The 144,060-nt window shown below is 43.4% G+C and overlaps 1 protein-coding gene across 3 annotated transcripts; it reads right to left on the reverse strand.

The window, feature by feature from the left end:
* Positions 1 to 10,248: 10,248 nt before the first annotated feature.
* MMRN1 (multimerin 1) lies at positions 10,249 to 100,386 on the reverse strand. 3 transcript variants are annotated; one of them, XM_061583026.1, is made up of 8 exons: positions 99,680 to 100,386; positions 81,986 to 82,105; positions 74,086 to 74,192; positions 57,801 to 57,905; positions 53,354 to 53,524; positions 33,709 to 35,676; positions 22,180 to 22,326; positions 10,249 to 16,280 (listed from the first exon to the last, which is right to left on the reverse strand). In XM_061583026.1, exons 1-8 carry the CDS (start codon positions 100,252 to 100,254, stop codon positions 15,859 to 15,861), a joined length of 3,615 nt encoding a protein of 1,204 aa, XP_061439010.1. In that variant the 5' UTR covers positions 100,255 to 100,386; the 3' UTR covers positions 10,249 to 15,858. The 3 variants fall into 3 exon arrangements, with proteins under 3 accessions (XP_061439010.1, XP_061439009.1, XP_061439011.1); XM_061583025.1 differs by having other exon boundaries at positions 53,354 to 53,527; XM_061583027.1 differs by lacking the exon at positions 99,680 to 100,386 and adding an exon at positions 86,554 to 86,736 and having other exon boundaries at positions 53,354 to 53,527.
* Positions 100,387 to 144,060: the final 43,674 nt, after the last annotated feature.

Below are 144,060 nucleotides of genomic sequence, written 5' to 3' on the forward strand. Positions count from 1 at the left end.
TGCATCAATCAATTTTGTCATGGGAGTTTTTAATTGCTATCTCTCCTGGCTTTGCTTCCAGATAACAAGGTGGTATGTTGCTCCTCAACAGAGATTTCTTCTGTAGCAGTTTTCTTCTGGAGACAAATGGAGCCGTCACTTCAGCTAACATTTCTTGAAAGGAAGAGACATGGTATGTGGGGTGGGGTAGGGGGTGTTTGTGTGTGGCTGACCTTTGGGGTTCCCTCCCTGGAAAATGGCTTCCCCAAGGGCTCAGCAAAACCTGGAGTATTGTAGATTAGGGTTGCCCCTCTGTCTTCAGAACAGAAGTGTGTGAGCCTCATATGTGCTTACTTGAGCCCCCAAAACATGAACATCAGGCCATCTATGGCCATCTTCACACCAGCAGTTCTTCACACCAGCAATTCTCAGATAGTGCTCAATATCTCCTTGAGCAAGACTTAATGAATGGCTCCAAAATTGCAGGCACAGGTTTCTCTGTGCAAACCAATGCCCCATAGATTTGCTGGCCATAATATATCAAGGGTAGAAAACATCTGGCCCAGGCACCAAATGTGGCCCTCAAAGCCTATCTGACCCTCAGAACTCTACCCAGGCCATGTCCTTCACTGGCCCTGCCTTGCCCAAGTGCTATTTTGCCTGGCTGGAATGTGTCCTTCAACTCTGATAACTCTGCTTCTCTGGGTAGAGAAGAGAGAGAGAGAGAGAGAGAGAGTAAACTAGCCTATGGTACAAAAGTAAAATTTACATTCATTGCTGTATCCAATTTTGCCTCTGGCCCCACCTACGTTTGGCATAGAAGATGGTCCAGAAGGGAATGTGGCCCTTGCTGAAAAAGATTATCAACACCTGGTTTATATAGAGAATTGGTGTGCCTCAGCAGATAAAATTATATAAAATTTGGCCCGGAGAATGTGGGTATAGATCCTAGCTCAGCTATGGATACTTCTGAAGAGTAGCTTCTTGTGCCTTTCTTTAACTTCCTCCACATAATGAAGGCAACATGTACATCAGCTCATGTTGAGTCACAGCCACGTGTGATTTCATCAAAATATAAAGATATATATTTCAGCATCAGTTACCCAGTTGTAAAATGAGTACAAGTGTTATCAGTAATCATGTGATTGTTCTGGGGACAAATGATTAGATGAAATGCCATTCATGCCATTAGCAACTGTGTGAATGGCTTTTAAGAAGGCAAATTGCAGTCCAGATTAGAACCTTGATATGGAGGTAAGGGACTACAACCATTTGTGCCCACTGCGGCCCTGATCCAGATAGGCCTCCAGTGCCTGCTGTTTACATTGGGGAAAGCTCCCATTTGCATCAATGGGATTTCAGGCCCCTATGCAAATAGGAGATGTGTGGGGGGCAGATCCAGATCAGAACCACAGCAGAGATGAAGGGTTAAAGCCCACCTACCCCCATGCCAGGGGGGCGATCTGGACTGGGTCCCCTGGGCCTTCAGTTAAAGGCACTCACACAATTGCCAATTGTGGAAATGGTGTAATATTTAGTATAGTCATAAGTAGAAGGAGATAATCCACCATCCACCACTGTGGCCCACAGCAAATTCTCATTTTTTATGGGTGGTATTCAATGCTAATCCTATTCAGAGCAGACCCACTGAAGTTAATAGACATGACTAACTTATTTATTTATTTATATCCCACCCTTCCTCCCAGTAGGAGCCTAGGGTGGCAATGAACTTAGGTTCATCAATTTCATTGGGTCTGCTTTGAGTAGGTTTAGCTGAATACAATCCAATGCTTCTACCCATGTCACATTGCCAACACCAGAAGTTTCATATCATTAAGACTTATATATCACTTAATTTAAAAAATCCCTCTAAGTTATTTCCATAGCATCATTTCAGCACATCTCACAGCGGCACCCTCCCTCCATTCTTGTTGCTGGCACAGGGGGAGTATCCACCAGCAGCGATGCCACTATGTATTACCAGGAGGAGAAGCAGTGTGAATGCACCTGCAGAGCCAATCCAGTGCCCCTGCTAGTGCATTTACATTTGCTGACCTCACCACCACCTTATCCCTCCCCTTCTAATTCCAAGCAATGCTGGTGATGGGAAGTCAAGACAGCTCCACCGCCCTTCCCGGCTGACTGGTACTGGTATCCACATCATCATGCTTTTGAATACCAGTTGCTGGAAACTGCAGGAGAGGAGAGTGTGGTTGTGCTCAAGTCCTCCTTGTGGGGGCTTCCTCTAGGCATCTGGTTGACCACTCTGAGAACAGGATGCTGGACTAGATGGGACATTGGCCTGAGCCAGCAGGCTCTTCTTATGTTCTTATCTGGGGGTCAACATGAGATGTAGAACTTCAAGCAGTCCTGATGCAATGGGAGGGGAGAATTGCTGCAAAATAAATGTGTAAGCCAGCTCCGATGAGTTGTATCTGAGGATTGTAAACCACAATTAAACTCCTCCATAATACAATAAATGATATAGAAATCTTCTTGCAACAGAGACAACAAGCAAAATGGTTTTATGTTCAGATGGGTGTTAATATCGCACCCCAATTAACAGTCAGGGCTAGTTCCTGTTAACAATTGGCCAAAGACAGAGAAAGCATGAAGCAGACATGCGTAAGATTAGGTAAAATCATTTGGGAATTCACTTCCCCAAGTGTTGTATGTTTGACACCCTTTAAAAAGGGGTTAATCAGGTCTTGGAAGTTGCTAGGTAACTGTGTGATACATTCATAGTAGGATCAGTTGATGAGAGTTTGATTTTTACATTACAAGCTCATCAGGCCAAGAACTGCGTCTTTATCTTTGTCTTGTAAAATGCAAATACCCTGCCTGCGCATAATTAACAATGCTAATATAATACTTGCTACTTTTTCCTTGTGTTATAGCTTTGTAGTGTATGAAGAAGAGATCTAAGGCTTGAGGAATGGTGGCTTTCCTAGTCATGGGTAGTTAAATAATGTTTCCATCTGAAATGTTTCTTTGAAACTACGTAGAACCAACTTTCTAACAATGCCCAAGAAATCTAACACAATTGCTCTTTCCTGTATGCATCCTTGAGCATACAGAGAGAGCAGCTGGACCAGCTATAGATGCAACCAGCAATGCTTTGCATTACCAGCAGCATCAAGTTTTCTGCCCGCTGTACCTGTGGACCATCCTGTCCTTATTTGAATGGATGCCTTGGGGGCGGGAATGTGTAGGATGAGGAATAACAAACTGCAGTTGAATCTTAACAAGCTGGAGACGCTACTTGGTGGGCAGTCCTTGTGCCCAGGAATTGGGTGTATGGTCTGTTCTTGATGGAGTTGCACTCCCCCCTGTCAATAGTCTGTGAATATGCCTGGATCTAGCACGGTCACTTCAGGCTAGGGATGGGGGAGAAATGTGACTAAGTTCATGTTTAAAGGCAACTCTACCTAACTTGCACTTCTGAAACAATACACAAACCAAAACATAGCCATGCTTTGAAATTCACACTTCTCCGAATTATTTTTCACATCTATGAATTTTGCAAAGCAGCTCTCCAGCCAAGTAATTAAAAATGTGTGCATTAAGGAAAATAACACATAAAAATTCATTCCATTTGGGAAGATTACTTCGCAAAAAAAATGTATATACTGTAGTAGGCAAGAATGCATAAAAATGTGTAAATCAGAAGAAATGTGCACTAAAATGCTAATGAATTCTCATGAGGACTTTATCATATTCACCCATACCTCTTTGAGGTCCAGGGGGCTTGAGTGGCAAGGAGAGCTTATTCTAGGTCTGGCCAATGCACCAGGTAGGACAGTTTGTGGAGTGGAATAGCCTTGCCATTGTGATGCATGCTCTTGTCAAGTCCTCACATCTAGACTACAGCAATGCACTCTATATGCACCTTCCTTTAATGATGATCTGGAGACTGCAGGTAGTGCAGAATGCTGTCGCTAGAGTACTGACTGGTGCATAAGTACACAGTCATATAACACCTATTCTGTGTCATCTTAACTGGCTGCCTGTGCATTACCCTTTTATTATGATGTATTCATTTTATTTGAACAATTTATTGACCCTTCATATTTAAACATTTTGAAGTGATATACAATAAGGAATTTTAAAGAATCAAAACATAAAATTAGATGTTGTGCAGTTGTGCTGTTTCTGTGCTGCCACAGAGCAGACCTCAAACGTGTGACACCCTCGAGTGAGCCTGACTTGATGACTGCAGTGATTGATCCAGGTCATAGGGAGCAAGGCAACATCTCAAATATCCTTGTCCCAAGTTTTTAGCATTGACTTTTAAAGCCCTGAATGACCTGGGACCCAGTTATTCCTTGGAGCACCTCAGACTCTATGGTTAGCAGGGGGGTGCCTTTCTAATCTGGTGTGCTTGGCCCGTGGAGTAGGGCCTTCTCTGTTGTGGCCTCCTAAGTGTGGAATGCTCTTTTCCTAGAGGCACAGATGGTGACAAAATTGTTGAGACTCTGCCACTATGTTAAATCATACTTGTTCTCCCAGGCCTTTGGAAGAAATTAGCTAAGGCTTCCCCCACCCTCTGGAATTCCCTTCCTCTTGATCTCCGACATGCTCCCTCCCTGATAAGTTTTCGCCGAGCCTTAAAGACCTGGCTATTCAGGCGGGCCTACAAGATTGGGGTGGATTAGTTTTATAATGTTTTAATTGAAGGCTAGTTTTAAATTGATTAGAATTGTTGTTTTGATATGTATATTATGTAGATTATGTTTTATATTGTTGTATGTCGCCTAGAGTGTCCGTTAACCCAGACAGATAGGCGACTCAAAAATAAAATGTATTATTATTATAAGGCCCAGGTTATTCTGCTCTGCTCTGTGTTTTACTTTTGATTGATTTTATTTTATTTTATTTTTAAATCATTGTTTTATGTTATGTGATGCTGTTTTATATTATGTTGGAAACCACTTTGTCGTCACTGTGTGTGATGAGAGGGCAGTTTAGAAATTTCATAAATAAATACTTACTTCCTTGCCTGAGCACAGCCACCCATTTGGCCAAAGTTGGATCAGGATGCCTTGCATGTAGGCAGAACTGCTGTATGGGATCCAATCCTTCCTCTCACCTTGAAGCATGGCCACAACTCACTGACCTGCTCCAGTCAGCCAAGTGCAGTAGATGAGGCCTCCTCAGCTGTAGTGTGTCCTGTCAGCTGTAGCAGCCAGTGAGGTGGTGCCAGGGACGGCGGCATTGTTTACATGGCTTCCCAATGCTATATGCTACCGATTGGCTCCACCACTGTGCCCACACCACTCCAGGGTCCCCACTGCCTTGCGCCTCCCCCTCTTGGTAACCAGCTGCAAAGTGCAGCATTGGGAAGCCAAATGACTAGCCCCACCTGTGCCACCCACCTGTGCTGCCCTGCCTGTCTGGTGTGTGATTAGCTCCCTGGATTTGCAGTGCTAAGAAAGCAGCAAGAATGAATGAATGAATGAATGAAAGTTTGCTGGTTGGCTCTCTTCACATTGGCTGGTCATTCAAATTATGCAGGCCTGGATATAAGAAAGAGAGAGGGGGAACTAGCCAGTGAGAACAGAGGATCTTGTGCCTGAGCAGGGAAGCTAGGTACTATAACCATTGTGCTCTCACAGTGCCTTGGACCTGTGGGACTCAGCCTGAAAATCTCTGCAAGTGGTCAATCTTCATAGGCAGACTTGCCAAACATCTCCCCTCCCTCTATTGGCTGCCTATCAAAATTCAGATTAAAAACTCAAAAGGGCAGAGAGATACCTCTTCCCCACCCCCTTGCTTATGCCAGCTGAATCTGTAAAAAACATAACAGTGCTGATGATGCTAATTAATGAATGAACTGCTCACAAGATTGGGCTGTAAAATGGGATGTAGGAATTATTTTTAAGCATTTGCTGTGCACCATGCTTATCATAACTCATAAGAAGCTTCCAATGAGTGACCTGTCATATCTTCTTCTTCTTCTTCCAGTACAAAAGGAACTATGATATAAAAGATGCATAAGGAAAAGCATAAGAAATTAGTATTATTAGAAATATGAACAATATTAATAGTGTGGGTATGAAGGAGAAACTCACTCAATTAACACAGATAAAAGCTCCAATAAATGTGATGGGTTACACAGTAACTCATCTGACATGTTTGAAAGATTTTGAAACATAAAGAAAATCACCTCCACATCAGGCAGCTTCTTCTTAGAGTCAAGGTAGACAATATTGAGCTAGATGGACCAATGAACTGGCTCAGGCCACATTCACACCATCCATTTATTCCACTATTATTCCACTGTAAACAGTTATGGCTTCCCCTAAAGATTTCTGGGAAGTGTAGTTTGTGAAGGGTGCTGACAGTCATTATGACTCCTCTTCTTATCACAGAGCTACAATTCCCCAAGTGCTTTTAACAGCCAGTCCCTCTTCCCAGAGACTCTGAGAATTGTAGCTTTGTGAGAGGACTAGGGGTCTCCTAACAACTCTCAGCACCCTTCACAAACTACATGTCCCAGGATTCTTTGGGGGAAGCTGTGACTGTTTGAAGTGAAATAATATTGGGACAAATGGATGGTGTGGATGTGGTCTCAGTGAAAGGCAGCTTCCTATTTTCCTATTAGTAGTGTGTGCACAGCGTTTCCTGATTTTGTTACATGCTACTCATAGGAAACTGCTTTATCCTGAGTCAGATTAGCAGTCCATCTAGCTCAGTATTGTCTACACTGACTGGCAGTGGCTCTCCAGAGTTTCAGGTAGGGACTGCTCACCTAACCCTGCCTGAAGATGCTGAGAACCTGGGACCTTCAGTACGCAAAGCAGATGCTCTTCCACTGAGCTACAGCCCTTCTCTCCTCCTACTCCTTCAAATGAAAAGTTATTCATCAGAGGAAAAGGGAATAAGGAAGTGCAGGGCCGGTGCTAAAGGGCGGCCAGGTTGGGCCCTGGCCGAGGGCCCCTGGAACCACAGGGGCCCGAGGGGCCCCTCGATGGGGTGGGGGAGGAGTACTCTGCCGCAGATCACAGAGAGAGAGCTTCCCAGCCGCCCACCCATTCACTGGCTTCACCTACCTGTCTCTCCTGTCTTTTGCGGCTGCACGGGCTGCGTGCGCAGGGCTGCCATTAATCAAGATGGCGGCCGAGGTTTCCCTAAGATGCTGATGCCCCTGCTACCATCTTGGTTGATGGCAGGGATGCGTGTGCATAGCACACATGCGTGCCATCAACTAAGATGGCGGCGGAGGTTTCAGCCCCTTAGGGAAACCTCAGCTGCCATCTTGGTTAATGGCAGCCCAGCGTGCACAGCTGCAAAAGACAGGAGAGACAGGTAGGTGGGGTGTGTGCATGCACACACACACATGTGTGTGTGTGTGTGTGTGTGTGTACACGCATGCCAGGGCCCAGGGCAAGCTGGTGCCCAAGGGCTTCTGCATGCCTAGCGCCAGCCCTGAGAAAGTGAACACATCCATCTTTGCCTTACATTGCCTTAGACTTTTTATCTATTCCTCTAATATTTCATAATAACATAAATCAATTTCTCAGCCGTTCAACCCAATCACTTGTCTAATATATTGAATTGCCTAGCTATTTAGATTTTACTTTGAGGTCTCAGAAACCTTCATAAGTGCAGTCAATTTAATAATTTCCATCCTCTCTTACCAGTTCTTTCTTAGAGGGTCTTTGATTACATTCCCTCAGTCTCTCTCATCATCAGTTCTTGTGATGGTAAGAATGAATAAAACTGGGGTTTGTTTCTCTGCTGGTACATGGTTAACAAAATGTAATACCACTGGTTCCATTTCTATTTCCACGACAAACAACAGTGGGACTTTTATATTGCCATGTCTGTACTATTCAGAATCTGAACCCCAGAAAGTTTCTTTTTCTTTTTCAGGAGCTTAGCTCTGGTATTGCAAATGGTGACTCCACCTGTTGCAAGTGATTCCCCTCATTCCATTGTAGGGATGGGGGAGAAATTCAATTCAGTTCACACTGAAAGGTGAACCTACCTGATCTGAACTCTGCGAAACAATACGTGAACCGAAACACAGCCGTCCTTTCACACTTCTTTGAGTTTTGAGATGCAGGTCTCCAACTGAGTAAATGTATACCAAAAAATATATATATGCGTGTATTATTTATTTATTTATTTATCTATATTATTTTATATATGTATTTTGTTTATTAGGGTAAAGTGTGGATAAAAATGCACTCATCTGTGAAAACAACAAAATGCATTGTATGAGTTAACATTGCTTTGCAAAAGTATGCATATTAGGAAAAATTGCGTATGTGTATATTAGGAGAAATTTGCACGAAAATGCGGAAGAATGCGGACATTTAAAAAAAATTCTCAAACTGATGTGGAAATGCGGAGAACTGAAAAATGAGAGACCAAGAGAAACTGAGAGTGACAGATTTGCCCATCCCTGTTCCATAGCACTGAGGGTAAGAATATGTCCAAATGACTGGATGCTCAAGGTCAGCCATTCCTTGTCATTTTTACCATCAGGCTTGCAAATACAGTTTGCAACTGATGCTCTTCAGCCAGGAAAAGGGGCTATTTGGCTTCTCGTAAAGTCTGCCGCTTGCAACAAAGTGTGTGAAAAGGTGAAGTGCTGACAAACGCATTCAAGGATGGCTTGCTTGGCATAAGCGAGGAAAGAATTGTGCAAAGCGCCACTATAAATTGGATGGGCTTGTCAAAGCCAAAGCAGATAAAAATGTTGCCATGGTAATTGGGCAATCCAAATATACAGAGGAGGCTGCTTGCTCTGTGCTGGGTGCCAGACTTGGCTACCTTTTTGAGCTTTGAGTAGAGATAAGTGCTCACATTTGGATTATCGGGGAAAGCATAAAATGAATATGCTGCAGGAAATGCTATTTGCACTTATTCTTAAAGAAGGAGCAGTGGGGTGAGGGTTGGGAGAAAGACCCATGGGAAGCTGGGATGATTGATTTCACTCTCTTCTGCATAATGGTTAGCCTTATCGATTTTATTGATCTGCAGTTATGGTCAATGACAAACGCTTCCTTAGATAAAGGGGATGATAGCCTAGTAGCCCATTTCCTAGACCCACGGTAATTGCAAATGAAGTGTATTGGATAAGACGGGGATATGTGCTGCAGCATAATTTTGGGAGACAACCGAGGATAGTGCACTGGCACAGTAGTACAGTCTGATGGTACAATGTTAAGGAGAGGTTGGATGTGGCTTGGATGTAGTCATGACTGCATGGCCATAAGGAAACTCAAGCACATGTGGGTGTGTTTAGCAGGGTCAGGATACAGAAAGATGATCCTGTCAGTTTGGTTTCTCATTTTTCCCATTCTAAATTCAGTTCCCTACATTTCTGCATCAGTGTGCAGATTTTTTAAGTCCTAATGAAAGTCCATCATCACTTTAATGTGCATTTTTCTCTTAATATGCACATTTTGTATGCAACTTTGTCTTAATAGTGTATAAATATTTTTCAAGCACTGTTCCCAAATTGAATGCATTTTTGTATTTTTTTCATGTATACCTTTCCCTAATAAACCCCTTTGTTTTGGAGCACTACATTGCAAAATTCTGAGGAGCAAACTTTGAAGGAACCAGAGATCACTGAATGAAAGAATGTTTAAACTGTGTTTAGAATGCTTTTTAAACTGGTTTTGGTGATGCGTTTGCCACCTTGGGCTCTTTTGGAAGGAAGGATATTATTATTATTATTATTATTATTATTATTATTATTATTATTATTAATAATAATAATAATAATAATAATAATAATAATAATAATAATAATAATAATAATAATAATATGCTTAGAAGAGACACATGCACAAGAGACAGGGCTATGTCCCCGACCTCTCATGCCACACACCTGCACATTGACACAGATATCTGCAAAGAATATGTGTACTGCTGTACGTGAGTAGGTTAGCTGAGATGACTGAGAATCCTGACGATGGTCAACTAGCATGATGTGTGACATTGTGAATGAGGCTAGCCAGTGTAGCCCCTTCCCACGTGGACCTATATAAGGCTACGGTTAGAAATAAGACTGAGTGGTAATAGTGGATTACAATAGGGAGAAGACAGACAACACATTTCAAGAACGGTTGGAGTGAGCTCTTTACCTGTTGTGTAAACCAAGATTTATTTACTTTATTAAGAGTACTTTTAACCTGTTCCTGATCTTATGATTCCAGTGTCAGGATAATTACAATGAAAACACAATAAATGATTTCAGTACAATTAAGAGAGCAAATAAGACTCTACTAATCATTAACATTACAGTCCAAAACAAAAATCCATGGAGTCACGCACACAGTCCTTCATTGCAGTGGCATATGAAAACTAATATCTGGGCAAACAGGTAGGTCTTTCCCTGGTGCCAAAATGGCAACAACATCAGTGCCAGTTGCAGTTCTGGGGAATAATATTCCATTAATGAGGCATATGCGTTACATGCAGAAGGTGCTAGATTCAATCCCCAGCATCTCCAGGCTGGGCTGGGAAAGAATCCTGCCTGAAAACCTGGAAAGCTGCTGCCAGTCAGTGTTGACAATATTGAGATGGATAGACCAATGGTCTGACTCAGTAGTAGGCAGCTTCCTTTGTTCCTTTGTTTCTAAGGCCTTATCCCATGTCACCAGATTATCTATCTCCCCCCAAATAAGAGCATAAGAGTCTATTGGGTCAGGCCAATGGATCATCTAGTCCAAAATCCTGTTCTCACAGGGGCCACCCAGATGCCTCTTTGAAACCTGCAACCAGGACCTGAGTGCAACAGCATTCTCCCTTCCTGCAGTTTCCAGCAACTGGTATTCAGAAGCATACTACCTCCTGCTGTGGAGGCACAGCATACCTATCACAGTTAGTAGCCATCTCCAACATTCAGCTTCAGTGGATAAGTACAAGTTCTAGTGTTATGAAATAAGAAGGACACCAGTACATCTAAGGACACCAGCAGGCTGGTAAAGGAAGAGGTGTTCTTTCAGATATTTGGGTCCCACCAAGATGTAGTTCATATGCAAGGAAACACACACATGTCGTCCTTCATTTTACAAAAGATGTCGCAAACATGTTGAAAACAGTTGTAAAACCATACTTGGGATGGAGGCTAGGTGTGTGGGTGATGCCACAGGCACTAGCCAATAGGCATCAATCACAGTCACCTTTCCCTTGGTTCAAGCTCAACCATGCTGAAAACCTGCAGAACCGTTATGGAATGTATGTTCGTGTCAGGCTGCTCTTGGAATACAAAAGCAGACTTCTCAGTGGAAGGGTGACAAGGGTGACATAGCCCTTTCAGAGAAGCTGACATACCACGGTTAGTCAAGGGATGGGAGGGCTAGTCAAACAGGATAACTTTTGAGGAATTTGGTTTTCTTTCCTCACATTTATTAATAGGTGGAGGAGGAAGAGCCACAGGCCAGTTAGCTCAATATTCCTTTTGGAGGGATGACTAGTTTTGAAGGGATATTGATGAATGATGTGATCCTGGAGGTGTCAAGCGATTGCACTTGCTCTCTGTATGTTCTGTAGACAAAAAGACATGACAAAGACTCTGTATGCATAGTGTTGGTTTTGGGTAATGGTCGTTTATTCAAAACATAAAACTAAAATGCGTTCATGCTTTTTTGAGAGCAACGATGGAACGTTCAAAACTCTTGCGTCACTCTGAAAAATGTTATGTTGCCTTAACCCTTAACCCAGTGGCTCTCAAACTTTCTTGGTTCGTGGCGCACTGTAAAACATAAAAATTTTCTGGCGCACTTTTTGTACAAAATTAAAAATATATTAACATATTTTAAACTATGAATAAAAATAACAAACTACAGAAAACTATTACTTACCCTATACAAATGGGTTTCTTCTCATTTTTAAAATATACTTTCATAATATTTGAGGCACACCTAGCCACCTCTTAGGGCGCACCAGTGTGCCTGGGCACACCGTTTGAGAATCACTGCCTTAACTCATAGAATATCACATCTATAAAAATCCATCCATTACATAATTATACTTAACCAACAAGCTTCAAGAGGAGGATAACTATGAAGATGTGTGTCTGTGTGTACGTATTATTTTTTCTTAAGCAAATTGGGTGTGGTTTTCATTACAGGTGCAGCCTCACTTTGCGTCTCTTGCTCTGTGTATTACTTTGAAAGGTCCATAGGTCAGAGGTCTGCTCTGGGAAAATGAAATGTGTTGGTAACAGGGAAATATATATATATATAAAACAAGAAAGCCTTATCAGGAATCTGAGTATGGAAGAAAACAATGAGCAACTCTGAAGAAGGAGACTTGGCTTGAAGGATTAAATAGTAAGGGCAAGAAGGGCAAAGGAAGTCATATTTAAAGAAAGAGAGAGAGAGAAAGACACAGTCTCTTGTGGGTCATTTGAATTTCATCTGCAGAATAATTTCCACGCCATTTAGCTCTATCCAGAGCAGGAATAAAGAGGACTAAACAGGTTATTAAACTGACAAAGTCATACAAGGAGTGAGGAGGGATTTAGCCATGTGGGCACGACATTTGATAAAATTCAATGATACGCTAGGATGGGTTAGTGACAAATCGGGGATTTTAAGTATTTACCAAACGATACGGTGCACCTGATGGAGGAAATGGCTGGCATATATACATTCAGGGTTCATGGTGTGTTGAAGATTAGTTTTATAAACAGATGATGGGATTAAAAAACAAACACACCATGGACAGGAGTGATACTACTCTCAGCAGTGATTGTGGATATACAGTGCTCCCCCCCTCTTTTTTTGACATTTTAGGCGTCACGGATTATCAGACAATAGTGAATTTGGTTCTGCGGGAAGTGAGGGGGATGAAAGTGTTAATCCCTTAATTGATGCTATTAATTGTCTAATTTACTAGCCGCAGATTAAATATATGGGTTTTTAATCAGATTTTCATCAAAGCTCTCCCCTGTGAATGGTGTACCATGTTGATGACAAGCAAACCTGATAACTCTCTTGAATTAGACAATGCATTAAATATATATATTTTCCCCTCAACGATTAATGTTGTGCTTTTAAAGCAAGAGAAACTACGATCAGGGTTTGCTCTTTTATTAGGCAGAGTGAGGTGACCACCTGCATAGGAGTATAGGAAGCTGCCTTATACTGAGTCGAACCATTGGCCCATCTAGCTCAGTGTTGTTGACACTGACTGGCAGTGGCTCTCCAAGGTTTCAGGCAGGAGTCTCTCCCAGTCCTACCTGGAGATGATGGGGACTGAACCTGGGACCTTCCGCATCTAAGGCAGATACTCTGCCACTGAGCTACAGCCCTTCCCCACCTCAGCCAAGAGATGCTGAGGGGGCGGCAGCAATCCCCTGGCTGTTCCTCTTAATATCCTCTGGCCATCCCCAACACGTGGGATGACAGCAGTGTTTTTTTTGGTAAAAGAAAAAATAAAAATGAGATGCCGGAACTCAATACCTGTGAGTACTGTCACAAAACAAACCAACAAACAAAGCCCTGGATGACACTGAATTAAGATTCAAGTGCCAGTACGGTCAGCTTATGTTCATGCAGTGCAGGGCCGGATTAAGCTGAGGAGGGCCACTAGGCTGATTCTGAGCCACCGGCCATCCCGTCCCATCCCCTCACTTCACCTACTTTTCCACTTTTTTTGCAGCTGCGCGCACTGCGCACACAGGTTTGCCATCAATCAAGATGGCAGCCAAGGTTTCCCTAAGGGGACGAAGCCTCTGCCGCCATCTTGATTGATGGCAGCAATGCGCGCATGTAGCACGCATGCGTGCCATCAACCAAGATGGCGGCAGAGGCTTCAGCCTCTTAGGGAAACCTTGGCCACCATCTTGATTGATGGCAAACCACAAAAAACAGCAGAGAAAAAGGTAAGTGAAGCGGGGGGATGATGGGTGGTTCGGAAGCTCTTGTCCCACGATCCAAGGCTTCTGTCCTGCTTCTGCGGATCGCAGGCCCCCAAGAGCTCCGGGCCCCTGGGCTTCAGCCTACTAAGCCTAATGGATAATCCGGCCCTGATGCAGTGGGAAGAGGGCACCCTCGTGTCCTTCATCTCAGTCAGCAAGATGTCTCGGGCCAGCCCTGACTACCACCATTATGTATCCTCATAGTATCACACTTGCTTTAGCAGTATGAAAAATGTATTAACATGTTAAATGTATGCCACTCCGTTTATTAATAAGCTCAAGGAAATGCATGATTACAGTGCATTTCTACTTTCTGGAATTCTGCTGTTTAAATGGAGACTTTTCATAGTAAAATGTATACCATCCATACATGCCACATGCAAAATGCAGTATGAGCAAAAAAAGGATGAAGGGAGTTTAATATCTGGGACTAAATGGAAGCCAATTAAGTCTGGCTGGCTGTATTTATTTATTTAGTAGGCCTATGTGCACATTGCTTCAACGAAGTACTCTGTGTAACCAAATCCAGCAACTGAAGACTGAAATCGAATGAAACTGGGTTTTAGAATTCTTGGATCTAGAATTCAAACCTCCCAAGTTGCTTCCTAAAATAGTCTGCATTCACAGAAGGGGTCCCAATAGGTTAGGAAAGGCTCCTCATGATGCAATCTCATTCTGCCGGATCAATTATGTGAATATTCCAGCCATAAAGGTGGGGCTTGTCACGTGGCTAGGGTTACCAACCGTACTGTTTTATGAGTACATGTACTCTTTTTGAGATGGTGCAACAGCATACTCTTACTTTTCACTTATCGAAGCCAAATGTACTCTTTCTGAAATGACAAAATGATGGTAACCCTACACGTGGCTCCTTCCCAGCTCTCTGGCATCCTGCCTCCTGCAACTGCCTCTAAAAACAGAAGCAGAGCCATCATGATCTGAGCAGATGGCCATGCTGCGGATGAGCAGAGGCAGAGCTTGTGGAAAAGTTTTTCTTAAAACTACAACTCCTATCAGCCCCAGCCAGCATAGCCACTGGACTTGGCTGATGGGAGTTGTAGTTCAAAAAAGTAACTTTTCCAAGCTCTGAGCAGAGGGAATCTACTGGTAGATGTGTGAGTGATTTGCAGTGGATCGGCATGTGTTGTCAAACCTCTGTTCCTTTACAATAGCAACAACGAAAAGCTTTGCTCTTCCTAAATTGCATGACTGAAATGAAGAAAAGCTGGAGGAAGTCCAGGAGTGGATTTTTGTGTGATAGGACTGTGAGTTTAGTCCCAGGCCTGGAAACAAATTCCTGGGTGAAGCATACATTCAGAGGCATCCAATCCCTTAAAAAGTGTATGTCTGGCTACTGGAGCCAGTGTTGGGAACCTGGTTCCAGTTGATAGACCCTAGAGTTTTAGGTTTGTTTTTTTTTAAAAAAAAGGTCCTGTAAAGTTGCACATGGCCTGTGCCACATTAATGCTGAAAGCTGAAATCAAATTCACTTAACAATGCTGATAAAATTTGTAACTTGTTGTATATTGCTTTTGTACTGATGTGAATAGCTGTGTAAAATGGTGGACATATTGAAAACATTCAGATAATGAGGTAACTGGACATATGGGAGAAGCATTTACAAATATTTCCGCTGAGTCAGTCACAGGTATGATGGGATAGCTGGCAGTTTTCAAAATTTGAAGTTCACAGAAAATATCTAATAAGATAGGCTCGCCACCTATTTTACACAAGGGCTCCTCTGCTTTTAACATCTGGGTGACAGGCAGGATTGCAGGTAGTAAAGCTGCTTCTTTTTTCAGCATGGAGAGGCTGATTTGGGAAAGCCTCTTCATTTTGGAATTTCTGTCTGTCATGCAGCTGTTAAAAGAAAAGGTGGCAACCTCAAATGAGAGTCACCTTTTTGTCTAGAATGGGTTTAGGAGCAAAGAGGAAGAGCCAGATGTGCTTGTGCTTCCTTTGTGGTTGACAGCTTTTCTGAACAACTGTATTTATGTGCGGTACAATATGTAGCCAGTGAATGTAGTTACAGGTGGATATTTGGCTGGGATAGAGCCTGTTGCCAGCCTGAGCCAGACTTCTTGACCATAGTTCAGTTCTAGTAAGGCATCACCAGTCACCACTCTTTCCATGTATTTCTTATCATTTGTGTTTTCAGACCGAAAGCCTAGCTTGTCTATTCCGTCGACTACTAGGTAGCCTGAGAGGAGTGGGCTGTTGGATTCAATGGTGTATTCGAAGACGTAAACTCCAAGATATGGCACACGGAACCTTCCATTTGCTGGGACATAGGAAGACCCATAGTTGACATCCAGATTGTTAAATCGAATAGGGCCTGGAGTATTCATCCCGTAGGTGTGTGAAGCAAAAAAGGCCACCATTGGTGCATACCTGTAAGATCCTTTTGAAAAATCTGCAAAAGGAGAAAAATGTAAAGATAAGTACATTTGCTAGAACCTTTGGGCAAAACTAGATGTTATAGAGGTTATGGGTCTGCTATTGCAAATGTCAGAAAAATATCTAATTCTTTCTGTTTCAATGAAACTCAAAAACAAAGGTTGAGGGGGGCCTCAGAGTTGCACAGAGGATGATTTATTAGCCCAACATGTTTAAAGCCTTGTCACTCCTCCATAGTGCCAGAGAGGGCGCTCGGGAACAATAGCTCACAGAAAGAGGTAAAGGGTTAGAGGTACCCTGCTCCCCTGCTGTGTTCCCAGTTCTTATCACCCCCATGTAAGGCCGGCCTTACCACTAGAGAGAGTGAAGCAGTTGCTCCAGGCAGCGATTGCTGGGGACACTGGAGGGCAGCTCTGTGTGTGCCACACACCCTGCTGCCTTCAGATGCAGTGAGAACATGAGATTCAACTGTCAGTCCGGTCTGTACATAGAATGGAACTGCTATGCCATCTTGGGGGTTTTTCACCTCAGGCAGCAAAATGTCTCAGCCTGACACTGTCTCCACACCTCTGTTTACTTTCAAAATCCCCACTGATGTAATTGCTAATTGGATGGTGTCACATCTAATATGGCTCTCAGGGGTAAAGTAAGTAAAGTCTCTAGGGATTGCCCTCCAGGAGTTATTGGGCTTCCAACTCCCATCAGCAAGGCCAGTGGCCAAGGATGATGGGAGTTGTAGTCCAGCAACATCTGAAGGGTCCCAGGTTCCTCATCCCTACTTTAGCTGCTTTATGCCTGAGGAAGAGCTGTAAGACATTCGACACATTGGGCTAATAAATTACCCTCTTCCTTCCACCCTACCTTTCCTTCTCCACCTGGTTGTGATTGTGATCCTCCCCACCCCCACCAACAGCCAATGGTGTGAAGGGAGAGGGTGAGGAAATCAGCACAATAGCATCATATCACAAAGTGAATGTAACTAGGGGCGAGTGGGAGATCTACACATGGGGCTGTTATTTTCGGCGCTCGCCCCATGTCTGCCATAACATCCAGATCTGCCTTTTGTTGTTTTCTCCTCAAGCGGAATTGCCGATTTAAATGGGATCAGCTCTGTATAGCAGACACAGGGGTGGTTGTAAACTTTTCCCCCAGGCCTCCTGTCAAGTTCTCAAGAAGCTAAAGGAGAAAAGCGGAATGAATTCTTAAGTACTGTATAGAAAGCAATTTTCTCCACAATTAGCGTCAAATGCACCAACAGGAGAAAAAAATGCTTTTTTTTTTTTGGAAGCAGCAAGGAAATTTCAGCTTTGACTGTGCTGCATTATTAAGAAGAAAAGCTTTCATGCCATTCTCTCCCTCCAATGCCTGTGTCACACATTTCTACAAATGTTACACGTTCGCGTGTGCTCTGAGGCACAAAATTTTGTGTGCCAGCTCTCAACAAAGATTAGAGAGATTTGGAAACTGAATAATAATAATAATAATGGGGAAATTAAAATATCCTTTGTTTCATTTGCCTCACCCATAGCATATAAACCAGTGTCTCCACCACTGTAATAATGATTGAGAAACAACAAAATTGTGGCTGAGAGAGGCATAAAACACACATTTTGTGCATTGTGGATGCAAATCTTAGCTGGTTCCTTTTTATGGGAAGCGTCACTGTGACTGCTAACTGAACATTCTCGGCAGAGCAGAGTCTATGTTGGTGCAAGATCTCAAATCCAGATACAAATTCCTTCCTGATTTTTTAAATACATGTTGCAACTAGGGATGGTGTAGAATATTTGCAAAATCAGATTTGCTATCGAATTCTGGGATAATCTGCAAGTTCATCTCACCATCGAACAGGCTCCCACTCTTTGTGTGTGTTCATAGCTGTTTGTGAGACCGTAATGTATTTTTAAAAAATCCACAGTGAGAATTACATAATTATTTATGTAATTATTTTTATAATCTGCTGCTGCTGTAAACATTATATAAATATACATCAGCATAAGGAATAATGGAGAAAATGATGTAAAATAACAAAAAAGAGAGAGCACTGGGAATTGTGATAACTAGCAGAACACAATTTATAGTGAATAGGAACTGGCAACCCATTTCATGAATTGAAAAACCGAATGGAATCACATAGCGAATCCCATCCCTACTTGCAACTTACTTAAGGAGTTTTTTTTACAAATCACATTGTAGAGACACATCCAGGGAGGATCCAGGGAGCAATTAATGCTTTGCTAGAGGAGCGGGAAGTACTATCTGCCTTGAAGGAGGCAGTAGTGTGTCCCCTCCTTAAGAAGACTTCCCTGGATCCAGAAGTGTTAAACAACTATTGCCCAGTGGCAAATATTCCCTTTTTGGGCAAGGTGCTTGAGAAGGTGGTAGCGGTTCAGCTTCAAGCATACTAGGAGGAAACTTATTACTTGGATCCATTCCAGTTTGGCTTCAAGCCTGGCCATGACTTGGAAACTGCCCTGGTTGCCCTGGTTGATGACATTTGTCAGGAGAGAGATAGGGGGAATGCTATTCTGCTCATTTTCCTTGATCTCTCAGCGGCTTTTGATACTGTTGACCACATTGTCCTTCTGAAATGTCTCAAGGAGGTGGGGGTTGGGGGCACTGTGTTTCATTGCTTCCGTTCATACCTCTAGAGCCGCTTCCAAAAAGTAGTTGTGGGAGGCTGCTGTTCAACACTATGGAAATTATCCTGTGGTGTTCCGCAGGGCTTCATCTTGTCCCCCATGCTATTTAACATCTATATGAAGCCACTGGGAACTATCATCAGGAGATTTGGAGTGAGGTGCCATCAATATGCAGATGACACCAAGCTCCACCTCTCTATTCCACCTGAATCCAGAGAGGTAGTTGAGGTGTTGAACAGGTGCTTAGAGGCAGTGATGGACTAGATGTGGATCAATAAATTGAGGCTGAATCCTGAAAAGATAGAGGTGTTATGTGTCCAGAGTTCTCACATCCAGGACACATAACACCTCTGTTATGTGCTGTTCTTTCCTTGTAGGAGCAGATCTGTAGCCTAGGGGTACTCCTTGATCCAACACTGCCACTGGGGGCTCAGGTAGCCTCAGTGGCTAGGAGTGCCTTTTTCCAGCTCTGGCTGATTTGCCAGCTTTGGCTCCTTCTGGACAGAGAAGACTTGGCTACAGTGATCCATGCTCTGGTAACTTCCAGAATGGATTATTGCAATCCACTCTACATGGGGCTGCCCTTGAAGATGACTCAGAAACTTCAGCTGGTCCAAAATGCAGCAGCCAGATTACTGGCTGGGGTTCCCTTCAGAACTTATATAACCCCTGTTTTAAAACAGCTGCATTGGTTGCCAGTTCGTTTCCTGGACCAGTTCAAGGTGATCACATTAGTGTTTAAAACCCTAAACGACTTAGATCCCAAATATCTGAAAGACCACCTCCTCCCCTACAGACCCTCTTGGCTGTTGAGATTAGTAGAGGGGGGACCTTTGGTAGTTCTGCCATCCTCTGAGGTTTGGGAGTAGTGGCCTGGGTGAGGGCCTTCTCTGTGGCAGCCCCTAAGCTGTGGAACTCCCTCCCCACCAAGGTGCATCTGGCAACTTCATTGTACAACCGCCAGTGAACTCAGAAGACGCACCTCTTTACCCTGACCTTCGAAACCTGAGATGTGTATTTTTAGGATCCACCCTATTTTCTGTAATGTTTAGGTTTCTTTTAACTGTTTTTATTTATATGTTTTAAAACTGTTATAACCTGCCCTGGGACCTTTGTGTGAGGGGCAGATTAATAATAATAATAATAATAATAATAATAATAATAATAATAATAATAATAATAATAGGGGTAATGTGCTCAAAGAAGCTCTTTCTCGTTAGCATCCTGGCACCCACATTTTGGTTTCTAGTGCTATGCACAACCCTCCCTATCAGACTCAAGGCCCCAATCTGTGGGACCTGAGAAGGACCAATCCCTCCAAGATGGGATCACCCACTGCACCCAAGATCCATCCCCAGTGTTATTAGGGGTGGGGCTAAGGGTTTTTAAAATTAAAAAATATGGTCATGAGGGGAGAAGAGGAAGATGCTACATCTCCTTTCCCCCCCCTCCAACTGAGAGCAGGGGGGTGCTACCAGCACAGGGTGGACTCATTTTGCCTACTAGCTGGTAAGCAGGAAATTCCATCCTGAGTGTTGCTGGTTCCTGTGGTTCATGAGCAGCTTTTCTGCATCCAGGGAAGCCACCCGTGAGTGAGCAGCGACCGGCACCATACAGGATGAATCCTCTTGCTTGCTTATCCTCTGATAAGCAAGAGGATTCCCTACTGTGGGGTGCTGCTCCTTTGCGAGAAGCTTCCCTGCATGTAAGGAAGGGGATTTGGTGTGCGGGGCTTGGGGAGGCCTGGCAGAAAGGAGGAGAGATTGGGTGGAAAAGTGAGGCACCTACCTTCTCCCATCTGACCTTCTCCTTCCTGCGCACACTTGCCCCCTCTTCCTGCCCTACATCCCACTCCCTGATAGCTCCAGATCACTCTGGGCCACCATACCCAACCCATAGCAATTCAGGGCTATCTCAACCTCACTCGGCCAAGGCCCAAATGCCTCCAAAGGGGACCAATTCGGCTTGGACTTTGGCCAAATACGGAGCACAGCTCTAATGGTTTCTAGCACCATTCATCTGCCTAGAACACATCTACGGAACACGTACCACAAAACTCCAGTGCATTGCCAAAGGTCTTGGAGCATGCTGTAGCTAGGGCACACCACCCAAAGCACAATGCAGCTGCTCATTGCAGGAGAGACTGGTAAAGGTGGAGATTGGTCAAGTTTTCCTTTGGGAAAATCTGTCTGCTTTATTGATCTTCTCATTAAGGAGAACCTCCCAAGGCATCCCAATAATTCCAGGAAACAGTACATCATCCTGGAGACAGATAGCAGCCCCCTTGGGTATACATAAAACATTGTAGGGAATGTTGCAAAACGATAGCCCCTTTCAGAAAGCATGTTTGCATTCAGTGGAGGAAGAAGTGGGATTTTGCCTGGCTCCACCCTTGACCTACATGTGTTCAGACAAAAGTCTGAACAGCAACTCTGCATGCAAGCTTTGTACATATGATCAAGGGTTGTGTCTTTTTCAGGGATCTCTCTGCTGCAAGTGGAGCCAACATGCATTCAACTTGTACATGCATAGGCATGATTCACCCCTTTATCTCAGTGGAGACTGGTGGCTCTGATGTCAGTGAGGCAGTGAATCAATTCCAGATTTTACTCCAAACTTTCAAGGAGCTGTCCAAGGTGCTCCCTAGACAGCTCCTTGACAGTTTGGACTAAAATCTGGAATGGATTCACTGCCCCACTGACATCAGTGTCTGCAAAATTATCTGAACCCACAAAGGGCAGGAGCATGAGCAACAGGCACAATCCCATTTTCCCTCCTCCCTACATTTAGTGAATGTGTGAAAAAGACTTCTACCACACACACAATCCTCAGCCTTGAATGCCTGTTGCATTATTTATTTATTTATTTTACATAAAATGGAAGGCACAGCCCTAGACGCACGCGTAATTTCCCAATAATGCAATTTCACAGCCTTTGTAACAAAAATTGCCAGCTTGCTTTGGTCTATTTACGACAGTGCTGCTTGTCTGACAAGTATCTTGTTCAATCCACCATAGACCTGTCTGTTAATATTTTTTTGTATGGATAGGCCTGCAGAAGAAATCAAATTTTATACTTTGTGATGTGGGACGCATCATAACAGAGGATTGTGGACTCTCATCAGGAACTGAGTGCTTTTTAAAACAAAAGACGGGTTTGCCCCTGGGGAGCCTTTGTGCAGGAATACCAGTGGAGAGAACTTGGGTCTCTTTCTCTTAATCTCTGGTCTACAGAGGTATGCAAAGGCATGGCTTAGGTAGTATGTATACTTGCCTACAGCAGGAGCATTTTCCTCCACCATCTTTGTGCTGCAGTTGGCTCCTCCGAAGGGGTAGCGGCAAGCGCAGACAAAGCCCTTCCTTTCATTGACACAGGTCCCCCCATTCTGGCACGGGGAGCTTCTGCAGCTCAGATAATCACCTGCAATGAATGGGAAAGAATGACATGAATACACAGAAGTAATCATGCACAGAAGCAAGGCGCCTTCAGCAACGCTTTGCAAACACTTTCCAAAATCCAACACTCTCTCACACCTCCCCTCTCTCCAAGCAATGTTTGAATCTCAAGTTAAAGGTGAGATGAGAAGAAAGACAGCCAACATTGTTTATTTGCATATAAACTGCATGTTTTCCAGGAATCTGCATTGTTGTTTCCTCCTAATGTTATTTGCTACAGGGGAATTTAGTCAGATACTGTTTGCTGGCACTGACAGTATCTGTTCTCAACTGGCTAATCATTCCTCGTTTCTGCTAATCTAAGGCGTAAGGGAAGCACTCAGTCTAAGCCTCCATGTCCAAACATCCTGTCAAATAGTATTCTATCCATCATTTATATGCCACTTAGTGCTTTCCAAACCTGTTCCCATTTTACAGATGGGAACCTGCCTTTGAGTCACTTGCCCCAGGCCATGCGATTAGTTCCAGGCAGAGCTAGAATATGAACCCAGGTAGTTTGAAATTAAAGACTGGACACATGGCCCTCCCAGTCATATACTGTGTGAGGTGGGTGCTCCATGTGGACACCTGTACATATAGATGCCTGAATTGCTCCATTTGTCCACTTCAACAAAGGGAGGCCCTGAACACATACAGATGTCTGTGCAGTAGGGATGAGCAAGAAATTCCATTCAGTTCACATTTCAAGCTGAATCTATCAAATCTGCACTTTCTGAAACAATATGAGAACCAAAACACCGTACATTTGTACTTAGTCAAATTTTGCAGTGCTGTTCCCCAACCAACCAATGTTTAGAAAAATGCATATGTTAGGGGAAAGTGTGCATAAAAATGAATACATGAGTGAAAATGAAATACAAAAATACACTAAAAGGTAAAGGTGTCCCCACACTTGTAGTGCGAGTCGTTTCCGACTCAGGGTGACATCTTGTGACGTTTACTAGCAGACCGTATATATGGGGTGGGATTGCCAGTTCCTTCCCCAGACTTTCTTTACCCCCCACCATATGCCAGGTACTCATTTTACCGACCACGGATGGATGGAAGGCTGAGTGGACCTCGACCCCTTTTACCGGAGATTCGACTTCCTCCTTTCGTCGGAATCAAACTCCAGCCGTGAGCAAAGCTTCGGCTGCGTTAGCGCCGCTTACCACTCTGCATCACTACATGATGAGAAATTGCTTGCAAAAATGTATACATTAGTCAAAACTGCCAACAAAAATTTATTAGGAGAAATTTGCCCTGAAATGCTGGAGAATTTTCATAAGGATTTTTTTTTTAAATCACAAATTGCTGCAGAAATGTGGAGAACTGAAGACTGCAAAAATGAGAAACTGAGAGAACAGAAATTGACAGATCTCTCCATCCCTACTGTGTAGAGACCTTGCATTATGTACAGGCAGAGGTAAGTTTGCCTATCCGTCCACCACCTTGCAAATAAGCAAATGCTAAAAGCTCCTACCTATAGACTGAAGAGGTACAATTGTGGTACAGTATTATCACTTGATTCTACTGCATGTATAAAGTGGGCCTAAGAGCCAGAGACAATTCCCCTTCCCCTTGAACTGTCCACCGCAAATCACTGTTCTCTATCATCTAGGGATCAGATAAATTAAATTACGAGAGACTATTCAACAAGCTCAGCTCCTACACAGTAACAAAAGGAGTATGCATGTTCTTGTGAAAAGATTGCCAAGTGGGACAGCCTCAGAGTCTTGAAAGAAAAGCCCGGGGATGTTCAAGAGGTAACTAGGTATGGGGTGATGAAAAGGGGGATTCAGAATAAGTGCTGATTGCTGGCAGATGTGTGGAATTGCTTCTTTTCACAGGCATTTCACTGGTGCTTTGAGCTATCTTTAATTTCTAATCCAGTCATTTCAGATGACACTGCGTTCTGTCACTGCACTTTGACAGTGATGAATTTGAGCTTGCCAGACTGAATGCAAAGCTCTGTGGGCTTTGTACAAAGCGGGCCCCCTCCCCCTTGAGGTTAGACTGATGAGGTTTATGGACTCCAACATGCCAAAAAGTTTCTGTCTGACTTAAGTAATTATTCCCCCCTCAAAAAAAAAAAACCCTCCCAACACAAATTACAAATTATCACAACAATAAGACACAGGATAAAGCAATGTAAGACTGAGTGCAGTTCAGATGTCAAGAAAAGTGGAAATGCTGGCTTACTTAGCTTTATATTTAGATTTTGCCTAGAGGTTGAAAAACACACACACACACCCCAAAAATCTCCAGGTGTTACTGCACATTATGGCCTAATTCTCAAATGAGGTGGTAAGCCTAGGTTTAGATTGCATGGCTTCAGGCAGCAGGTAAGGGTCACATTATTGAAGGTGCATCATACCAGTCTTTGCCGAGCTGGCCCCCTCCAGATATTTGGACTACCACTCCCATCAATGCCAGCCAACTGGCTGAGATTGATGGGAGTGGTAGTCCAAAACATGTGGAGGGGACCAGCTTGGCGAAGGCTGCCTCATCAATACCAACAAAATTGCCCTTTACACAACAGGGAATGGCTAAACTAGAATCCCCTCTAGGGTGACCACCACATGTGCTGCTTTTCAGAGGACAATCCTCTATTCAAAGGGTTGTCCAGTCCAAGTCTGGCTTAAAGAAAAAGAACCAAAAGAAAGACAGGCAGGGGCCTTGAAGCTGCTCATCAACAGTTAACACCTGAACTGCAACGTGAGTAGGCACACAACATACCTAGTCACTGACTTTCCCATTATGGAGATGTGCTGCATATCTATTTAATTGACAGCCATTATTTTTAAATGTGCACCTCTACATATAAGTTAGCATATGCACATTATTTTTATATTTTCACATATAGATGTAAATTAGCACATGGAGATGCTATGCAACTCTTTGCCCTCTTTTTCAATGATGCATTTCCTCTTTTATTGTGATAAGTATTCATTCTAGTCTCCTCCATATGCACTAACACATGGAAGTGGGAGTGAGGCAGCACTAGGATGGCAAGGTGTCCTCCTTCCCACTGGACAGCCCGGTATTTCAAGGGCTGTCCAGAAAGGTGTCCTCCTTCCCACTGGACAGCATGGTATTTCAAAGGCTGTCCAGGAATCTGCTTTCCATATGACCAATACCAGAGAGCTAGGATGAAATGAGGTGCCAAGAGATGATCCATCTTTCTCTCTTTCTTTTCCCCTCACTTACACAAGGCATAGGAAAGATTCACCACTGATGGACCACGAGTTGAAACCTCAATGTGTGCCCCTCAGAATGGAAAGCAAGTTATTTCCATTTCTTTTGTATATTTCAATAGGGCTGCCGCTCTATAGAGCAGCTTTGGTTTGGTTTAAGGGGTGAAGGAGAGAAGGAAAAAGATACAAGAAAAAAGACAGGCCACCTACTGGCCACCTTGTCTCATAATAAAAATCCCCATTCCACCCCACTATCACCTGAAAAGAATCACAGTTTTATTGTTAGGCTAATGATGTGAGGATTGAATTGAATGTGTGTGGGGGGGTAGTTGATAAAGGGAAACTGATTTCATATTGATTTCTTGCTGCTATATATTAAATGTGCACTTATATTTTTAATAAAGCTACTTCTTATTAACCTTGTGTATCCATTGAGTGAGACCAATTTGGTTCTGAATCCAGCACCTTGACCACTGACAACTACCAAAGAAGGGATTGTATTTTGGTTTTACCAGAGGTTTCTGGACAAGGAGTGTTTGTTTGGCTCTTGTCTTTTTGAACCTTGGTTTACCTATTTCTGGGCTCTGAGTCCTCCTAGCTCAGAGCTGAACCAGTGAAGGGGTGGTGGCAGCCTATCTTCTACCTTGCAGGGTTGGTGTTAGTTTGCACAGCCTTGACAAGGAAGAATTGGGTGGATTGGGTTCCAGATCAATTGCCCAAGGTGGGGGAATTGGGTCTGAAGCATGTACCTTGGTAGCCTGCGGGGGCCAAGACCATGACAGATAATACTTGTGTTTATTTGCTCCATTTGAATTCCTCCCTTCCTGTACAGAGCTCAAGGTAGTGTACATATTTCTCCTCCCCTACACATTTATTCTCACAACAACCCTGTGAGGCAGGTTGGGCTGAGAGATACTGAAATTGACCCAAGGTCATCCAGTGAGCTTTGTGGCTATATGGTAATTTTAACCTGGGACTCTCTCTGGTCCTACTCTGTCATGCAGCTATTCCACATTGGTTCTCAATGTCTTTGGTTCAGGCCTAGTTCCCTTGGGGATAGTGCATCTATGTCTGGATTGTACCAGCTGAGACTGCTGATGGGGGGAGGGGTTCCTATGACTGAATGATCCTCAGTGCAAAAAAGAAAAGAAGGAAATAATCCTGCACATAGAAAACTAGCATGTCCGAGAAGAAAGATCTACCTCACCTGACATGTTAGTTTTCAATGTGAAAGATGTGGGTTTTTGGTGAGGGAGTATTCCATCAGAGTGGAGTGAATAAGAGACACAGGCTTACCATCTCAGTAAGAACTATGTGTCAGGCAAGGGCATTTCATGTATGCATAGCCAAAAGTAGGCTTAGACATTTGGGAAGTCTAAAAGAAAAATTGAAATGGTTGTCTGAACATGGAATGATTCAACAGTGGCAATATGGAATAATTATGTCACACTTACTAAATGACTTTTTGCAGGAATATTCCTGAAGAAGACTAATCATGTTCAGTGGCCAAATAATGCTGACCCTCTGTGTGTGTGTGTGTGTGTGTGTGTGTGTGTGTGTGTGTGTGTGTGTGTAGGCAGAAAACTGGGGGAATGGAGTATCTTGGAAAAGGGCATGGCTAGCTGGCATGCTGACAAGGAACACACCACACTGCAACATTTTGTTGCAGGTTCTACTTGTCATATTTTTTCTAAATTGCATCCCGTATCTGTACACAACACTGTGAGCCATGCCATCATAAGTAGGAGTAGGAGTAGTAACAACAACAACATTTACATCCAGCCTTTATTATGTCATGGAACATATGGATCTGCACATGGAGGTTCCCAGGCAGTATACTATCCAGGCACTGACTAGACCCAGGTCTGTTTACCTCCAGCAAGGTGGCTGTATCATGTGCCTTCAGACCATGCCTTGGGTCCATCCATGTGCTATCGTAAATAAAAGATCCACATCGCCTCTTTCTCAATTATGGGCCAACATAATAATGATGGGAAGATACTTCAGTCTGGCCAAACAGGGTATTTTTACCCGTCACCCAAAGGGACCTGAGGACTGAAAGAGCCGGGAGGACATGTACTGTTCTCTGTCCCAGTGGCAAGAGGTAAGTTTTGGGAGGCTACAAAAGGAGTTACTACTTTTGTAGCCATGCCATTTTCTATTAGACATACAGTGTCCATCTCTGGTGCTTTCCCTCTGTGCTAAATTACAAACAACAACAACAAACCCCTTTCATCTGTCTCCTGCCCTATTGCACTGAATATGCAACGTTGAAGCATGAAGAGTCAAACTGAATTAGGGTAATGATCAATCTCTTGTAATTAAAATGCAGAGTGCAAAACACGTGCACAAAGGCACTTTGGCACTGAACAACAAAGCAACAATGGACGCCTCAGTGTTTAGGATACCATGAGACAGAGTTTGTATCTAAAGCTAACACTGTTGAGGGCCACTGTAGTGCTGTGGATTGTGTCAGAGTAGCTTCTGGGAGATCAGGGTTTAAATCCCCACAAGAAAACCATGTGTGCCACCTTGAGCTCTTTGGAGGAAAGGTGGGATATAAATGTAATCATAAAGGAATATTCTGTGGCCTCCACTTCCTGCAATAGGGTTGCCAGGTCTCCAGAGGCTCAGACCATGACTGAAAGGGTAGAGAACAAAAGCTTAGGGGTCCAGCTGGGGGACAGGGAGAGAGTCTGGAGAGAATTAGATTTTGGGGGAAAACTCAAGTCTCCCCTTCATACTGACCTCCAGTGTAGAATTGCTATTTTCTTTCCATGTGTTTTCAAACTTGATTTATTGCCACATTGGGGTCCATTTCTCAATAACTCTCTCCCAAAGACATGCAGAGAGAAAGAGACTAACACTGGAAGAACATCTGGGATGCTTTAGAGCAGCCTTTCCCAACCAGTGTGCCTCCAAATGTTGTTGGACCACAATTCCCATCTTTCCTGGCCATTGGCAATGCTGGCTGAGGCTGATGGGAGTTGTGGTCCAACAACATCTGGAGGCACACTGGTTGGGAAAGGCTGCTTTAGAGAGTGAAGGTGGGCAGTTAGGGTAGCCATTGGGCATCGCCAAAAAAGAAGAAATGCATCACCATAAAAGAGGACACCAATTTGCATAAAAAGTGGCTTTATGTGTCTGTGCAAACGTTGGATATCGACACTACAGTTTAAATAAAAATACAATACGTTTCACCATAGCAGGGAAGACTATGACCAGGTGACCTGAGTCGGCCTGCCCAGGTGTCAACTGTTGATGGGCAACATCAAGACCCCTCCTGCTCTCCTTATAGGTATTTAATTGTTGAACTGGACTTGGACCAGACAACCCTTCAACTAGAGAACTGCCCTCTCTGATGCAGGACAGATGGTCACTCAACATCTAACACAGCCTTTCCCAATCAGTGTACCTCCAGATGTTGTTGGACCACAACTCCCATCAGCCTCAGCCAGCATTGCCAATGGTCAGGAAAGATGGGAGTTGTGGTCCAACAACATCTGGAGGCACACTGGTTGGGAAAGGCTGATCTAACACCTTCCCTAGGGAATCTTGAAAAAGAGGCCCAAATGCTGAAAATACAGATCAAACCCCTAATAACTGGAAGGTCCAGAGCAGCTTTGCCATATTGGCTCCCTCATGCAAGGAGAGAATGTGGGAACCTTGTGGCAGTATTTTTGTACATTTATGAGAATCTAGGAGACCTCCATACAGGTACAAAGTCCTTTAAATTATTGTGTGCAAATCTATAAACATTTCCCACAGTGGCACCAACCTTCTATAACCCACATGCAAACCGAGAAGCACCAGCTGTGACATGTTTTAAATTCTCATTAAAAATTTGATTGCTCAGACATTTCCTGACTGGTAATGTTTAGATTGCACTGCTCAGTATTTTGCTTAGTATTTCGAGTCTGGATCTTTTACGGACACTATGTATTTTCGTGTTGTTATATCATACTCTAGCCTTGTGATTATATGATTTTTACTTTGTAAGCCACCTAGAGAATGGGTTACAAAATAAATAAGTAAGAATTCAGGCTTGCTCAGTGCACAGGGATGTAAGGCAGTGATTTCTATCCTGTTCTGGATTTGTCACATTCGAGTGCTGTTTCTGTTTGCTGCCGTTTGGCTTCTGCTAAAGCCTATGTTATTCATCTCGCTATCCGCTATGGCTGAAATGTAAGTAATTTATTTCACGATTAGCTATATAATTAATTTCAATGCATTTCAATGGAAGGACAATGTGAAAAACAATGCCGAAAAGACATAATTACTTATGTAACTTTTGAGGACTGAAAACATGATAGCGAATACCACTTGAATTCACTTGCATTACTTCCACTCCTGACTTCAAATTGCAGGAATTTCTGTTCCTGTTTCCATTTCTTATGAAATTCTCCTTCCCTAGCAGCACAGCGCACTGTTTACAATGCCAACCAGGATTTTTTCATTGGGAGCACTTCCTAGCATGTAGTAGAAATAGAAGTGGGAGAATGTAGGAATGGCTCTAGAGAGGGGTAATGCTGTCTCTCTTAAAGCTGTTGTTGACCCGTCCAGGGTTGGTTTCCTGTGTCCCCTCACCCAGTGGCAGCTGGTGGTTCCATGTCGAATCTGCTCTGGGTTTTAGTCCAAACTTTTAGGAGCTGTCCAAGGTGCTGAAACCTATCCCCCCCCCCAAGTAGGCAGGGCAGCTCCTTGAAAGTTTGCACTGAAACCCAAAATGGATTCCACTGCCCCACTGGCATGGAGCTACCAGCCTCCACTGCCCTCGCTTCTCTGCCCCCACCATACCATCTGTACAGCAACATCATGTATAGCAATCACAGCAGAGTATGGAGGAGATGGCCTCCTCCCTTCTTCTAGGTAAAGCTTGGGCTTGTTGTTTGAGATGGTTCTTTTCATTCCCTGCTGCTGAAATTTTTAATGGTGCATTATGTATTCTTTTTATGGTTCAGAATTTTGTGCCTTAATGTTTTTATTATTACTGTAAGCTGCTCAGGGAACTTGGTTAATGGGTGGCACATAAATACTGTTAATTAATGAATATGTAAATTTCAGACTGTTCTCCGCTGGTAGGGTGGCTGGGGAATTAGAGTGGAAAGGGCTGTGGGGATGGGGTTTGGTGTGACAGCAGAGGCTAGGTGTGATAGACAGCAGATTATCTGCTGATAGAGGTAAGAAAGTACTCAGGAACCTGACAGCTGTGCTCCTCCAGGGCATTTTCTTCAGGTGAAGTCCTGCTCCACAAAGCGAGGTGCAGGAGCAAGCTAAGGTTGGAGTTTTTTTTCTCCTTCCCTCTCCCTGAGAGTTCTGAGTAAGACCCCGTCTACACCTGAGACAATACTGAGCCAGATGACACTGGTTAGGCCTCATCTTGAGCACTGCGTCCAGTTCTGGACACCACACTTGAAAATCTGTTTTCAAAAGTAGCCGCGGAAATTCGCTACATTAAAATCTGATCCTTAACTATTGAGAATAAGCGAATGAATGGAACATTTCAATTTCAAATCCGAACCAGGTGGAATTCTAGCACATCTTTAATTGAAACACAGCAAAGTTTCTCATGGAAAGATGCAAGCCAGCCTGCTAAAGGGCCAAAGCAGTTCATCCACACAGCTGCTGACTTCTGCTGTTTGGGTGCTGCACAGAAGGTGCTTGCAGGGTTTTAAGGCAGAATGAGTAAGCAGCCAGATATGAAATAAAGTGGAAACATTATCGAAGCCTGAATCCACTTTAAACTTCTTGCGTGCTTGATTATCAGATGAACTGCGAGCACTTGACTCTAGGCATGCCTTGAGCGTGTGCACCGAGGTGGAAGGAATGGCAATAAAGAAAAAGATGACGGGGACATAAAAGAATGAAAATGCCTCCGCTGTTCACCAATTTACCTTATTGTGCGCAAAACAATGTCATTTTGTCAAAAGCATCTCTTTTGAAAGACCACTTAAAATTTCATCTCAGATTGTTGGCTCTGTCTAAAAGCTAGTGCTAGTTTGGACTGGATTGACCAGGATTCCAAGTTTTTGGGGTCCTCGTGCACAGCATACTCAATCCTTTCCTACTAAATTAATGTCCTGAATTCTAATCCCACCCTTACTCTCCTTAACAATTTGACTGGATTCCCCACAGCCCAATGGAACTGCACTGTCTTCAGGCACAGTGGATTAACTGTACACTGTTCCTTTAAGCACAACCCACCTCCAGACTCCCTGCTCCCTCTGTTCCCTTGGTGAAATCCTGCTGCAGGCTTATATTAAGAGTCCAGCCAGAGAGCTGTATAAAGCCCTGTGAATACCAGTTAAGTTACCAACACCTGTGTGGAGCCTGATTTCTGTAGTGACCATCCCATGGGCAACACAGGAGCAGTGCCTGCTACCAATTGGTGCAGTGGAACAGTCCCACAGAGTTGCCCTCCTGACATCAATGTCGCTGCCGCATCTTGAGATGGTGTGGAGGCAGGGCAGAGACGAGGATGGAGCTGCACAGATGCACCGGCAGAGCTACTCCACTACTCCTGCCAGCCCACCAACATCTGACCACATCTTTGCACCACTCTAGTAAATGTCAGTGATGTAGTAAATGCCAGCCCCGCAATGCCAGCCACGCCTACATTCCTGTAACTAGATTTGCTGCAGATTTCAACCTGGCACTTTGACCATGCAATGCATGTGCTGTATGTGCATTACCTATGGCCCAGTTCCACGAGCTTAAACCTTATCTTGACATAAGTTAAACCTGGACTCGGGGGGGGGGGATCCAACGTTTTCATGACCTCTTTGGTTTACAGTGAGACAAAAGCGATGAAAAATGCTCCCTCTCAGATGCTTTGGTGGGGGCTTTCTAGTTTATAGAAAAGGGGAGTAAAAGGCGACGTGGTAGAAGTATATAAAACTATGCATGGTATGGAGGATGTGCATAGAGACAACTTTTTCTCCCTCGTTCATAACACTGGAACTCAGGGGCATCCAATGAAACTAAATGTTGGAAGATTCGGGACAGACAAAAGAAAGCTTTTCTTCACACAGAGCATAGTTAAAATGATGGAATTCACTTCCATAGGTGGTAATGATGGCCACCAACTTGGATGGCTTTAAAAGAGGATTAGACAAATACATGGAGGATGAGACTATGGATGGCTACTAGCCATGATGGATATGCTCTGTCTCCATGGTCATGCTTCTGAATATCAGTTGCTGGAAAGCTCAGGAGAGAAGACAGCTCTTGCACTCAGGCCCTGCTTGTGGGCTTCTCATAGACATCTGGTTGACCACTGTGAGAACAGGATGCTGAACTCGATGGGCCATTGGCCTGAACCAGCAGGTTCTTCATATGTTCTTACGCTGGGTGTTCAGTGCAAATCACAGCACTGGCTTCCAAGGCTTGGACTACAGCTAGACTTAAATTACAAAACACCCTCTGCTCATGTGCAGAATCTCATTTTTCCATTACAAGCTGCAGTAAAACTTTTGAAGAAAATTACATTTGATTTTTATCACATCCAAGACAGGAAATGGGGAAGGCCATGGCTTAATGGCAGAGCACATGCTGTGCATGCAAAAGTAGGGATGTAGTTGTCCAGGGTCTCAGGGGGTCTTAGTCCCCTTACCTTTTTGGTGGCAGGGTCCCAGCAGGGTCCCTATGACTCCAGAATCCTACAAGCCAATCAGAATGAAAGGGGAGTGTGTTAGCCACTGAGAAGAGGCTTCCTTGTCCTTTCTTGCTGATTGGAGCTGATCAGAGTGAAAGGAGGTGATCCAGCCACTGAGAAGACTCTATTCAGTAGCTAACACTCGCCCCTTTCATGCTGATTGGTTCCTAGAGATGTCTGTTGTTGTGGGAGAAAGCATTAGAAAGGATCTCATTCTCAATCCAGGAGCAAAAATGTGTGTGTGTGGCTGTGGCTATCAGGAAGGGACCCTGCACTTCTGAATTTGCCACTATGCTACTGTGCAAAAGGTCCCAGGTTCAGTCCCTGATATCTCAACGTGGGTTTGGTAAGGTCTCCTTTGACCCTGGACAGCCACTGCAATCAGCATCGCCGATACTGGGCTATGTAGATCAGTGGGCTGGCTTCCCTAAGGCAGCTTCCTATGTTCCTATGCAAATTTGTAAGGGCAATTGCAAGTTTTGGCAACATCACCTGTAACAATATTAAAAAGCCTTACCTGCTTCTAAAGTGGTGTCTGTGTTTCTCTGACTTCGTCCAGCTTGGTTTACAGTTGTATTCACTGGCATCTTTTTTATTGGTGGTGGCTTTTTAGAAGCTGGAGGAGTTGCCTTCAGACGTTTGGTAATATTGTCTACTGCATCAGCTAGGGACTTGTCTACATACCAGGTTAGATTGGATAGGATCATTCCTGCTTTGACCTCCAGCATGGATTCTGTGAGCTCTTGCAAGCCTTTCTGAAACAGCAAGCTGTCCGGATGAGCAGCTTTCACCAACTTGGGAATGCTGGCATTCATTCCTTGAAGGCTTCCAGAAACATCTTCACACAAGCTCCGTGCTTCATAGGCAGTCTTATTTAACAGAGGGATGGTCAGAGAGAAGCGTATGGATTTGGCTTCTAGTGCCCTGATTCTGGAACTCAAGGCCTGCACTTGAAGTGAGACCACTTTATCTTTTTCTGTGGAAGCAGCTTTGATGTTTCTTACCGAGACACAGTTATTTGCCAAAAACTTAATTATTTTTGTCTCCACCGCCTGCAGGCGAACCTCAAGATCTTCATGTCCCTGGGTGGGATGAGAGAGCTTTTCATCCACATAACCAACATCGTGTTGATGTTCTTGCAAGTTTAATGTTGTGTTTAGATTACGTTGAAATTTACTGAGATGATGAATATCATGTTCACCAGATGAAGGAGAAGAAGAATTAGTTGTTTTTGAAGTAAATCCATGTTTCTCGTTCTCACTGACTAGCATCTGAAGGGATTCATTCATCTGTTGGAACTGAGGCATTAATGTCAATATGCTTTCCATCTTCTCAGCACTGCTACAGCAGGCTTTTGTCTCATTTTTCATGGCACTCAGTGTTTCTTTGAGCACATAGTTATCTTGGACAGAATCAATGGCGCTGTTGATAACCATCATGGTCTTATTCAAGCCATCTTCCATTAAAAAGAAACATTCATTAATACGCGTCTCTGAGATTTCATTGTGAGCCTGAGCTTCATTTTTAAGTTCCTTCTGGCTTTTGAAAAGTTCTTCAGTGGTGGAACGTAGCCCTGCCACAACACTGGTTAAATTTTCCAGCTTTCTGCTTATAGCTTCTGTTTCAATCTGTTGCTCATACTCTGATGTACGACTGAAAGGAACCCCTTGCTCAATCAAGGGCTGGAGAATCTCCATATCATAACAGAGGTCATCAATTTGCTCATTCATTTTATCCATCTTTTCATCCAAGGGAAACACAAGGTTCTCCATGGTTTTATTTACAGACTTCATGTTCTCTTTCAGGCCTTTCAGTTGTGTTTGGAAGTCGCTCCTGCATTTGGACAACATGCTATTGCATTCTCCATGTAAGTTGTCTCTCTGGATCTCTAATGCTATAGTAAGATTACTGATCTTGCTGTCTTGGACTCTGAGGTCATCATAAAGCTGCAGAACCATCAGACTCTGTGTTTTCACTTTCTCATGTAAACCAGTCACATAATCTGTAAGGTTATCACTCAATGAGTTACCTGCTGTTGGGATATTTTGGTCTGAGATCTGTTCAGCTGATAATAGCTGTTCATGTACCTGTTTCATTTGAGTCAGAGTCTTGTTCAGAGATTCATAGTATATGTTGCTCTTTGAACTCTGATGCTCCAAGGCAACTTCTATAGATCTCTGATGTTCCTGCAGGTCTTTGATTGGTTTCTCACATGTAAAGCTTATATTCTCTTCAATGTGGAGGATCTGGGTCCTTATGTCTAGGATTTCTACCCTTGTAGGCTTATTTCCTACCTCCATGGCCAATTTGTGGTGAGAAGCATTCAAGCTTTTGACCAATTCTTTGGTGCTCTCAAGATCTTCAGACAGACCAGACACAATTTTGAAAATCTGGGCCACAGTCTCTGGCATGTCACCCTGGAAGATTTTTAACTGTTCTCTTACAATCTCTTTGACTAGCTCAGTAATGCTTTTGGACTTGAGACCTGGAGGGGAAAAAAGACACAATGCCTTCATAAATAAAGAGCAAGCTAAAAAGAGAGAGGAAACAAAAACTCAGTATTTAAACAAACAATTGCAATCACATTCTCTTCACCTCATGCACTGTGGATTATTTCCTCTGCTAAATCTCAAGAGCGGTCTGTGTTTGAATAGTGCTTTTGCTAGTTACTCTCATCCTTTTAATCAGTTTTGCTATCCTGAGGGAGAAGCCATAATTTGCTGTTCCCTGCAATTATAGACAACTATGACAAGGTGAAACCATGGCTTCTAGCTTAGTAGACCAAAGATTTAAAGGACCTATCACTCAAGCAGATACACCATTAGCTTACTAGGAAAATGATGCACTGTCAGAAGACTGCAAAGGTTCTGAAAACATTTTAATTGTCAGCTACCTAATTAGCACTAAAAGCACTTCCTGCAATTTGTTGTTTGAAAGTGAAAGAAAGCAAAACTGGCCTGCTCTGCCTCCTCAAGTGCACGAGCTTTTAGGGTGGGAGCCTGCAATGAATCCTATAATGCCTTAAAGACTGATACATTTATTGCAGCCCAAGATTTCATAGGTTGGAGTCTACTTATTGGATGGATCTGATGAACAAGTTCCAGTCTACAAAACCTTTTCACCCAATACGTTTCTTCAGGTGCCACATGGCTGTTTGCTGCCCAGGCTACGACAGGAATCCTTTTGGAATTGTCTAAAAATGGAGCACCCTAAAGAGTTAAGTGATGCTAGTACAGGGATGTGGAACCTAGGACCCTCCAGACATTGCTGGACTCCAACTTCCATCAGCCCCAGCCATCACAGACAATGGTCAGGATAAGAATATAAGAAGAGCCTGCTGGATCAGGCCAGTGGCCCATCTAGTCCAGCATCCTGTTCTCACAGTGCCCAACCACATGCCCATGGGAAGCCTGCAAGAAGGACCTGAGCGAAAGAGGACTCTCCCCTCCTGCAGTTTCCAGCAACTGGTATTTGGAAACACACCGCCTTCAACTATGGAGGCAGAGGAAAGCCATCATGGCTTCTAGACACTGATAGCTTTATCCTCCATGAATTTGTCTAATCCTCTTTTAAAGCCATCCAGTTATGGGAGATGCTGTGCAATGACATCTCAAAGGCCACAGATTCCTCACCCTTGTGCTAGCAGAAAGCTCGGAGGTGGGAACATAGAAAACTGCTTTATACTGAGTCAGACCGTTGGTCCATCTAGCTCAGCATTATCAACACTGACTAGCAGTGGCTCTCCAGGGTTTCAGGAAGTGAGTCTCTCTCAACCCTACCTGGAGATGGCAGGAATTGAACCTGGGATCTACTGCAAGTAATGCAGATGCTCCACCTCTGAGCTACAGCCCCTCCCAAGGATGAATGATTTGCAATTGAAAAAAGGGGGTGATTTGCAATGGGGTAAAAACCAAGGCAAATACTTCCTTAATGGAGTACAAAGCCATTTCACAAATCACTGTTGCACTGAAAAATCTCTCTCTCCCCCTCTGTTCTCAGTTTAGTGGAGCCTTTCCAGCCATCTGCCAGCAACAAAGGGGGTAGAAGAATACAATGTGTAATGCATTGTTATGCACTGTGAAGGTGCTGCCCTACAGATGTTGTTGGACTCGCCATCAGCCTTAGATGGACGAAAGGACTTATAGTCCAACAGCATCTGGAGGACGCTCTGCTGGCTGGTCCTGCAGTACCACTACGGCTCTCTGCAAAGAAGTGAATCCTGCAGGAACTGCTCTCTGCATTGCTGACTGATTTCTGCTTGGCTTGGTCCTGACTGACTCCATCTACAAAAGCAGCAAATGCTGGAAGGGTCAGAGGGCATCTTGCTGCTAGTCCAGAAAGACCTGCTGCTCAAGATGTCTAGAGGCTATCGGGGGGTGTTGTTTATGAGTTCTTTTGGGGGTCAAGATTTAATTTTAGAGATGCACTTTTGCTGTTATTGGGACTATGGCTTTGTTTTTTTATTGTCAGATGTTATTATGATGTATGTGGGGATTGCTTAATTTTATTCTATATTTATTGAGATGTGTTCATTAGTTTATTGTTTATGCTTATTGTTTGACGATTTACATTGTGTTATACTTTGGTAACTGTTAGAGTGAATTATGCATTTTTGGATGTTGTAAGCCGCCTTAAACATGGCTTAGCTATGGAAAGGTGGCATACAAATAAATGATGATGATGATGAAGGAAGTGGCAAGGAAGCAGCTGTGGCATGAGCCATGTTAACCCTAACACCTTCCTAAGTCAACAGTATCCATCCTGAAGAATGAGAAAGCCATGATTAGAAGGAATAAGAGAGGAGCTCTATTTTCAATACAGAGCTCACTATTCCCTTGTAGGTATTCCCTTCTGACTGAAAGTATGGGCTGAAACAGGTAGCATGACTACAGCCATCTTGGGTATTTACTTCTGAAGATGAATGACAACTGCACCTGCATTGCTCATATGCAGATAAATGCAAAATAACAGTAGGAGGTTCACATATTTATTTACACTTTTATCCACACTGTGTGAGAAAACCCTCTTCTGTTAGCTTTCAGAGTACACGACAAACAAGTATAATTTAGATGAATTAGCTTTGATTTAAAAAGGCATCCTAGTTCAGTCTATTCAGCTACCTCTTTAATATAGATGATTATGGGTTAAAGTGTCAACACACATGAATGGCAGTCTTATTGATACATATAATGCTCTATACATGGAAAGGAAAATATAAAACAATCTACACATCAGTTGGTATACAAAGCCCTATACAGCTTGGGAACAGGGTACCTAAAAGATGGTCTTACACCCTATCTACCCAACCAATCACTGTTTTCCTCAAGAGATGGCATCCTGCAGGTGCCATCATATCAGGAGGTCCATTCTGCACAATGTCAGAATCAGGCCTTTAGTGTGGTGGCACCTACCCTTTGAACTCTCTTCCACTGCCTATCAGATTGTCTCTATTGTCTTTTCAGTGCCTGCTAAAGATGTCCCTCTTCTAAAATCTTTATGCAAGATGGTAATTGTTTTGGATTTGAACTGATTTTCTGCATTTGCTGTTGTTGTTTTAAACTTATATTGTTTTAATGCAATTGTTTTATATATCTATATCTATATGTTTATGTATGTTTATATAAGTTATTATATAGTAAATTACTTTGGCATGCCTCATGGGTAGTGATTAATAAATGAAATTACTACTTCTACCACTACTGTTACTACTACTACTACTAGTAATCATCATCATCATCATCATCATCTCCTAAGAAACTGAGGTTATCATACTTTGGACACATCATGAAAAGACATGATTCATTAGAAAAGATAACAATGCTGGGAAAAACAGAAGGGAGTAGAAAAAGAGGAAGGCCAAACAAGAGATGGATTGATTCCATAAAGGAAGCCACAGACCTGAACTTACAAAATCTGAACAGGGTGGTTCATGACAGATGCTCTTGGAGGTCGTTGATTCATAGGGTTGCCATAAGTTGTAGTCGACTTGGAGGCACATAACAACAACAATCTCCTAAGTCATCATGCCGTCACACAGCATCACATGGTGGCGGGGCAGGGTGGCAAGTGAGGTGAGGATGTGAGGGAAGCAAGGATGGCTGGTGGGGGGCAGGCAACCAGAACAGGCAAGGAGCGTTAGCATGCCCATGGAGGCCAGCACACACCAATGCTTGGAGGCAGTTTTTAGAATTACAAGGGGGGTGGCGAGGGGAGAGGGCCTGGGGGCATCTGGGGTGTTTGTGAGTGCCAGGGGACACATTTGTGAGTATGTGTGTGTTTCAGGTTCCCTGTGTTGTGTGTGGGAGCCCCTCTGTATATGTGTGCACATGTTTGGGAGTGCCTAGGGTCATTAGGAGGTGCCTGGTATGTATGTGTTTGAGGGTGTCTGGGGTTGTTTAGGGGTGCCTGGGGTGCCTGGAATGTGTATTTGGGATGCCTGGTGTGTATGGGGGTGCCTGGTGTGTGTGAGTTTGTGAGTGGGGGGGTTGGTGAGCAAAATGAGCAGGGAAGCAGAGCTCCCGTAGCAGTAATAATAATAATATATAGTACACACACATAGCTCAAGAGACTATGTTAAATAGAAATTGAGATTTTAAACTGGTATCATAATTAGTATAACAACATGACAAAAATCACAAACTTTCACCTAACCTGAGTTAGAAAAAGAGAAAGAAAGAGAGAAAATGTGAAGGTTTTAGTGATTCAAATATAAGGAAGGATTTGTGACAGAAATTTCATGTGGCCACTTGATGTCAGAACAAATACTTGTCTTGTGGGGATCAATTAAAGAATTCCCTCATCTCTTGCCAAATCCTAAATCAAGGCTAAATGGCTAAAGAAACTTAAACAACCACTAATTGTTTAACGCAGTAAAAGCCACCCTGAACTAAAATGAAATAATCTCCTCAGCAGATTATGTGTCTGTAGGGCTCTATGGATGGAAAAACTATAAGAGATGAGAAGAATGGTCTTAAAAACTCATAACCTGGTACTGTTTGACTTATCCTCTAAGAAAATACACTATGCTCAGACAGCTTAGACGTAAGACTCTTGACCCAGATCTCCTTATTCCAAAACATTAACCCAAATACAAATACAGCAAAATATTTTAGCCAGGAAGTGCAACAAAATATCCAAGGAAAGCCAGAAAACCTCTAGTAAAGTGTATGACAGGTAAGGTTAACAGTGTTCCAGGAGCTTCAAGCACATCACCTCAGGAATTCTTACAGTAGCCTATAAAGTAGGCCCGTGTTACCGCCTCCATATAGGCTGAGATCATGTGGTTTGCCAATGGCAACCTACTGAGTTTGTAGCTGAGGTGATATCTGAACCAGCCTCACTTCCCAGCTCCACTGTTAGTCACAACTCATGATAGGCAAGCTTTCTCCATCCCCAGATTGCACCAGATTGGCTTGGAAATAAGCTGAATGAAGTCCCCCGAAATCAGGAAATATCCTGGCTTATTTCTGAGCCAAAATGAATTTGGGTTGACCCCTTTTGCTTTCTCTCTCTCTCTTTCTCTCTCTCTCTCTCTCTCACCCACACACACACAAAACTGCAGTGGTGGCTGGTGACTCCATGTCAGTGGGGCAGTGGAATCTGCTCTGGGTTTTAGTCCAAACCTTTAAGGAGCTGTGCAAGGTGCTTGGTACCTCTATACAAATCGTTGACCTATGGATTTGTAGTTATTCCAGGTAACTTCCAACGAGTTTAGTCTGTGTGCACAATAGTTGAGCTGCACAAACGAGCAAGTGTACACTCGTTCACACAAACACTTGTGCATGTGCAGAGACAGCTTATACATGTGTTCAGTGCAACCGTGTGAACAAGCCATGTATTTTTCAAGTTACAGGCACAGCCTTCTGGTTGCTTATAGAACACCAGTTTGAAATAGTTATCATTCCACGTTAGCTGTCCTGCAGACTGGTAGCTGCTGGCAGATCTGCGTGGGTGAGGCTGTGTGGTTCTCCTGGCTCCCCAAAAACTGCACTTCACTGCTGATTATTGAGAGAGGGAGGGGTAAGGCAGCAGGGAGCTCAGCACAATGCAGCGCAGTGGCAGAGCCAAACTGATGCTCCTGACACTGTGCTTGCACTGCACTGAACTTCCCTCTGCCTTGTCCCTCCACCTCTCTGTCTCCCTCTCAGGAACTGGCAGTGACACATGGTGTTGGGAAGCCAGGCGATCAACCCAGCCTCACCGGCTCAGACTCACTGGCCACTACTCCCGGAGTCTGATTACAAGGGACCAGAATATTTCCCCATATACTTCTGATGAAGTGGACAGAAATTCATTCCCTTTTGGGTCATCAACCTCTGCCATTGCCAGGCTAGTCTTGCCTCATTCATGTTGTACAAATCCTTCATTTTGCACAAATGTAACAAGACAGCAAGGCAGGACCCCTGATGTCCTCTTCAGAGACCCTCCACCTGAAGCACAGGGACTAACAAGCAACAACAGAATGGCAAGGAACAGAGCCAGACACAGCCCTGGTTGGTTTGTTGCAGATGGCAAATGTGCTCCTGGATTGCATCTCTTGGAAAGTCCTGAGGTTGCTGAAGGCGCGCACACACACACACGCAGAGCGATTTTAATCTAATACACATTTCTCTATATGAAGCTGCTGCATTGAAAAAATAATTTTTGAAATCCAATTAAATTTTGAGCACTTGTGCGTGTCTTTCACTCTGAAAAAACAGCTGGCCTAAATGATAATATCAGATTTTTAGGAGAAGGGCGAGGGGAAGCATGTCTCATGTGTGCATACTGCATCTTGTGAAACAGCCCTGTAAGCACTACTGTTGCTCAGATGAAGAGCCTGTCCTGATTCAGCCGGAGGGTTTTCCAACTGAGTAATATAATGGGGAGGAGGAGAGAGCTGTTGTCAAAGGCGTGGTTTCATAAAGTGGCATGAATATCACTTTGCCACCGACTCATTAATTTACAAAGCACTATGGCTCACAGGTGTTTTCATTATTATTTTTTTGCACATGAAAAAATGGATAGAAGAGAATCAAAACAGTTGCCACTTCTCTTTTAATTTCCATATAAAAGGAAACCAAATACTGAATATTCTCTTAAACGGCCAGGGTAATCCCTTCTTTTTGCAAGAAAACAAGCAAGGGACTAAGGTCAAGCTTACATGCCTCTTTCATTCAGTAGCAGCCCCACTGTTCTTCCTGCCTGGTTATGTATCTTCATTGAGTTTCATGGTGGCATGTCACAGCTAGACATTCATCCTCCTGCCCCCACAAAGGCTTGCAGAAGTTATTCCCCTCCCCTTCCTAGCTATTTCAATTTGACTTTTAATGGAGGGGAGGAAAGGGATGAGGGCAGTTCAGAGGTCCTGTTAGGTTATGCAAAGGTCATCTTTGAAAATAGGGTTGAAGGCTTCACAATGCAAATGCAGAAGGCAGGACAGAGCAGAGGGAAGGTGAACTGCATGAATCTGATATAGACAGAAAACAGGAAGGAGGGGAGCAGAAGGGAAGTATTTGCTGTCAGAGGCAAAGTAAGACATCAAGGCCTTCAAGTGCTTGCTTGGTTTAGGCTAGATTTGACCACTCTTGAAATCCTGATGCACAGATCAGTGAACCTTGTAGGTAGGTAGGCAGAGGGGGAGAGAGTGCCCAGGAACACTATTTACCGGGCTAAATAAAAAGGTTTCACTATGAGTTTATTTATTTATTTCATTTTTAATTGCTTCCCATGAAAAATCCCAATGTGATTTAACAATCAACAGTAAAAACATATGTAAACAGAACAAAAACAATCTTAAATCCAACAGAGATACAGACTGTGCTCTGTAAAAAAATCTCCACTTGAAAGGCTTGTTGAAAAAGGAAGCTCTTCATTAGGTGCCAGAAAGACAAAAGAGCTGACGACTGCCTGACATGCAGGGAGAGAGATTTCTACAGGGTAGGTGCTGCTCCCTACATCATATGCAGTGGACCCTCTGATTAGAAGAAGCTCTCTCCTGCAGAGTGCAGTGATCGGTTGGGTATATAAGGCATACTATATAAAGCCCTCAACAGCCTGGGACCAATTTACTTGAACAATCACCTTCATTATCACACATATGTGCCCGCTTGACCACTTTGATCTGTGGAAATGGCACTCTTACAAGTGCCATGTAATGTTCGTTCAGCAGTTGTGAGGAATTGATATTTTACTGTGATAGCGCCTGTGCTCTGGAACTCCCTGCCTATTAATATCAGGCAGGCACTTCATTGTATTGTTTTCAACCCCTGCTAAAAACATTTTCATTTAGGCAAGCCTACCCAAACACCTAATTATATATATATATATATTACTATATCTCCTTGTTGATTTTATTGATATTTTCTTATGACTTTTATACTATTTTATGAAAATCACTTACAGATGCATTGATTGATTGGGTTTATAGCAATGTATAAATCTTGTCAGATTTAGAACTAATAGATGAGCAGGAATAAGGTAAGAAACACAAAATCTAAATGAAATAGGATAGATTCCAGAGTCACACTCCAGCCATAATTAAGGATGGGGAAGTACAAACTATTTCAACAAGAGTTAAGCACATACTTAAACCTCTCCTATTAAATTCAGTCGAAACAGGGCTGGCACCAGCATGACTAGGACCTTGGGCACCAGACATACTCCCCAACACACACAACCCAATGCAGGTGGTGTGGGCTTAAATAGACCCACCTGCCCCACTTACCTCCCCCATCACCACATTAGCACACTAGTGCATTGCACACACACTCCTGCCATCACCCGAGATGGCAGCTGGGGTGTCAACCCCTTAGGACACCCTCACTGCCATCTTGGGTAAGAGGTAGGTGTGATTGGGTGGGCCTATTTAAGCCTGCACCACCTGCATGGGGGGTATTTCCTGGGAGGGTGGAGCTCCTGCTCTGTGACCTGTGGCAGTGTTGGGTCACTGGGCCTCACGTCCCAAGGCTGGCATGGATTGCAGAATGGGAGGTCCACCTTCCCAGCCTAAGGAAGAACCCCTCGGGGGCCCTTCTGAGCCACAGGGGCTCTTGGCCAGTGCCTGACCTGGCTGCCAGCAGGTTCTGGGCTTGTTTAGAAAGGCCAACCTCACCAGATTATGTCATAAGTGAATCACTGATTGTATATTAAACACTGAAGTTCAGGCATACTATTTATTTTAATCCATAACTGCCTATTCCTACCCTGAAAGAATAAGAGTAGAGAAAAATATGTAGCAACATTATAAAAATAATTTTAAAAAATTGGGTCCTGCAACCAAATGTCGTCATGGAGAATGCTCCAGTTTAGGGTGCTAGCCAGCCAGTCATTCCCTCTGCCTGGATGGTCCATTCCCGCTCCTCTTTTCCCCCCAACAGTTAGTCAGCATCCTGTGGCCACTAAGCATGCTCAGTCATCATTGGGGTGTTTTGGGGTTTTCCCCCCTTAGGGTTTTTCGTGAACATGTTTTGAACTTCTGAAAACCTTGGAGTTCCCCAAGTCTTCTGACACATCCCTCTTGTGTGTGGATGGTGCCATATTCGCTACATACAGTAATAGATAGGTAGTTCATCATTACTGTATAGGATCCTATATAAAAAAGAATAATCTATTAATACATGGGTGGGGAACCTGTAGTCCTACAGATGTTGTTGGCCACCAACTCCCATCAGCCCCAGCCAGCAGGGTCAACACCAAGGATGATGGGCGCTGTAGCCCAACTGCATTTGGAAGTCCGCAAGTTCCTTATCCCTACATTAATAAAATAATGAGTTTAAGAAGGTGAGTATGTGACACTGGCACTAAATCATTAGGGATAGGCCATTGTTCTGTGACAGAACACATGATTTGCATGCGGAAGGCTCCAGATTGGGCATGTAAATTCCTGGTGCCTCCAATTAAAAGGAGTGTAGGTGGAAAAGCTAAGGCCCCTGAAATAGACTAGGAAATTTAGGGGGGGCACATATTTGAATATCTTTTGGGGAGGGCCATACCTCAGTAGTAGGGCAATTGTTTTGCATGCTGAAGGTCCCAGGTTCAATCTCCGGCATCTCCAGGTAGGACTAAGAGAGACCACCCCCCTGTCTGAAACCCTGGAGAGCCACTGCCAGTCAGCGTAGACAATACTGAGCTAGATGGACCAATGGTTTGACTCAATATAAGGCAGCTTCCTACATTCCTTTGTACCACTGGAACTGGGGAAGCACTGGTGGTTTTTCGTTTTTCTTCTTCCTCATGGTGGCTCCATTTTGAGCTCCTCTTGGTGGCCATGGGTGGCCATCATCAGCCCCCACTCCTCCTTGAATGCCCCTGGAAAGACATTATATCCTGTTGTGGCATTATTCTGATAGGGGCTACTGAGGGCAAACAGCAGCCACCAATGGACAAAATGAACATGGGCATACAGAGGTGAAGCTGATGCCTGGAAACACATGAGAGACAGACAATGCTGGACCTGAAGAAACAGGAGGGACGAGGATCCCAAGAGGTAGCAAGAGGAAGGAAGCATGGAACAAGGGAAAGAAAGGTTGGAAGTAGATGTTAGAGAGAACCTGGGGGTGAGGTATAGGGATGCCAGAGAATGTCAGTGAAAATGAAGTGGAAGTTGCCGCAGTTCACATGTTTATCTGTAGTTAAGAATAGAAATCAGTCAAGTGAATACCATCAGTAATCGTTCACATCACTGTTGTTGTTTAAGTCCGCAAACGATAAGTAATTAATGACTTCATTTTACATTGTCTTCACATTTCCTTTACACTGAAGTGAATGTGTTGCACAAATAGTTATGTAACTTATTGTTAAATAGCCAGCCAACACCGGGACTATTAACGGAGACCATCTCTGTAATCTTTTCAGCAAGACTAATAACAGAGACCATCTCCATTATCTTTCTGGCACCGACTGAAGATCTTCCTCTTTCAACAAGCCTTTTAAGCAGAGACTTTATCGTAGTCTGTGTCTGTGCTGGGATTACATTTTTAGATGTTTTTAAAGCTTTTTTTAAAGATGTTTTAAAAGGTGCTTTGTTTTAAGATGTTTTTAAAGATTTTTCTTTTAATATGTTTTAAAGTCTTTTGTTTTTAAGATGTTTTGTAGATGCCTTTAGTGTTTTGTTTGCCACCCTGGGCTCCTTCTGGGAGGAAGGGAGCACATAAATTTAATAAATAAATAAATAAATAAATGATTACATATTTGCCAAAAACTGAACTGCAGTGGAACAGAAACAGCACTAATGATGACAAATACAGGTCAGAATGGAAACTGCTGTCTTCTTACATCCCTAATGATGTTGTGTATGTGTTAGTGAGGGTGAGTGCTGCATATTGTGAATCAAGATGTGCATTGGTAAAAGGGAGAGTGAACAGGGAAGGGATCTCTGACTATTAAGATGTTTCCAAAATGAGCTACTATGTTTTCATTTTGGGGGAGAGATGTTATTGTTTAATTTGGTACGTGCAGTTTTTCAGTATCATTTGCTTTATCTATATGTTTACCTACTGTATTTATTGTTGTAAATAATTATTTTGTAAACTGTCTTGGTATTAAGTGGTATATAAATAAGTCTATTATAATGAAATGAAATTACAAAGCTATATGGGAAGGGATATTGGAGCTGGCACTCCCCCACTAGCTCAGCAGCAAGCTGTACAACTCAGCTTTATGGCCATGTTGCCACATGCATTCCCACCATTCAGTAGGCATCTCACTGATAATTTCATAACAATGTTCTTCCCACTGTGCCTTAGCCTCACTCCAAAGACTATTTGGGAGGATGCTTGAAGGCTCTGCTGCCCACACCATTTGTTTCTCCTTCCATTTACCTTTTAAAAAAAAAATCTGGTGTATGTCTACTCAAGAGTGCAGGACACAGAATAATGGGCTCAAGTTGCAGGAAGCCAAATTTTAACTGAGCATCAGGAAATACTTCCTAACAGAGCAGTACGACAATGGAACCAATGACCTAGGGAGGTGATGAGCTCTCCAACACTGGAGGCATTTAAGAGACAGTTGGACGGCCACCTGTCGGGTATGCTTTAGTTGGATTCCTGCATGGAGCAGTGGGTGGACTTGATAGCCTTATAGACCCCTTCCAACTCTACTAATGAATATAAGTAAAACATGTTGAGTTCCAGGGAAGTGGGTATAGCAGTAATGGGACACCTGTGGTCTTCCAGATACAGCTGGACTCCAACTCCCATGAGCAAATGATCAGGGATGATGGGAGTTGTAATCTGACAGCATCTGAAGGTCCACAGCTTCCCCATCTCTGGTGTATCAGACTGCAGTCTGGACATTTCATTTTGCAACAATGTCCAGAGTAACATCCTAGGACTGTGAATAGAAGAGAGAAGAATTAAAGTAATCGCTGGGCTGAGGGAAAAAGATGGAGAATATAGAAATGGAAATAAATCTTCCTTTGGGGAATAAGGAGTTGGGTAGAAAGAGACACTGAGGTTGGGAATCAATCTTCTTTTGATGGAAGAGTTCTTTACCGGGCTGTCAGAGCAATATAGAGGACAGAACCCACATACACCCACTGGAGAAAAAGGAGTCATTTCAAAGGAAAAATCAGGATGTTTCTTCCGTGGCACATTCTCCCCCCCCACACACACACACAGATAGGTTTGCACTATTAGAAGGATCAGGTTCTATCTCTAGTCCCCAGGCTTATAATGAAAAGCTAATAAGAGGGGCTAATAGCAGCACTTTCATAAAACAATGTGGTCAGAAGGATAACTCAATTTGTAAATAACACACATAAATCAAAGGGAAAGCTGGCAGACAGGGAGTGGATTTGAGGTTAGCCTGGGACAAGGCTGATGTAAGAGATGGGGAGGACATTCCATTGAAAAAGTCTCCAAAACAGAACACTGCCTCAGAAGGGCCAGTAAAGCTGATAAGAGAAAAATCCACTCATTTGAAATGTGGTGTTGGAGGAGAGCTTTGTGGGTACCATGGACCACGAAAAAGACAAATAATTGGGTGTTATTAAACCAGAACTATTATTAGAAGCTAAAATAATGAAACTGAGGTCATCATATTTTGGACACATAATGAGAAGACCTGATTCACTGGAAAAGACAATAATGCTGGGAAAAACAGAAGGGAGTAGAAAATGAGGAAGACCAAACAAGAGATGGATTGATTCCATAAAGGAAGCCACAGACCTGAACTTACAAGATCTGAACAGGGTGGTTTATGACAGATGCTATTGGAGGTTGCTGAGTCATAGGGTCACCACAAGTCATAATCGATTTGAAGGCACATAACAACAACAACAAGCCCATGTATATAATCAGCCCATCAATAAGGAAATCTGGGATCAGCGAATGATCCCAAATTGGGAACACTGGATGCTGGAGCACAGCTGAAAATAAGCAGGTGTGGAAGTGATCAGTATGTGGGTGGGAGCACCACAGAAACTGTTCAATGCCTTCCAAGGAAAAGCTGGAAATATATGTGAAAATACATATATATTGAGGTTTGTATCAACCACAAGATTCAATTTGGACCCCAGTTGAGCCCTTTTGAAAACAGCTCACCACCACACCACCCCTGGTCTGAAGCACTTCAAAGGCCGACCGATTCCGTCTGAGTCCGCTTCATCTACCCCTTCACTATTGGGAAATCAAAAGATTGCTATATTTTCTTTATGATTTTTTTCCATTTTGATAGAAGTGGATGAAATCTGAAGATTTAATAGCCCCTCCAGAGTGGATAAAGCCTGCCAAACTACAGGAAAACAGATCTAGGGATTTTTGAGCTGGGCACCTTTAAAGATTTTTTCTTTTAAAGAAAAGGAAATGTCTGTAATTTGTTTTATGTTGTGCCATAATATTGGATAATATTTGTAGGCAACACCATCCCTTTTGAGGAGCTGAATCCTGCTAAATTTCAGAAGGATAGCTGCAGTGGTTCTCTTGCAAAGGGAGACTTTACAGTTTTGGGGTGGATAAAAAAAGGAAGCACATAACCTCCCCTAATGTTTTGTGGGCAATTAGACTGAAAATTGCAGATATGAGAGAGATGCCTCTGGATAGCAAACCTGCCCAATTGCAGACAAATAGGTCCAGGGGCTTCTATGCTAGACACCTTTAACGTTTTATTTTTCCCCTCAAAAAAGGAAACATCTACAACTTTTAAAATATATATGTGCATAATGGGTCTGAACTAGCGACGATTGGCTGGAAAAACGATCTTGGGGTTATGGTGCATAGCTCAAGGAAAAAGTCGAGCCAGTATGTGGCAGCTATGAAAAGTTTAATTCCATGTTAGGGATTATTGGGAAAGGATTTGAAAATAAAACAGCCAATATCATAACGCCATTATAGAATCTATGGTACAACTGTACTTGGAGTATGTGTACAGTTCTGGTCACTGCACCTTTGAAAGGATATTGTAGAGCTGAAAAGCCTTCAGAAAAGGGTGGCCAAAATTATCATGGGGTTGCAGCAATGCCTGTATGAGGAAAGGTCTGGTGCGTGTGTTTGTTTTTCAGTATAGAGAAAACGCAAGTAAAGGGGGGTGATGTAGGTGTATAAAATTATGCATTGTGTGGAGAAAGTGGATAGAACATTTTTTCTCCCTCTCTCATAATAATAGATCCCAGGGTCATCCAATGAAGCTGAACGTTGGAAGATCCAGGAGCAAGGTATAGTGATGGTCACCAACTCAGATGGCTTTAAAAGGTGTTTAGACAAATTAATGGAGGATAAGTCTCTCAGTGGCTCCCGGCATGATGGCTATATGTACTACCTTAAGAATCAAAGACAGTATGCCGCTAAATAACAGTTGCAAGGATTCAGAAGTGAGGAGAGTGCTGTTGCACTCATATCCTGCTTTCAGGCTTCCCATAGGCATCTGGTTGGCCACTGTCAGAACCGGATGTTGTACTAGGTAGGCCTTTGGTCTGATCCAGCAGGACTTTTCTTATGTTCGGGTGTATGTGTGTTAGAATTTGATGACATTTGTGGGTAAGATCACCTCTTCTGAAAGGACAAAGCCTGCCAAATTTCAGAAGAATAGCTGTCATGGTTTTCCCACAACAGTAGCCTTTACAGTTTAAGGGTTGGTAAAGTGTTCTTGCGAAATTGGTCTGAAAGCTGCAGACATGAGAGATGTGCCCCTGGTAAGAAACCTGCTGAATTTTAGGCAACTAAGGCCTGGGGCTTGTGTGCTGGGCACCTTTAAAGTTGATTTGCTGGTAAGAACTAAAAGGAATTTGCTTCCCAGGCAAAATCATTCACTTTGACTACAAACTTGACCTGTCCATCACAACAGAGCTCCCTCTCTGCCCTTTCCTCCACACTGCTGTCTCCTCTCACTTCCCCCCCCATCACCCCACCCTAGCATAAGCTTAATTTTGCTTTTAGCAGATGCTTGCCTGCAGCACTTTTTTGACATCTGGATTTCTGATGTGCCATGAAGTGCTTCAGGGATCCCTGCTTCAATTCATGCCTGACAACCCCCACATCCCTCCAAAGCGTCCTGCTTTACCTTGGGATCCATCAAAATACAATGCATACCCTGATATATAGATATAGATGTAGACAGAAATACCATATGATTGCCCAACCTCTTAACCCAAAGTTTCATGAGGTGTCTCACATCATATTAAAAAATTAGACATCACAATCAATCATGAAAAGCGCAGTAAACAGAGCAATAAACTGCCAGCTAAAAATTAAGTAAAAGGAGCATCAGACCATGATAAAAACAGCTCCGTCTTTTAGAAGCCGTCAAAGAGGGGACCAGATGGAAAAAGAAGGGGGAGGGTGTTCCATAGGTGAGGTGCCATGACTGAGAAGGCTTCTTCCTTATTACCACCTGCAGAAGGTGGGGGTACTCTGAACAGGGTTGCCACCAAACTCTGCTTAAAGAAAAAAATCAAGGCAATTTTCAGAAGTTCCTTCTGGGCAAAGATTCAGAGGATCTAAACATTTTAGGGTGGGCAGAAAGTAGATTGGGGGGTACATTTCCACTGGAACAGCTTGCATCTCTTATTATTTGCTGAGATATTTGCTGCAGCAGCAACAAGTATCTGCTTATACAACTTCTTTGTGCATCTTGGTTTGATCTTGCCAGGCAGACCTTGATCTGATCTTGCAAGGCACTTGCGAATTTGAAAGTGACTGATGAGTCAATGGAAGTCTAGTAATTAAAAAAAAAGCGTGCCGTTCATAAGTGAAGTCAGCGTACTCCTAAGCTAAATGTAGTGCAATTTCAGCAAGGGTGGCGTACATTGCTAGATATGGAGTGCTGAATGTTGTCTCTCTATTTCTGGAGATCTCCTGTTGAGATCTCCTTCTCCATCCAGAGAAGGAGAGAAGAACAAAATCATGGGACTGGAAGTAATTTTGCAGGTAGAACCAGTCTTTTGTCTGTCAGATTAAACAGGGACTTTGTCTATTGGGCATAGCTATACTTAGGAACATTGGAAGCTGCCTTATGCTGAGTCACTCCATCTAGCTCCATATTGTCTGCACCGACTGGCAGCAGCTCTCTAGGGTTTCAGGCAGGAGACCTTCCCACCCCTACCAGGAGTTGCCAGGGATTGAACCTGGGACCTTCTGCATGCAAGATGGATGCTCTACCATTGAGCTACAGCACTTCCCTTGCTGCATCACTTGGAGGAAGAAGCAGGATAAGGCTGTACATGAGGGTCTTTCATTTCAGAACAATGGATGGGAGTGGCGCTTTTTCTAGCATAGCAGAAGTTCATAGAAGGATATCCAGCCATAGATTGTGGACTGGAGGCTTTGTTCAAATAGATCTTAGACTGCTCAGAGATCTTTACATTTAAGAGGTATATAAATTTTGTTTAAATAAATAAATACAATCTTGGAGTGCTGTCTTCACAGGATCAAACAGATCAGGCTTCACGTGATCATTTTCCTGTGTGTGTCGGTGTGTCTGATCTCACTATGAACACATACTATGTATGTGAATCTAAATGCACCAAGGAGATGGGAGATGATGTGACACTGATTCTACCAAAGTACATTTTAGAAGTATGTGGAAGTAACAGATTAACCTGAAGGGAATACAAAAAAGGATGGAAAAGAAGCAGACAGAAAATGGAAAATGTTCAAGACATACTGACCCAAGGGTCAAGAATGCCACATAGCAGTAAAATGCACTGGTGGGAGGCAGGGAGAGAGAAACGGGATGGAGGGGAGAGAAGGTCTAAATATGACTATGGGAAAAGCAGTGCTGTTTGACATCAGTATCTGGAGCTCAAAAACTGCAGAAGCAAGCAAAGAATGGAACTGCAATAAATGAAGATAGTGTCTTCAAGGGGCTTTTACATGCTCAAAGATACACAACTTATGCCAAAAGTTACAACCCAACTGGCAATGGTCACTGGAACAGAATACGCAGCACAAACAAAGACAAACAGAAAAAGTTGCTGAATGGACAGAGTGAATATCCATTACATTACTTAGAACCTTTGTATATGTTATATGCATCACATATAGCCCAGCTTGCGACTACGCACGTCATCTCAAAGACCATGATGTAACACTACTGTAATAGGAGCCTCGTTGTCCATTGAGTACAGAAGTATTTCTTTTGTACCACTATCATCTAGTCGTGCTTTCAGTGTAGTAGGCCCAGGCTTGTGGAACTCCCTCCCAACTGAGACTAGACAGACACCCTCCTTACTGAATTTCAGGCAAATGATTCATTTTTTTGTTTTTCCAGCAGGCATTTTGAGGTAGCATTTGGTTTTATGATGCTCTTATCATTTTATAGTTTATTTTATGTATGGCTTGTTTTTATGTGCGCTGCTTAGAAATGCAGATGATTAAGTGATATATAAATGTTTAAAGTAAATAAATAGTCAAATGGGTACTGCAGGTTTGTTAAAACACAGCAAAACCTCTGCATAACCTGTTTATCGGGGATGTGTCAAGCATGCACAGCATGACTACTGAAGGCTTTGCAATACCACCTTCAACACTTTGAGTTATGGGGTGGGGGGAGAGAACACCCTATCATCTGACATCTTTACAAAAATAAATAACAAAGCAAAGCAAAATATACTTCCCTTGCAGAATGTGGCATAATGGAACAGGACAGCCTAAGTCCATTTCTGTTTCTTTTTCCTCTTTTTCTTTCTCTTCCTTTTTCCCTGGCACTTTTTAACTGGGTGAGTGATTGCATTAATTTCTTTCTTTTACCTTTTAGAAAAGCCTGGAAGTCTCTGCCCTTATCTTCATTGATTTTGCCTTCCAGAGAGGAGAGTGTCTTGGTCACATCACTCATGACGACCGAAATGTTGTCAACCTTCTTCTGTAGCAAAGTCAGTTTCATCTCCTGGCTGCTAATCTGCTCATTCATTTTTTGTGCAACTGCTAGGTCAGGGGAGGAAAGAACAGGATATAAGAAGATGAAAGAAAGTCACTAAATTATATAGCACATCAAAAAAGCAGGGAAACAAATTCCACGAACAATTGCAAGAAATGCAAAGTTTCGGCAGTCGTTCTAAGGATGGACCATTTTGATTTTTGTCATGTATCTTGAGCTATGAGTGACATTCATATGAAAACAGCAGCAAATAATTGCTGAATAATCCATATTCATTATAGCATAGTTATAATTCCAGGAGAGTATATTGAACAGCTAACAGAAATTTAATGAGCATAAATGTCCCAGGGTATGGTCTGAAGGCACATGAGTTAGGATCTGAAGTTCAAAATCAACCGTAACAGATGCAACTGTGTCTTACAGAAAGTTAGGGTATGTGATGATTACAATTCCAATTTATGCAAAAAAAATTTAAAAAAAATAAAAAGTTTTTTAATACATGCAATAACAAACACTAAATTCATACATATAATTTTTTTAAAGAGACAGGAAGAGTATCTCCTGAATCAAAAGTGCCTAAGTCTTTAGTCCATACTCATGAATGAATACATACATTGCTGCTATAGTGCTTTTTATATAAACTGCTGGTACTCTTGCTTGTAGATACAGATTTAAAGCCTGCAAGCAAGAGTACCAGCAGATACTCTTCCTGTCTCTTTAAAAATTTTATATGTACGAATTTAGTGTTTGTTATTGCATGTATTCAAAAACTTTTTTAAAATTTTTTTTAATTTTTTTTTGTATAAATTGTAATTGTAATGACCACATACCCTAACTTTCTGTAAGACACTGAAGGCACATGAGGCCATCACCTTGCTGAAACTAAGCAGGTCTGGGTCTGGTCAGTACGTGGATAGGAGACCACCTGGAAACCACATGTATGTTGTCTTGGGTTCCTTGATGAAAGAAAGGTGGGCTGTAAATATAATTAAATAGATAAATATAAAACGGAGCCTTCTTCCACCTAGTTAATTTCAAATGGAAGGTTTAGCTTGTCTTTAAATTGGGGTGGGAGGCTTTTTTAACCCAAAGGCTGCATTGCTCTCATGGGAAGCCTTCTGGGGGCTGTGTGCCAGTGGTGTGTGGGACCAGAGGCAAAAGTAGGTATGACTCTTACCTTTGTACAGTAAAGATCAGAGGTTTCTACATACACCAAACCCACATTCATCTCTCTAACCTCTATCCAGACAAGCAAGAGGCATTATCACAGGCCAAGAACCAGAGCTTGGAAAAGTTACTTTTTTGAACTACAACTCCCATCAGCCCAATCCAGTGGCCATGCTGGCTGGGGCTGATGGGAGTTGTAGTTCAAAAAAGTAACTTTTCCAAGTTCTGCCAAGAACACATTCCAGCTGTGCAAAAGCACTCAAGGAGGGAGCAGGGCAGGGATGTTGAGAGGCCTAGCCTGGGGATAAGGGAAGGGAACATGGCCTAAGAAGAATCCTGAGGGCTATAAAGAGAGGCCCAGTGGGCCGCATTGGGGTCCTGGACCCAAGGTTCCCCAACCTTGGTTTAAATAAAATATTATACCCGTCAAATTTCACCTAGCTGCCATTGTGCACACTGTAGTTTGCACTGCAAAACAATAAAGCCCCCATTCAAAGATTACTGTGTTTGGTTAGCATTTTCTCTCAGGAAGTGTGGATCTGGTAGATCCGTCTTTAAATGTGAACTGAATCAGATTTTTCAGCCATCTCTAGGTCTGAACTCACTGAGGATCCCCATGTGATTTAGAACCTTGATTATGCAGAGATTGAGAACAGGCAGGGAGCTTCCACAAATGTAGCAGGTTGCCTACTGCAGATGTTCACCCTCCAACAAGTGGAGGACAGTCGGGTCAGCAACATGATGGAGGGGGAGAAGATACCTAGTGCATGTAAGGAGAACAATGCTGAAGATGGCTTATCAGTCAGATTAGAACTCTTGAGACAAATCAGTCTTTTGCACAAGCATTTTCCAATAACTCCAATGTAATTTTGACACAAGCTGAGGGAAGTTCGTCCGTCACTAAAAAGGGGCAGATCACCCCTGGCACAGCTTGAACAATACTCTACACTGAAGTTTTATGAGAGTCCAAGGTGGGGCTGTGCAGAACTCACTGTCTCCTTTCCTGAGAAATTTCATTAGCCTGATTGAAAACTTTTTTTGAATGGGCAGTTCCCAATTAATCTAAAAACATTTTTTTAAAGAGATTATTTTAGCCAAAATTCAGAAGGTGCTCTACTCTGCACTGCTTGCCTTATCTTCAGTCTAGAAACAGGTTTAGCTCTAGGATCAATAAATAGATGTCACACGAGATGCATCATCTCAGCTTAGGATATCATGCAAGATGCATCATCAGCTCTTGCCCCTGATCCCTCCATGCCTTGGAAAAAATGTCCTTGAATAACATGGTTATGCCAAGCACTGGAAGAGAAGGAATACTGGTGCAGAACTTCTGAAATTTGATGCAATGCCAGCACGTGGGCCAGGATGAGGAACCTCAGGCCTGGGAGCCAAAGGTGGCTCTCAAGGCCACTCTGAGATGGCCATTAAGACTCTCCCCAGGCCATGAACCTCACCGCCCCCCCTGCCCAGACTGAGTGTTTCTGCCAGGATGGAATGTGCCCTTGCTCATCTTGATGGAGGAAACAGAAGTGTGTGACAGTGCATAGAAACCAGTCAACCATGCAAAGGTAAAATTTACATTTGTTTGCTCTGCCTACTTTTGCCTCTGGCCCTGCCCATCACTGGTACGTGCCCCCCGCCATATGCCCACCACAGCCATGTGGCTGAGATTTTACCTCTGATCTGGAGCACAGAAATGAGCTGAAAATCCTGAATCTGTATGTCATTGCCTTAGCACAGCAGCTCAGATTTTTAGACTACCGTGTTGTGGGAGAGGAAGATGCTTTAAGTCTAACATTAAAACTCTGGTTTGGATCAGGTGCACCAGGAAATTTGTAGCCAATTCTCAAAGCACATTTGTGAAGGCTAGAGGCTTAGCCAGTAACACAGGTTGTGCAGGACATTATTCTATTATTAAATAGAATCCTTGCCTGCCCTTCATCATATGATCCCACAGCGGGGTACAACTGAAATTAGAATGTTAAAAATAATATGCATATAAATTACAAAAGGAGGTAAAAATGCAACACAACCCATAAAACCTGTAAGAGTTCAGAATGGACTCCTTAGCGATGAAGGAAAATGTGGATGATGGGAACAAAAGAGGAATGGGCAGGACAAGGTACTGCTTCCTTGTCACCTGCTGCAATGGAAGAATGAAAGGTATGCAGCCAGTCTTTTGTTTGTAAGATGGCAACACCACTTTCCAATGGCAGCTGGTGGCTCCATGTCACTGGGACAGTGGAATCCACTCCAGGCTTTTAGTTTGAATTTTCAAGGAGATGTCCAAGGTGACATGGAGCCACCAGCCACTTACCACAGGCCTGTCTGTCATTCTCTCAGAACCATTGAATGACATCAGCCAGGACCAGCTCCATGTTTTGCAGGGGCCTTGCACAAATAAATGTCCTCAATAGATCGATCTCCTTGTCATGGTCAACACTACACATTGCCCTCTCCCCCTGGGCCCAATCTGCCCCACTACCCAGCAGGAAAGGGTAGGGCAAGCAAATGCCATTCCTGCTTTCCCTTGCTCTTGTCAATCGTCAGTGTCAATCTTGTGATTTTAAGTTGTTTTTAATTGTTTTAGTGATAAATTTTAAACTGTTCTAACCCACCCTGGGACCTCAGGATGAAGGGTGGGTAATAAATTAACATAATCATAATCATCGTCATAATCATAATACACTTGGAGAGAGCCAATGATCAGGCAAGAGACCCCAGCGAGGAAGAGAGCTGGCAGTGCCCCCCCCTGCTGAAGTGTGGCCCTTGGCAGATGCCCGACAGTGCCAACCCTGGCATCAGCCCCTGATAATATCAGTCACTAATAATAATGTAACATATGCCATTGAAGCCTCTGACCTTGCATTGCTTTTGTTGTTTCTTATCGGGTCATTGTATTCCAGAAGATTGTTCTGGAAAATGAATTTGGCATCCAACACAGTAGTGCTTGTGTAAGCCCATTCTCTATAAATATCCTGTTTTGTCCCCCTCACCTTTCTGAGCAGACCCACAAAGGAAAACAAGATTGCAACAGACTCCAATGCTTCATCGCATCGCTTCTGGTGGCCAGGGGGATTTCTTTTGTTCTGGTTTTAATAAATAGTGTTGACAATGATTGTGTTAGGGACTGTAGTAATTACAACCGCTGACCTGGGTCGCTGGGGTCCTGCTGTTGCTGCTGCTGCTGGTTTCCCCCACCGACAGCTGTGTTGCTCTCTGCCTGGTTGCTGTGTAGAAGCAATTGATCCTGTTGGGCTAAAATGGGGAAGAAGAATACAAGTGAGCAAAACATTCAGCATGACTAATTCATCCAAAACGCAGGCAATGTCACTGCCAGTGCTCTCCAGTGCCCCTAGCTCTTACTCAGCTAAATCCTAATCATTTGTGCTGATTCCGAGTCAGCTGCTTTGCCCATCTGGACCACATGCTATGCCACCATATTGGTGGGGGATAGTGAATGGCTTTAATCCTTAACCAGAGAGGATTATAAGTGTCTCCTTCAGGTTGCAATTGATTGTGATTTGCAGAAGCTTGTGCTAATGCAAGGTTCACCCTCCCTTATCATTAGGAACACTTGGAGAGCTGCAAGATTAATGTTGAAGTGGAGGCTTAAAGAAGGGCATAGAGCAAGCCCAGCATAATAATTACATCGTGCCCATTGCTCAGCTCCAGTGATCATGGGGAACGGTAATCCAGGTAATGGGCCCATATTAGGGATGCCATGGAAGTTTGCAAGGTTTAGATCTGGAATTCAAATTTGCCCTTTTATAATGCTCAAAGGATTTGTGCACTACTAGTTGAAAATCTCAGGCACATTTTTTTGGGGGGGCAGAAAAATCACTGAGGTTCTGAGGGAAGGACAGGAAAGGACTGATGTTCAAGCCTAACACAGTGCACCTTTGTGTTGTCTGTAAAATCTTCACTCTTGGATTCATGCTCCACACAGATATTGAAAATTTAGAGGTTTATTTAACAGTGTTGTAAGCTGCTCCCTGGCATGAGTTCTAAATAAAGACCTGCAGCAGGGATTTCCCTATTCTAAGGGAAGTGTGGAGACCAGGCTATAATTAAACGGACACTATACAGTTAATTCAGTGTTCCTGGATACAATACAACCTTTTAAAAAAATGAATAATTTCGGAGACCTGTAAATGCCCATGATATTGAAATGCCCAGTTTTCATTGCAATGGAAGGCTCAGAAGATACACCTCTGGAAGATAGCCAAGAGCTTTATTCTGAACAGCAGGAAACCCATGACTCCACTCAGATGCAACTAAGCCCAGTGTCACTTAGTGACAAAACTATATGATGACACTATATCCACACAATCACTGAGCACACAAGAAAGGCAAATAATGTCACACTGAATTTGATTAAATCAAGCTGCTATTACCCGATTGATTGATTGCACTTATATCCCACTTTTCCCCAAGGAGCTGAAGGTGGCATACATGATTCCCCCTTCCTTATTTAATCCTCACAACAACCCTATGAGGTATGTTAGATTGAGAGGCAGTGATTGGTCCAAGGACACCCAGTGAGCTTCAAGGGGATTCAAACCCTGGTTTCCTGGTCATAGTCCAATACTCTAACCACTACACCACACAGGCTCTCAGTCCATTATGAGTCCAGTTGATTATCAGTCCAGAGCAAGCCCAGTTTAAAGATGAAGAATCCTAAAAAGGAAAGTTAACTAGCAGGAAAGTTGAAGTTGCCTGTCAACCGCCTGTGCCTGGACCACAGAGACTGAATAGGTACACACAGGTCACCGGGTCATAGTCACACTATAGCGAGATGCATTGTATTTCTATAGTCTCCCATTGTGGGACTATTGAAGCTTGCAATGACATTATCAAGAGTGCGAGGGAGTCCAGTTTGGAACAGAATCAAGCTAAAGTGATATATTTTCTATCATTAATCCAGCAGTCTTGAAAATATATCATTTTACTCCAGCCCATTCTGCTCCCAGCCAGGGAAAGTTTGCCCATCATCACTAATAATATCACTCTCTGTACTCTAGATAAGCATGAGGAATAATTAAATCTATATTGAGAGGTTACCCAAGGGGCATGCAAGAGAACCATATCATTTTTAATAACGAAGGAACGAAATTGCACTCCAGATGCTTGAGAATACTCTGAAGCTGATCTCTGAAGAGAGGCCCTTTCCAGTGAGCGCAAGCGGTAGGGATTCTATAGTAAATTATTACCACCGTTTGCAGTGTGTTTTCTGTTTTATGGAAATGGGCTCTCATTCATTCGTGCACACTGTACTATGGCACTGTGACACACAGCACATCTCACTACAAAGGATGGTGATGACAACAAGCTGCAATATGTGGGATTTCTGGTATTGCTAGTTGTGTGTTCAAAGTGCATGTGACAGTTTATGTCAGTAATCAGTAAACCAGGAATCAGTAAATCAGACTACAATTATTGTACTGCTTACTGAATATTGCAGTGGGGCCAAGTCCATCTGAAAGGCTGAGGTATCTCAGCATAGTGCCCTTTGGTCAGCCTCCTGTTACATCACTGTAAGCCCTAATGGCTTCTCTGGCAACAGGCAACAGCAATGCTCTGAGAAGGCAGTTTGGAGAGGCCAAACATTTCCTGCAACACTCCAGAGAAGGGGTGGAGAACCTTTTTCAGCCTGAGGGCCGCATTCTTTTCTGGGCAACGTTCCCGTGGGCCATATCCTAGTGGTGGGCAGGGCCAGGGACAGAAGTGGGTGGAGCAATGGAGGTTCATTTTCCCATTTGTATAACAGTTAGTTTATTTATTATTTTATTTATTTATTTATGATTTGATTTATATCCTGCCCGCCCTCCCAGCAGGAGCCCAGGGCGGCAAACAAAAGCATGACAAACACTTTAAAACATCATGAAAACAGACTTTAAATTACATTTAAAAAACGACTTTAAAAACATTTTTTTTAAAAGCTCTGAAGACATCTTTTAAAAAAGGTTTAAATTTTTTTTAAAAAAAAAGGTTTAAAAACATATTAAAATGCAATTCCAACACAGACGCAGATTGGAATAAGGTGTCAATTTAAAAGGCTTGTTGGAAGAGGAAAGTCTTCAATAGGCGCCGAAAAGATAACAGAGATGGTGCCTGTCTAATATTTAAGGGGAGGGAATTCCACAGGGTAGGTGCCACCACACTAAAGGTCCATTTCCTATATTGTGCAGAATGAACCTCCTGATAAGATGGTATCTGCAGGAGGCCCTCACCTGCAGAGCACAGTGATCGACTGGGTATATAAGGGATAAGACAGTCTTTCAGGTATCCTGGTCCTGAGCTGTATAGGGCTTTGTACACCAAAACTACAACCTTGAACTTGGCCCGGTAGCAAATGGGCAGTTTCTACACACACCCCTCTTTATCTTCAATCCAGACAAGCAAGAGGCACGATCAGAGTTCCAGGACACATTCCAGCCAGGAAAAAGCCCTTGGGGTATGAAGCAGGGCCGTTGACTGGTGTGGCCTGCAGAGCATTCCAAGGGCTAGCTAGAGAGACTTGGAGGGGTATATTTGACCCCCAACCCCTCAGGTTCCCAACCCCTGCTCCGGAGTGATCCCAACGCAGTGATGCTCTGAGGTGTGGGAGATTAAAGCTGTTTGGCACTCTCACATTGGGGTCCCAGAAAAGGAAAGGAAAGGGCAGGGGTCAGGAGATGGCCCTGCCAAGGTGCAGAGGTCCTTGCAATTTCCCAGTGGTTCAGATGAGAGTAGTCAGCTTTTGAGCATGCACCGACAGGGGCAGTTGGCTTTGAGCGCCTTGCATGATGAATGCGGAACAGGCTGCACAGTTGCAACGTCTGCACATAAGCTTGAAATATATCACAGTCGTAATTATGAATGGAGTAAGAATTTCAGGTCGAGGGGCTCACCTCATAATGAAAAAAGAGTCCTATATGCTAGCAAAATGTGTATTATGAGCCTGTTAGTTTTAAACTTCGATCAGATCACTAGCTTGCACTGTCCTTTAAAAATGTATGTTCTGCTCATGGTAGAAGAGTCAGATCACTCATTCATCATAGGCAGAAAGCTCTCCCATGGGTGGGTGGGGGAAACCAGTCTCCATGAGAAGAATTATATTGTACAGTAGCCTAAGGGTGGGGGAGAAATTCATTCAGTTACATTTTAATGTGAACCTACCTAGTTTGCACTTTACGATGCAACACATGATGCCACTATCCCATGAAAATTGCACTTTTCCAAATTTTGCAATACATAAGAACGTAAGAAGAGCCTGCCAGATCTGGCCAGTGGCCCACCTTGCCCAGCATCCTGTACTCACAGGCCAACCAGATACCTATGGGAAGCCTGCAAGCAGGACCTGAGCACAACAGTACTTTCCACTCCTGCGGTTTCCGGCAACTGGCATTCAGAAGCATACTGCCTCCAACAGTGGAGGTAGAACATAATGATCTGGGTTAGTAGCCCTGGATACAGTTCACCAACCCAAAAAATGCATATGGATTATGCATTAGAGGAAAGAGCCCACCAACACGTGCATGTTAGTTAAAATAATGTGCAAAATGCATTGTATTAGCAAAAATACAGTGCAAAAATGCCCGCAAAAACATATATAAAATGTCATGTGGCCTTTCTTTAAAAAATTGTAAACTGAGGTGAAAATGAGCCAAACTACACTTCAGGTTGGAGAAATGAGAAACTGAGAGAAAGCAGAGCTGGCATATTTGTTTACCCCTAGGCTAGCACAATGGGATGATTAAAGAAAGAGTTCAGCCAATGGAATCAACAGGAAGGAACACAGAAACATCAGAAGAAGTGGCGGCTGGTGGCTACATGTCAGTGGGGCAATGGAATCTGCTCCAGGGTTTAGTCCAAACTTTCATGGAGCTGTCCAAGTTCGGCCTAAAACCCAGAGTGGATTCTCCTGCCCCGCTGACGTGGAGCCACCAGCGACCATTGATTGAAAGATGCCTTTTACGAAGCCAGACCAACAGTCCATCTAGCTCAATGCTATCTACACTGACTGGCAGTGGCTCTCCAGGATTTCAAGCAGGAGTCTCTCCCAGCCCTCCTGGAGATGCCAAGGACTGGACCTGGGACCCTCTGTATGCAAAGCAGATGCTCTGCCAATATGGTCCTTTCTGGTTACCAAGCTTCGTCTCTCTTTGAAAAATCACAGCTTGTGATCCTCCAAGGCAAAGAGAGCTCACGACATATGACTTGCCAGATGCCTGACAACCCCTCCCCTCTTTCTTGTAGTCCCAAGCAACAGCAATGGCAGGTCTGAGCCTCTGGAAAGCCACCATTCATGGTAGGTGGGCTGCGTTTAGCTTGGCAGGTCACAAACTAAGCCAGCTTCTTTTCCATAGCAACCAAAAATGCCTGCATTAAAATATTACTAAATATTAGAGCTTAGTAAAGCAGTTTATTGGGGGCGGGGGAGGAAGAAGAAAAAGAAAAGTCAGCATGAATCTCAGCTATGACCTTAAACTGAATTTAAATGGAGGGAAAAACAACCTTTCTTTAGGTACAAAAGGATTAAGGGAAAATAGTTCAACTCTCTGTTTCCCCCTCTCTTATCTTGGTTGCAACAGATCCACTGGGCTTGCTGCTGTTTGCAGATAAATGCCTCGGGGGTCACGGAGTTGCCAAGAATAAAGAAAGGAGGATGCTGAGGTTCATCACTTGGATGACATGATTTCTACCTCCTTATGCTATTTGGTATAGAACAGACAGCCTAATATTGGGATCCACTTCAAAAATCTAGTCTGTCTCTGTAACTTGAAGGATCAAGAAGTGCTGAATAGGATATAAAAACCTTTGATGCAATCTGTATTTGTGCTTTTCCACATGCAATGGTGGGCCTGGCATTAGGTAGCCCTGAATGCAACCTGGACTTGCATTTGTCTCCATCCCTTCCTCATTCATCACCATGAAAACATGAAGCTGCCTTTGATCATTGGCCCATCTTGACAAGTACTGGAAAATCTGATTCTGTTCTCAAAGGTCTAAGGCTGGGATGGGAAAGGCAAATTCCAAATTCCATCAGCCCCAGCCATCATGGGCCACAGTCAGGTCCTGCTTCTGGGCTTCCTATTGGGGCATCTGATTGGCCACTGTGGGAACAAAATGCTGGACTAGATGGCCCTTTGACCTGATCCAGCAGGGTTCTTCTGATGGACTGCATTAAACTAATTTACTCAAAGCAGACCCATTGAAATTAATGGCCGTGACTAACTTAGGTCCATTAACTTCAACGGGGCTACTTTGAATAAAAGATAATTTAATACAAACCTATGTTCTTATGTGAGGAATGATGGACATTGTAGTCCAACTACATCTGGGGGGTCATAGAATCATAGAATAGAAGAGTTGGAAGGGGCCTACAAGGCCACTGAGTCCAACCCCCTGCTCAATGCAGGAATCCAAATTAAAGCATACCCGACAGATGGCTGTCCAGCTGCCTTTGGAATGCCTCCAGGGTTGGAGAGCCCACTGCCTCTCTAGGTAATAGGTTCCCCACCCCTGGTCATTAGCAGATACTAGGAACTGAACTTGGAAATCTTTGTGTGTAAAGCATCGGTACTTTACATACTGAGCTACGTAGCCCAGCGCTTTTTCTTACCTGCACAAACACTGCCACTCCCCTCACTTACATCTTTTCTGCTCTACCATATGGCCCCAGCCCTGTCCATAGAACCATAGAATAACAGTGTTGGAAGGGGCCCATATGGCTACCGAGTCCAACTCCCTGCTCAGTGCAGGAATCCAAATTAAAGCAAATCTGACAGGTGGCTGTCCAGCTGCCTCATAAATGCCTCCAGTGTTGGAGAACCCACCACCTCCCTTGGTAACTGGTTCCATTGTCATACCACTCTAACAGTTAGGAATTTTTTCCTGATGTTCAGTTGAAATCTGGCTTCCTGCAACTTGAGCCCATTATTCCGTGTCCTGTGCTCTGGGATGATTGAGAAGAGATCCTGGCCCTCCCCTGTGTTACACCCTTTAAAGTACTTGAAGAGTGCTGTCATATCTCCCCTTAGGCTTCTCAGCCTCTTCTCCAGGCTAAACATGCCCAGTTCTTTCAGTCTCTCCTCATAGGGCTTTGTTTCCAGCCCAGCTAATCATTCCTCTAGGTTCAAGGGGATGGGGGAGGGAAATTTTTCACCAGCCAACCCAAGGACATGCTTCCTCACCCATTTCTGGGTCAACCTGATGTAGCTTAGCAGTGTGCCTTGTGGTTGTGTTTTAACCACAGTATGGTTTCCCTTGTGCCCAGGCCTTAGGAAAATGGCTGTCTGAACTGAGGGCAGGGTTTGAAGCACTCTTGCAAATAGACAGCCATTGGGGGAGGCACTAGTTGGAAGGACTGTTGTCCAGGCCTGTTCCTATAGCTGAAACTGAGCCATAAAGAGATGGAGCTCAGCCAGAGAGTTCCAGAACCAGAGTTTAACAAGACCAAAGGAAGATGTTAACCCAGCAAAAGTCCAGACTTATATAGTCACTGCCAGCTCCTCCTCTACCCACTGGTGGCTGGTGGCTGCACTGGTAGGGTGGAAGGCAGGGAGCCCAACAGTAGGTGGTGCTAGAGCCAATTACAGGCAGAGTCAACTAATTTTGTTTCCATTCTCCTCCCATCGGAGTTCTGCAAGGGCAACAGGGAAGAGGAAACTGACAGTCAGGGCTACACCTTCAATCTGGATTGCTTGCAAGTAAGAAGACAAGCAGGTGGGGCTGGCTGAGGGCAGACTGAGGTTGGCGGGGCAGTGCCCCAGTAGCCCAAATGGACCAGCCTCCATTGTTTCTATCCATTCCTCTGCTGCAGGGCTGGGGAACCTCTGGCCCATGGGCCAAACTTGACTCACCAAAAATGGCTCACCCACCCTACACCAGACATTGATTGATTGATTGATTGAAACTTTATTTTTACCCAGCCCTTTTTCCAAACTGGAACTCAGGGCGGCTTACAAATAAAACTACATGTAGTTAAAAACATAGAAAAACATACAATTAAAATACAATTAAACTATGCACAACCTTAAAACCTTAAAAGGCACTTAAAAATCTAAAAACAATTTAAAATAATACAAATAATAATATAAAACAATAAAACAAGTCTTGTAAAGCCCAATCCTAAACACCTTCTATCCCAAAAGCCTGTCGGAATAAAAAAGTCTTTACTTGCCAACAGAAGGATGGCAAGGAGGGGGCCATTCGTGCCTCCCTAGGAAGGGAGTTCCAGAACCTAGGAGCGGCCACCGAGAAGGCCCTATCTCGCTTCCCCACCAATCACACTTGCGAGGGTGTTGGGACTGAGAGAAGGGCCTCTCCTGAAGATCTCATGATGTCAGGTGTGGGGCAGAGAATGGTGGGGCTTCAAAGGAACAACTGGGAGCTCAAAGTGAGCTCTCTGATTGTTCCTTTGATGGAGCAAGGTGCATTCCCATCGCCCATTAGCTGAACCAGAGGTTCAAAGAGCTGCGTGGAGCTGTTTCAAAGCCCTTTTTGCAAGCAGTCCATGCTACTCTTTGAACCTCCCACTTTGAGGGATCTAAAGAGCAGTACAGGGCTGTTTGCAAAAGAGCTTTCAAACAGTTTGCACCGTGCTTGGAAGTCCCAACAATTGGGACTTCAAAGCAAAGCAGCACCTGACATCATAGTGACTGAGTGTTGTGCAACTCTGTCCACCTGTCAAATTTGGCCCAGCAGGGGTGGGGAGCCAACAAAGTTTCCCCACTCTGGCTTTGCTGGGTAATTCCCTGCAGCCCCTTTCCCTAAGGAGACTCTACATCCCATGTGGACCTTTCCTCCTTAGTAGAACCCTGGCTATAGAGCAATTTGGCAACCAAGTTAGTGCTCCTCCAGTAACTGGGTTTCTGTCAGGAACAATGGGGCAGAATCAGAGATCAAGGCAAGGCTCAGTATGGTCAGGTCAGAGGGTCCCTTGGAGGACCAGAGGATGAATCCTTGAGATGGGGCTTGTCAGGCTGCTTGTGAACTCCTGTGGGTCTAGGTCAGACAGGATTCTCCTGACAGGTGTCTACCAGCTCACTCTTGGGCACTTTCTCAGGCTCACCATCTAGAGCACGTGTCCCTTCTGCCTGACAGTTGGGGCAGCACTGTCTGAGATACAGGAGCTTCAGGAGCTGTGAGGAACAAGGCCGAAAGTGCATTCTATATGCTGTCATTATAGGAAGCAACAATTAGGTCCTCTGCAAGAGCATGTGGGATCCAGCTATCCTTAACGCCTATCATAGGAGCTGCCAAGGCTACAATGCAAGCTGAAAGGCTCTGTTCACATTTTCAGCGGCTGCTGTTATCTTCAGATGGCCGTAGCTGTCAACAGGAGTTAAATACTTGCATTCATCCCAACTAATTACATAGGATTTATCAGGTGGCAGCGTGACGATATAATCTATGACAGGGGGAATCAGTTACTCTCCGGTGATAAAGGGCCACCTGATGGACATCCTTTTATTCTTCTGCTTGCCATTCTTTTGTTCCCAAATATATGTGCTGCCAGTGTGGTGGTGTTTTCTCCCCCAGACAGTCAATTCCACTCAGCTCCCTCTGAGTTAAATCAACTAGCTGGTTTGCTTCAAGATACCCTGCAGATTTCATAATCCCCAACCTTCCTTTCAGCTTTGACCACCTTTTGTTTCTTTGTAGGAGTTGTGTTGCACTTTTAAATGTGGACCATTTCACTCACACACACACACACACACACACAGAGAGAGAGAGAGAGAGAGAGAGAGAGAGAGAGAGAGAGAGAAGCATTGATTTGCCACTGAATGTATCTTCATAGCTATAGCCAGTCAGAGCTCGACAATGGGTATGCACTTGTAAAGTCATGTGTGTTGCCCTCATGCTTCATATTTTTGCAGACATGCTCTTCAGGGAGGGGGCATAGGCAGAGCACATGTAGAAATCCCAATTTCAATCCCCAGCATTTCCAGTTAAAATGACCAGGTAGGAAAGATCACAGAGAGCTGCTGCCAGTCAGAGTAGACAATGAGGGACTAGATGAATAAACAGATGTTATGAGGCAGTTTCCTGTGTTCTTAGCTACAATCCTAAAGTGTGGGAGGGGGCAATATCTAAAGGTTGTTCTGCCGCCTCATCCAATGCCCTCCGGCTATGTTCTTGTCAGCAGACTGGAAGTGACTGGAGGAACACTCTGTGCCCCTCTGTCTATTTCTAGGCTAGGCTGAGATTTTTATTTTTAATTTTTAAAAACCTTCCCCCCCCATTTCCTCTCCCATTGCTGCTTCACAGCATGCATGCACACTAGGGATGGAAGGATGTGTCAATTTCAGTTCTTGCTTTTCTTATTTTTCCAAGCTTAAATTCAATTCTCCATATTGCTGCAGCAAAAAAAAAATCTTGAACATTTTAGTGCAAATTTGTTCTAATTTCTGTGTGCAATTTTGATTAATGTACACATTTTTGCAAGCATGTTTCACTAATATAATGATTCTTTTTATTTATTTTCACTAATATATTCATTTTTATGCACAATTTACCCTAAAATATACATTTTTATAAACATCATTTGGTTGGAGAACCGCACTGCAAAATTTGCAGAAGTGCAAGTTTTGAAGGACGTGCTTAACTCTCCCAATGATTTAAGGATGTGCTTAACTCTCCAGATGAAACCAATGAGTTTTTTAAGTGTTCAGCTTTGTCTGGATCACATACCCAAATTATGTTTCAGAAACCCAGTTGGTTTCTACTACTTTCCTTTCTGTACCCTAGTGACCCTCTAGCTGTTGTTGGTTTCCAGATCCCATCAGCCCCACCCAGCATCGCCAATGATCAGGGATGATGGGACTTGTCGCCCAACAATATCTGGATGTCTTCCAGTTAGCCACCCCTGCTGTGTGCCCTTTGTTTGCATGCAACAGCAAATAAAAATGGAGAGCCAGCCCCCAAATAGACAATGATTCTTCTTGGGAGTCAGTTCATTGGCTACTCACACTAGTGTAATAAAGCAGCTATGTTATTAGTATATGGGTGTAAGTATTAATCCTTGTTCTTTGTCTGCTGTTCTGTACTGCTGTTGGCCTTCTGTTATTGTGAACATTATACAGCCATCTACTGGGAAAAGCCTATAATTGTTGAGCCTTGTTCTCTTCTATGTAAAATTAATAATAGTTAGGACCTTACAAAAACAAAAGCAGGTCCAATTGAAAGGAAACCCGTCAACAACAACAACAAACAATAACAATAACAACAGTGATGATGAATCACCTTGTTATATGTGTCTCAAGACAATTTACAAACATACCATAAAGACAGCTAAAAAATAGTTTAAAAACAAACAATTTAAGATTGGTTTAAAAACTATACAGCATGAACTCCTAAGGCAGGGACCTTTTCAACTACCTGGAAAAGCTTTTCAAAACAAAAATGTATTCAGTTGTTTCCAGTAAGTACAGATGCTTGTTGTACCTCAACAGAAATGCTGTTCCCCAGAACAGGGGCAGCCACCCTGAAAGCCTCAGGTTTCTGGTATTTTGGGGACTTTAAGGAGAAACGCTCCTGTAGAATGCAGTAACTTGCTGGGCATAAAAGGGATAAAGAGGTTTTTCAAGTTACCTGATCTTGAGCAGTATAGTTAGTACCAAAACCTTGAACTTGGCCCGGTAGCAGACTGGCAGCCATAGCAAATCCTTCAAGCAAGGTGTTACATGCTGGCAGTAATGTGATCCCACAAGCAACCTAGCTGCCATGTTCTGCACTAGCTGAGCCTCCAGACCAACCTCAGGGGCAATCGCACATAAAGTGCATTGCACTAATCCAACCTTGAGGTTACCAGTGCATGGACAACTGTGGCCAATCTACCCTTATCTGGGAACAGCTTAGCTATCTTACCTGCCATAACTGGTAAAAGACCCTCCTAGCCACCGAGGGCACCTGTGTCTCCAATGACAGAGCTGGGCCTAGGAGCACCACCAGACTTGTAAACCAAACCAAACAGCATATATTAATAAAATTTCATAGCTTCCCCTAATTAGCTTTTTTAAGATGTTGGCAACAATTAAACTAGCAGAGGGCACTATTCAACCCTCATTTACATCAGTTTTGTGCCTTCTACAAGTTTAATTATTGACAGCTTATTGCAGAAGCTGTAATTACTGAGAAACCGTAAAACTTTCATTAATACAGGCAGTTTGGTTTGGTGTACATAATTAATACTGAGAACACACTCAGAACAGGTTAACATAAGAATGTGTGAAGCCCTGCTAAGAAATATTGCTAGTGTTGTTCAAACTCATTTCTCCTTCCAATAAAGGATGGTTTTCCAGACCAGAGCTTCTAAATTTACCTCTCTGGACCTAAATTTTGCCCACTTTCTTTGCCCTATGAAGAGTTTTTTCATCAGTTCAAGACTAACTGGAGCAGGGGTGAGGAACTTGTGGCCCTCCCAATGTTGTTGGACTCTACCTCCCAATATCATAAAAGGCAGAAAACATCCACAGCATATTTGGAATTACAGCCTACATCCATGTTTTCTGTGTATCCCAAGTAGGAACCTTCCCAAGACATTTCACTTGCCTTATTGCAACTCTTCTAGTTTTATTTGCAATTCCTTGCATTTTCACCCAAGCAGGAACCTCCAAGTTTGCCTTTGAGATTTTGCTTTAAGTGAAATTCACTGGCTAATACAACTGGCTGCCCTAATTAGGGGTCCAGTTGCTTATGACCCTGTCAAATCGGAGTACATTTCTTTCAGTTGGAGAGATTTGCTGTGATTGTGAAATGTTTGTGGACAAGTGCAGTGTGGCCAAACAGGGAGATGGAGAGCATTGAGTTTAACCATTGGTATTTGATTGGTGAGCTGGTCTGACAAATGAGTTATGTCCCTATTTCCCAACAGTGATATCATTACCTTATACATTAATATTCTTTTAATCCTTGTTTCTATAGGATGGGGATTAAGGTGGTCTGTGGGTCAGAAAAAGGTTGAAGGAAAGGCAGATTAACCTACAATCTACCAAGAAGATATCCTAAGCAAACCCCATTGAAATGAGTGTTCTTCCATACTCTTGAGGAGCACTCATTCATTTCAGTGGGCACATCCAGGAGAACTGTGGCCTTAGATCTGGCCCACCAGATGTTGAGCTACAGCACATTGCCCATGCTAGCCTGGAGCATTGTAGCCCTACAACATCTGGAGAACAAGAGGTTCCCCATCCTTGCCTCAGACAATCAAACTTCAGGGGAACACTTAAGCTCATCGATGCCAACAAAATTTGCCAACCAGGCATTACTTATTCCCCACTGACATCACATTGATTGTTATAGCTTGGGTCCAGCAAAGCCTATCTGTGAAGGGAAGGAGAGGAGCCCTTCCATTCATGGAACCAGCTTTCAGAGCTTCTGAAAATTATACTGGAGGGAAGGAATGTTATTTTCTCTAATTGCCCCTTCCCCCTGGACTGCCCCCTGCCACGCCCCATGTGGAAGGGCTGTGGCTCAGTAACAGAGCATCTCCTTTGCATGCGAAAGGTCCTAGGTTCAATCCCCAGCATCTCCACGTAGGCTTGGTAATGATTTCTGCCTGAAACCCTAGTCAGCTGCTGCCAGTCAGTGCAGACAATACTAGGTTGGTTCGACCAATCATCTAACTCAGTATAAGGCAGCTTCCTCTGTTCCTGTGTTCTTCTGGATGGTCCCCCAACCCTTCAGAGCAGATCCTGGGGTACTGGAGCTGCATGGGACAAGGAAATCAGAGACCCAACAGCAGAAATCTGCGCATGGAACTGTATGACCTAGTTGGATATCACCCAATAATAATAATAACAGCGGCAGCAGCAACCTTTGAAAACACTTTAGATATATGATGCCTAGGATCCTAGATGTAAAAGCCTGATGAACAAACAGACCCCATGAGTGTTCATCCAAAACAGCCACCTTCCATCAGTCATGTATAAGAGAGACTCGTGTTTCTACGGGGGATTCCAGTGCTGCTGCCAATATTAAGACTTCTTTTTCTTAGATGCGAACAGCGGTGACTTCTCTAGATTTTTGCACATAAATTTTTAATCACAGCCTCTTCTCTGCTGCCGGTGATTGAGTTCCATACCGCAGCTAATGGCATTTCTTGTAATATTCATCCATTTAAAATATGTATGTGGATGCCATATCTTATTTTTCAAGGGGAGCTTGTAGAAGACCATGAGCAAGTAATAGCAGTCACACGCCAGTTAAACCACGACACATTTGCCATATGTTTGATCACTGGGGCAATTGTAAAATACAGGACTCCCTGTCTCAAATAGGCAATGTTTTACACAAGGTCGGTACAATAGTCTGCGTGGCATTTGGCCATCTGCCTCAATCTTAATCCAAATGAAACCCAGGCTATAAATTTCCTTTGACATCAATGGGAATGGGATTGAGTGTCTAAATATATGCCCTCTGGCTGAAATATATTCAGAGATAACGTACTTTTAAAAGTCAGGAGGGTCAAGCTGCTCTAGGTGAATTAATTTTTAAACAAGAGGCATTCGGGAATTTAATATCCTTGAGTAATTACTTTATGAAATGATTTCTTGAGCTGGGCAGGTTTTCTCTGCTAGGGCCAAATTAACCAGTATACTAACTATGCTGAAGAGCTGTGGTTGATTTATTAGGATCAACCAGGATGAAAACCAGAAAGCTCCTGGTTTGCAGAACTCATCCTGCTACCTGTTGGAAAGGTGACTCCCATTGAATCTCCAGAACCCAACAGGACTGGCAGTTGAACATTACTTAAACACTGCTAATGGGACCACATCCTCCACGGCACCAAAGGCCAGCAGGCTATCTGAGCAATCTCAGAGCAGGCTAGCTTAGAGGACTCCATGGGAACAGTGGAGGGGCTGGTGTTGTTGCCCCTCCCAGTGTCTGTCACCTGATGCAGCTGCCTTACTCTGCCCAATGGCAGGGCTGGCCCACTCCTGGTTTGTGCACTGATGCCACCTGAGTCTGTAGAGTGGAAGGCAAATGGAGAAGCACTTCAGGCATGGTTTTCCCTCCTTAACCCCTTTTTCAGTAGCAGACCCAGGTTTCTTATAACACATAGCTTTGTCTTTTATTCCAAAACCATATCAGTGCAAGCTTTGCATATCAGTGCAAAAATAATCAAACTGGCTTTCCCAGTTCATATATCCAACTGCTTCTCCAAATCTACTTACGAGACGCCAGACTGGCCAAAACCATTCAATACCCCCATACACATACACACACTTCTTTCTGGATCGTAGCAAACCACCCATTCAACGGACAGGCCAAAGCAGGGTTCCTTTCTCCAGTTCTTAGCCATTCCATTTCTTTGAATGGTTGTGATTCACCAAAGGGTGGTACCCTAGTCAGAGCTCCAGGGAAATGACCACCATGATCCTATGGAATCATCAGTGCAGGCTGATGGTCATTGGGACTGGTGGGGCGGAGGTCAGGGTGGCCAACAGTAGGGGGAGCCAGAGCCAATGAGAGGCAGAGCCAATGAATTCTTGTTTTGTCTCCATCCCCCTCCCTACAGGAGAATGGGTCGTAAGTAGGGGTAGAAGGAGGGATGCATTTTTTCCAATCTTAAATGCTGCTCTCCACATTTCTGCAGCAATTTGGGAATTTTGTTTTTAAAAATCCTCATGAAAAATCTTCAACATTTTTGTCCAGATTTTTCCAAATAAACATATTTTTTGGTATGCAGTTTTGACAAATGTACACATTTTTGCAAGCAGTTTCTCTAACATCATACATTTTTGTATGCTATTTTCACTAATATATTTATGTTTATGCACACTTTCCCCTAACACATGCATATTTTTAAACATTGGTTGGTTGGCGAACTGCATTGCAAAATCCAAATAGATGTGAATTTTGAAGGATGGCTGTGTTTCAGTTCACATCTTGTTTTGGAAAGTGCGAATTTAATTTGGCTTGAAATACAAACTGACCTAGCCTCACTCCCACATACCGGGACGGTGCAGAAGCAAGGTAGCGGTGACGTTGAGACAGTTCAGGTGCGCAGGATAAACCAGTCTGCTACTCCTGCCAATCTGCCTGCACCACTTAAGCTTGCCACCATCCTGCCCCACACTGGCCCCATACACGGAAGTGTTGCCACTGCCAGCAGGTCAGGTTCATCCCGGTGTCTTCCTCATCAGCCGCTCCTGCTCTCAACAATGAATGCTCTTCCTAACAATGAATGCTCTTCCTAACAATGAATGCTCTTCCTAACTTCATGTAGAACAGTTGTGGGGAACTTTTGGGCCCCCAGATGTTGCCGAACTTCAACTCCTATAAGCCTCACCAAGCATGGCCAATGGCCAGGGATGATGGGAGTTGTAGTTCAGCAATATCTGGAAGGACAAAGGTTCCCTGCGCCTGCAAATGGATTCCACCCCCTTCTAGTTATATATCAGATTGTTCATCAGGAAAGGGTTAATACTGCTGACGTCTCCCATACCTTGGGGCTGGCATGTTCCTCCACTGTATCCAGGGCAGCACTTCCAGTCCAGTGATGTCACAATCATATGCTTGATCCTGTAAGCTTGGTGAGTCCTTGACTGGGAGCTGCAAGGTGATTTGGGAAGCAAATGTTAGCGGGGCTCTGTCTCAGATGAATGGGTATGATACAGGACGATACACTGGTAATAGGCCACAGAGGGATTGTTTTTGAAGTCTATTGATTGCATCCTGTGCACAACCACAACTGAATGCTATTACAGAAGAGCCTCATGTCAACCCAAAAGAAAATAAAGACTTCAGGAGCACAGCTGAAATTAATAGGGGGGGCAGGGGGAGAGATTCTCTTTATTTTCATATGCATTTTTTCCATATCTTTAGCCACTCTTCGGCAAAAGATCTCAGAGCAGCTTACACACTTTCCTTCCCCTTTTGATGATGGTGAAGGCGATGGTAGTGGCGTTTGGATGCTGCTTAATTGCCAAGGTGGCAATTTCTCTCTCTCTCTCTCTTTCTGATAGTCCCTTCTCCCTGTTTCCTCCCCCTCCTACCCACCCACATGAAATTAGACCAAAGGTCACAGGTTACCATAGGGCAGGAGTTGAGAACATTTTTCAGCCTGAAGGCCACATTCCCTTATGGCAAGCTTCCGAGGGCCATGTGCCAGTGGTGGGCAGGGCCAGATGCAAAAAAAAAAGGGCAAAGCATCAGATCTAAATCTTACCTGGGTACAGTAGGCTAGTGTCTACCCACATTCACACACCCCTCTCTATCCTCCAGCCAGCCAGCCAGCAAGATGGATGATGATATTCAAGGACCCATCCCAGCCAGACAAAAACACTCTTGGAGGATGCAAAGTTTGGTCAGTAGGGGACAGGGCCTGGGTGGAGGGCATAGCATGGGGAGAGTCCTGAGGGCCAGACAGAGAGGCTTTCGGATCCTAGGCCTGAGGCTCCCCATGCCTGCCACAGCCTATGAGTCATGTGCAGGAGCACTTCTGTTGCCCCCACTTGTTAATGGGGACTGTGTCCTTTATAATACCTGATGGAACGCCTCTCCCGACATGAACCCACCCGTACACTACGCTCAATGTCAAAGGCCCAAGGGAAGCTCGGAGTCTGGCAACAAGGGAGAGGGCCTTCTCAGTGGTGGCCCCCAAATTATGGAATGATTTTGTTGATGAGGTGCGCCTGGCGCCAACACTGTTATCGTTTCAGCGCCAGGTCAAGACTCCTCTTCTCCCAGGCATTTTAGCATGTGTTTTTAAATTGCTTTTTAAAAATGTGTTTTTAAATTTGTATATTTGTTTTTAATGTTTTTAATTGTTGTAAACCGCCCACAGAGCTTCGGCTATGGGGCGGTATACAAATGCAATAAATAAATAAATAAATAAATAAATAAATAAATAAATAAAGTGCAGAAAGACGAATGCAGGGGCTTCCTCAAGAAATGAGAAGACCATGACAAATGTCATGGGAAAGGATGATGCTCATTCCTTACTTGAGCAAAGGACTCCTTAAAAAGTAAAGGAGGGAAATGATAACTTATAGAATCATAGAATCATAGAGTTGGAAGGGGCCTTGTAGGCCATTGAGTCAACCCCCTGCTCACAGCAGGAAATCCACAGCTAGAGCATCTCCCGCAGATAGCTGTCCAGCCTCTGCTTGAAGACATCCAGCGAAGGGGATCCCACCACCTCCCTAGGCAGTCGGTTCCATTGCTGAACTGCCCTTACTGTCAAGAAGTTCCTTCTAATGTCCAATCTGAATCTATGCTCCTGCAACTTAAAACCATTAGACCTAGTCCTACCCTCTGGGGCAGCAGTGAACAAATCTGTACCCTCCTCTATGTGACAGCCCTTCAGGTACTTAAATTCGAAAGCAAGTTACATAAAAAGCCATCCGATTTGCAGTCTTCGCAACAGAGGTTTCTGTTTGAGTTTTCATTCCCTATGTTGGCAAAAATGAGTGTCTGGGAGTGCAGTGGGCTGAGGGCAAACTGGGTAAATATTCGTTTGTAAGTAGCTAAAATTATGCTTTCCACTTCAGCATGACTATGAATAAGCCACCAAGCAAATATGGGTCATTAAGAGGATGAAATTTGGTTCCAAAATATTCCTGTCCACTCAAAGCTTCTGCTCAAGTGAGGCCTCAGGAACCTTCCCAGGTTTCTAGAGTCACATGTAATTAATGCGGAGATTTCAGCAACCAAACTGCTTTCTAGGGTTTGTCCGTATTTATTTCTTACCAATGGGGTCCACTCAGGATTGCTTTGGGTGTGAAAGTTCAGTAACAACAGCACACTCATGTGTGGCCTGGACATACTGCTAGTGAAATACACGACAAGGAAGTTGCACACTTACTCTGCAGGACATTAATATGAACATCCTTGTTATGAGTCAAACCACTGGTCCAACTAACCTAATAGCGTCTATATTGGGGTCGTCTTCATGGTACTCTCCAGATGTTGTGGGACTACTGTTCCCATCAGCCCTGACCACTGGCCATATTGGCTGGGGGTGATGGGAGTTGTAGTTAACAGCATTGAGAGGGGACTATGTCGAATACCTCTGGTCAATACTGAAAGGCAGCAGCATCCCAAGACCTTAGAGAGAGTTCTCTCTAAGCTCTGATAACTGAAGACCCTTTTAATTGGAGATGTCACAGGCTGAATTTCACAATGCAAAACATGTGCTCTGCTGCTGAGCTATGGCCATCTGCTAGCCACACTTCACACTGGGTGCAGATGTGCATCTTCTTTCAATCAGAAACACAAAAGGCAGATGCACGAGTCATTCGTGTATCTGTAGTTGCCATACGATTCCAACATCCAAACTGCACCTAACGTACAGAGCGAGGACTGCTGTGTTGCTTGAAACTTTAAAGAATTGATGAATTATGGCTCTGACTTCAAATAAGGGCCAAGAGCAGCCATGTTTGTTTGGGAAAGGGTTGTAGCTCAGTGGTAGAGCAGAAGGTCACACCTTCAATCCCCAGCATCTCTAGGCAGGGATGGGAGAGGACCTTTCCTGAAACCCCAGAGAGCCGCCACCAGTCTGTGTAGATAGACCAATAATCTGAGTCATTATGTTGCAGCTGCCTATCTTCCTAAGCTCATGTTTGTCCATAAGCAAAGCAAATTGTGTATGTCTGATTTTAACATCATGGGGGTCTCTGGTTGAGGGGAGCTGACCTCTCCCTCCCCCAATTTACCTCCCTGTGGCCAGTCTCCCAAAATTCTTTTTGCCCCAGACCACTGCATGGGTCCTGGTTGGGATCAAAGTGCCTGGAGCAATGGACCACAGGGAGGTAAGAGAAGGGGTTCACTGAGTGGGGCAAAGCCGCTACACTTGCTTCCTGGGAGGTGGGTCGCTTTTGCATACCAGAAAGGGGATCAGGCAGCAGGGAGGTTGGCTCAGTGCAAAGACACTGATGGGAGCACCAGATTGGCTCCACTGGTGTGCTTGCATTGCATCAGTGTCCCTCCCTCCGCCTCACCCCTCACCCTCTCTAGGTTCACCAGCCATGGGGCAAGGGGAGGGAAAAATACCAGCAGAAATCAATGCAGTCTCTTGGCAAATAGATAAAGCCCTGGCTGAGTGAAAACGTCCCTCCTTTCTTGGTGTCATCTTCTGGCTAAGGAAGTTGGGAGTAAGATTTTAACTATTTGAGGGGGGGGATATTTCAAGGCCACTAACACTCCTCCCAACTCCCCAATGCTGCCAGCTACTATGTTTAATTCCCCATAATGATCCTTGGAATGATGGTTGTTGTGTCATTCCAGAGGATTATGGGTAATTAAAAGTGGCATCTGCAAGTACTGAAGGGCTGAGGAGGGAATGCTGGTGAAGTGCCCCAGCCCTCAAGATTCAATCCCCATGAAGGAGTTTTGCCCCCTCTTTTCTTGCCTAAGTTTGGGGTGAAGTTTTGGAATTTCTAAATTTTGTCACATCTGCATTAATGGTGTCAATTTAAAAAGTAATAACTCAGTATTATTTATTTTAAAATGTTATACATTGTAATCGATCTTATCGTCTTATGCTGATTACAAACACAAACACCTGAAAGATCGTCTTATCCCTTATATACCCAACTGATCACTGCGCTCTGCAGGTGAGGGCCTCCTGCAATTATCATCTTCTCAGGAGGTCTGTTCTGCACAACATAGGAAGTGGACCTTTAATGTTGTGACAGCTACCCTTTGGAATTCCCTTCCCTTAAATATTAGACAGGCACCACCTCTGTTATTTTTTTGGTGCCTAATGAAGACCTTCCTCTTCCAACAAGCCTTTTAAGTAGATACCTTATCCCAGTCTGCATCTGTGTTGGAATTGCTTTTAAAGATATTTAAAAGCTATTTTTTAAAGATGTTTTAAAGATGTTTTGTTCTAAGATATTTTAAAGTATTTTGCATTTAAGATGTTTTAGAGTGCTTTTAGTGTTTTTGTTTGCCGTCCTGGGCTCCTTCTGGGAGGAAGGGTGGGTTATAAATTTAAATCATCATCGAGATGAAACATAGGTTTTGAATCCATACTAAAACCACAGAGGTAACATCACAGTAATGACACATAACCAAACATCAGTATAACCAAACATCAGCTGATGAAATGATAGTGTTCTGATGAGTGATCTGATCTTGATGTGAAAGTGTCACAGACCCCCCAAATAACTAATGCTGCAACACAGCAAGATGAAAGACCATTTCACACAATACTCAGAGGCTAAGGCTGCAATCCAATACACACTTACCTGGGAGTAAGTCCCATTGAATCCAATGGAGCTTACTTATGAGTCGACATGGATTGCAGCCTAAACTGGGTTTTGCCAATAAGTATACACTCAGCTGAGAGCTGCAGGCAATAATGGCTTTAAAATATAAGTACATATGTCTCATGCTGCCCTGGGCTCCTGCTGGGAGTAAGGGTGAGATATAAATCAAATAATCAATAAATAAATTCACATGTTACATTTTTAGGTAAGCACATAAAAATATAATGTGCAAAGACAATCCATCTTAGATTATTTTTTCCCTACACTGGGATAATCTTCGTGTAAGAAATTACCCCAGCATCATATGTGAATTTAGTATTTATTTTGATGCTGATATTCATGTTCAGAAACTCCTGGCTGCCATCTACAACTGAGTAAGCAAAAACATGTGAATATACTGTGCCATTGTGAGAGAAGTCATTTACCAGCTCAGTATTTCAGAGGTTTTCCCTCATCATCACTTAAAATCCCTTGCACATATATCTATCTCTGTAAGAATAAATAAACGGTTCTGATTGCTGAGGGTTGTAAATCTATTATACTCGGCTCTTCAAGTTAAAATCTGAGCTAAAACTAATACTGTAGCCTGACTTGACTCAAAGAAGAAAAGGTTCTGAGACACAAATCCATGCACAGTTGAAATACTGAACACCTCTGGAATAGCTACCCCCCCTCCTTAATCTTGGTCGGAGGATATCTCAGTGAGCAAGAGAGACCTGAAAATTGAAAAAAGGTTTTGAGTTTTATGAGAGGAGATGGACTGGATTTTAAATCACTCCAAGACTTCACTTGTTTCTTAGATGTATGCAAACCTGCCATCTAGTGGAAAATGGTAAGCTGAATGAACAGGTAATGGGAAATTTTCAACAGTGCTGCAGTGGTAAATTTTGAAATGCTCAAGGAGCTCATTATGGAAGCCATGCTTCCACAGCGCCTATAGACAGCTGTGTTGAGTGTCTGTGTGTGCACACATGTGTGACAAAGAGAAGCAGTTGTTGGTAATCACAAATGGGGAGAGTGCTACTGCACTCAGGTTGCACCTTGTTGCACCTTGTGGGCTTCCCATAGGCAGCTGCTTGGCCATTGTGAAAACAGGATGTTGGACTAGATGGGCCTTTGGCCATATCCAGCAGGGCTTTTTTTATGTTCTTACTAGAAGCTGAGAGTCATAGAACAGCGAGCTGGAAAAGTGTGGTGTAGTGGTTAGCACATTGGACTTTGGTGGGGTAAACCTGCATTACATCCCTGATCAGCTACAGAGTTCATCTGCATGGCCTTGAGCCAATCATTGTCGGAGACTACCCTTCCTAACAAAAGGGTCGCGCAGCAGATAAACTGATCCTCCAAACCCCACCATCGCTATTACCAAGCTTACATCTACTGGCAATAGCCATGTCAGAACATGACATCATCGCCCCTGCTATGAAAAAAAAAGCACTGGAGCTGTGCTTCCCCATATTCCTGCCCAATTATACTGTGAAATGTCATCACACTCCCATAGGATAGAGAGGTAATAGTGGGAAGGGCCATAGCTCAATGGGAGAATCCATGCTTGGCCAGTCCCTGGCATCTCCATGTAGGGCTGGGGGAGACCCCCACTTGTAACCCTGGAGAGCCGCTGCCAGTCAGTGTTGACAATACTGAGCTAGATGGACCAATGGTCTGACTCGGTAGAAAGCAGCTTCCTGTGTTCCTAGTAACTGGTCATTCCACAAAGTACAGGCTCCCTCAGGCTTCTCTGCTTGTGATGCTCCTTGAGGCAGGGATAAGGCACCCAAGCGCGTCCATCTCAGGCTCCAAGCTGAAGAAATTCAGTCCTTAGATGAAAAACGGATGAAATCTGGAGGAGACGAAAACTCATTGACTGTGTGTGCATGTATGCATGCAGCATCTAATTTGTTAGCCAGCCGTACCACGGACTAGCCACACAATGCTAGGCCACTGTCAACCTGGCCACAGAACACAATTACAGAAGTCCACCTTGTTCATAAGCAGCCCTGTCATGCTACGGAGAGTGTGGCGTGCAGACCATGCTTGGATGGTTTGATGCAAAGTATGTGTTTGGTACCAAGAAGAACGAGTTAAAAGGAGACGTGTCAGTAGTGAAGGTGGTGTCCCCTGGGACTGGTGGGGTGGAAGGCAGGGAGGCCCATCATAGGCAGAGGCAGAGCCAATGACAGGCAGAGCCAGATACAATATTAGGCAAAGCCAACTAATTCTGGTCTTGCTCCCCTCCTCTTCCTTGCTGAGTTGTACAAAGCCAACACTGAGGAGGAGGCTGAAAGCCAGTGCCACCCCCTGGACTGGTTGTAATTAAGGAGGTAAGCAGGTGGGGGCTGGTTGATGACAGATTGAGCTTGATGGGACAGTGCCCTATTTGCCCTCATGGATCAGCTTCCACTGAGTATCAGCATGCACTACTGGAAGCAGCTTGCCAGGTGGGGAAGGTTCACTACGTCAGCTTCCCGGCAAGTGGGCCACTGTTGTTTATTAGGAGGGAGAGGGGAAAGGTGGTGGAGAGCTCAACATGGTGCAAACGCATTGGCTTAGCCAATCTGGAACTCCTAGCGATGCATTTGCATTGCGCCAACCTCCCCACTGCCTTGCCCCTCTCCCTCCCTGTACGCAGCAGCAACTGACCTGCTGGGAAGGTAGTGTAGTGGCTCCGTCCCACCCGTTGGGACGCTTCTGCATACCACCCACCTAGCAGTAGTGGCATACGTAGTTGGACAGAGCCATCCTCCTTGTATCGGCACCGCTGCAGTTTCCCTGGAGGGGGCGTGGAAGCCGTGAGGTCAGAGCTGCGCAGCTGACCAAGGAGAGCCCCTGATGGGTGGCAGAAACCCCACTGGTGCAACTGTGCAGCCTCAGCCTCAGCAGCGTGCCATCCTAAAGATGCCCAGATAAGCAGCAGCGAAACTGGTGTCAGAAGGGTGGCTTCACCCCACCGTATGCACCTTGACTGCTACCGAGAACATTTCAAGACATTTCAGGAGAGGGGTGAATAAATCTAAGGAGTCACTGATTGTTTGACATAACCAAGGAGCAAGCATGTTAGATGAACTGCGTTACGTCTTTGTATAGCTGGTCATAATGAAAGAGCCCCTATGTGATCTCAGCCACACGGTGTACCTTGAGCCGCAGGGTCCTGTCATCCAGGTGCACGGCTTGGCTCTGCCTGATGCGTAGCTTTCTACATTGTCAACCACTATGGTGGGCTGGAGTCTTGTGTGAACATAGGCGCACCAGTTCCTGTGTAAACAGAAAGGGAAAGAAGGAAATGAAGATCTATATATATATTTTCCCCCTCAAAAAATTGTACATAATTGTACACCATAAACAACAAAGATAAATGGATATTTGGGGAAACACTAGACCGAAACTGCAGAAATCTAGCTTCTGGTTTCTAAGTATTCCATAAATCTCTTATACCATCCTGGACGAGTTGCTAGTCCTCACTGTGCAATTGTTCTCCACATACAAAACAGAGGGAATTGCCTGATCAACAAGACAGATCACCACACCTTCCAGGAACTCCACCCTGGATGCAGGTATTTTCCTGGGGGCAGTCCTCTATGTCAAGAGCTGCCTGGTCTTCGTCTGGATACAAAATGAAGAACCGGAAGGAGACTTGTAATTGCCCTTCAACAGTTAGTAGCATGTGGGCAGCAGACGGAGGGGAACACACAGGACACCTGGTCACAGTCTCTCCCACTATGGGGAGATGTATTGGATTTCTATTTAAATTATAAGGATTATTCTTAAATATGCATCTAGATAAATTTATACAGATTTTATGCAAACCTAGGTGTCCTCTTTTGCCCTCTTTGGTGATGCATTTTCTTCCCTTTTTTTGGTGATGCAGAAGTGGCCACCCTACATTTGTTCTGATGCTGATTCCAGGCAGTGACGGGCGAGAGCAGGCCAGAAAAGGGGCCTGGAGAACTTGGCCCAGGCTGGAGAAGCCTGTGATAGCTCCGCTGACATATGCAGATGGAAGGGGTTGAATGTGCATCTAAGTTCCCATCTAAAACTGCCTCTTGAATTTGTCCTTGGCACATAAGGATACTGCTCTGCTTTTACTTCCTGACAATGCTGCTCTTTAACTATTGAGGAATTGTTCCTTGAATTCCTTTGATGTCGCTTCTTCCGTTCTTTGTGTGGACTCCAGGGGACTTGCAGCAGGACAATAATTCTTTTTAATTAGGAATACGTATATAAAACTTAAGATTTCTGTGCGGAGCTTTGTTTGTGCCCTTTTCCTGCAGTAAGCTTATAGATCTGATTTTATGGTGATCTTTTTTTCTTTTCTTTTTGCCTTATGGTGTTGTAAGCAAGAAGCAATTTAACTGAAATAAAGATGAGTTATAATGACCAATTATTATCAATATTATTATTACACCACTGGGATTGGGTTTTAAGAGAAAGTTCCAACACTGGAGCAAATAAGCTACACATATTCACCTACATATTTCCATATGTTTAGACAGAGAGGTAGGTGGTAGATATCTCTCCCTAGGAGGTAAAATTGAAAAGAAGATATGCTCCCCACACCAAGCAAAAATCTGCTTGATCAGGCTCAGATTGGGTGAATCATCTATTTCTAGAGCAGGTCATTTTTCAGCTGTGTTCACCATTCCATCCTGTTTCCACATTTTTAAACAAAATACTTTGTACAAAAATGTGCATTTAAATACATATTTAAAAGTGTATCTTTAAACATATTTTCTCCCCAAATATGCATTTCTAAACATATTTTCTCACAAATAAACACTTCCAAATGTATTTTCTTTCAAACGTACATTTTAAAATTAACTTTGAAGCATTTTGTTTTTATTCTGAAGTTCCCCAACCCTGCTTTAACCCAGCCCTTCCTCTAAGCCAAGTGTGGGGAACCTTTGACCCTCCAAGATGTTGCTGAACTACAACTCCCATCAGCCCCAGCAAGCATGGCCAATGGCCAGGGATGATGGGAGTTGTAGTAGAACAACTTCTGGAGGGCCGAAAGTTCCCCACACCTGCTCTAAGCCTTGGGGGTCTAAGGAGTTTGAGGCACTACATATGATTTCACTACCATCAGCAGCAGCACTTTATCCTCACAAAAAATGATGAGGAAGGGTTAGGTTGAGATATAGCTTAAGATCACCCTGAAAGCATTATGGCTGAGTGGGGGTTTGAACCCAGGTCTTCCTAGTCCATGTCTGTCACTCTGCCCACTATATCACATTACCAGAAAAAGTAGGGTATACCATCTAAGAATTCTCTTCTGCTGCCTCTGATCTTCCTGGGTGCAACATGAGAACAGACGGCAATGTTCTGACAATTGAGCCCTTTGTATTGGCCAGACTGCTATACATATGGCAGAGTTGGCAACACCGGGACTCATCGATTACACACTGACACTGATGCGTTTTGAAGTGGCTGTCTTGGGGCCTTGGCAAATGCCTTGACCAAATCACCCTCTGGGGCCAGCCTTGATCATTCATAACAATGATAATTTGGCAACGCCAAGCAATGAAGAAGGGGGGGGCGAAACCATTACCTTTTTTAAAAAAAGCATCTTTGCAGGATTAGGATAAAAAAATGAGATCAATTGAATGCTCATCAGCAAGAGAAGATTAGGAGGTCTGGCTACAGTGCTGAGATTCAAAGAGAGTGTCATCTGTTGGCTTAAGGGGTTGGCTAGACTTTTACACCTTCTGTACATATGGTGCAGTTGGCAAGGCAGGCATCAGTTGGTTGCAAGCTGGTGTATTGTGGAGCAGTTGATCTCAGTATGCATCCCTGGACCACCCACGTAGATTCTGGCTAGGTGCCTCCATTCTGTTCATTTATTTATTGTTATTAGTTTATTAAATTTATATCCTGCCCTTCTTCCCAGAAGACATGTGAAGATTTATTAATATGAAAGGAGAACATTCTTTGCCAGATTTGTTTTCCAAGAGCTAGTGCCTTGGACTGGACTGAATTCCCTTTTGGACCTGCGAGGTAGGAAAGTGTGGGTTATCTGCAGCTTGCAGATTATTATTACTTTTTCGTAGGGGAAGGAAGGAATCTGAAATCACTACAGCCCAAGTCCAGGAAAGATTATGTAAGCAAATGGAGAGGCCATAAGAGGTCAGAGGGAATTGTGATTGCACATGCCAGAGCTAGGGATGGAAGAAGGCATCATTTTCCATTCTTCTCCCTATTCGTCACATGCAGCACTGTTTCCATTCTGCTGCAGTTCATCTTCCACCAAAAACTACATTATTCATCTCACTGTCAGCTGTGATGAGATTACATAACTTAATAAATTACATTGTCATTCCATTATTCCACCCCATTCATTTCAGTGCAAAGGAAACACAATGCAAACAGAGAGAAAACCATAATCAATTACATATCATTTGTGGACTTGAAGCAATGACAGCAAATATCAATAGTATTTGCTTAATTAATTTCTGTTCCAGATGAGGGATGAATAAGTGAACACCAGCAATTTTCACTCCCATTTCTGTTGGAATTCTCCAACATCCTTAGCCAGAGCTGACTTCAGAAAGGAGTGGTGCAAAAGCTCCATTTTTTGAAAAGTGGGCTATGGATTTGAATGCATAGTGATGAGAGCTAGAAGCAACCAGTGATCTCTGCTGAGGCTGTTTTGTAGGGATGGGCGAATCTGTCAATTTTGCTTTCTCTTAGTTTCTCATTTTTCCAGTCTTAGTTCAGGTCTCCATATTTTAACATCATTTGTGATATCCACATGAAAATCCATCAGCATTTGGGTACAAATTTCAGCTAATATGCACTTATTTTGCAAAGCAATTTTCCTTAATATACACATTTTGCAAAGCAATTTTCCCTCATATACACATTTTTGAAAAGCATTTTTTCCTAATATATTGCATTTTGTATGCTATCTTCACTAACATAAGCATTTGAACCTACCTAATTCACACTTTCCAAAACAATATGCGAACTGAAACACAGCCATCCTTTGAAATTCACACTTTCCCAAATTTTGCAATGCAGATCTCCAACTGACCAATGTTTACAAATATGCATATATTAGTAGAAAATGTGATTATATAATATATAAGTGTTAATAACAGAAAAACTCATCACATTAGGAAACATTGCTCTGCAAAACTGTGTATATTAGGCAAAATTGCATAGAAATTAGGAAAAACTTGCCCTAAAATGCTAATTAATGTTCTTGAGGACTTTTCAAAAAATGAAAACTGATGTGAACATGAATTTAAGACTAGAAGAATGAGGAGCAGAGAGAAATCAAAACTGTCAGATTTGCCCTTCTTTACCCACTACCACTTTGTATCTACCCCCCACAAAAAATAACATATTTTTGTGAACCCACATGAGAGAATCTGCAAATTCCCTCTTTTCTTGCAGGAGACCTTCCACACACCACCACCACAATCAATGCAATGTATGGGAACGGAAATGGGACAGGAAGAAAGAACGTCCTTTGCTGTTTCCTTCTCCCAGTAATTCCTTATGGTTTCCGACTTGCTAATAAAGTATATTTAAGCTGTCTTTATGCCAGTTTGCACTAGCTGCACCTTTAGAAAGTTAGCAAGTGAATCTTTTTCTGGCATGTAGGTAAATGGTGAGAAAAGCTCCACCAGCTTAATTGCTATGTGTCAAGCTCAGATCAAAGGCACAAGCGAAGGGCCAGCAACAAAGATGCCAGAGTTACTTACTTGACTGTGTGCCAGAGAGAGGTTACGCTTCATGTATTGCCAATATCAACCAGCAGATGGCAACCTTCCCCAACACGCAAGCATAGCTATCTCTGATAAAAAAAAAGTTAAAGGTTGCAGACACACTTGTTGCTTCCAAAGCAGCTAGAACATTTTCTCTGGCTGCATTTTGAAATGACTCTGCCCACAGCTGGACACATCTCCTTTTCCCACTGCTGATTAGGACCATCCACAGCAAAGTGTTGGGCCAATCACTGTGTCTGCCTGAGTCTACAACAAAGTGTTTTCATTAGAGACACCTGGAATAGCAACAGGGTTGATAGCCAATCAGTTGTGAAGTCTGTGAGAAGCTGACGTCAAGGTACTACACTGGACCCACAACTTCTGAGGTTTTGGAGTAAAAGGGGGCACCATTTGCCTGGCGTTGTGTGTCCCCATGTTCAGAAAACAGAGGTGGAGGAGCGCTGAAGCCACCACAACCACAAAGAGTGGTGCAATAATGTCTTTCTATAGTGCTATCCCTCCTTTAAAGTTGTCTGCTCCCACAGCTTTGGGGCACAACTGATAGTAGAAGAACATCAAAGTCATGTTTACGATGGCACAAATGAGAAACCAGTCAGATTTTTTGCTGGCATGCAAGTTCAAACCGTATGTGTCATGTAAACATAATGTAAATTGGCAAAATCCCAGGCCCTGTAATCACTGCAGCTGTGGAAAACCGAATGGTATGCTCAACCCAGTAATAAATGAATCGTGTGCGCTGGGGTGGCTGAACTAGCTGTCTGAACAGCAGCAGGGACGTGGGAGGAAGGCTTGTAGATAAGCGGTGCAGCCTCTCTTTCACCCCTACTCCTCACTGCAGGTGTGTTTGCCATGAATTGAACTGCTGGATTATTTTCACGGTCTGGATTTTTATAGTCTCTTTCTCTGAGCAGTGAACAAATGTCACAGGTGGAAAGTGGTTGCCCAGGTCAAGCAACTGGGATGAATGGGGTGGACTTCCACTTGTCCTTGAACATCCCCTCCCTCTCCTCTTCCCATCTGCCCCTATGCCCCCATCTGCTCCAGTGGGCTGGGAGGACCCCCTAGAACAGATTTGGGGTGTGCAGAGGAAGGAGAGAGAGGGGAAGTTCCATTTTGCAAATGGAAGTCCTTGCACAAACGGGCTGGCTTTCTTAGATACAACCCTGCCTTTGGTCCACCTAGTTCAGGGTTATCAGTTGAGCGAATGCACGACCTTGAGGTCTTAAGGTCAAATATCAAAGTGGTACATGCTTGTGCTATGGCCCAGGAGGACAGTTGCCAGGGGATTCTATCTCCTTCCATGAGGACAATGTCTACCCTCAGTGAGGATGGTACAGATAAGGCCATATTCACTCCATGCATTTATCCTACTGTTATTCCACTTTAAATAGACATGGCTTTCCCCCCCAAAAAAATTATCCTGGGAACTGTAGTTTCTGAAGAGTGCTGAGAGTTGTGACGAGACCCCTATTCCACCTACAGAGCTACAATTCACAGAGTTCCCTGGGAAGAGGAATGGACAGTTAAACCACTTTGAATATTGTAGCTCTGTGAGGGGAATAGGGGTCTCCTAAGTGTGGTGTAGTGGTTAAGATGTTGGACTAGGACCTGGGAAACCAGGGTTCAAATCCCCACACAGCCATGAAGCTCACTGGGTGACCTTGGGCCAGTCTCAGCCTCAGAGGAAGGCAATGGTAAACCACCTCTGAATACCACTTACCATGAAAACCCTATTCATAGGGTAGCCATAAGTCGGAATCGACTTGAAGGGAGTCCATTTCCATTTTCAACAACTCTCACACCTTTCACAAACTACACTTCTCAGGATTCTTTGGGGAAAGCCATGACTGTTGAAAGTGGAATAATAGAGGGATAAATGTATGGTGTGAATGTATCCTTAGTCAATTTTCATTGGCTATGGCTACCTGTCAGCATGGCTTCATATCATTACAGGAGTTTTGATCAGTTAGAGTAAGGAAGAAGAAAAAATGGTACATGGGAGCAACAGAGAGATTGCGATGGCTGCAAAGTCTACAAACACATTTAGGGTGTGTTTAGTGGGGGTAGGGGGACGTTTCGTGCCACATAAAGCCCACTTGGTCCTGAAGTCTTTTATGAGAGCTACTTTGGCTTAGGGATGGGGAGAAATTTGTTTTGGTTCACATTTTAATTTACACTTTCCAAAAAATTATGCACACTGAAATGTAGCTATCAAATTTGCACTTTTCCAAATTTTGTGATGCAGTTCTCCAACTAAAAATGTGTCTATTAGGAGAAATGCACACTACAATGCTGATGAATTTTGGTGAGGACAAATAATCACAAAATGAGAAACTGCCCTGTCTGCACTATTCATTTTAAACAGTTATCATGCTACTTTAAACAATCACAGCTTACCCCAAAGAATCCTGGCCACTATAGTATGTGAAGGGTGCTGAGTAGGGATGGAGGAGAAATTTGATTTGCAGGGACAGCACCAGAGGACAGCCAGGTCGGGCTCTGGCCGAGGGACCCCGAAGTGCCCCTCCTTAGGGTGGGTGGGTAGCACTCCCATTCTGTGACCCACAGCAGCATTGGCTCCCGACCCTGCTGTGGATCACAGAATGGGAGCTCCCAGGCATCCCCCCTACAACTGTGCAGGCCCACTGCGCCCGCCTGCACGCCCCACCTACCTCTCCCGCTGTGGTGAATGCTGGCTGTGCTATGCCAAGGCTTCCCTAAGGGTCTGATGCCCCTGCTGCCATCTTGGTTGATGGCAAGCACGCACACACAGCATGGCCAGCATTTATTGCAGTGGGAGAGGTAGGTGCAGGCGGGCACTGTGGGCCCGGACCAGGCTGGTGCCCAAGGGCCCATTTATGCCTGGCACCGGCCCTGTTGATTCGATCTGCATTTAAAGCTGATTTTTTCAAATTCACACTTTCCAAAACAATATGAGAACTGAAACACAGCCATCCTTCAAAATTCACACTTATCTGAATTTTGCAATGCAGTTCTCCAACAAAATAATGTTTACAAAAATGCATATGATATGGGAAAGTGTGCATAAAAATGAATACATTTGTGAAAATAACATACAAAAATGCATTATATTATGAGAAAGTGCTTGCCAAAAACTGTGTATATTAGTCAAAACTGCACACAAAAATGGTTTATTTGGAGAAATTTGCACTAAAATGCTGGAGAAGTTCCATGAGGATTTTCACAAATCACAAATTGCTGCAGTACTGAATTTAAGATTAGGGGGAGGGGAAACGAGAAGTAGAGAGAGCTGAAATTAATAAATCTTTCCATCCCTAGCGCTGAGAGTTGTTAGGAGACTTCTATTCCCCTAACAAGGCTACAATTCTCAGAGTTCCCTGGGAAGATGAATTGATTGTTAAACCACTCTGGAAACTGTAGCTCTGTGAAGGGAACGGGGGTCTCCTAACAACTCTCAGCACCCTTCTACACTTCCCCAGATTCTTTGTGGGAAGCCATTATAATACTGTTTCAAATGTTCAATGTAGATGGGGCCTACCAGAAACTGAAATTGACAGATTTGTCCATCCCTAGTTTGGCTCAGCAAAGATTGGAACAGAGGAAAAGCTTGTTCCCCTGCCAGTGTGCAACACAGAAGCAGTAATGTATACAAGTTTTGGTCTGCTTCCCCACAACATCACGATGCTTCATTCATGGTGTATCACACTTCCCAGGAAGCGCCACTGCCTCTTCCTTAGGACTCACGTACTGATCCTTCTGCATGTTGTATAAAAAGTGTTTAGACATTCCTGCTTCCATGTGGACGGTTGCCATGGAGAAGCGATTTTCTGACAATCGTAACATTTGGAGCAGTCCTCAGTGTCTTCCATATACCAAAGCAAATGCATCAGGCAAGGACTCATTTGCAGAGTGATCTGCAAGGACTTGCTACTTTGGGGGATTTTTGAAATTGGAGGTTTTCTTCATTGAAGCAATCTTGGATTGATGTGACTAAAACTTCATGGCTTGGAACTTTTTCAACAGGGCATTATAGTAAGAACCTGGCTAGCCCTATTATTTATACATTTGAAAATATATTCGATACTGTCAAAACATAACATGGCAGTGAATAACGTAAAATCAGCAATACAATCACATTCATAAAAACAAATACATAATATATCACAAATCGGCAGATCAGCTTAATACATTATTATTATTACTATTATTATTACTATTATTACTATTACTACTACTACTGCTACTACCACTATTATTATTGTTGTTGTTGTTGTTGTTAAATTTTATTTATACCTCGCCTTTCGGCCAAAGGCCCTCAAGGCGGCTTACAAGAAAAATAAACAGGTATAAAAATATAATAATATACAATATAAACAATACATCAAACCTAGCTAGATCAGGGAAAGCCTAGGTGAACAGAGGAGCTTGAAGCTGGTGCCAAAATGCCAATTCTGCAGGTGTCTGCTTGATGGCCTTTCAGAGCACATTCCAAATAGCTGGTGCCACCACACTAAAGGCCCTGATACTAGTGGGCATAACATGCACTTCGGCAAAATACCACACTACGGAGAGTGTTTCTTCCTAGCAAACATATGACCCATGGTTCATGGCCCAGAGGTTAATTCCAAACGGTGGGGATGCAGTTCAACAAAACATGCATGTCTTTGAAACTTAGTGAGTTTTCCAAGACTTTATACCCAAATGAGCTTTCCACAGGGCAGCTCCACATCACGTGGATAAAGGACTTGGCTTTCTCTTCACATTGACAACACCTTGGGAACAGAGATAACAATTTGCAACAGAATCTCTGTAGCATCCGATAGAAACACACTGTGACTTTTATAGTAACTATACATCATATATGAAGAACCAAGTATGAATCAGAGAAGGAGCACCAGGGCAAACTACTGGTTATATTACTCGCTTTGCATGAATACCTGCCAAGAGTATGATTTCTGCTCCAGAACAGGTTGTATGACATGACTAATTGAAGGAAATAACATTTGTTTTCTTCAGGATTTGAGGCCCTGACACTTTGTACTACATTGTTGCGAATACTTGCTTTGCTGTCATCACTTCTTCCATTTGTCACATCAAGCAGTTATAATTTTTGGCTTCTGAATCATCTGGTTCTTGTGGCCAGGATGCTGTCATTTATTTTTATTTTTATTTTATTGTTGCCTTATCATGCAATGTGGCCTTCCCTTTCCCCCCACCCCATTCTAAAAACATAAGAAGAGCCTGGCTGCTGGATCAGGCCAAAGGCCAATCTAGTCCAGCATCCTGTTCTCACAGTGGCCAGCCAGATGCTCACGGGAAGTCCTGCAAGCAGGACATGAGCATAACTGCACTCTCTCCACTTGTTTTTTCCAGCACTTTGTACTCAGAGGTATACTGCCTTTAATACTGAAGCTAGTTTAACCATCACAACTTGTAGCCGTTGACAGCCTTATCATCTATGAATGTTCCTAATCCCTTTTAATGCTGTCCAAGTTGTTCATCATCGCTACATATTTGTGGTAGGGAAACCCATAGTTTAACTATGTGCTGTGTGAAGAGGTAGTACTTCCTTTTGTCTGGCTTGAATGTTCTAAAAATTGGCTTCTTCAGAGAATTCCAAATTCTAATGTTATGAGAGAGGGAGAATAATTTTTTCTCTATCAATTGTTCCCACACCATACTTACTTTTGTACAGTTCCACCATATCTCTCCCCCCCCAACTACTAATCTTTTTTCTAAGCCGAAAAGATCCAAACATTGTAGCCTTTCATCAATGGGGAGTTGTTCCAGCCCCTTAATCTTTACAGTTGCCCTTTGGTTCCAGAAGAGCTGGGCTGGATCAGAGCAAAGCCCTGTTCAGTCCACCATCCTGCTCTCACAGAGGCCAGCAAGATGCCCATGGGACGCCTGCAAGCAGGACCGGAGTGCAGGAGCACTCCCCTGGTTGAGTTCCCAAGCAACAGGCGTTCAGACGTGTGCTGCCTTTGATATTGGAGGTATGAATGCTCAGCTATCACATCCCTTTATTACAGGTGTGGGGATCCTTTTCCAGCCCAAAGGGTGCATTCCCTTTTGGGCAGCCTTCCATATTCCAGTGGTGGGCAGGGCCATAATCAAAAGTAGGTGGAGCAACTCATGTAAATTTTACATTTGTTCAGTAGGCTACCTCCTACACACTCTCTCTATCCTCCATCTAGACAAGTAAGAGGCATGATCAGAGTTCAAGGACACATTTGAGCAAGGTAAAAACACTTAGGGTATAAAGCAGGCCCAGTGAGGGGTGTGGCCTAAGGAAAGGAGATGTGGCATGGAGAGAGTTCCAAGGCCAGAGAGCTACCTATCTAACCCTGGACCTGTGGTTCCTCACACTGGCTTTCCTACTTGCAGGCCACTGCAAGTGGATTCCTGTGTAGGACGTGCTCTAGCCTCAAGAACAAGATTCTTAGGGGTATGTCTTCTGCCACGGTTTGTGTGAAGATGCCCTCCTGCTCCTCTTCTTTTCCCATTTCCATCACTTCTGGATGGGAAGGAAGGTGGCTGGGGAAAGCAGCCAGCTGCAGCAACTGAGTTGGAGGCAGCAGATCCTGTAGCAGGGCCCAACCTCAACAGTGGGGCTGTGAGCAGCTACAGGGTCTTGACAGTACTTTACTGTCAATGCTACACATGTAGAGCTGTATCCATCAGATTAAATCTGCTAGTGCAAGGATTTCCATTTGTGCAATGGAACTTCCCTCCCTCTTCTCTCCGCATGCACCCTCTGCGCCCTCCCCAAATCTGGTCCAGATAGTTCAGGACAACCTTGAAACAGATTTAAGGGGACACAGGGGGAAGGGGTGGGAAGTCCCATTGCACAGCCCAAAGGCCTTGCACTAGTGCAGTGATTGGTAAACTCCCCCACCCCAGACCACTTGAAAATTGCTGATGGTCTTGACTGACCTCTTAATGATTTTTCTACTTGCTATAACAACTGTGCTAAATGCTGTATGATTTTTAGTTGTATTTTTATTGCTTCTTTTATTTCCTATATTGTATTTTCTTGTAGTAATATCCCTTTAGACATTCAGCGACTGTTAGCTCTTAACCTTCAGTTTTGCCCTTTTGATTTTGTGGCTAGGTATTTATGCAGTTGTATATTCTTTAATGGTTGGCTACCACAATAAAAATATTGTTGCTGTTGTTGTTGTTGTATTACAATTTACACTCCATAGAATTCAAACTGTAATATAATGAAATACAATATAAGAATTAAAAGAAGCAATAAAAAAAATAGAAAACCAACATGACTATTTAATATGGACATGCCGCAGACCATCTGAATGAAGTTCATAGACCACTGGTGGTCCACTGACTACAGCTGGGAAACTCTTGCAGTAGTGAATCTACTTCATTGGATACTACTCTTTTTTCCTGGTTAAACTGTTGTTAAATTTGGATAGAGAAGGATTAACAGAGCCAGGAGTACTGCCAGTGATGGCCTTAGTAGTCCTGACAAACATTCTTAGCGCTTTCCCTTTGCTTTGCATTGCATTGTGGGACTTTAGCAAGGCTGCCACCTGGCACTGCTTGGAGCCAAGTGGCTGCATATAAGAGTGATGCTGGGTGAACCTGCTGGGTGGGAGGAAATGATTGTTGGTTGTAGCAAGGACATGCTTTGGATGATAAAGGAACAGCAGTGGTTTAAGCCAAATAGTACAACAGTGAATGACTTTACTGCTAAATTTAATGTTTAATCTTCATGAGTTTTTGTTTTTTAAATCACAGATGCAGAAATGTGGTACTCTGAAGACTAGAAAATGTGAAACTGAGAGAAACCAAAACTGATGATTTGTCTCTAGTAGGAATGGGCGAGAAATTCTATTCAGTTCACATTTCGAGCTGAATATATGAAATTTGCACTTTCCCAAAAAAATATGAAAACAGAAACACAGCCACCTTTCAAAATTTGCACTTATTTGAATTTGGCAATGGAGTTTGCCAACCCAACAGGGGAAGAGTGCATAAAAATGAATATATGAGTGAAAATAACATGCAAACATGCACTATGTGACAATAAATTGTTTGCAAAAATGGGTACATTGGTCAAAACTGCCTACAATAATGTGTTTATCAGGAGAAATTCACACTAAAACGCTGGAAAATTTTCATGAGGTTTTTTATTTTAAAAAATTGCAAATTGCTGCAGAAATGTGGAGCACTGACCTTAAGATTAGAAAAATGAGAAATGGAGAGAAGCAAAACTGACAGATCTTTCCATCCCTAGTCTCTGGTGACAGGGCCATAACGCAGGCAATGGCAGGAGGGGAGGTGTGGAGGTGGTTTCAGGAAGCTATTACCCTCCGTACCTTGAATCTCGACTTTATTTGGAGACAATAAAGTTCTAAAAAAAGAATGTCCAGCTCTAAACCATACCACTCATAGCGAGAATTAGCAGAATTTGTGTTCCTTGGCATGAGAATTGCTCTCTACGGCACTCTCATCTTCCAACAGGTGGCAACCTATGATGGTACTTCATACTTCTCAGAATATAAGGATGCACCTTGATGAATTTTCCTTTTTAAAAAACTGGCTGTCTTTATTACAGGTCTTTCTGTGCATTAATGTTTTTGGAGCATTCATGAAATTTCCATCTGTTAGGTGTTCTTTATGCAAATCGCACTAAATGTGGCAGGTGTATCCTGTCTAAAGCACAGCAAAGTTTATGATTTCACCACTCGGAGTGCTTTGGAACAACAAACTCCTCACCTTTCCTAGCATATGGTTAATTTGCTCAAATGGAAGTCTGAGATCACGCACAGAAATGTTGTTAAGGTTTGCCACCTGTGCTGGATGTGGAAGAAGAAGGCAACAAATTATCATAAAAGCGGGGCAGGAATACAGCAACAAGAGAAACAGGAATATTTGAGACACATTTCAGAGAGAAGAGTTCTCCGCTTTCATGTAAAACTGCAGCTCTTCAGAACGCAACAAGAAAAGGCCACAGCCAGGCCTTTGTTGATGGCCCAGATGAAAAAGGCGCATTTCCCCACCACCACCCCTGGTGATTATACTCTCATAGTTGAGCATCACCTTTGGAGTTAAAGGGGTCTTGAGAGACAAATTAGATTCTTGGTGCTACGTTTCCCACACTGTTCAAAAAGCACACGATGTCACAATGATACCCAGTAATCTTCCCTGCATGAGGGAGGTTTGGAAAACCTGTACTTAGATTTGGGTCTGTTTGTGTGTGTGCGTGTGTGTTTTGTAAGCCACTGTGTATGTTTTCAGCAATTAACATCTTTATTTAAAGCTCAGATTGAACAGCTGCAGGTTGCATAGCAGGTCCTTCTTTCTGCACGCTACAGGGAAAAGGAGGGGGGTGGATGGGAAGACTGTTAGATTACCTGGAACAATTGTCACATAATTGCTCTTGAGAAGACCAAGTGGCCTTGTGGCAGCCTTCCCCACCCTGGTGCCATGAGAGTTGGAGAGAGAGAGAGAGAGAGAGAGAGAGAGAGAGAGAGAGAGAGAGAGAGAGAGCGAGAGAGCATGGCATGAAGAGACCCTGTACTTCTAAATTTGCCACTACTTTACCGCTCAGCACCCATAATAAACTTCAGTTCCCAGGATTCTTCAGGGGAAGCCATAACCAGTATGATACTCCTTTGAATGTATAGTGTAGATGGGGTCTACGATTCTATCCACATTAGTCACGCTTTCCCCCAAGAGGGGCTAAGAGAGATGCAGTGGCAGAAACGTCTAGTCCTGCGTGGCAGTGCTGGGTATCCCCCACTTGATATCCTGCGTTTGAAATTACTGCATCTTTTCCATGTGGAGCTAGCACTCTGCTCCGACTCCACAAAATAGGGAGAGGTACATTCCAAGCAGTTGGCTTGTACTGCTTTCTGGAACATTTTAACATGTTTTCAAAAGCTGCATCCATCTCTTGGCTTACAGTCTTCTAACATTCAGTCTGGTTCATAGTGTTAAATTTACTTCTGTAATATAATGCTATCATTTCAGCATGCAAAAAAAAAAAAAGCACATGGGGGAACACTGAGCATTTCAATGATTTGTACACATTGTCCCTGCACACACCATCTGAACAAATAGCTTAATTGTGCCATATAGTCATTATTCATGTTATTCAGGCAAATGCATTCAAAAAAATAAAAATAAAAATCTGGGTGATTAGAATTGGTTGTGTACATCTTTCTTTGGGGCTCTACATGTCCATGCAGCCTCCTCCTATGAATATTCACTCTAAAATAAATCCTATTAATCTGGGGAAGGGCTGTAACTCAGTGATAGAGCATCTGACTTGCATACAGAAGGTCCCAAGTTCAATCTCCGGCATCTCCAAGTAGGGCTGGGGGAGACCCTGGTCTGAAATCCTGGAGAGCTACTGCCAGCCAGTGTAGACAACACTGAACTAAATGGACCAATAGTGTGGATCAGTATAAGACAGGTTCATATGTTCCTATTGTTTAATGGGCCTTATTCTTCAGAAAGTGTGGAGTCTTGGCCTGAAAATACTTAAATAGCAATACTAATCTTAAAAACATTCTTAGAATTAGCACCAGTGTGGTGTAATGATCAGACCAGCAGTAGTCAACAGTAGTGACTGCTAGATGTTGGACCCCAGCTCCCATCATCCCTGACCACTGGCCACCCTGGCTGGAACTGATGGGAGTTGTAGTCCAACAGCATCTGGAGGACACCACGCTGGCTACCTCTGGATAAGAGTGTCAGTTTAGGACTAGGGAATCCCCAGTTCTAACCCTCACTCAGCCATGAAGCCCACTGCACAACTTCGGACCAGTCACCACCTTTCGGCACAATCCAGCTCTCTTGGTGATTGCAAGGGTGGAATGAGCAGGGAGAGGGCAATGGACAGCCATATGTATCACTTCTTAAGCTCCTTGGATGAAAGACAGGATATCAATAAATAAAATACAATAAAATAAAAATACATAAGCCTTTATTGTGAACCAAGGAGTAAAGATTCAACTGCATTCCTTTAAAGGAAATCTTCTGTTTAACCTATATTCTGTAACCACACCTGTTGATGGTTTTCTCAGACTGTCAGCAATGAACTAGACATGATATGGAGGGCATGAGCATTTGGCGTCTTTTTCTTTGGTGAAAAGCAACCACAGAGGAGGGAGATTGGATTGCAGCCACAGTTCCCTTTCGCCCATGCTGTTCAACTGCTAATATCTGTATAGCGCCTGTTTACACACACACACACGCAAATCATGTTTAATAGTGAAGGATGCTTGAGAAATTTGACTTTTTGTGAATTTAGCTACAAACTGGCCTGATTCACTCTCCTGAGACTAATCTGTGGAGCAAAACATAGTTATATTTTGGATATTGCCCATTTCTGAATTTTGCGATGCAGTTCTTGGCTCAAGAAATGCACCAGAATGCATTTTAAAATGTGTACTTTAAGATTAGATATGTTTAGGAATGCATCCTTTGAGAGAAAAGATGTTCAAACAGATGTATTTAAATGCAAATATTCATGCAGATATTTTTTTTAAAAAATCACTAATTAATGCAGAAAAGAGCCAGAATGGAGTTACGAGTGAATGTGTGAGAATGTGACATTGACTGGACCCAGACTGATCCATCCATCTCTACTAATGCCAGCTTAGGTGGAAGTGTGAAACCCATACGGCGGGGCTGGGGAACATTTTTCAGCCCAAGGGCTGCATTTCCATCTGGGCAACCTCCTGAGGGCCACATACCAGTGGCAGGTGGAGCCAGAGGCAAAAGTGGGTGGAGCAACAAATGCAAATGTTACCTTTGTACAATAGGCTTGTTTCTCCACATGTGTACACACCCCTCTCTATTCTCCATGAGGGCAAACAAGAGGCGTTATCAGCGTTCAAAGGCACATTCCAGCCAGGCAAAAACACTCAAGAGTGCAAAGCAGGACCTGGGAAGGGCGTGGCCTAGGGAGAGGGCTGGAGGACTATATTTGGTTCCCAGGCCTGAGGTTCCCCACCCCTGCCATCAGGGAAGTGGTGGGGAGGCAAGGGTTAACTGTCCTCCACCAGCATCTCTTCCCCAGTCCACCCCACCCCACCCCAACTGTGACTGCTTTTAGTCAAGGCCATTGGGCAGTTTGATGATGGATCTTGCCTGTGTAGTCTATTTTGGCCCACTGGTTTTTTCCCACCTTCTTGAGCTATATTCAAAGTTCATTGACCAATGCTTGCAACCTGGACATCATAGACCTTTAAATGTCAGGATGTCACCAGCAGCTCCTCCTACCTGTCCCCTCTCCCAGTGCTGTCACCCATTCCCCTCCACCCACTGTGGGGCACACCTGGAACCCTGCTGACCACCAGAGGAGTGGGAGGAGGTAGAAGACACGAGACTGGAATAAGTTGCATTGAGAGATGTAAACATCTATCTTCTATGCAAGATACCAAGTCCAATTTGAAGGGTTGTTCTCTTCCCAGCAAGTTATGGCACTGCTGAGGTTCTTCCAATTGGGAAGACAGTTAATTTATGGTGAGCGCCTAGGCTTCTCACTGCTGACTGTCAGAGGGCAATGCATGGATGCAAACATGCCCATTCCATTGCAGTCAATGGGAAAGTCTTGGCTGTGCAGATAACTATGCTACAGTAACTTGTGTCTAGTATTCTGAATGATGGTTTGTCCTAAAATCAGTGGATCCCTGTATTCTCTGTGTACATTACCGATACAACAATAAAGCACTTGCCAGTTACCATGCATTGCACAGGACATTAAATTGCTAAACATCTCTTCCCCTGTACTAAAACCCCATTTTAAAAAATATTATAATACTTACCACTGCAGTCTCTCACTGAAATCCTGCACATAGTTAGATCAGCTTTACTTCCCATTAAAGTCAACAGGATTTAAACATGCCAACTCCTTGCAGGACCACAGCCGCTCTTCCCATCACTGTACCTCCTCTACTTGATGCAGCCAGCCCTCTTTCGCTATATGACCTTATGGGACATTCTCAGGCGAATGAGTATTTGTCCCATGAATTCTGGCCTTATTTAAAATTAGGAAGAGCCTGGCATAGTATGCTATGAATTGTGCCAGGTTCTCTAGGCATATTGAGCAGGGGGGGAAAGGAGGGGGAACGGTTCTGCTTACTTTCCTCTGGTGGTTTCGAAGCTGGGTTTTGTGCCATCTGCATTCTGCTTGCTGCTGCTATAGTCCAATTGCCTAGAAGATCTGCTCACAGTTGCTGTTTTGGGGCTTTGAACAGGGCGCTTCCAAGGATGGTACTGTGAAGGAACCTCTGTGCTGCTAGTCAGGACGGATGGCTTAACATCTGGAGAGCCACCTTCACTGTCACTCCCTGGGCTAGGAGTTGTATGGCTGAAGGATTTCTTCTGCTCTCTTGCTGCAGGAGGTTGCAGTCCTTGAGCCTCTTTCATGGCTATAGGAATGCCATCCTTTACACCCTCCACCTGGCTTGCATTCAGCACAGTGGCTGGCTTCTCTGAAGCAGGAGGCAGAAGGGTTGCCAATACATTTCCGAGGTCCTGCGTTTCAGGCAAAGCCAAGTCAGGGAGACTCCTCTCCACTTCACTTTCCACAGGTGTGGCAAAGCCTACTCCAGTTGAGTTGGCTTCCATGCTGCTCCGTTCTAAGGCAAGTAAACTAAGTATCAAGAATATCTTCCTCATTCTCTTGGTGTGTGAGAACTCTGCAATGTCTATCATATAGTTCTCACAGAGGATGCCTTCGGCCTCCCTCTCCTTCTCTCAAAGCTGACACTTTCACAATGAACCTGTAGAGAATCCCCAGCTGGGGTTTTTATTTGCGGTGGAGAGAGGAAACAGGTTTTTCAGTGTTTGAAACTGGACCAAGGAAGCTCCCTTTCCTGCTTCGATGGATTCCTTTGTGACCCGTGACCTCTTGGAACTGTGGAGCCAGAAAGCTGCAGGGAAAGGCAAAGAGGGTTGTGTTTGTTGAAGCTACAGGATGAGGAATAATGGCACAATGCAAAAATGGAAATATACAGTCCATGAAACGGGGAGATGGGTGGGAAATAAGAATTGCTGAGTAACTTCCCTTTGACGTTGATCAGCAACAGAGAACACAAGAGACCTGTCCTATGTGCCGGGTAATGTCGTAAAGTGTGATGCTGAGTGCTCCCAAACATAATACATTACTTCACTATTATCCCATTTATTTATTTCACAAACTTTATATACCGCTTATTGTAACAGAACCTCTAAGAAACATTATAATTATCAATAAAAACAGTTAAAATCAAAAAGTTAAAAACCATGTAAGAGACAATTAAAACTCATCAACATCAACATGTCTGAATAAGCTTGCCTGAACAAAAAACAAAACAAAAGAATACAGCGAAGGCATCTTCCTGTTGTCAATAGACAGGGAGTTCCACAAGTGTAGGTGCTGCCACACTAAAGAAATTATTTCTTACAAGTGCAGAATGAGTATTACGTGGCATCCATAATAGTGCCAGTTCTGCAGATTGAAGCAGACACATATGAGGTAAGGCAACCCTGCAAGTAAAACTGGCCCCAAGCTGTTAAGGGCAAAATGATAACAAATGATAAAGAAAAGACAGAAGTGCTCAATTCCTGCTTTGGCTCAGTCTTCTCCCAAAAGAGGGTCTATGACCCTCCCGGCAAACATGAAATTGAAGAGGTAGGATTGCAGCTTCAGATTGACAGACAAATGGTCAAGAAATACCTAATCACTTTGAACAAGTTCAGATCAGCAAGGCCTGACGAACTGCATCCTAGAGTATTGAAGGAACTGGCTGAAGAACTCTCAGAACCTTTGTCTATTATTTTGGCAAAATCATGGAGGATGGGTGAAGTGCTGGATGACTGGAGGAGGGCTAATGTTGTCCCTATCTTGAAAAAGGGCAAAAGGGAGGAACCTGGGAACTACAGACCAGACAGCCTGACATCAAACCCTGGGAAAATTCTGGAGCAGATTATAAAGTGGTCAGTCTGCAAGCACTTTGAAAACAATGCAGTGATTATTAGAAGCCAACACTGATTTATCAAGAACAAATCATGCCAGACTAATCTTATCTCATTTTTTGATTGAGTAACCTCCCTGGTAGGCTGGGGAATGCTATGGACATAATATATCTTGACTTCAGCAAAGCATTTGACACATTGCCCCATGATATTCTGATTATTAAGCTAGCTAAATGTGGGTTGGATGGAAGAACTATCAGGTAGATCCATAGTTGGCTACAGAATTGTACTCAAAGAGTGCTTCTCAATGGTTGCTTCTCAAACTGGGGGGAGGTAATGAGCAGGGTACCACAGGGCTCAGTCCTGGGCCCAGTGCTCTTCAACTCTTTTATTAATGACTTGGATGATAATCACTTGGATGAGGAGGTGCAGGGGACATTTATCAAATTTGCAGATAATACAAAATTGGGAGGGATGGCTAATACCCTGGAAGACAGAAACAAAATTCAAAGGGATCTTGATAGGCTGGAGCATTGGGTTGAAAACAACAGCATGAAATTTAACAGGGATAAGTGCAAAGTTCTACACCTAGGAAAAAGAAATCAAATGGACAGTTATAAGATGGGGGATACTTGGCTCAGGGATACTATATGCGAGAAGGATCTTGGGATTATTGTTGATCACAAGCTGAATATGAGCCAACAGTGTGATGTGGCTGCAAAAAAGGCAAATGCTATTTTGGGCTACATTAACAGCAGTATAGTTTCCAGATTGCATGAAGTATTCGTTCCTCTCTGTTCAGCACTGATTAAGCCTCATCTTGAGTACCATGTCCAGTTCTGAACACCACATTTTAAGAAGGATGCAGACAAACTAGAACAGGTTCAGAGGAGGGCAAGAAAGATGATCAGGAGACTGGAAACAAAGCCATATTAGGAGAGACTGAAAGAACTGAGCATGTTTAGCCTTGAGAAGACAAGACTGAGGGGAGATATGATAGCACTCCTCAAGTCCTTGGAAGGTTGTCACACAGGGGATGGCCAGGATCTCTTCTCAATTGTCCCAGAGTGCAGGACACAGAATAATGGGCTCAAGTTAGAGGAAGCCAGAATTTGACTGAACATCAGGAAAAACTGCCTGTTAGAGCAGTATGACAAAGGAACCAATGACCTAGGGAGGTGGTGGGCTCTCCAAGACTGGAAGCATTCAAGAGGCAGCTGGACAGCCACCTGTCGGGGATGCTTTGTTGAATTCCTACATTGAGCAGGAGGCTGGACTCAGTGGCCTTATAGGCCCCTTCCAACTCTACGATTCTATGATTCTATATACCAGTTACAATACCTTGAACTTGGCCTGGTAACAAATCAGCAGCCAGTGCAGATCTCTGAACAGAGATGTTATATGCTGGCAGGGTCTCACTCCTGTCAGCAACTGTGATGCCACGTTCTGCACTAGCTGTGGCTTCCAGTTTAAGCACGAGGGAAGCCCCACATAGAATCCACTGCAGTCATCCAATCTTGAAGCCACCAGTGCCTGAACTACTGTGGCCAAGTTCTCCCAGCCCAGGAATGGGTGTAGGTGTTGTATCCGGTGCAGTTGGTAAAAGGCACTTCCAGCCACTGAGGCTACCTGGGCCTCCAGTGACAAAGCTTCGTCCAGAGGCACCCCCAGACTGCTCCTTCAGAAGGAGGACATCCCAATCCAGGGCAGGTAATGGACCAATTTCCCATAAACAGGAACCATACCACACCCAGCAGTAGTCCTGCTCACATGGTAGGATGGCATGTTCCTTTCATGCTATTTCGTTGCCAAAGTGGGCATGCTCTTCTGCCACTAGGAAGCCCTGCCTACAAGCCTAACTACTTGGGTTAGTCCTGCAGCCAAATGCTCCCGTCCAGGCCTCTCTATCTGGCCCTTGGAACTCTCTCTCCAGGCCCCACCTTTCCATAGACCACACACACACCCTTGCTGCTGACCACATCCCTCACCAGTCCTGCTCTGTGCCCCTCTCCAAGCGCTTCGGTTAGCTAGAATGTGTCCTTGAACTGTAATAATGCCTCTTATTTTGTCTGGATAGAGGGGGTGTGTGCATATGTGTGTAGAAAATTCTGGCATTTGTGTGGCCGAAATGTAGCCTGTTGTACAAAGGTAAGTTTTTGCAAGCAAAGTCACTTAAATAACACAGAGGGAGTGAAGAGAGAAAAGTCCTGATAACACTTTCCTGAACAAACTGAATAAAATCAGTGTATAATTTGAGGGGAAAGAAACAGAGAGGGTCTTTTTCTTTCTGAGTTCAGGCCTTGCACATAGCAGGGAGACATTCAACCAAACATACAGAAGAAAAACTCCCTCAGAACTACCAATCAGACTACCTAGCAGCCAATCAGAGCACAAGTTACCTCTCTGAAGATCATGGCACTCTGGTTGCTAAGCAAAATCTCCTCCATCCCCACTCAAGTCTTAGTTGACTTACTGATAACAGAATTAACCCTAGGCTTTATTTATTTATTGAAATAGTTACAACCCACACTTTCGTAAAATCTTTCAAGGTGGTATACAACATATAAATATAATCATTAGAAGTATCTACTGACACTTATGTGCTGTTGCACTTCCAGCAAGGGTAACACCCATCTCCCCACCCACTTTTCCCTCCCACCCCTGGCATAAATCTCCCAGAAGATTGCCCTGGGGGGAATGCAACCTCTGCCTAGAAATGGACCTCCTGTGACGCAAAGCCACTCTCCCAACACCAGCATGGCTGCAGTTTACCTGAATGGGGCTGGGGTGGGGCAGGGTGGCAGGGGGGGTCAAGGCAGGCATACCAGCTGGAGCACCAGATTAGCTCCGCTGGTGCACCCCTGCAGCCCTGACCTCACCACCACACCACCCCCATCCAGGTACTGGTGCTGGGAGGGCAACTAGGGACTTTGAAAGCTGCCTTCCACTGAGTCAAGCCATTGGTCCATCTAGGCCAGTATTGTCAACACTGACTGGCAGCGGCTCTCAGTGGTTAAAGACAAGAGTGTTTCTGGAAATGCCAAACACTGGACCTGATGGCTATTTGCATGCAAAGCAGGCGCTCTAACGCTGGACAGCCCTTCCTCAAACCCCATGGTTCCATCCCACCGTATGGTTCGCTACTGGTGTGGAAACATCGACATCTGGCATAGATGCTTATACCAACTGCACAGCTAAGTAGGCTTGCGTTGCAGCCTGCCCAAAGATTGCAGCACATTGACTAATTGTAACTGAAGGGTGGTCATCTCCTCTCTGGGCAGCTGCTAAAGTGGCCTCCTGATTTATCCGCTGTTAGAGTAAAGGTTCCCCACATCCCTGCCGCTGACAGCATCTCATTAGCGACGCTTCTCAGGAACAGGCGAGTGCTGCAGAAGACACAAACTCATATTAGCTGGACAGAGCTGCTGTACTAAGTTACAGCTGTAACCGTCGATCATGTGCTGGGCACAACTGGCAGGAAGCCAGGAGAGGCACAACTGAGGCAGATGCCCCAATTCCCTCGTGTTGATGTGGCCGTGTGCTTTCAGAAGCCAAGAACTAGCTTTTTTGAGCCTGGAAGACACCTCCATGAAACGGTAATAAATGCTTTGTAGGTAATAGAAGCAGGGTGCCCCTTGGCAATCTGGAAAGGGAAGAGCAGACTTTAATAGGACAGTGGAGTCAAAGCCCAGACACGCTGGCATTTAAGGGTGACAGATCAACGTATCAACGTAGAGCAACGTTGCACATTTCAGGCAGATTTGATAGCAAGCATTAGCCTGAATTTAATTGTAGGAGGCAGAGGCCAGAGGGGAAGCTTCCCCCAATTGTAGAAGAGAGGGAGACAAAAATTGGCTTAATCTTCCTCCCGCTTGTGGAGACCCAACAATTTGACTTGAAATCCAGAAAAAGAAGGAAAAAGGGGTTGATGTTGTGGAGTCTGTACATGCCTCATAGACATGGGTGTGACATGGAGAGGGCAGCCTGTTTGGTTATTAATTTCAGCCCCTGCAGAGTAGAGCTTCTGCTGATTTTAAAAGAATAGGATGACAACAAAGGAATCTGTGAGGAAGTTTCTTTGTTATTTTATTTTATTTAAAAACATCTCTTAGTTACTCTTCATTGCAAATGCAATTTTCAAAGCAGGTTACACATTCTTCACTCATCCCAGTATAACATAAAAGGTGTAGTTTATGGGAAGGAGCATAGTTTTGGTTGCTTTTAGTACCAGGGATGGGTGAATCAATCAATTTCAGTTTCTCTCTGTTTCTCATTTTTCGAGTCTTCAGTCCAGTTCTCCACATTTCCACATCAACTTGTGATTTAAAAAAAAAAAAACTCCTCATGAAAATTCACCAGCGGATTTCTCCCAATATACACATTTGTATGCAATTTTGCCTAATATTCACATTTTTTGCGAAGCAAATTCCCCTCATATAATGCATTTTAATATTTTCACTAATACATGCACATTTTACCATAGAATATGTACTTTTTTATATACACATGACGTGGCTGGAGAACTGCACTTCGAAACGCAAAGAAGGGCAAATGTGAAAGGACGACTGTCTATTGTTCTGTGCATTGTTTCAGAAAGTGCAGATTAGGTAGGTTCGCCTTCAAATATGAACTGAAACAAATGTCTCCCTCATCCCTATATCACAGGTGTGGGGAATCTTTGGCCCCACAGATGTTGCTGAACTACAACACCCATCATCCCTGGCCATTGGCCATTTTTGCTGAGGCTGATGGGAGTTGTAGTTCAGCAACATCTAGAGGGCCAAAGGTTCCCCCACACCCACTGCTCCCCACACCTGTACTCACAGGGCTGCCAGACAGCCGACTGGGTAGGGCATTGCCTTCCCAGCCCTCACATTGCCTGATGCATTGAGCTGCTGCAATGGTACAGCTAGCAAAGCAAAGGATGTTATCACCCATAGCAGAACAGAATGTAGTTTGCCCCATCTCCTCCTTCTAAACCCCTCCAAGTCCCTTGTCCTCCAAGTCCTTCTGCCACCCCCTCTTTCCATTTGCTCCCTGTCTCACAGTACTAGAATCTGGAGTCATCCAATGAATTTTATTATAGTTGTTGTTGTTGTTGTTATTTACCCATCCTTCACCCAAAGGTCCCAGGGTGGGTTACAACAATGCAGTTAAAAACAACCTACAATCCCAAAATAAGATGGGTCCTAAAAATATGTTTCAGGTGTCAAAGGTCAGGATAAAAAGGTGGTTCTTCAGCATTCACCTAAAACTACACAGCAAAGATGCCAGGAGCACCTCAGTGGGGAGGGAGTTCCACAACTGAGGGGCCACCACAGAGAATGCCCTCTCCTGGGCTGAGTAGTGGGAGTTTGAAGACAGACAAAAGAGAACTTCTTCACTTTTCTAATGTTCTGGGTATGCAGGATGTTGTGTAGGAGCAGGGAACTTTTTTCAGCTCCAGGGTTGCATTCCCTTCCAGAGGGAAAGGAGAACAGTGCGACAACTGTACATTTTCCATTTGCATGGTAGACTACTTTTTCATATACTCTCTATCCTTCATCCGGGTGAGGAAGAGGCATGATCAGAGTTCAAGGATGCATTCCAGACACGGAAAACCTCTCAAGGAGGGGGCGAAGCAGTGCTGGTGAGGGGTGTAGCGTGGGAAGAGGAGGTGTGGTTGAGGAGGAGGTGTGGCTGAGGAGGAGGTGTGGCCTGGGCAGCATCTCAAGGGCCAAACGGAGAGGCCTGGAGGGCATGAGGTTCCCCACCCCAATGTAGAGCATGCCTAAGCCCTATTCTGGTGTTCAAACCCTGGGGTGCATATGATCAAGTGTGGAGGTGGTGCAGGGTGGAAGGCTCCATCCCCATCCCAAATTTCCCTAGCTCTGTTGGCCCCATCCCAGTGGTCTGAAGGGGAAGTATTCACTCAACTAGGCTGAATGGGTTTAGAATCCACTCAGCAACTGGAACATCTAATTTTGCACAGTTCACCATTGCAGGGAGAATTTGATGTGCATTAAAATCCACTTTCAGACTTTCAGCTTCAACACCATAAGGTTGGTGGTGGAGCCGGTAGGGACGGAGACCTTAGGGGCAGGGCTGATGTGTGCATCCCCTTGCCCTCTACACTTTTTATGCCCCAAGTGTTGTTTGAACACTTGAATAGGGCTCTAGTACACAAGCTGTTTAGGAGAATCACTCCATTGTCCACCTCCACAGCATGAATATCTGTAATGTTTGGGGGAATACTGATACAAGAAGGACGAGCATAAATAGTCAGTTGGGGAAAGTGCGAGTTTGCACTCAGGGGTTGGTTATGATGTGATATATTGTGACAACATATGAAAAGAGAAGTGAGCACATTTTGGTCTACTCAGGAGGTTGGGAAAATGGATAGTATATGACTGAAAGCCATTGCAACATCCAAAAGATAAAACACAGGATTTCTTAAGAAGATTGAGTTATCACTGCTTGTGAAAGGGAACTGAACGTGCTGATTTCTGGGAAGAAATGATGCAAGATGTTTCTGTGAAAGATTTTGGGGTTCCCCTAGCCTCCCAGCCTCAGTGTGGAAGGGAATTATTAAAAGTGTGAACACAGTCTCATTTCTGAGCATTAATGGCTAAAAATAAAACCACATGTTCAAAAGTTGGGGGTGGGGTACAAAAAGTTGCTTATTCATTGGGGAAAGGATGTAGCTCAGTGACAGAGCATGTGATTTGCCTGCGGAAGGTCCCACTTTCAATCTCCAGCATCTCCAGGTAGGGCTGGGAGTGCCCGCATCTGAAATCCTGGAGCCACTGTCAGCCGGCATAAACTATATGGAGCTAAATTAATCAATGGTCTTATTCAGTATAAGGCAACTTCCTATGTTCGTCTTGTGATGGGTTCAAATGTCATTTACAAGATGGCAATGTGTGGTCCACAATTTATAAGAATGTGATATACGAAGAGCCCTATTTTGACCAACATCCTGTTTCTCACAGTGGCCAGCTAGATGCCTTTGGGAAGCCCCTTAGCTGGAGATGAGAGCAGCAGCAACTAGGATTCAGAGGCACACTGCGTATCAGAGGCATACTTCAATTTAGCACACTGAAACCAATGTGCTTAAGTGTGCATGCATACCTCTTTAGAAGTGTTCCCCAGCATGTAGGTGAGAGGGCAGCATCTAAGCAGCAGACTCCACCCTTGACCTACACACTTTCATTGGACAGAGATGAATGTGTGAAAAGGGCTTGAAAACTGGGTTGTGGTTTCTCTTCCTACAACCAATGCAATACATTGCTTCTGGCTGCTTGCAGCTTTGTAGCTCACCCATCTGTTAGCTGCCATATTGCTTCCCAGCCTGCAACTTGCTTGTTATTTTGCTGCTTTCAGTTAATTTATACCAATAAGTACATTTGTATATTAAGGCTGGGACCGCAACTGAGTATAATAATATCTCTCTTTAAAAGAACTGCTTCATGTTAGGGCATGAATACTCCACACTGGCCTGGTTTATACATCATGCCAAGCTGAACCTTGGCTTACAGCAAAAGTATGGGCTCCCAAAGAGGAGCTTACAGCAGCTTTGTGTCTCCTTAACCCTTTTTTGCAGCCACACAAAGCCAAGCTAAATCAAGGTTTGCCTTAGCAGGTTATCCAAACAAGGGTTTGGACAACATGACAAACGAAGCCAAAACCCTGGTTTAGCTTGGCATAGTGAGGGAGCAAAAAGGATCAGGGAGAAGCAAGGCAGCTGTGGGCTCCTCTCTGGGAGCCCATGCTTTTGTGCTAGGCCAAGGTTTGGCTTAGTGTCATGTGCAAACCAGGCAATTGATTCTAACTGCCATGCTGCTCACTCAATAAAGTCAAATGTCAATTCAGCCTACATTAAGCAATTATAAATCCCATTTATTTCAATGGGAGAGATTTTAATATATCCTCAGCTTCCCTCTTGAGATCCTACCATTTTTAAACACTTTAGAGTAGCCACTGAATTTCACCCAAAGCAAAATGTGTGGTGGATTTGGAGTTTTCTGTTTGGAAGAAAATATCTACCATATATGGCCATATGCTTGATATGTGAGTTATTCTGGAAAAACAGATTAAAGGAATGTTTTTTTCTTTTCTTTTTTAAAAAAACCCAAGCTATATGAATCAGTGATCTGACTATGTATAAGGAATCTTCCTGTGTTCTTATGTTGTTACAGTCTTAATCAAACACAAAGGCCACATTCAGACAATCATGTCTCAGCTGATTAACCTGAAGTATGCATAAGCCTTTTGCCCGCATGTGGAGCTCTTTCAGTCCTCCCTTTGAGCTGCAATTGAATTGAATGCCTCCATTTGACCATAGATTTGCAGTTTGAACAAAATAGGAAACTATGGTTACCAGCTTTGGAACAAGCTAGGAAATTAGGATATATGCCGCCCTGGGCTCCTGCGGGATATAAATAAATAAATAAATAAATAAATAAATATTAAAGCAGAGCTTGAAGTTGGTTTAATATCCTGGCCTTTCCCAAAAGTGGTAACCATAGTTTCCTGGTTCAGATGGAACAGGAAACCATGGTTAATTAGAGCAGTGGTTCCCAACCTTTATGAGCACGGGACCCCCTTTATAACCTGAAAAATTTTTGTGACCTCCTCCCCCCAGGGAGGCAGGGAGGCTGCCAGGAAGGAAGGGGTAAAGCAGCCTTTCTTTGCAGGCTTGCTTCTTTTTGCTTCACAAAAACCCCTCTCCACTCATTCTAAGTAAGGGTGTTGCCAGTAGTGGCAGTACAAGGAGACAGGAATCAGTGATAGTAATCCCCTCTTCTTCCTGGTAGCTCTACCCTCAGCCTCCTTTGGCATCTGCCATGTATTTTATAGGCAGATGCCTGCCATTAGTGCGCCTGAAAGACGCTTTGGCACTTCAGGAAAAGGCCTCCCCTCTCGTTTGGAGCAAGTGGGAGGTGTCATCTGCAGCGGCAGTGGGAAGTAGACAGTGTAGAAGGAGTGAAGACTTTTTTAAAAAATTAATAAATAATTCATTTCTTTACTGTTCACGGCCCCCTCTGGATTACTTCGTGGCCCCCCTGGGGGTCCCGGCCCCCAGGTTGGGAACCACTGAATTAGAGGCTTCCTGGTTTGCTTGTGTGAAGAGAAGAGCAAACTAGCCCAAGGTCTATCACCTGGCTTTTATATGCACACACACTCCAACTCCTCTGCAGCCAAAGGAGAGGAAAGGAGAATCAGCAAACAGCATCAGAAAGATGAATAGTATTAATAAAACTGAAAAGTCCATCAAACCTTACAGGAAATAAGTTACTGTTGCCTATTTCTGGAAGGCGGAAGGATAACTGGATTCATTGATTCCTCCTCCCCGCCTCGATTATTTGTTGCTTCAGTGACAGATATGCTGCAAGCCTTTCTTCCACCCTACTCTTTATTTACTGCCTTCCTCAGACAATCATATTTCATGGGAGAACAAATGCTGGTTTTGAATAAGATCAACCTCAGAAGTGGAGATTTTAAAAGGTGTGGTGAAGACCAGCTATTCAGCTAATTCTCCACTTGACTACAGACAAGAGACCAAAAAAAAGAGGAAACAAGTTCCTCAAGAACGCCCAGGTTCAGTCTAAAATAAATGAAGTAAAAAGTTTTTTGTTGTCAAAGAGGAACTGTTTATTGAAGCCCAACGCATGACCTTTTTTCAAGGGCAATCTTAAGCAAAACTTCTAATTCAAAATCTCTTTGCAGTCTCAAGGGAAAGCCATCAGAAGCTTCTAACTTCATTAAAAAAAAACCCTGTGCAACAGACAAGCGCATTCTTTTTTGCATTATTATTGTTTCTAGTGGAGTTCAATAAGCATGAGCAAAGTACGAATGGCTTTATTTCTGTCAGTTTCCCAGATCATTTACTGACACTGGACTCAGGTGGCTAGTTATGCATCACCTAAGATGAGAAAATAGGAGCCAGGTTGAAATAAAATTTGCTTGTGTTAATTTAGATGTATCAATGCAAATTTAGAATTTAAACAGAAATAGAATACATCTCGCATGGCGACAGGATGAGATCTTAAAGCTCCTGCACAGTGGGGCCCGGCCTCCAAGAGGTCTTCTGTATCTTTAAAAGGTGTGCAGGAGGAAGGGAGAATTCCACCTTGTGGTTTTCCTCATTACAGTGTTGCAAGAACACCTGTACTTGGCTGACTTTCTCTTCTCCTAAAGATACAGGATCAGGCCATGAACCTGGCAACCCTGGTGTTGCCTCCATTCTACCACACCATACCTTTTTTCCAGGATCTCCTTAAATGTCTTCTAAAAAGGCCGAAAATCACCAGATACTGTACCTTTGCTGAAGCTAAGCAGGTGAGGCCTGGGAAACTACTGGGAGCGTCATCTAAGCCCTTCTGAGATTTATAAAGGGAAAAATGTAGTATAATAAATAACCCATCATAGAAACTTTTTCCTGATAGTCTTCAGTCTCTGTTGATTGAGAGAGCCTCTTGACCTGGAAAGTTGGTTCTACTGGTAATTTTCTTTATCTCATGATTTTGAGAAAAGCATTAGAGCTGTCAAATATTTGTTCCACTATTCATCATTAGATGGAGGGTACTTAGTTCAGAAAAAGAGACATATTCTTGACTCTTTCCTTAATATGCACTCATCCTCTTGAGTGAATGCCATTCAACACAGCTAGCCAATAAAAAGTAACTAAGGTTTCCTGGTAGACTGAAAATATTGATTTTTATAGGCTCTTTGCCCAGCTCACAATGATACTGGGAAGTGGGAGGCCATGATATATGGAACCTCAGAGAGTTTGGATCTCTGTAGTATGCCTCCTGGCCATGATGTATGTGTCTGGTAACAAGTGCCATAATCAAGCCATTGCAACAACCTCATCCTTTGTGAAACTTCCAGTAACACAGATGTGTATTTTCTTCTTCTGTCTCTCCACAACAAGGAGATGGACCTAGTAAATTAGCATGAAGAAGGCATTAATAAATCCAGGTGCAGAACAATGCGGCTTTTATTCACAATGAGCTTGATTATATCAAGAAGTCATGTGCTCTTTGCTTGCTCAGGAGGATTTGTCGCTGTCTCCTTGAAAGAAGATTGGTCAGTTCATAGATAATTGAAAAGGTAATTATGGAGCTGTGCTTTTGTACTCCACTCTCCATGTGTGTGGGTTCTGTTCTGTAGCTGTCCCCAACCACCAATCTTTCCCTTTTTTCTTTCCTCCCCAAGCTCAAAGAGGAAGAGTAGATACTGTTATGGGATTGAGGGATGAGATAGATTATTTCTTTGTGTCCTCTTCAAACCTGTAATCTTGTATCTGAAGTTGGGATATGCAAGCAAGAAACCCGCTCTACTGGTCAGGCTAGTTTCCTTTGTTAAGCTAGCCTGTGAGTTAATGGACTTATTGAATGGTCAATCTGCATATCCAAAGGGAGCTATTGGAATTCTTTTCAGGAGAGAAGCCCTCCTCCCCCTTTACCTGGCTGGAGGCCCCCCATTCCTGGAGCCAAGGAGAGGCTTGAGTGTTTTTATTCTAGGCTGGGGAGAAGCTGGGAACTGGGGACAGACAGAGAGGCTTGCTTGCTCTCTGTACCCCAAAGTTATGGGCAGTGGGGAGCAAGATCTGGTGGACTTTTAATGCTGTGAACCCCTCCATCTTAAGCTCAGGTTGGAATGTGTGTAAATAAAAACCATATATCCTACATGACACCATAGTCTCCGCTGACCTTCTTTCCTATGAAACCAAACCCTGGGTAAGTGCAGGAACCCGTGGAAATCTCACACCACTCAGAGATTGAAGTGGTGCGCCACAATATCCTGAGGATGGAGGCATCTCTCAATGCACAAACTAGAAGATATATCTGCCTCTGATGAAGGGCAATAGCTTGAAACGTATTGGGTACCAACAAACAGATACTGGAGTGGGTTTTTAAAATAATAACTCATTTTTCATCTCCTTGAGGTTTGATGTTCCTCTTTCTTTGGTTTATATGGATGCTGATCCCCACTCTTTTTCTTCTCAAGAATTTTCCTCCATCCATGAAAGCTAAATCAATGTGGCTTGGGCAGTAGTTCTTGTTGCACTGGAAAGTTACCATACCCTGGATTGCATCCAGACTAACAGTGCAATCTTATTCATGCCTACTCAGAAGTAAGTCTCACTGAATTCAGCGGCACTTGCTCTCAGGTAAGTGGGTATAGGATTGAAGTCTAAGGCTACAAGCCTATAAACCAGGGGTAGGGACCTTTTTCAGCCCAAGGACCACATTCCCTCATTGGTAACCTTCTAAGGGCCATGTCAGTGGTGGGTGGGATCAGAGCTAAAAAGTGGGTGGAGCAATGGATGTGAATCTTACTTTTGTATAGTAAGCTACATTACAGCCCCACAACAGAGGTGTATATACCACATATACCTATATTCTCCTTCAGGCAGGCAAAAGCACTCAGCGAGGGCACAGAGCAGGGCTGGTGAGAGATATGACTTGGGGAAACAGGATATGGTTTAGGGACAGCCCCAAGGGCCAGATAGAGAACCCCCGGGGGCCACATTTAGCCCCCAGGCCTGAGGTTCCTCATTCCTGCTCTGCACAGTTACCTGGAAGTAAACTGCCTTGAACTCAATGAGAATTGCTTCTGGGTGGACTTGTACAGGATTGTGCGGTAACTTAGATCCCATTAAAATAAACAGCATATGCTACGTAAGTGGGAGAACTGACGGTCTGGAATCAACCCATTACATTTATTATTACTTTTCCAAAGCACAGAAGCCTCACAGATTTAATATGTGGCCACATATTATTCACTGTATATAATAAACAGAAATCCAGTAAAGCACAACAATCAAAAACAATAAATGCAATAACTCAAGGACAAAGTACGAACAAATAAAGTTTGCAATCCTATGGATGCTTACTCCCTTGTCATTCTGTTTAGGATTGCAGCTGGACAGAGCAATCCAAATGCTGGGGAGCCAGTTCAGGGCTGTGATAAAATGACAACAGCCTACTTATAAAATGATCCTCCTGCTCCATATTTTTAAACCTCTTGCAGTAAAAGCTGGAGGTAAAGGCACACACAGGATATGCTGGTTTACACACCTAGTTCTAAGTTTAAACTCTCCTTTTTATTTCGGTGGTCCACTCTCTCTTCTCTACTGTTTGAAAAAGCTGCTAGGAGAGGACAGGTGAACAAATGAGACAAGCTGCCCTGACCCCTTACATCTTGGGTTCCAGGGGTGTAGTTGTGCAGGGCCTTGGGGTGGTGGTGTCCTAGACCCTTTACTTTTTTGGGAGCAGGGTCCCAGCAGGGTTCCTATGTCTCCAGCACCCTACAAACCAATTAGCATGAAAGGGGAGTTTGTTGGCCACTGAGAAGAATCTTCTAACATGCTTCCTTGTCCTTTCCTCTGGACTGGAGCCAATCAGAGTGAAAGGAGGTGACTCAGACACTGAGAAGACTCTGCTCAGTAGCTAACACTCTCCTCTTTTATGCTTATTAGTTCATAGGCATTATCAAGGATCTCATTCTCAACCCCACAGTAAAAACAAAAACAGGGAGGGGGGATGGCTGTAATTAACATGAAGAAACCTTGCAGCTTTGAATTTGCCACTACACTACTGTTGGGTTCCATCTATCTTGGCACACACAGGCTGAGAAATTCTGAAAAACGGGCTCATAAACATTGTAAATAAATAAAACAAAACAAAATAAATAATCCTTCTGCATGTGGAAGGCATCTTCCAGATACTGAAGGAGATGATCAGGGGAAAAGGGCTGTCACATAGAAGATGGAGCAGACTTATTCTCTGTTGCTCCACAGGGGAGGATTAGAAATTAATGGGTGGGGGAGCAAACCTTGGCTAAACATTAGAAGCAGTGGAGACTGGTGGTTCCAATGTCAATGGGGCAGTGAATCAGCTCCAGGCGGTAGTCTTTCAGCACTTTGGACAGCACCTTGAACTCAGGCTAAAACCCAGAGTGGATTCACTGCCCAACTGACATTGGAGCCATCAGTCTCCACTGATTACGAGAAGCATCCTAATGATAGAAGCTGTTCAACAGTGGAATAGACTGCCTCAGGAGATGGCTGTATTTCCTTTCCTGGGTGGCCATTTCTCTCTCTGGGATACTGTCATTGCATCCTAAATTGTAAATCCTGCATTTGACAAGAGAGTTGGGCTACATAACCTTTCAGCTTTATGCTGTTATTTCACACCGCTCACTAGACTGCTGTTGCATGAGATCAGTGAAATTAAATCTGAAGATGTGTGAAGTCTTCTGTAAGCTCTTACACAAGTCTTTGATGGACAGCACAAGTGGCTATTTTCCTTCTGTTTATGATTCTTTGTATACAAAATACAAAAATAAAAATAATAAAGCAACACCACTACAACAACACTGTATGGTAGGTATTATTATCCCTGTCTTAGAAATGATATCTGAAATGGTGACTTCCCAACCTATATTCTTGGCCAATATATATCTATATAGCTAAGATGATATGTATCTGAATACAGATGCTGGGGACAAAGAACAGAGGAGGGCCATCATCTTCTCAAGGCTAGGGTCAGCATCCAGCTTCCTTGAGCAGCTGTCTCTAAATGTCCACAAGCCATCCTTGGAAATGCTTTCCAGTGGTGGTGAGTTAATCTGCACTATGGCTTCGTGTTGTGCTTAGGCACAGTGAATTAACCATGCACTGTGCCCTTGAGGATATTACTTCTACACCTCCTTCTCCACATTTGGACTAGAAGAAACATATAGCTCTACCAGGAAACTTTAGAAGTCTGTTAATAAAACCTGTTGCATCACCATCACCTGTCTGGAGCCTCAATCAACAGTCAAGTTTGAACAGACATGGTGGGAGCAGTGGGATTGCTTCTACACAGAACAGTGCAGAAATGTACTCCAGTGCAAGAAATGAAACTGGAAATATTGCAGAGTTAGGTGAAGGGAATTGTACAGAACCCTTTTAATAAACCAGTTAATTTACCAACATGTTTTGGAACTTTAATTTAATAGCTAAAACTCAATAGACGACACTGGGGCCTATATGTAAAATGGGCCAGTACGCATGGCTTGTTTTCAGTTCAGATTTTCGCCAAGCTAGTTCATGCTCTAGGCTGCAAATGTACGTGTGTGCCAGCATGGAAATTTAATTTGAATTGACTCTTTTGAGTATCACCTTCAATTTAATCAGAAGAACACGAAAAGACGACCTTCTACAATCATACCGAATAAAACTGTAGACATAAACGTAGCCACCAGCTTGGATCTAGCAGTTTATTAGTTAAGCTGGGTAATCAGATTTGAAAAGACGCTATAATTGAGATCAAGGAGTGGAAATGTGCTGCATTAGGTTGTTATGGTAACTGGGGTGTGCGGGGAGATGGAGTACATTTGTAAGATTTTGCAAGACGTGCTACCCTGAGCCTTAAGGACAGAAGGAACTGGGAAATGTTTGATTCACAGCTTGATGAAGTTATCTAAGGTAAAGGGAGGACACCAGAGAGAATTTGCACCACCCCATCTGGAATCTCAGTGGAGCCTCTGCAATTAGGTATCTCTCCTATTGTTATGCTTCAGGCTTTGCACTGATCCTGTTTTCCACTTTATTCAGAAAGAGAGAGTCATAGAATTATAGAATCACAGAATAGTAGAATTGGAAGGGGCATATAAGGCCATCAAGTCCAACCCCTTGCTCAATGCAGGAACCCAACCTAAAGCACACCTGACAGGTGGCTGGCCAGCTGCCTCTTGAATGCCTCCAGGGTTGGAGAGCCCACCACGTCCCTAGGTAATTGGTTCCATTGCCGTACCACTCTAACGGTTAGGAGGTTTTTCCTGATGTTCAGCTGAAATCTAGCTTCCTATAACTTGAGCCCATTATTCCATGTCCTGCACTCTGGGATGATGAAGAACAGATCCTGGCCTTCCTCTGTGTGACAACTTTTCAAGTACTTGAAGAGTGCTAATTTGATGGTAGGTTTGAGAGTGTCTCTGAGGATCTTTCACTATGATAAAAAAGTGTGCTTCAACTTTATTATATCTAAATAACTTGGAACCCAGAGATCTGAAGGGCCACCTTCTATGACACAAGCCTGCCCAAATTCTAGGGCAGTGGATGAAGGGATGAGCAAATCTGTCAATTTTGGTTTATCTCGGTTTCTCATTTTTCCAGTCTTATTAAGTTCAGTTCTTCACATTTGGGCTTCTGGGCTTGCCAGGGGCATCTGGTGTGGCCACTATAAGAACAGGTTGTTGGACTAGATGAGCCACTGGCCTGATCCAGCAGGCTCTCTTCTTATGTTCTTATTCCCACAACAGTCTGCAATTAAAAAAAAAGTCCTCCTGAAAATTCAACTTTTTAGTGCATTTTTCTCCAGAGACAGACAGACAGACAGACAGAGAGAATGCAATATTGCCTATTATAACCTTTTCTATGTTTTTGCAAAACATCCTCCCAAATAAGGTACTTCTGTATATTATGTTCCCTAATATGTGCATTTTTTGGCCACTTTACCCCAGTGTATGCATTTTTGTACACGTTATTTAGCTGGAGAACTTCATTGCAAAATTTAGAGAAATGCAGATTTCAAAAAGTGGCTGTGTTTCAGATTATATATCGTTTCTGAATGAGCCTTTAAATGCGAACCAAATCAAATCCCCCCCTTTTGCTGCCCTGGGCTCCTTTTGGGAGGAAGGGTGGGATATAAATTTAATTAATAAATAAATACATTCCCTACATCCAGGTCACTGTCTGCATTTTCCTGCACAGCAAGGAGGAAGAGAATCCCTTCTTTCTGCCAGCATAGAAGAAAAACAGAGAGAGAGATGCCTCAGCGCTTTGCCGGCTTTGGCCCATCCACTGCCAGTATGCTGCCCCCAACAGATTGCCCCTGAACGTGACCCTTGACACGAGAAAGGTTTCCCCTGCCCCTGCCGTAGATGACTGTAAATTCAGATTTGCTACTGACTAGATTTTCAACAGGGAACCATAGCAAATCCCACCTTCTGTTTAGTGCACACATATTTGAAAATGGGTATTTGCATCAGCCACACATTAGGCATTTAGGTGCATAAACATCTTAAATGCCTTGGGTTTTTCAGCGGACAGGTCTGCTCACTGGAAAGCATGGGGCTTGTTTGAGACTCCTGATCTACCCATTGGAAACCATGGGAATTTTCGATGGCGAGGTCTACTGGCATTGCTGGAATGTCAGGTCTTCCTGCCACTGCACTAAGTTTTTTGGCTTTCCTGTGGAGTCTGGGTCCCTCCCTCCCCAGGCCTTGTCTACCCACTGAAAAAAGGGGGGCACATTTGCCCTGGTATCTGGGTGTACGCATCTTAAGTGTACACCTAAAAATGTAATGCTTGACTCCCAAAAATCAAATGGAATGATAGCAAAACTCTTACTACTATTAAAATTAATGCTTGCTTTTTTGTGGTTTTATTGTAAAGCACTTCTTGAAGCTTCTGTTTTTAGAAGCAAGAAAATACTGTTAAAACAAAATATTCCATAGTATTTCTTTGAAAATGTATGTAACAGTATTATGTTGCATTAAAACCTGCTATAGATGTAGATATTTGGCATAGAAACTGTAATTCAGGTCACAATTAAACAGCTTGTGTTAATTGCCGGAATGTTTTATAGATTTATTTTTTAATTTAATGATCAGCCAATTTATTAGATCAGTATTAGAACAGCAGAGCAGAACCGTCGGGATTTATAAACAAATCAGTCACAATTCTCCATCTGGAAAAGAAAAAATTGTCTCCAACAACGGGTAAAAATGGTTATGAACGTATATGTTTTAATGGGTAACTCTGACTCCCACAAGAGATTCAGCAAACATAACAGTTATTAGGAGATTTCTTTTATATAAATAACATTGAATATCCATATTCTAGCCCACCTATCTGGAGTCATCAAGCATGCAAATCTACAGCTGAAACCCGATGTTTCGTGCAGTGGTGCTATAAGTCAATTATAACCTGGAGAAGGGCTGTAGCTCAGTGGCAGAGCATCTGTTTTGCATGCATAAGGTCCTAGGTTCAATCCCTGGCATCTCCAGGTGGGGCTGGAAATGTCCCGTCTGGAACCTGGAAAGCCACTGCCTGTCAATGTAGACAATGCTGAGCTGGATGGGCCATTGGTCTCCCTCAGTATAAGGCAGCTTCCTGTGTTCTTGTGTACCTCTATACTTCACGGTCTTGCAGGATAGCCCTCTTTAGATTGTGACATTTAGATGGCAAATTTATTTTAAAGAGGGTTAAACCAGCCCTGCTGCATTTGGGGACTCTCCTGCTCAGTAGGGCCCTGGACTTCTGTCCCCAAAGGTCCTGCTGTAATGACACCTCTGGTTTGGTGGCAACCCAGCTCTGCAAAAACAGGTTACCCCTTCTGTGCTCCAAAGTGGCAAGGTTTATATTCATAATTGGCAGGGAGGATAGAGCAAACAGAGTGCATGTTTAACCATTACCCAGCTGGATATGTCACGTAGGGAAAATGATGGGCAGGAGAAAGGATCAAGTATCCCTTCCTGCAATGTTGCCCGTCCCACACACTCAACTGGTCAGTTTTTTTAAAAAAAAATTATTCAAGATAAAGTAAAAGTACAAAATGTTCCAATCAAATACATAGAAGTATTACAAAATAAAGCAACAACAACAGCAAAAACAAAATATGAAATGAACAAAAATAATAATAGGTAATTATTAAGGTTAACTTCTTAACCCTTCATATTTAAGTGTAATAATATAATACAACAGTTTCCTATATTGAGGTAAATAATTTAAATGGAGCTATTTCATCTATCACTTTATCATTCCAGAATTGTATAAAGCCCATTTCTCTACAAATTTATTTTGATGGTTATAATTCATCACATTTTTATTATAAGTCATTTTTATCATTAATACTGTCTCCCAAGTTTTTTTCAACCAATCCATCAATGTTGGGGGTTTGTTATTCTTCCATTTTTGCACGATACATATTTTTGCCATTGTGAGCAAAGTAGCTACTAATTGAAAATCTACATTAATAATTTGTTCATGAAATAAGCACAAAAGAATTGTTTTAGGATTTCTGGATAACGTTTGACCTGTAATATTGTAGTATATCTAAACTTTTGTTCCAAAAAGGTTTTATTTTAACACAGCTCCAAAAAATATGTATAAAATCCGCGTTACTTCTTCTACATCTCCAACAGTACATATTTTGATTAAATATTTTGCTTAATCTATGTGGTGTTAAGTACCTAAACTGCTTTTAAAAAAATCTCTTTCAAATTACTATTTGATAATGTGGTTGGAATATTCTTAAACAACCAAATCCACTCTTCTTCCAATATTGATAAATTAAATTTCTCTAAATCTCTGCTCCATTTCTTTTTATATGTTGAATGTAATTGTTGCATAATTAATGAGGAGAGGATTTGATATATTTTAGCAATAACATTCTTTTTCTCTGATTGTAGTAAAAAAAAAGTCTCAAAAGCCATAGGAGGACGTGGGTTTCAGTGTTTTGTTTTTATTTGTTCTACTATATGCCTTAAACTGAAAGAATTGAAATAATGGAGGCCTCTTGTTATTCAAAATTTCAGCTGAACTGTTCAGTTTTAAAAGAGATATAGTTTCTGTTTGCTGGTCCCATTCCTTGTAAAACCATATCCTGTCTCTGTTGCCACCTGACATCTACACATGAGTGGATATCACTTTGAATAGGGTAGGCATATTTGAACAGGGTATGTGCATAAAATCCAATGCACCTTGGCCCATCCTGCATGGCTGATGTCCCAGATTAAAAATCTGGGAACTGCCTGGCCAGCCTAGGCCTGCAAGCACTGGAATTTAGATCTATATGCTTTGTCTAGTCTACAACAGGTGTGGAGGAACCTTTGGCCCTCCAGATGTTGCTGAGCTACAACTCCCATCAGTCCCAGCAAGCATGATCAATGGCCAGGAATGATGGGGATTGTGGTTCTGCAGGATCTGGAGGGCCAGAGGTTCCTGATTCTTGATCTGCACCTATGGCCAAAAATCCAGAGGCACCAGAAGTAGCAGAAGTGGGCTGGTTGGATGGTGGGAAGGCGTGATCTCACTACACACCATGCACAGGGTGTGGTCCAGCCCAGTATTAATTCTTCACTGCTGAACAGTTAATTGATCATCGCACTTAAAAAGTTGATTGCAGTTCATTATCACATTTAAAAAAAAAACAGTTAATTTTAGCTCAGGCAAATAAACAATATCAAGGCAATGATGTTTGTATAATCCCTCTCTGACCTAAACTATCCACTCGTGTTACTCCTGATTCATACTGCTGTGAAAACAGAATGCTTGCATGAGTTCACACTAAGAGCAGAAGTTGATCCACATACTTCTCCCCATGCTGTGTGACTTGTCTTGGTCCTCATATTCCATCTAAATCACCTTCTAATTTATGATGGCAGAGATCACATCCATGGAAACAAAAATTAGATTCATCACAATCCAAACAAGAAAGACTTGCTTTTACAGGCCCTAGGTTCAGAGACAAATGGTTTGTGCAAATAAAGCAAAAGCCATTTTCTTTTGACTAATGCATGAAATACTTCTGTGGACTCATAAGAGTGCTAACACAGTAATTAAATTTAGTCATCTTTTAAATCAGTAAGCACAACTGAGCGCTTAGTAGTCCCAAGTCCTTAGAAACTTTTGCACCAGATGTTCTACATCAGGTGTGATCTGCAATGACAGAATTCTCTGCCATCTCTTATTGGTAACTCTAGTGATGGTAGATACAGCCACTGTTTGTCCTGCAATTGGTGTTTTAAAAAGTAAGGGTATCCCTGCACTTGTAGTGCGAGTCGTTTCCGACTCTTAGGGTGACGTCTCGTGATGTTTACTAGGCAGACTGTATATATGGGGTGGGATTGCCAGTTCCTTCCCCGGTCTTTCTTAACCCCCCAGCATATGCCTGGTACTCATTTTACCAACCACGGATGTATGGAAGGCTGAGTGGACCTCGACCCCTTTTACCGGAGATTCGACTTCCTCCTTCCGTTGGAATCGAACTCCGGCTGTGAGTAGAGCTTTCGGCTGCATTACCGCCGCTAACCACTCTGCGCCACAGAGGTGTTTTATGCTACTGATAATCAGATCCTCTCATGGACTGTGCCACAAACAGGATAGAAACAATAAAAGGGGGATTTAACTGGCTGAGCACTTAAGACGGGATAGTGAACCTTCAGCCCAAGGGCCAAACTTGGCCTGTCAGGCCTCCCCATTTGGTCCACCAGGCCATTTTGGTGAAGCCACGCCCACCTGCCCCACACCTAACACCATACATAACTTCAGGTGTGAGGTGGTAGGAGCAGGGCTTCAAATGAAGAATAAGGAACTTAAGGTCTTGCAAAACAAGCCCCTTGCGCTGTGCTTCTGAAGTGTGGGAACCCTGCATGAGGGATTTTGGCAGGTGGGCGGAACAAGCCACACTGTCAATCATGTGATGTCTTAATGGTGTCATGTGATTAACATATGGGTCGCCCCGCCCACCTGTCAAGATTGGCCAGAGCCAAAAAAGGTTCCCCACCCCTAACAAAAAAGAACAAGAGTCTGCAAACCTGAGTTTATTTATTTTAAATATTTCATACCTGCTCTTCAGTTTTTAAAACAAAGAGTTACAGGATGTGCTTACAATATGTAGTTAAAATGATAAAATAGAACGAACTATATAGTAAATTGAAACAACTGCAGAATTACCTAAAAGAAACTGAATTCATTAAAAAAAAACAGATTAAAAGGAGATTAAATGGTGTGGTGCCTTTATATGAGATAGCATAATTGGATTGGAACAGATCTCAGATATAATCTAGTCCAATGCCCTGATTATGCAGGATCCCAGATGTGGCCACTCCAAACAAATGAGAAAATGCTTGTTTCCTTAAAACTTTAAACTGAGTTATGAAATCACCCAAAACTTTAAGTTCCTTTTAGGTTTATGTTGTTTTATGTTACAGTATAAAGGGACTGTAAATTTCATTTTCCTGAGTTAGGTCACATCCACACCATACATTTAAGGAACTCTTATACCACTTTAAAAATCACAGCTCTGGGTTCAATGGGGCTTACTTTCAGGTAAAGTTCCAATGGGTTTTACTTAGTAGTAGTAGTAGTAGTAGTAGTAGTAGTAGTAGTAGTAGTAGATTTTATGTTATGTTATTTATATCCTGCCCTTCCTCCCAGAAGGAGCCCAGGGCATCAAACTAGTGACAAAACACTAAAAACATCTATAAAACATATTAGAAACAAAGCATCTTTCCTAATATAATGCATTTTGTATGGTATTTTTATTACTCTGCACTTTAATGCATGTTTTACTCTAATAAGGGCATGTTTGTACACATTATGAGGCTGGAGAACTGCATTGCAAAATTCAGAGATGTGCAAATCTCAAAGGATGGTTATGTTTTGGTTCACGTATTGTTTTGGAAAGTGTGAGTATGGTAGATTTTAAATGCGAACTGAATCAAATTTCTCCTCCATCCCTACTCTTAACACAGTGTTGGATTGTGACCCCTGAGAAAAGGGTAACTGTATGACTGCCATCACTGTCATTAATATCATACACGAAATTAACCATTCTGCCTTCTTAATAGCTGTCCTTTTCTGCCACACTGGCTGACATCCAGCTCTGTAATGTTTACTCTGACCCATAAAGTTCACATTCTGTCATGGAGAAGGCACAATGAAACTGAAGGTGGCTGGAGGCGACACTTGTTTTCCTAGAAGTGTGCAAGTCATTTTGCTCAACCACAATGGCTGTGACTGCACCAGTGGAGACTAGGAGCTAGGTTTCAGCACCTTGGACAGCTCCTTGAAAGTTTGGACTAAAACTCAGAATGGATTCACTGCCCCACTGATATCGGAGTCACCCATCTCCATGGAACTGTACTGCTTGGCTCCCCACATGCCACAGCAATCACTTCTGTAGCTACGTGTTCAAATCAACAGATCAGATCTATGCACAAAGCAATAGGATTGCCACCTCCCCACCATCCACAAGAACAGGATGCCAGGGTCTTTAAAAGCTGCATAACAAAGGATCAGAGGTGACGGTGAAAAGCTTCTGCTAAATTTCTGCTTGTCATAAAACTGTGAGCACAGGAGCCCTGACAGTATTTTAAAAAGGGGGTGGCAGCTTTTTGTACTAAACTGATTTAATAGTCAATCAATTTATGGTCTCTCTAGGTGATGTATGGCCATGTTTCAAAATTCAGATTAAGCTATTTTTAAAAAACCACAGAATAACCCCACAACAACCAGAATTAGAGCAGACTACAGCAACACAAACAACAGCCCAGGAATAAATTCCCTTTGCCATGTTGATTCACTATCCCAAAGGTCTTCTGAAATAATAATAAACATCTATGTCAGTTTCATGGAAGTGAAAAGAGAACGAGTAAATTTTATGATGAGGACACCGTGCCAGAAAACGGCCCAAGTTAGCCACAAGCCTGACCTAAGAAAGCAAAGGTGCTCAGGGCAGAGTTGCACAAGGTGACCCGAGTTCTACACTGAAGTTCAAAGTTACCTATAAATCTCAGGAACTTAAAATCTTTGCCTTGCAGTCTGAGCTAGAGAAGACGGTCTCCCTCCCAGCCTCCTTTCCACTTACTTGACTGATATTGGCAAAGAGGTCACACTAAGAATCCATATGAAGATCTTGGGTGCTATGGGGTAATTACATTTTTCCAGGGTACCTTATATCTGAGATACAGGTGTGGCTGTTGTTGTTATTATTATTATAAAGCATCCACAAATTTCAATTAGCACAGCAGGGGATGGAAAAAATCTGTCAGTTCCAGTTCTCTCAGTTTCTAATTTTTCCAGTCTGAAATTCAGTTCTCCGTATTTCTGCAGCAATTTGCATTTAAAAAAAAAAATCCTCATGAAAATTCTCCAGCATTTTAGCGCAAATTTCCCAAACACATTTTTGTAGGCAGTTTTGACTGATGTACACATTTTTGCAAGCAATTTCTTGTTGTATAATGCATTTTTGTATTTTTATTCATATTTTCATTTTTATGCACACTTTTTTCAAAGCCTTGTTATTGGTCAATGCCATATGATGGTGAAGACAGCCTTTTGTGTTTCAAACTGGAAGTTATGTTCTATTTTGGGTGAACTAACAGCTGAATCTGAAACTGCAGTTTGATGTAAAACCAGACTGATTACAATATGTTGCTATTTAAGCAATGAATCTAGCTGTTGGGAAAAAACAAACTTGGCCTGCCCAAGATGCATATGTTCAGCCTGTTGTGCTTAAACCACTCCACTTAAGGCAAGGTGGGCATGGTCAATTAAAAACATAGAACACACCTAGAATTTTGATGGAATATATTTCACCTCCCACTGTTTTATATTGTGCAAACTGAAACACTCCTCATTTCCTTTGGAGACTATTCTGCAGTGCCATTATTCCATAATTGTTTTTGGAGTTTTTAAAGTGTAAATTTTGCAAAGTGTTGCTGTACTTCACATATTCACAGAAACAGATGCAAAAGAAAACAATTTCCTATAGGAAACTTCACTAAAATTGCAAATCAAATCAAACAATTAAAGTGACTATCTGAACGATATCAACTGTCTTAATATTATTGCTTCCTCCCTGCTAAAACAAGATCAGCACAGCACATGTCTTGTTTCTGTTATTTTGGCTGATTGCAGGTGTCACCACTACCCATATGCTCAGAGGCACATGTTATCAAATTCTTCCAAGCTACACAGGAAGTGGATTGGACTGTGAAAGACTGACCCACATTGTGTTTGTATTTTGACAAATTTGTAGGGCAGTACAATATCTTAGCCTCTTGCTCCCTTTGTGCATTCACTATAGCTGCCCAATTTCCGTGCTTTTTAAAGTTTGATAGGAATATATGTTGGCTGTATGTATGTTATTAAACTGCAAGGGTTTTTTACTTATTAGTGAATTTCTCTGCTTTTTAATCCAGGAGGCAAGAAATTTGATCCTGTGCAAGTTTGCTATGAATGGATTGATCATGTGCATGCTTATTGAGTTCAGTGGGATTTACTCCCCTGCAATCATGCTTAGGATAGGTGAAACTGACCACAGGGGATGAGGAGGGGGAAGAGAGGAAAGGCAGAGAGGAGGAGGGGGTGAGAGGAGAAGGGCAGGTTTGATTATTTGCATGCTTATTGAGTTCAGTGGGATTTACTCTGGTGCAATCATGCTTAGGATAGGTAAAACTGACCATGGGGGGGAGGGGGAGAAGAGGGGGAGAGGGATGGCTGGAGTAGTCAGGGGAGGAGGAAGAAAGAAGAGGGGAAGGGAGGAGGAAGGGAGGAGGAAGGGAGGGGGAGGGGAGAGGGGACGGAGGAGAATGTCTTGTGTGATCATTTGCATGCTTACTGAGTTCAATGGGATTTACTCCCGTGCAATCATGGTTGCTGTTGTTGTTATGTGCCTTCAAGTCAATTATGAGTTGTGGTGACCCTATGAATCAGCAACCTCCAATAGCATCTGTTATAAGCCGCTGTGTTCAAATCTTGTAAGTTCAGGTCAGTGGCTTCCTTTATGGAATCAATCCATCTCTTGTTTGGTCTTCCTCTTTTCTACTCCCTTCTTTTTCCCCAGTATTATTGTCTTTTCTAGTGAATCATGTCTTCTCATTCTGCATCCAAAGTATGATAACCTCAGTTTCATAATTTTAGCTTCTAATGATAGTCCTGGTTTAACTTGTTCTAACACCCAATTATTTGTCTTTTTCACTGTCCATGGTATCGGCAAGGCTCTCCTCCAACACCACATTTCAGATGAATTGATTTTTCTCTTATCCGCTTTTTTCACTCTCCAACTTTCACGTCCATAAATAGAGATGGGGAATACCATGGTCCAATCATGGTTAGGACAGGTAAAACTGACCATAGGGGAGGAGGAGGAGAGGGAGGGGAGAGGAGAGAGAAGGAGGAAGGGAGGAGAGAGGAAGGAGGGAGTGGGGGAAGAAGGGGATTGGAAAGGGAGGGGGAGGGGTGAAGGAAGGGGAAGGGATAAAAGGAAGATGATGGGAAGGAGGAGGAGGGGAGGGCCGGTTTGCCCCACATACACATATATGTGGCAGGTACCTACATGGCTACAAAGGAACAACTGGGAGCTGTAAATGAGCTCCCAGTTGCATCTTTGCTGGAGCAAGGCATGCTCCTCAATTGATGGGCAATAGGAGCATGCCTTGCTCCAACAGCACAAAGTGGTTTGCACTGAAAGCATTGCTAAAATGGAGCTTTTTCTCTCAATTTTAGCAGTGGTTTCAATGAAAACACTGACAGGTGGGTAGGAGAGCTCACCAGTTAATCATCTGACTGCCCACTGCCCACTTGTTAAAGTTGGCCTCCAAGGGTGGGAACAGATAAAGAGACTTGTCCTCCTCCCAGGCCAAAAAGTTCCCTCCCCCCTGGTCTACACTGACTGGCAGCAGCTCTTAGGGTTTCAGACTGCACTTTCCCTACCCTTTCTGGTGAATGCTAGGCAGCTTCCTATGTTCATGTTGTTCTAAGCACCAGCACCTCCCATTTTAGAAACCGAGAATTGTATGTTCTGCTACACGTACCTGATGATTCTCATCATTTGAAGGTGGAAGGGGATAATATGACAAAGCTTGAAGAGGTTCGCCTGGTGCATGATCCTTAACACATTACTCGTAATATAAAGTCGGCCTCCCTGGCACACATTTCTTATGTACTTGCAAGGCAGTCATTACGTTGAAAGGGCTGGACTCCATAGTGACTGAAAATGATTAAAGTAAATCACAGAGCAGCATCCCAGCTGGAGTGAATGGGGAGGGGGAGCTGCAATGACATCAGTGATCTAATTTTATCTATTGTATCATGGGGGAACTGATCCAAAATCTCATAATACGGGGTCAAGGTGGGGGTGATTTGATTTATATCATTAAGCCAGTCTGCTGCAGAAACAATAATGGGCAGAGCAATCCTATACTCTTACTATGCTGGAGGGCCAATGAGACAGTGCTGGCAGAACAGCCACTGTATCCTATACCTCCTTCGTCCAGGAGAGAAGGGAAAACACAGAAAACAAAGTGAAAATGATAGGCATGCCTTCATTGTCCCTGGAATTATTGCCATAACCCACCAATGTGGGATTGTGCTGTTGGCGATGCCCACGTGCCACCCCCATATGGAGAGGGCCAATGAACGTACATCAACAAGGACACACTCTCCTGCATCACAGCAATGCCACACACCCCATTCCGTCAGCCACGCTGGCACAACAAGCAATGAGCCTGCATAGTAGCAGGACCCTGCACTTCTGAATTTGCCACTACATTACTGGATCGGCCAGGATGACACACAAGGAGAGCCACAGCCAAGCACTGACAAGCAGTAACTTCCAGTGGGTCACATCATAAGGCATGGGGTTGGGAAGCAGGAAAGAGGAGTTCGAATCCCATCAGGAGAATTGGGGGAAATGTTCCCATTTACTCTTTTCATGCCTTGACAAAAGCAATAGCACCTCTAGCTCCTAAATTCACTAGTTATTTAAAAGCCACTGGGAACAGATTAGAAGTATCAACATCATTTAAACTGATAAAAGGATTGTTATTTTTTAATCATTTACACAAAAAAAGTGGCACTCAGTATAAGCAGAGGGACAGCTACATATGTGCCCCAAGTTGTTTAAAGTTTGACCATGGAAGGAGAAGAGAGGGATATCCTTGAAATTAATTTGGAGAGAGTGGCATCAATTAAAGAAAGTTTAGACACTGCTACGGAAGAAAGATCTATGTTCAAAAGGCCCTGCGTTTTTTACTTGATCCATATAGTTGTTTTGTCATTGTCATAATTTAATATTTATGAAAGAACTATAATATGCTAGATGCTGTGCAAATGTTAAGAAGTGATAAGTCCCTTGCCACAGGCTTGCGATCTATTTAGCCATCACACAGAAGGAATGACAAAAGTATACAGGCCCTCCAGACTGTTTTTGTTTTTGCAGGTATATTCTGCAACGTCATTAATGCAACAATAGCGCATCAGTGGTGGATTTATACTAGACCTTCCACACTTTGCTTTGCTTCATTAGTTGTTATGCAACACTTCCCCAGTGTTAGCACATTATTGCCACCTGGAGGGGCACTCTTGCACTGATACACCACAATAATGTGATAACAAGCCCTGGAACATTTGTGGTATAAAAAGTTACAGGACTTCAGCAGTAAGTTACAGGACATGCACCGACAGGAAATCAAGCAGTATGTCCATGGCAAAACTTTTGCAGGTGCAAACAGTGTTGAAAGTGAGATCATGTATGAGCTTAAATCATCATGAATGCACAATTTACAAAAGGACATCTGGAGAGGTGCCTATGGGTTGTCCTCAAATGTAGACATGTCACATTCCATGTTATACAGACAGTAGTACCTGAGTTAACAAAGTAGATGTGTTCCTGGACATTACTTCTTTAACAGAAATTTTGATACCAGAGGCAGGAATAACATGGAAATAATAGAGATAGAGTCCTACACCTGCTCATAGATGGCAGGGGAAACCTCAACAGGGGCTTTAAAGGATGCCTAGCTGGTATAGCACAGTGGGGAGGAGAGCCTGGCTGGGAGTTCAGAATCTGTGAGTTCAAATCCCCACTCGTGTCTCCTGGGTGTCAAGGGGAGCTAAAGATCACCCCCACAGTGAGTGGCTCAGGGGTTACGTGCCCTGCCACCTGTGCAGCTGTGAGCAAGCTGCATAGTCCGAAGCAGCTCAGTTGGCCCCCATCTGGCAGTTGCAGACAAGGAAGGGGCTGGCTTGTGCAGCTGTGGCAAGCTGAGCAGGCCCTAGCCAGCTGGGGAGGACTAGCCTCAGAGGGAGGCAATGGTAAACCCCCTCTGAATACTGCTTACCATGAAAACCCTATTCATAGGGTCGCCATAAGTCGGGATCGACTTGAAGGCAGTCCATTTCCATTTTCACCAGGCATCCACCCACGCCCCTTCCCTCCCCTGAATCCTATTGAATCCTTCCTCCCGCAGGCATGGGATTAAAGATGTAAAACAACACACAGTCTTGTCAGTTTCACCCTAGCAAAGCAAAGGCACGGGGTTATCAGTTTATTGATAGCAAAGCGAAGGCACAAGTGAGTCAGTTTTACCTTAAAGCAAAGGCACAGACTTGAACGTGTATCCATAGCAAAGCAAAGATGGTCAGTTTCACCTTTTAAAAAGCCTTCCTTAAAAGGAGCTTGGTTCCTGGAGGATTCCTTAACTGAAGTATTACTGTAAGGCATAACTATAGCCCCTTGCTCTCCTCCTACAGATCTAGCGTCTGAAGGCACCTGTCAGAGGACCCAGGGCTTGAGTCTATGGCTTTTCAGTCCTGTTCATGTGCTGCAACAAGGGTCCGTTTTCAGTGTTTCTTTGGGTGGTGGAGGTCTACAAAGAGGCAAGAAGTATTCAGTTTCACAAACAAGGCTGGCTAAAGGCAATTTTGCTGCTTGAGCAACAAATGGCACACACTCCCCCCCCCCGCAAAAGTCAAGGTGTATAGTATCCAAAGCTAGTCAATTTATTTTGACACCTGAGGCAGAAAATACCACATGTATCTCTCCCCCTTCCCTGGCAGTAAAAATACAACCACAATAAATTGAATTTGCACTGAATTTGCTGCCCTTTTATGATGCCCCAAATCTGCTGCCTGTGGCAGCCACCTCACTTTGCCTAATGGTAGGACCAGCCCCATTTATGAACCTAGTCCAGAGTGAGGGCTGGAAGCACCATCTTCACTCTACATGAGTACAAGGACTATGGCTGCTATATGATTCCCCAGTTGGTTGGGATCATATTCCAGATTAGAAAAAGAACTCTTTTTTAAAAAAAAATGGCACAAAAGAATAGCTGCTGAGAGGACCAACAAACAACCTTGAACAAGCACAAGAATAAGTCAATAGTGTGAGGGATTTGGAGGACATATCAGGCCTCCCACCACTCTCCTTTTCATACTGATGATGATGATGAGGTTTCAGACCCTCTGTCTTAAAATAAAAAACCATGACATTAGAAAAGACAGAGCAACCTCTCAAAACTCACAGCATGTTGACTACATATTGTAAACTCATTAGGGTCAGAAACTCTGTCTTTTTTAAAAAAAATGTGCTGTGGTTCATCAAATCATGAAACAAAAAAAATCCTGTGAAAGCTATATCAAGCCAATTTGCATAAAATTGCTTATTTTGCATATTTTGGTCTGCCTTTATTGGTAATGAAGAAGGGCAAACAGCAATGTAGGGCAATGAAACTCAAATGTCACCTCTGGCAATCCTGTTTACTTCCTTCTCCTGGGCTTCTGAGATTTTTCTTACAACTATTTATTACATGCCTTTAAGCCTAGAATCATAAGTGCTCGAAAGTTGCATTTTGAAAATGGAAAGCTGCGCTCCTTAGGATGCTGGATTCTCTGTCCAGTACCAAATAATGTTCATTGTCTGTGCCTGCAGAGAATTGCAAAATTGCTTTAATGGGTCATACTCTCTATACTTTATAGTCCTAATCTCACTCATCTGCACAACAAATATGCTGAACTCTTTCATATTAGGATGTTTGAAATTCAAACCGGGTTTCAAAAAACCAATTTAGAAGCCCAAGTGAAGCCATCCACAGCTCCTGATATGTGAAGAAAATCAAGCTGAGGAGCATCACTTTCATTTCTTCAAAGCTATCAATTTCCCTGGACAGCTAAATCGCTTGAAAAGGAAAGCCAGCTTTCTGTTCCGCCTTGTCCATAGTCTACTGATCTGGAACGGAGCAGGCTACCTTGAAGTCACAACGCCTCTCCCTGGAATCAAGAGAAGCTGCTATCATTGCCATCACTCTATTGTCAGACTGAAAGTGCAGCATAAGGACACGATGGGTGGGAGAGCCAAAAAGGAATGGGCCTGTGCAGGCAGGGGAACTATTAAGGACTGAAAACTTGATAATTTTAGAAAAGAGGTAGGGAACCTTTTGTTGGCTCCATAGGCCAGATCCTTATCAGGATTAGCCTTGTCAGTCAAAAGTGACAGGTCGGTGGGCCACCCACCTGTCATTTATCTGATGTCAGAATAGCAGGTGATTTGATGCTTTGAAGTCCCACAATCAGGACTTCAAAGCATCTTGCTAAAATGGAAGGAAGGGAACTTAATTTTAGCAGGGCTTTCAATGCAAGCCCCTTCCTGGTTCAGGAAGGGGTTTGCATTCAGTCCTGCTGAACTGAGCAGGACTTAATCTCCCTCTCATCAGCTGATAAGTGGGGGAAGGGAGATGTCCTGCTCAATTTGGCTGTGTACACCAGTCCCCAGCATGAAATGACAGGTAAATATCAGGGCCAGCTAATGCCTTCAAGCAGGGGGTAGCCATTGAGGTGCCCTCCAGATGTTGGAGTACAATTCTCACTATCTCTGACCATTGGCCATGCTGTCTAGGACTGATGGGAGTTTGAGTTCAGCAGCATCTTTAGGGCCACTTGTTAGCCACCCCTCACATCTGGAGGGCACTAGTTTGTTAAGCTACCCGTGGTCTAACACTGATTGCAAGCTGCTCTCCAGGATTTCAGACTAGAGTCTCTCTAAGCCATGCCTAGAAAAGATGCTGGGGATTGAGCCTGAGGCCTTTTTCATGCAAAGCACTGAAGTACGTCCTGTTGAGCAGATACACTCTTAGTGTGTAGGACATATTAATAACATGTGTGTCCATGCATGCATTCCTTTACAGGGCTGGCCCAAGACATTTTGTCAGCTGAAGAGGAGCAATGGTGCACTGCCCCCCACTCAATTCAAGGTATAGCATACCCAAGGGCAAGGCAGAAAATCCCATTAGTCTCTCTCTGTCTCCCTGGCAATAAAAATACAATAAAATAAATTAGCTAATGATTTTCTGCCCTTTCATGACAACCAAAATCTGCTGCCTAAAGTGCCTACCTCCCTCTGCCTAATGATAGGGCCGGCTTGACATAGCGTGACAATACTCATTGTTTTATATTTTTGAAGATTTTGTATCTACAGTTTTATATAGAAGGGCCTTTCTGCATTAAACTTTTATAGTGGGATAGTTGCTGTTTTGTTTGCTATTGGCATGCTTCCAGATGACATTGTCATTATTCTGCTGCTATTCCAGAATAATGTACTCATAAACCTACTTTTTCTCCTACCACAAAAAAATCCAACATTGGTGAAAGATCCAGAATGGATCCTTAGTAACTTCATTTGTGTGGAATGTGTTCAAGTATCGTCCTTCTTTTTGCATGTGTGTGGGGTAGGGATGGGATCTGTTGGCTGGTTTCGGCTTGAAAGCATTTTGTTGACCTAACAGGCTGGCATTGATCTGAGCTAGTACTTTATCCGCTAGCCTCTGCTTTTACTGATCCGTGATTTTTTTTGCTCAGAAAAAAATACTAATACTAATATTGATATTTTAAAAGAAAATATTGATAAATCATCATTCTTAAAATCAATATTTTAGAGGCAGATTTTTTTTAAAAAGCCAGTTTTCAAAAATAGCAGCGGAAATTCACTACATTAAAATCCAATCCTCAGCTATTGAGAATAAGTGAATTAATGGGAAATTCAGTATCAAATCCATATTGGGCAGAATTCTAACATGTCCCTAGTGGGGGGGAGGGGTTGGTGGGCATTGCCCTATGGTTTTAATCATGTTTTCTGTCCGACTCAACATTAGAGTGAAAAACTGGTCTCCTTCTTGGTCATGCATATAGATTCTGATATTATGTCAACATAGGGCCCATGACAGCAATCATTGGCTGCAGATAAGATTTAATCATGTTAACCAGGTTTGCCACACAACAGGGATGGAAGAATCTGTCAGTTGCAGTTTTCTCAGTTTCTCATCTTTCCAGTCTTAAATTTGGGTCCTCCACATTTCTGCAGCAATGCACTAACTTAAAAAAAAAAAAATTCTCCAGCATTTTAAGTGAGAATTTCTCCTACCAAACACATTTTTGTACACACTTTTGCAAGCAATTTCTCCTAATATAATGCATTTTGTATGTTATTTTCACCAATATATTCATTTTATGCAAACTTTCTGCTAATATATGCATTTTTGTAAACACTGCTTAGCTGGAGAACTGCATTGTAAAATTTGGATAAGTGTGAATGTCAAAGGACGGCTGTGTTTAAGTTGGCAAATTGTTTTGGAAAGTGCAGATTTTATAAATTCGGCTTTAAATGCAAACTGAATCGAATTTCTCCCCCACCTCTAACACACGAGTAGCTCTTCCTTCTATTCTTCTAATGCCCCACAGAATTAGAATTGCAGAATGCCAGGCGTTATATGCAACCAACAACAAGAGGGAAGTATTCTCAATACCCTGTGCACATGCACCTAACTCCTACAGTTACTGTTGCTGAAACTGGTTAGCTGAACACAGGATTGTTAAAGGAGCATGAGTCCCTTCAGAGCGGGAGTTTGGCAAACAGACAGTCTCATCTCCCAGTGCGCCGTGCCTGGGCAAATTGATGCATCTTCATACAGGCATTGTCCTTGCTCTGAGCACAGAGCATGATTTGGGAGTAATCTCTTTGCATAATGCATTATTTATTTATTTGATTTATATCCTGCCCTTTCTCCCAGTAGGAGCCCAGGGCAGCATACCAGACTCTTGTGGGTTTTCCCTTCAGGAGGCAGAATGTCATGGTATTCGTACCTTGACCTGACATCCCTGCAGCTGAATTTCATGTTGATCCAGCCGTCCATTTTGTGACTAGTGTCATTGTGGTAATAGAAGATGCTGTTGTCCACCTACAAAACAAACCAGCCACTTTCCTCTTTCAACCAAGCCTTTTAGGCTGAGACCTATCCCAGTCTGCATCTGTGTTAGAATTGCTTTTTAATGTGTTTTTTAATAATGTTTTTAACCCTTTTTAAAGTTTTTTTTTTAATGTTTTTAACGCTGTTTTGTTTTAATGTATTTTAAGGTCTGTTTTTATGATGTTTTAAAGTGTTTTTAGTGCTTTGTTTGCCACCCTGGGCTCCTGCTGGGAGGAAGGGCGGGATACAAATTAATTAATTAAATAAATAAATACATAAAATTTGTTCCTCCTTGAGACCCAGATGCATTTTAACAGGACCATTTCAGCAGAGATTTCCCCACAAATCTAGGGCCCCCCAGCAGCGGTCTGCCACCGCTGCCTTTCTTTGGGGGCAGTAGCATGAAACTTTTGGCAGATCATACATTTTCAGTGACTAGCAGGCAAACAATCTTAGGGACGGTACATCTGCGCTATAGGTAAGAGGAGGAGCCACAGCCAGATAGGGATCATTTGTGTTGCCTGGTATCTTGATGGTACGGACCAGGTGTTTTCTCCTTATGGAGGAAATTATGTTAAAATTATGTTTTAATTGGATTTTAAATATGTGTTTTTGAATTTGTATATTTGTTTTTAATCTTTTAATTGTTGTAAACCGCCCAGAGAGCTTCAGCTATGGGGCGGTATACAAATGTAATAAATAAATAAATAAATAAATATTAACAGGATGATACATAAGGGACATGCCTACCGCCATGGAACTCTTCTCAAACCAGACACAACCAGCCATTGGTGCAGACAAGAAAAACTTCACTCACTCTCCCACGAACAGCTATAATTGGCTGAAGGTGTGGGTGGTAAGCTACAAATTTGCTCAAAAAATACCAGATCAAACCGCAAGTATACCACTATAAAAGGCAAGTGTAGAAAGGCCTGAAGATACTGGCCTGGCTTGACCAAGGAGGTATTGCAAACTATTCTCTATATTTAAATCCTAGAATCTATATATGTAATCTAGATTTCTGTATTGTAACGTGCGAAGGAATGTGCTTCTTGTCCCCTGAGAGAAGAGCGCTTGAAAACCAGTGAAGTAAATTACTCTCTCAGTTCCCTAGGGATCTTGTTAGTTCAGAACAGAATTGAGCAAAAAGATGCAAATTTACTTTCTGGTGGCATTTAAGATTTTCACTTAGGTAACTGTTTCAAAAAAGAGGGGAGTGGTGTGGCAGAGTTGGTAGAAATAAGGTTGCAATCCTAAACATGCTTGAAAAAAATGGACTGCCTTCAAGTCGATCCCGACTTATGGCTACCCTCTGAATAGGGTGTTCATGGTAAGCGGTATTCAGAGGGGTTTACCATTGCCTCCCTCTGAGGCTAGTCCTCCCCAGCTGGCTAGGGCCTGCTCAGCTTGCCACAGCTGCACAAGCCAGCCACTTCCTTGTCCGCAACTGCCAGCTGGGGGGCAACTGGGCTGCTTGGGACTGTGCAGCTTGCCCACGACTCCACAGGTGGCAGGGCACATAACCCCTGAGCCACTCACTCTGGGGGTGATCACAGAACTGAGTAGACATGTATAGGCTTGTGCTATCAATCTCTTATGCAACAGTCACTCAAATTCTAAGCACAACACTTGGAATAAAGAGACACTGATTTCAGAAAGAGGTCTTCCTCCTTGTAGGTCTGTTTTCTAGCACTTATGCTGGCCACTGCTGCTTCCTGCACTGTTGGAGAAATGCAGCCTTCACCAACCTGGTGCCCTCCTGCTGTTTTGGACTATAACTCCCATCAGGCCCAGCCAGTGTTCTTCCCACTTATGCTCCACAGCAGTTGGTATTCAGAAGCATACTGCCTCTGACAATGGAGGTGGAGCACAGTTATCACAACTAGCAGCCACTGATAGCCTATTCCTCCATGAATCTGTCCAAACCCTTTTAAAGCCATTCAAGCTGGTGGCCATCATGACGTCTTGTGATGGTGAATTACAGTTTAACTACATGCTGTGTGAAGAAGTGCTCCTTTTCATCTGTCAGGAACCTCCTACCATTCAGCTGCCTCTGAATGATCCAGTCTTATGAGAAAGAGAGAAATCTCTCTACCCACTTTCTCCACACCATCTTATGCATCTCTATCAATGTCCTCCTTTACTCACCTTTTTTTCTGAACTAAAAAGCAGAGTTCTTCCAATCCCATGATCATTTTGGTTGTCCTTTCCTGCACCTTTTCCAGCTCTACAATATCCTTTTTGAGATGTGGTGACTAGAACTGAACATAGGATTCCAAGTGTTGTAGCACCATATATGGGGATGCCCACTAGCTAATGAGGCTTTAAACATGTGACAGATCACAAAGGATAGGTCTCTCAATGGCTGCAGGCCATGAAAACGAAATGGACCTACCATGCTCAAAGGGAACACTAATGTACTAGATGCTAGGGGACAAATGGCAGGGACAGGGCTGTTGTCATCATGGCATGCTCGTGGCCTTTCAGGAAGCATCTGTATGGCTGCAGCGGAAGCAGGATGCTGGAGAAGATGGTCTGATATAGGGGGTTCTCCTTATGTCCATGGACAACAGCAACCCTAGGCGGAAGGGTAAGAAGCTACTTCTCCTGTGACCTGTACAGTGTAACTGATAAGCAACTATAACAATGGCACTGAGGAAGAGAAGTAGCTCAATAGGGACACATGCTTTACATGCAAAATGTCCCCAGGTCCAATCCCTGGCCTCCCCAGGTAGGGCTAGGAAAGACCCCTGCCTGAAGCCCTGGAGAACCACTGCTGGTCAGTGTAGACCAGGGGTGGAGAAGCTGTGGCCCTGTAGATGTTGTTGGACTCCTAATCCCATCAGCCCCAGCCAGCATAGCCAACGGTCACTTGTGGAGAACAGAGTTGTAGTCCAGCAATGTCTGGAGCAGCGGTTCCCAAACTTTTTTCTCCACAGACCACTTCAAAATTGCTGAGAGTCCTGTTGTAGCAATTGTGACATGTGGTGCTAGATGCTGTATGATTTTTAACTGTATTTTTACAGGCATACTGCGGACCATCTGAATGAAGCCCATGTAGTACATGGACCACAGGTTGGGAAACCCTGGGACTATGATGATGATGATGATGATTTACCTGCCCTTCACCCAGAGGTGCCAGGGGCGGGTTACAACAATTTAAAAACACATAATTAAAACAGTTAAACAGTCTAGAGCAGACTTTCCCAACTAGTGTGCCTCCAGATGTTGTTGGACTACAATTCCCATCTTCCTGACCATTGGCAATGCTAGCTGAGGCTGATGGGAGTTGTGGTCCAACAACATCTGGAGGCACACTGGTTGGGAAAGGCTGGTCTAGAGGGCTGCAGCTTCCCCACCCCTGTTGTAGATGATGCTGAGCTTCAGTAGTGGCCGGTAAGGCTGCGTGGGTGGGGCACCATTGCTCTCTCAGCTTCCGAACATGGCGGGTCACCGCCACTGAACGAGAGGTGGGGCAAGGTACAAGGAGCTCAGCGCACAGCAGTGCATGACAGCAGGAGCATCTGATTGCCATGCGTGGAAGCTGGGAAAGCAAAGGTGCTCACTCACATTGCCTCACCAGCTGCTACTACTGAGCTGGACAGACGGAAGTCCTGATTCAGAATAAGGCAGCCTCGTGTGTCAAATCAAGTGGGATTTGAAAAGATGGTGTGTGTTTTAGTTGCATTTTCATTGCCCAAAATCTGTATGATCTTTATAAAATGAAATATGTCTCCTAATGAGTTAGAGAGCTATCTGGAAGTACCAGACACTGGAGAGGCTAGCAATAATTACAGACTTGACATTCAGCCCTTCTGAAGACACTAGGTTTTGTGAGGGCTAAACTTTAAATAAAATGTAAATTAAGCTGAATTGTTGAGATTTGTTTCTCTCCCTTTCCCACATTTCATACCACAGAGTGGCTAGCACAGTTTTTAATTGTTCAAGACAAATAAGCACAGTGTACTAATGAGAGTGCAATCCTAGACATATCTGCTCATAGTTGCTCATTAGAAGTAAGCACCACTGAGTTCATTGGAGTGGCTTACTTCCAGGTACGTGTGTATAGGATTGCAGCCTACATTTGTCATGTACCGAGCTCCTTCACCAGTTCCTTTTTAACATGTTTGATTGGCACATCACGGAAGAAAAACTGAACTCACCTTGGGTTCTGCCTGAACTTTTGCACCAGCTTAGGTCAGCAAGAGAAACACATCCACGAAAGAGAGAGACAGAGAGAGCCATTAGGCAATGTAGAAAATTTAGAGCCACTGCCAGTCAGTGTAGACAATACTGAGTTAGATGGACCAATGGTCTAACTCAGTTTAAGTCAGCTTTCTGTGTTCCTATGTTCCTCGGGTGGTATTCAATGCTAGTACTGTTCACAGTACACCCACTGAAGTTAGAAGACACAATTAACTTAGGTTCATTGATTTCAGTGGATCTGCTCTCTGAGCAGGACTTACTTAAATATAACCCCTTCACTTTTGTCTAGGGTGAGGGAGCAATTCAATTCAATTTCACACTTTCTGAATCAATAAGTGATCCAAAACCGCAAGACACACTTCAGTGCTGTTCTCCTGCCAGGTAATGCGTACAAAAATGCATATATTGTGCATAAAATGCATATATATTTGTGAAAATGATATATAGACATGCATTGTATTACTGCAAACTGCTGTGCAAAATATGTATATGAGGCAAAATCACATAAAAATGTGAATCTTTTTTTTCAATTAATTTTTATTCCAATTTTCAAAACCAAAACAATACAAAAAGAAAACAACACAAATCAATAACTAGTACAATACAAAAAGAAATATATATATATATATATATATAAAAAAGAAAGAATATTGACTTCCGATTTGTCATAGTTCAGCTATAAATCTATAATATATAACAAACCTATCTCTTAATAGATTATAAAATCACCTTCCTCCAATGGTTATCTTAGTTGGTTTCAAATCTCATTAACATCATATCATTTTAATCTTCCACAAAAAGTCAAAGAGAAGTTTCCAATCCTTGAGATATATGTCAATCAATTTTTTTTTCTAAATAAACATGCCAATTAATCCAACTCATCAAATCTACTAAGTCCAGTAATTTTAAATCGCTCTTCTGTCATTATCCATATTGGGTCCATCTTCCATCTTCCATCTTTACGCACCCAAAAATCTTGCTGTCGCTAAAAATGTGAATCTTAAGAGAGATTCACATTTAAATGCTGGTGACTTATCATGATTTATTATCATTTAAATAGTATTATTATGATTTAAACTGGTATGGTAATGTAGAGAAAAGAATTGGAAAATTAGAAAATGAGAGATACCAAAATTGACAGATCTGCCTGTCCCCACTACTTTTGTCTTAATAATAACAACAGAAATTACAGTTCTTCTTCTTTCTCTCCCCAGCATGTAGGAGGGACATAAATCTTTCAGCAAATTCCTTTCCTTTTCTAGCCTGATGGTTGAGCTGCCTGTGAGCCAGCTGAAGCACATTTATGTAAGGCAATTGCTTTAAAAGCACACCAAGGGAATCTTAGGGAAGGTGGTTGTATAAAAGGTGAAAGATTTGTAGCTCTGCGATGCCTTTGTTATCAGGAAGAGAACTTGCTTTGCTGAGAGAATGGCCGGTGGAAGGATCTTGGAGAAGGAACCATATAAAACTTTACTGAGTCCTTCAGAAAAAAAGTTATGAGATGTATAAAAGAGCAAGGCTACTGGCCCCAAGCTTGGGACATGAAGAATTAACATAAAATTAAAACCTCCCATTTCAAGGAGGAAGAAAATGTCAACTCTGTAACATTAGTTGTTTACCATGGATCAAGACTGAAGATGATTTAACCCTGAGCTAACCTGCATTACCTTTACTGAAAATATTAAACTGGCATGGAAATATTTGTTCATTGGGCACTATTGGTCTTTAATGGCTGCCAGGCTTCCATGAGCTACAAAGCAACTGTGTGAAGTGGGGAGCCTTTTCTATCCATGGAAGGTCCTTGTACATTTTGGAACCCTAGAAAATCAGGGTTTGAAAAGGCGTGGTGAGCCTCCCTGGATTGCAAATGCTCTCTGCTTCACACAGTGACTGTGGAAGGTGACTGAAACAGCAATAGAGGGGGTAGAGCTAGTGTGCTTGTCCCCACTGCCTCTTCATGTGATTACTTGTACCTGATTGCACCGCCTGCATAGGGGCCTAACTGAGCCCCATCTTTGAATTCAAGCACTGGAATGGAAGGCAAAAGTAATGGAAGTCAATATATATATTAACATGGGGATGTTGGAAGTGCAACAGCAAGGATCATTCTATTTGTAATGTAAGGCTTAATTCTGTTAGTGGTAAAATTAACTAGCCAAGAGGAGAACAGGTGGAAGTGTTGCTTAGTAACCAGGCAGAATGGCATGATCTTCAGTGAGGTAGCATGTGCTCCGATTGGTTGGGTAGTTCTAAGGGAGTTATACCTCTGCAAGTTTAGCTGTATGTCTGCCTGCTATGTACAAGACAAAACCTCTCAACTTTCTTCTCAAATTATACACTTTTTTATTCAATTTGCTCAGTAAAGTGTTATCAAGGCTTTTCTTTCTGGACTCTGTCTGCATTATTTAAGTGATTTTGCTAACGCAGGGAGCCACATTACCTGCCTTGCAAGGGAAACCCCGGACACACACACACACACAAATATTCAAACAATAAAGAGATGCAATTCACTGCCACATGATATGGTGGTGGCCACTGGTTTAGTTGGCATTGAGTTGAGATTTGAGTGACACACAAATGGAAATCTTTCAATGGACATTCACCGCGTTAGTGCTAAGGAACCTTTAGGTTTACCACTGAATGCCAGCTGCCTTGGGGCAACTGATGAGAAAGGGCTATTGCCTTCATGTCCTGCTTATGGGCTGCCCACAGCTGGGTGCTGTGGGGAAACAGGATGATAGCCTAGGGCTGTAGTCCAAACACACTTACTAGGGAGTCTCATTGCATGCAGTGGGATTTACTTCTGACTGACTGCACCATAAGTGGATCTCTTTGACTCATCCAACAGGGCATTTCCTGTGCCGTTATGCCCCCTTTACTTCCAAAACATGCAAGGAGGCATGCACACACTTTGCACACAGAATGTCCCAGGCTGAATCCTCGGCACCCTCCGTTAAAAAGATCTCATGCCAGGAGGGCTGCGGAAGTCTGCAGAAGAGCTGCTTCCATGCAGCATAGAGTTAATGATATAAGGCTAGATGGACCATTGGTTTGATTCCGCACACAACAGCTTCACATATTGCTATGTTCTTGGTGGTAAAGGAAAAACACACTATATATCAGGGACAGGGAACCTGTGGTCCAAATATTATTGGATCCCAACTCCCATCAACCCTCAGCCAGCATGGCCAGTCCAGCAGTCAAGGACAATGGGAGCTGTAGTCCAGGAACATCTGGATTAGAGGTGGCTCACCTGTAGCCCTCCAGAAGTTGCTGGACTTCAGCTCCCATCATCACTGATCGTTGGCCGTGCTGCCTGGGGCTGATGGGAAGCTGGAGCCCAACACAGAGGGGCAGTGGAATTCGCTCCAGATTTTAGTCCGAACTTTCATGGAGCTGTCCAAGGTGCTGAGCGAGGTGCTCCTTCAAAGTTCAGACTAAAACCCAGAGCAGATTCCACAGCCCCAACGTGGAGCCACCAGCCACCACTGGCCCAACAACATCTGGACAGCCACAGATTATCTACCCCTGATCTAGGGGTGTGTGTCACATATACCACCACCATTCCTGCTAGATTTGCTCAGGGCTCCTCCTTAAATAAGACAGTCACATCCACACCATACCTTTAAATCACAAGTTAAAGCACATGGCTCCCCCCCCCAACCATTCCTGGGAGCTGTAGTTTACCCCTCACGAAGGTACAATTCCCAACACCCTTAACAAACTACAGTTCAGAGATTCTTGGGGGGGGGAGTCATGTGCTTTAAATGTATAGCCTGGATGTGACCTTTGGTTGTTTCTTTAAAGAGGGAGCATGGCAGGAGGTGGGAAGGGGGTAGGGATCATGGGGCGTGATGAAAGAAGGGGCATGGCTACAAGCCTAAGACCAACAAGATAAGCCCCAACGAGGACATTGAACTTGTCAAGGATTATCAATACCTCGGCACAGTCATTAACCAAAATGGAGACAATAAAGAAATCAGAAGAAGGCTAGGACTGGGGAGGGCAGCTATGAGAGAACTAGAAAAGTTCCTCAAATGCAAAGATGTATCACTGAACACTAAAGTTAGGATCATTCAGACCATGGTATTCCCAATCTCTATGTAAGGATGTGAACGTTGGACAGTGAAAAAAGCAGATAAGAGGAAAATAAACTCATTTGAAAGGTAGTGTTGGAGGAGAGCTTTGCGCATACCACGGACTATGAAAAAGACAAATAACTGGATGTTAGAACAAATTAAACCAGAACTATCACTAGAAGCTAAAATGATGAAACTGAGGTTATCATACTTTGGACACATCATGAGAAGACATGATTCACCAGAAAAGACCAAAATGCTGGGAAAAACAGAAGGGAGTAGAAAAAGAGGAAGGCCAAACAAGAGATGGATTGATTCCATAACGGAAGCCACAGACCTGAACTTACAAGATCTGAATAGTGTGGTTTATGCTCTTGGAGGTCGCTGATTCATAGGGTCGCCATAAGTCGTAATCGACTTGAAGGCACATAACAACAAAAACCTCCGTACACCAGGAAGATCCAATACTCCCTTCAGCAGCAGCTCAAGGGATCCT

Source organism: Rhineura floridana, chromosome 9 (genome assembly GCF_030035675.1).
Source record: "Rhineura floridana isolate rRhiFlo1 chromosome 9, rRhiFlo1.hap2, whole genome shotgun sequence".
NCBI classification, from domain to species: Eukaryota; Metazoa; Chordata; class Lepidosauria; order Squamata; family Rhineuridae; genus Rhineura; species Rhineura floridana.

What these genes read in the sequence shown, in the direction of transcription:
- MMRN1 (XM_061583025.1), bottom strand. Translation starts at nt 100,254, where the DNA reads ATGATAGACATTGCAGAGTTCTCACACACCAAGAGAATGAGGAAGATA. An exon ending in TTCGAAACCACCAGAGGAAA is followed by an intron (nt 82,106 to 99,679) that starts GTAAGCAGAACC and finishes CTGTTTACACAG; the next exon opens with GAACTGGTGCGCCTATGTTC. An exon ending in AGACACCACTTTAGAAGCAG is followed by an intron (nt 22,327 to 33,708) that starts GTAAGGCTTTTT and finishes CATTCATTGCAG; the next exon opens with GTGATTATCTGAGCTGCAGA.